The sequence below is a fragment of the Alligator mississippiensis genome, chromosome 4 (assembly GCF_030867095.1).
Source record: "Alligator mississippiensis isolate rAllMis1 chromosome 4, rAllMis1, whole genome shotgun sequence".
Taxonomy (NCBI): Eukaryota; Metazoa; Chordata; order Crocodylia; family Alligatoridae; genus Alligator; species Alligator mississippiensis.
The window spans coordinates 156,554,434-156,697,772 of record NC_081827.1 but is presented as its reverse complement, the minus strand read 5'-3'; the positions used below and the strand labels follow the sequence as shown (position 1 = coordinate 156,697,772).

At 48.9% G+C, this 143,339-nt stretch overlaps 2 protein-coding genes across 3 annotated transcripts; one reads left to right on the top strand and one right to left on the bottom strand.

Moving 5' to 3' along the window:
* Positions 1-33,085: 33,085 nt before the first annotated feature.
* Positions 33,086-91,144, bottom strand: ITGB3 (integrin subunit beta 3). Of its 2 annotated transcripts, XM_059726832.1 has the most exons (15): positions 90,923-91,144; positions 74,373-74,458; positions 64,457-64,649; positions 55,578-55,830; positions 52,992-53,154; positions 52,490-52,651; positions 51,809-51,904; positions 50,741-50,830; positions 49,832-49,966; positions 48,973-49,402; positions 43,468-43,690; positions 42,528-42,628; positions 41,715-41,834; positions 37,209-37,375; positions 33,086-35,845 (listed from the first exon to the last, which is right to left on the bottom strand). In XM_059726832.1, the coding sequence occupies exons 1-15, from the start codon at positions 90,984-90,986 to the stop codon at positions 35,777-35,779; spliced, it is 2,352 nt and encodes a 783-aa protein (XP_059582815.1). In that variant the 5' UTR covers positions 90,987-91,144; the 3' UTR covers positions 33,086-35,776. The 2 variants fall into 2 exon arrangements, with proteins under 2 accessions (XP_059582815.1, XP_059582816.1); XM_059726833.1 differs by lacking the exon at positions 74,373-74,458 and having other exon boundaries at positions 90,923-91,143.
* A 12,780-nt stretch (positions 91,145-103,924) lies between these two features.
* Positions 103,925-105,501, top strand: LOC102571138 (reprimo-like protein). The gene has a single exon (XM_019499971.2). It carries the CDS (start codon positions 104,398-104,400, stop codon positions 104,731-104,733), a length of 336 nt encoding a protein of 111 aa, XP_019355516.1. The 5' UTR covers positions 103,925-104,397; the 3' UTR covers positions 104,734-105,501.
* Positions 105,502-143,339: the final 37,838 nt, after the last annotated feature.

Below are 143,339 nucleotides of genomic sequence, written 5' to 3'. Positions count from 1 at the left end.
AGCTGGGGTTTTTTTTTCCCCCAAGTGCTAGGAGCTGGGGTAGGCAGGACAGTCATTGCTGGGCTGGGAGAGGGGTGGGGGATGGGCCTGGCCTGGCTGATTTGGAGATTCGGCTGCTGCCAAATCGAATTCAGCTGAATCGAATCAGGACAGTGATTCAAATCACCAAATCGAATCACTGTCCCCCGAATTGGTCGAATCTGAATCCGAAGCAAATACTAGCCACTTCACACAGGCCTACTAAGCAGCCAATTGACAGTGAATAAAAGCTATTTGGTTTCTACTCACTAGCAAACTTGCTGCAGTGGGACTTGGAAAAGTGTCTCTGGAAGCTGCAGCATTGTGAATGGTTCTGATTGGCAAAATTAGTTTCCCATTGGGGTGAAATGGGACCAAGTTCATGAATTCCTGGTGCTTTGTTCTGGGGTTGCAGTAATAACCATCAGAAGCAGGAGCCTGACAGCTGTTAGTTCAGCTGTGTTTTTCTTAGCTTGAGTTGGAGCAGTTCTGAGGGTCCCAGTGGATCAGCCAAGATGGTGCTGTCACATCCTGCACTCCAGTTTTGAGTTGCTTCAGGGCTGTCACTCACCTACATCCTCGTAGTGATGCTCCAGGTCGCTCAGAGCCATCACGAAGTCAGAGATATTCACTCGCCCTTCCTCTGTAATGAAGAGAGCCATTCAAGCAGAGGGCAGGCAACAGGGGCTAAAGGACACTGCATAAAGGGTCCATTGCATCTTCCCTGGGGAAGGTGAAAGGACCCTACTTGGTGGAAGGGTCATTATTCTGAAAACAGTGCTGCAGGATAGGGAGAAATGAGGAGGAGTAGGAAAAGTGACAGATTGGGTGTGATAAATTCACCAGGCAAGGTTCTTTGGGTAAATGTGATATCTTTTATTAGACCAGCTAAATAGTTGGAAAAATTGTTCCTTACAAGCTTTTGGGCACAAACACCTTTCTTCAGGTATAGGGAAAGTCTGCTGGTCTGTGTGTGCTCTCCTGGGTGGAATAGAAGCTTAAGCCAATATGCAAAATGCAGGCCTGTGAAAATGCAAATGCATGGCAGGAAAGATTAGAGGGGATGTGAGTTAATAGGTGCAAGACAGGTAGATGGGGGGGGAGGGGGGAATGTTGACCTGGTGATAGAATGTAGTTGGTCCTTAGACCAATATGGCTATAACCAACAACCCCAGACATTAACCAGACAGCTATTAGGCAAAGAACTAAGCCTACTAGGCACTGACCAGTGACATGCAGGGGCAATTCCCTGATAGGAAATTCTGCTGTCTTCTTTGCTATGTCTGCTGTTGGAGGGGAAGAGGCTGGTACAGACAGAAGTGCAGCTGCAAACTGCAACTCAGAACTGTTTCTGCAAAGTGTTCTGAGTTACAGTGTTACCCCAGACCAAACAGAAGTTCACTGTTGGCTCCAGGGAGGAGGGGAATCTAGCTGCAGCCAGGTTCCCATAGCAATGGCCACCGCCCTCTGTCAGTGCTCCCTGTTTTCAGAATGGGAGGGGGAAAAAGACATTGGAGGGAGCTTATTTTTGGGGCTTCCCAGCCAGACTGAAGGGTGTGGTGGGTGAATTGGACCTCCCACTTTGCGGGGAAGGCTCCAATACACCTGCCCCACCCTCAGTGGGGGGCACTGAAACCCCCCACCCCCGGAGTGAACGCCCTCTGCTCCCTTTCCCCCTGTCCCATTCTGAAAACAGCAACAGGCTGGGAGCTCTTCAGACACAAGTTACAAAAAACAGTACATTTTGAAATGTCTTTATCTGATACCTCATGCAGTACGGGGTCAGATTTTCACCTGATCAGCCACTTTTGAAGCTGTCTGCAGCTGCGCACATGTGTTTGGTCACAGCCATAAACTGCTTTGTGTGGCCAGATCAGGTGAAAACTGTCACTTCTGTCTGTGTCCGATTCCTATCAGGTGTCTATCCCTCTAGAGGTTGCTTCCAGCCCATGTCCTCTCTACTTGCTATTGGAAAGGAGAAGAACCCCCACCTTCCTTCAGTTTGTTCCTCTACACATCTGCTTTTCCTTTCATGAACACTGATTTGAAACTGGTGCAGCTCTGTAGACTCCAGTGGAATCACTGCTCGTTTGCACTGGTGCAAAAGGGGGCTATATTCAGCCCTGTAACTGCCCTCTCTTTGCAATCTCCTAACTACTATATATAGAGATGCACAGGAGAATCACAGATTTCCCCTTAACTTCCTGGCTTCTGTGCAAGAATGAGCAGGTGGTTTTATCACTACCTAGTGATTGTAGCTGAGAAGCTGTCAGGTCTAGCACCAGCTGCACCAACCTTCACTTCAGGGTCCTGGTAGCTGCAATAGACCTACAAGACCTTGCTCCTGCAGAAGGTGATCTTCAGAGCACATGGAGGTGGCATGCTGTTAGCACACACAGCTGCTCCTTCAAACAGGAACAGAGGGCAATTCCAGGTGCAGCACTCCCACCCTGTTCCACCTCTCAGACACTGGCCCTGGAGATCAAGGAAGCAGTGGCTTTGTGAAGCACTAAGCTGAGAGCCCTCGCTTTGCTACCTGCATAGGGCTGGGAGGATTGGGCCCTAGAGACCAGAGTTTCATTCCAAAGAGTCCCTCTCCATGCAGGGTCTGTATCCAGGTGTCAGAAGACAAGACACTCACTGTTGACGTAGACTTGAGCCATTGCCTCCTGCAGCTTCTCAAAGGTTAAGTCAACCACCAGGCTGATCAGAGTGGGGTGCAGGTCAGCAACAGCAATCATTCCATTCCTCATCTTGCTGAAGGCTCGGTGAATGACCTGGAAAGCTGTGTGGCAAGGACAGCAGGTTACTTCACTCTGTTAGAAGATGCAATGGTCACAGCCCACCCTCAGTGGTTCCTTTCCATAAGGAGGTTGCCAGGGTGTGCCCAGGCTAGCTCTGGCCAGAGGCTTATAATGGCCAACTTGCTGGAAGTGAAATGTTTTGTGGGAAATATCTGCCTCTGGGAAACACATTTCAAGAAAAATCAGGAAGCTGAAGCTAATGTTTAGATTCTTTTGGGGACAGAACATTTTCATTTTCCACCTCAAATGACTTTTCATTCCAGTTTCAAATGCTACATAATAAATAACAATAGAATACTGAAAGTTGCAATCAGTACAAAACATTTTGATTTGATCACAAATAAATATTTCTTAATCCTAAAGCAAGTCTTTTTTTCATTCTGAAATATGAAATTCCCAAGAAATTTTGATCTTTCGTTTTTGTTCTACTTTAGAATGGGAGAAAGATCCAAATAAAGAGTATTTCTATAAAAAGAACAGCCTAGTTTCTGCCACACTTGTCCAAGCAGTGGCATATTCTTTAGGGCTTTATTTTCATGACTGAAGATATTGACACTCAATTTGCTGCAGCTATGGGAAGTGGATCAATGTCTCACCTGCAGAGCTCTATCTTTTTTATACTATCATAGATGGTGAGTGTTGCATTTATCCAGGCACAAAAGGCCTCCATCTTTTACACCTAAGTCCATGAAGGTGCCTATGAGTCTACTTCTATGCTCAGGAGATGGAATAGAAGCTGGTCCCAGATGTCAAGATATAATTTGGTTGGTGGGATCCTGAGAAGAAAACTCTTGGTTACCTCCTCTAAGGGGACCATAACAGAACCCAGCTGTTACCAACTGTATAGCCTAGTTAGGACAGGGCTTCATGCAGCATTCAGATTACCCTTGGAAATACAATGGGTTTGTTGGGGGGTGGGGAATGAAATCAAGCAAGATTATTGGGATAGATTAGATAGGTAGATGGGTATTTAGATGGACAGACAAGACAGAGAGACAGCTGCAGAGAATGCTCTTCCTGTATCCTTGCCCGTAAGCCTTCTCTCTAGCTCCCTCCAACTTTCTTACTTACTCTCAGTCAGGGTGAAAGACGAGGTCTCATTCAACACATCCAGGAAATTACTGAAGTTCAGGTTTCCATTTACTGCAAAGAGAAGAGCAGCTCAGACAGAGAAGGAAAGGAGAAAGCTGATGAGGAAAAGGCCAATTGCCTGCGATGTGCAACTCACTGTCAATGTCAACATCTTTGAGGGCCTCCCGCATCTCCTCACTGGTCACAAGTATCCCCAGCGTGTGCAGAGTCAGGAGTAGGTCATTGACATTAATCTCCCCATTTCGGATGGCACTGAAGATGAAGCAGGCTTTTGGCAACCCTAGCATGAGCAAGGCAAGGGACAATGGGTTAAAGTGTGTGCCCACAGCTAGGCACCCTTATGGTACTTGGCCAGGATGCTGGCATGCCCCCACACACTGTCTTCAGCCTCTGCTCCCAGGAACTCTAGCCATGTCAGAGACAGGCTCTGGACCACCATGTGGCACACTCTGGGGAATCTGCATTTTACCAAGGAGGTCACAGCCCAGGCCCTGATGATCTCTTGCCTTGTGCCTAATATGCTAGATGCAAAAGATTACTAAATCCAATCTGGAAAAAAAAGACTAAGGAGGGAGGGTGGATTTGGTAAATGTTTTCAAATACCCGAATGTCAGTTATAAAGAGGATAGAGATAGAATATTCTTTGTGGTCACAGGGAACAGGACTAGGAGCAATGTCCTTAAATTGCAGCAAAGGAAATTTAGGTTGGAGATTAGAAAGAACTTTCTGACTATGAGGGTAGTTCAGGGTTGCAACAGGTTGCCCAGAGAAGTGGTGAAATCTCCATCCCTGGAAGTTTTCAAAAGTACCTTAGACAGACATTTGCTTGGAATGGTTTAGTCAAGGATGATCATGCCTTGAGCAGGGGATTAGACTAAATGACCTCATGAGGTCCTTTCCAACTTTACTATTCTGGATTCTATACAATCTGAATGGTGACACCCTCTGCTGGGGTGTAAGATTGGATACACAGTTGGTTAAGCTATTTATGGGACTTATCTTTGAAGTGATATAAAAGCCTGTGACCCTACAGCTGGAGCAGATCAGCTATGATCGTCCAGAGGCAGCTGGCACTCCTTGAAACTCTCTGTGTAGCCACAGAGATGGCAACAGAGAACACACTGTGTAGCCTGTATTTCACAAGAGGCAGTGCAGGCCAAAGTCAGATTCCTGATGTAACCTCCCACTGACAATATGGATAATGCCATGAACTTAGGGGCTTGTCCCTGGTTTACATCTGTGTCAGAGTTCTGCACCTGAAGGGCAATATCAGGAGGTGGGAGTGTGCAAATGGGGTGGCAATACCAGGGACAGATTGGAAAAGTCATTTGGGAGATGTGAGAGTGATTTCTGTTTGTTGGAGAGCTCCAGTGACAAGCAAATAATCTTGGTGCTCACTGCTATCTCGTTACTGCAGAAGGAGCTTGAAATGGCTTCACTTCAGACTGTTTCTCTTGAGTTAGCTTAGCCCAAGCAAGAGAAGCCATAGAGAAATGATATGTATTGCATGTAGTAGCTGGGTTAGCAGATGACAAGTTATGCTAATACTGGATGTCATTTACGTGCCTGGATGTGTATCATGCCTGAGCAAAAAGCATGTGTGCATGGCAGCACTTAAGGGCAACAGTGGGTGCTGCCATGTGCAACTCCCTGCTGTAACTCAGCACTTTACAGAAAGCGCCATGAGTTACAGCGACCTCCCCTTACCCAACAGATGTTTGGCTGGGGAAGGGGAGAGGATCAAGCTCTGCTTTGGAGCTGATCCAGCAGAGAGAGGCAACGTGTGCAGCCTCTCCGCCCTAGCCCCCTCCTTCCGCCCAGCTTCAGTGCTGTCTGCATGATATGAGGGAGCTCCTTTCTGGGGTTTGTCTAACCTGGGCTAGAGAGGGTGTGTGGACTGAAGCCAGGGTACAGCTGTAGAGCGCTTTCAAGGGGCTGATCACAAGACACATATCACCTCTGTCAGCACCCAGTTGAGTTATTACTGGAAGGAACAGTTATTCTCTAACCCTGCTGTTACTAGTCTCTCTGATATGATCTCAGCTCTGGAATGCAAATCTGTGTCTGTGATATAAACAGCTCCAGTGAATGGGTTTGGGTTACCTTCAGCTTTCTGCATAGTCCAGGCCTCCATTTCCCCAACTTCATCATAGAGATTCATGTAGAGATTGTACAGGACTTTACTCTTCCTGTCAAAGAATTGGACAGACAGGGAGTCTCAGTGCAAAATTTCCATCCCTCTCTTCAGGTGGGGCTAAATGATCCCAAGAATCTGACCTCAGGTCTAAAGTCTCAGGGTTTGACCTCCACAGGGACAAGCACAAAGTGACCAGAGGCTGGGCAGCCTTTCTGCCAGATGCATGCCCACCTTGTACCTGATGTAACTCCCTGCAATTCCACCCCTCTAGATCATTTCCTCCCGAGCCTCTGCTGAGTTGCCTAAGGAAGGGGCAAGCAGGGCCAGCCATGGGGAAGCATTGTGTGGATCTCTGTCCCCTAGCAATTGAACTCACTGTTGCATGGCTTGTTCCTGCACCATTGGAGAGTTCTCCCATTGGGTTGCACTAGAGTGGAATCAAGCTCGTGCTGTGAAGAGGCCATCACATGGTCATAAGATCTTTTGCCTTCTGCTGACACTCCCCTCCCCAATACCACAGCGTCCAAGGCAATGGGTTAAGCCTTTCTGCTGCCAGACAACCCAATGCATTGCCCAACACAAAGCACAGGCACAAAGCGTTGCAGGAGGCTTTCCCTAGTACTTCCCTGGACCATCCACACCGAAGTGCACCCAGTGAGATGTGGACCTTGCATTGGAATCATCAGCCAAGACCTGCCCTCTTGAGCTAAGCTATTCAACACAGAGGTGCAGAGGACATGGTCAATGGAAGAAGTTTATGCTAGTGTAGACTCCTCTCTAAGCTCATGGAGCCAGTGTGACTCCCCTCTGAGTGCAGGGGCAGAAGTCTGACACTTCCCTATACCTGTGTGCCTTTGGGAAGCTCTGCCGGGGGGAGGTGGAGGCAGCCTTTCTCTTCTTTTGGCGGGTCCTGCTGAACCCCTTGCTCATGCTTTTCTTCTTTTTGCTCAGTGCTGCCCGCTTCAGCATCATCTCAAAGGAAGGGGTGATCTAGAGGCCGAGGGCAAGAACATGTTAAAGGTACCCCAGTGCCTGTCAGTTTGAAGAGGAGCTGCACTGCAGAGTAGCCAGACCTCTATCAACAGTACTCTCCCCCTCCTCCATTTCCCACCAGGAGTGTGGCCGGCTGTTATTCCAGTGACCTGGACAACACACTGCAGAACTGTGACCACAGCATGGACAGGGGCATTGTGGGGGTTGTGGCTGTGTGTACCAAGACAGGGAACACATGCATACAGTGCCAGTCATTGCCATGTGGAGATACATTACACTGGGCCCTGCACACACATGCTACTCAGAAGGAAGTTGTGTGGTTTTAGAAGCAAGGACTGGGCACATGGATCCACCTCTCAGCCAAGCATCTGGCTTTGTCCACTGAGCCACACTTCCACTGGTTTGGGAGCCTGTGAGCAGTGCCTCAGCAAAATCCTACCTGGAGCTGCACAGCACCTGCAATGGCATCCTGGTGGTGGAACATTGCCAGGAAAGGACTGGTGCCTTGAGGAGGTGGAGTGTAGTTTGATGGGCAAAAGCTCACGGTTTTACTGATAGGGGTCAGAACGGGCTGGGGGTAGGGAGAAGGGCAGTGTGTGGCCAGTCTTAACTCATAGAGCTTTGTAATGCAGACTAGGCTGAGACGTTCCCAGCATGTTTCCAGATAGAGCTTGAACCAAGGTCTTCAACATCTGGCAGTTTTAGTTATACCAGCTCGGTTTAAGTGGCAGCCCTTAGCTCAGCCCAGGCTCCATTATAATGGTATAAATACACTTATACCTGTATAGCTATTCCTTTAGGGGGAGGGGGAGCGGCACCGGCACCAGGGAAAGGCCCTTTTAGACTGACACAGATGCTTTCAAACTAGGCCTTGTCCTGCTTTGATCCAATCTCATGCTGTCACTATTAGGGCTATCCTGGCTCTAAATTGGTGTGAAAGCCAGGGGAAAGAGGAGATGGGGAAGAAATCATCACAGAAAGGATGGCAGAAAAAAACAGTGATAGAGCCCCTGGAGGGTCTGAAGGAAAGTGTGCTGTGTACCATTTGGGTAGTCAAATTCATAATATATATGCATACATGTGTGATGTGTGCACTTGTGCATGTCTGAGCATGTGTGATTGGACAGACAGGTATGTATACATACACAAGCAGGTTGCTGGGTGCATGCAGCCAGCAGTGGACTTATATGCCTGTGCATATGTTCACATACATGGGTGTGTACTGATTTTGCCTGTTCTTACCTCAGTTGCTTTGTCTGTCTTTGGCACTTGCCTGCGTTTTATGCAGCTTACTGGTGATGCCTGTTCCATCAGCAAGAAACTCCTTGTGGCATCATGCCTGAATCACAGGAAAACATCCATGCGTTAGGGGATGGGCTTGATTTTTTGCCTCAGGGTCTCCTTGTTTGAGAGCCTGGCTGCCTTGCACTACAGATAGCTCCAGGCAGAGGCACTGGTATCAAATGTGCCCAGACCTTAGGTTAGTTTGGCTTAGAGTCATGGTGCTGTGCTGAGGACCTGGGCCTGAGCCTAAGCCAGACCCCCAATCCAAGGAGCCCTAGGCTGTGGGAGAGATTCTTTCCAACTCCATTGTGACCTTTTCTGAGTTGTCACATCTCCCTAGCCTGTTAAGCCCTTCCTTGCAGGCCAGGTTGGTGGCCTTCTGTGGAAATCCTACATGGCGGAAACTTGACCCCTCCTGCACCCCAGGCTCAAGCTAGAGAAACTACCCTGAAGCCAATAGAGCTCTTTGAAGACATAAGCTTGCACAGCTGAGCTCAGTGGATTAACTGGTCACCAAACCAAGCTCTACTTTCCCTCCCCCTCCTTCCACATCCCTGAGTCCAAAGCACTCTGCTGTATGTTGGGACCATGTTGCAGTGTGGTGCAAGTAGTTCAGATTGGTGGTGACCCAAGGCTCAGTCAGGCCTGGGGGGATCATGAATGCCACTGCTCTAACTTGAGTGGGGAGGACCTGCCCCTTTAGCTTTAGCAGAAGGGGCTCGGGTGTTTGGTGTTGGGGCCCCACACTTGGTTCTGGCTAGTTAGCCACAGTATCTGTGGTTTGTAGTGAAGCTCCAAGACAGCCTGTGGTCGGCCTGCTTCCAGGGCAGACATAAAGCGTGTGTAGGGGGTATGTCCACATCAGTGACCTCCATTTTGGGTATGGGATGAGCACATAGTGAAGTTAATGTTCTGTCTCTCAGATTGCCTTGCTCAGGACAGGTGCCTGGTGCTTTGCTGAAAGGACACCCCAGAGCATTGTGGAGTCATCAGTTCTGGTTGTCTCTACTGCTGGCACAACCTATGGTGGATCAGCAGGTTCTCTGCTGAGCACACTGTCAAAGAAGAGAGGTAGTGTCTGAGAAGATGTGCTTTTCTGTGCATGGGGGAGGCCACTGATTACCAAAAAAATAGGCATTACATGAGGCCCAGAGTGGCAGGGGATGAGCCCCATTGTCTTCCTTCCAAGACTTCTATTACCTATGGGTGTGAAAGCCACACCAACTTCAAGGGCAGATCTGAATGCAGGATGTGGCCCACTAATAGGACCTTGTTGCTTACCCTAGTTTGCGTAGAAACAGACCCATAAGACTGCATATCCTCTACCAGATACTTGTGGTACTGGCACTATGGGGCACATATACATGTGCCGAACATCTGCTCCAACAGGTGCTACTTAGCACGCATTGGAACAGATTTGATTAATTGAGTCTGCTGGAGCATGCTAATTACCACACTCCAGCAGCCTCCATGTCACATGTATTCAGTGTCCCTTTACTTCAAAATGGTGGGTTAACTTTAGTTAAAGTGCTCCCATTTCCATTTTGAAGCATGGGATGCTGAATACATGTGACACTGTGGGTACTTTAATTAGAGTGACTCCCCCCACCCCAGAGCATTTGTAAAGATGCCCATGGTTTCCTAGGTGAGGGCTTTCCAATAGGGGCTACTGGAGCCAGACACTTGGCTTGAACAAAAAACTTCTGCTGGGTCACCTGCTACTCCTCCTACTTCTTCCACTAAGGCCTCAACATTGGTGTCCAGGAGGGGCTGGGCTGAGGTATATGAGGCAATTGCTGCTCCAGGTGCCTCAGGACATGCTGCTTGCACTTACTCTGGTGTTGTGCTAGAGGCTCTGAGCTGCTCATGTGCCTTAGCAGCTGGGAAGGCTGGTGGATGTTTCTTCCTCTCTGTTGATCTATGGTTTGAGGGCTGCTTCCAGGCTTCTATAACTGAGGAGAAGCGTGGCTTCTGTGGGGTTTTCTGGTCTGGCAGTTCCCAGGACTCCATATTCTCCTGAGACAACTCTTATGATCAGCTATAAGGGGTAAAAACCAAACACACCATGAACACCGCTGCCTGCATTGCAGCCTCTCCAGGATGCTGCTGAGCTCTAGGCTCCTTGATGGTTCAGTACAGTCCAGGAGAGGCACCACCCCTTTGAGCCCTGATAGGACATTGCACCAGGGACGCAGTCTGCTCTCAACCAGGGTCTGATGCCCTGCTGGCAGGGAGATCAGATGGAGTTTGGGACCAGGACAGTCAGGAGGATATGGGGGCCTGTGCTAGTCAGTTCATGGATGGCAGAAAATCTCCACTGGTTGTTAGCAGGAGGGAGTCTATGGCACACATGTGAGCTGTTCATATCCCATCCTGTAGAGAGCAGCAGGAGTGTGCAGGCCCACACAGGCCCATGAATAGTAATTTTGCTTTTAGTAAGCCAGCAGAGATCTTAGCTCATTAACCCAGGGACCAAGGACTCTGCTCATTGCCAGTCAGCAGAACTCTAGCAGGCCATTTACTTCTCTTGAACATACCAGCTTCTTACATGTAGGTTTCCAATGGTGAGTCTGAGCAGGGCCTTATTACAAGGACTGACAACTTTCAGTCACATGCACAGGTGGGCCCAAGGCATCAGAGTCCCTCCCATCACTGAATAGCACAGGTTCAGCCAGGGGGTACTCCAGGCTCTGCCTGTCACCGGTACTTTGATGAATAATCCTCTTTTCTGTTCCTTACTGACAAGTCTGGTCTCCACTTTATTCTGTGGGGCCTGACGGGCTGAAGGCTTCTCCCAGTATCCTATACCCATGTATGCTCTACCTCCTGCCTTATCATGGTTCTGCCAATTACTCCAGGCCCTACTGGAGCCTTTGCCTTTGTTTCTACCCAGCTCTCTCCTGCCACCTTTGCCTTAGTGGTCTCACTCACCTCTATTCCAGTCTGGAACTCGCTCCAGATGGACTGAAGGGAAGTGGAGGAAGGGTTTTCCTGCAGTAGGGATCTGCTAAGAACAGGAAGATATGAGGCCCATTACATGGTCTTCATTGCTGGAGAAGGTTGACTGCACTCAGGACCCAAGGGCAGCAGACTGAAAGACAAGGAAGCATGTAGAACAGGGATTTGGAATTTCAGACAGGGTCAAATTGTGCAATGGTAGAAAGTGACTGGCATAGGAAGGGCTACAAGTGCTTAGAAACTGGAGGTTTCACTCCAAAAATGGGATGGAAAACAGCACATTAGGTATGCTGCATGTCTGTGCATGTGCCAGCTGAGCTAGTTGGTGGTGCTTCAGAAACCACTTTCCCCATTCATTCCAGTGGGAGACGTGGGCTTCGCTGCCACCTTGCCCTGATGGCATTTACTGGCTGGTGTTACCTGCTGTAAGAAAATTGTGATGGGCAGAAAACATTGGTGGTGCAGTCCCTGCTCCTGCAATTGCATCTCTAGCTAAGAACATGCAATGGTAGGGGGTCTGTTTGCAGAGCAGGGTCCTTAAGCTTTGAGCTCTTCTGCAGGGGTCTCTGTGGCAGAGTTTTGACTGAGGTACATGGTCATACAGCCCTATTTGCATTTCTGAAGTTGGATGCTGTGGGCCTTGGTTTAGATCTTTCTATAAGAGCTCCAAGGGTCATTTCACTTTGACAGAGCCCAGTCTGTACATGCCTCCCATACAGAAGATACACGATTTGTGAAATCAACCAAGAAGTCATTTAGTTTTAGCAGAGTATCCTCGCTCCTCAGCAAAAACCCCAGCATGCTGCTCTTAAGGATTTGTGTGGAAACCAGTAACTCAGCTTCACCAAGCTGTAATAGCTTACAGGTCCTTGCACTCTGCCTTGGGTGGTGCTACTACACAGGCACCAGGAACTGCTGGAACACAATGAAGAGACTGTTTGGAAAATAAAACAGCTCCACCTGCCCGTGCCACATAGCCCAGGTGGCTGGTCACTGACAAGCACGGTGCCTCAGTCCTGCTGCAGACAGACCCCCAAGGCTCACTCAGCAGGAGGCCAGTTCCCAGGGGAGATGTAATGGTTCCATCTTGTGGCCAGATGGGCAAGTCATAAAAAATGAATCCTCACAACTGTATTTCAAGGAGTTTCCCTATTCTTTTTATACATTTAGGCCTTGATCCTGTAATCAAAGATGCACGAGTGCTTTTCAACATCAGCGAGGCTGCATAGGCAGAGCTGGCTCAGAGACTAGCACTCTGGGCCAAGGTTTAGGCAACTGGGTATCCATTCCCTGCTCTACTACTGCCCCAGTAGATGACCTGAGGCCAGTCACTTCACTTCACAATGAAATGCCTCAATTTCCCTAGCTGTGAAACAGAGATAGCAGTCCTGATCTGCTTTACACATCTGCTTGCAAACCTACAGATAAAAAATGCTACAAGAGCCAGGTTTCATCAAATGCCAGGGCATTTTGGCCAAATCTGTGCAGCTTTCTAAAGCTCAGGAGCTGTGCTCAGAGGTTAATTCCCATGTGTGTTAAGGAAGGACATTCTGAGAAGTGTTCTGCCACTTCAGGAGTTACTTTTCATGATAAAAACCATCCATAAGCTCTGCTGCCTCAGGAAAAATCTGTTCTGCATTGAGCAAACCTGTGTACATGCAGGGGCAGGGGATGTTTGAAGAGCTGGTGTCTTGGGGCTCTTTGCAAATGGCCTCTGCAAATTATTGCAAGAATAGGAACATTTCCAAAGCACCCAGGTAATTTGAGGGCCTCAGTCCCACTGTCATGGGGTCACTGGGCGCTGGGAATGCTATGTGGAAGAAATCCAGCTCTGCCAAGTCCCCATCCAATGATCTGTTACTCAGTCATACTGCAGGGCCCAATGTTCCTTCTGACACCAGGCAGTGAGGACCACAGGTTTCCATTTTACACACATTTTATGGCACCTTCAGAATCATACCACCAAGCTGGGGCACTGAGGTCAGCAGCGACTAAGGAGGAAGCTCCCACAGAGTAACTCAGAGCACTCCCAGCAGCATCCGTGTCTGAGCAAATGGACTAAAAGGCTCCATATCCCCTTGGATAGTCCTACAGTTTCCTACCAAATGCTCCTCAACGATGCCCTTCCCTCCTTGCTCTGGGAGGGCACTTGCCCTCTGTTCTCAGGGGCAGGAGGGCAGGGTGGTCACAGAATGCTTTAGCTTGCCATCTCTTACAAACACACAGACCCAGTTTTATAGAACAACCTGCGAGTGCAGTCAGCACCTGAACTGGGAAGGATCTATGGGAGTGTGGCCAGGTAATGAGCATAGATCTGCACCCTCTCCTCAAGAAAGCCCTCCAGTCTTGACAATCCAGTTTTGGGCTCCTTGATTCCAGTTCACAGCCTGTTCTCTCTGTTCTTCCAGTTCAAAGCCCACATATAGCAGAACTGTGTATTGTCTCAAACCTGACTTGAACTCTGATCTTTAGCACTGAGTCCATGATACATATTTAGGGCTGGCTTTACCCCAGGTGTAGAAGAGAAAACAAAACAAAAAAAAATCAGTTTTCTAGGAGCTGCTTGGCCTGGTGCACACACTCCTGAGTAAAGGAGCCAGTGATGGGTTGGATGAAGAAGAGATGGAGGAAGGAAGAAAGAAGCCGAGTGAGGTGATAAGAGCACAGCCAAAGATATGAAGCCTACTCACCCTCCACAAGGTCACGGGAACTACATTTGTACTGGTTCCATACAGGGGCCTCTGGGAATTTGGGGCTGTGTGCAGTGGCACGGTCCAAAAGGGTCTAGTACTAGCCCTGAGCTATGCCCCTCACTAGCTGTCAGGGATGAACACGCAGCCCTGGACTCACTCCTAGCTTCCTGATGTCACTTTTCCAATCTGATGTCATAGTATGCCAGGTGACACAGAGAAGAGAAGTTGACAGGGCAGAGATCAGTTACTGGTTATGCTGTTTTCAACACAGCTCTGAAGGAGGGTTGCTTTTGCTTTGGCCAATGCTCTGCCTGCTTCCCAGAATCAGCCCAGTCTCAGAGCTGCTCTATTCTAGGACCACATGGTCCTTTCCAATGGACAGATGTACTGGCAGTTGTGGCTTCTCCCTTTTACCCCAGATTCTGCTCCAAAATGCTCTAATTTGTAAGGGCTTTGAAGGAAGATGATGCTGTGCCTAATATGCTGTACAGGGGAATCTCTTGGATGCTTGTTAAGCCAACTTCCAGCTTGCTTTGTCTGGCCAGGCTGATATACAACAGCTATGGCAAAAGCCAGGATCTGGCCTTGATAGCCCACAGTAGCAAGCCAATGGTGGCAGGCACGTCCCCATCATTCATGCTGTGTTGAGGGAGGTTTGCATGGGAAGGTGTTTTCGGCAGACTGATGCCACCCCAGCTGCAGTGAAGTAGGGACCCTGTAGTATCAGGACAAGGAAAGGAGCCTGCAGGTTCTCATTGGGAATTGAAAGGTACAGCTCTCCTTTGTATTAAATGGTTGGCAGCACCTGCTCCTGTGGTGGTTCATTCTCTACTCCCACCAACCTTATTCTCAAAACACACTCCCAAGGAGGCCTGTCCATGACCCAGAGCTCCATTTTGTCCATTTCCATTAAAAGATCCTGCTCACAGGAGGTCTTAGTATCCACTTCCCACACACCAAGACCTGCTTCCAAACTGCTCAGGGGATCCCAAGCCTCATTGGCAGCCTGCTGATGTGCTGTTTTATGCAGGGTAAGGCCCCTTGCTCACAAAGCTCCCTGGGGTAGGGTCATGAAGCACCAGTCTGCTCAATGCTGATGGAAGGGCAAACACTACCACTCCTTGCATAAAGATTTGTTGGGTTCAATACAGGGAAACTTTTCACCAAGATCACACTAGGACTTGAACTCAGTTTGCTGGATTCACAGTAGAGTGCTAACTATTGCACTGTGAGATCAGCTATTAATATAGGAGTAGCAGCATGAAATCCTCTAGCATGGGTTATGTAGTGGTTGGACTAGGTGAACACAGTCACAGAGTCCTGGGGAGCATCCAGGAAGAGGAACCTGCACCAGGCTGCTGTGTTTAGGTCTACTCTACTGAGCCCATATACTCTTGGTATCACCAGGCCTACAGCATCAGCTTCCCTCTGGACCCCAGCACACAAGACCTGCTACTGCTCCTTGGAAATGGACCCTTGCAGCCCCACTCGATGGCTTGGCCTAGACCCAGTGTATAAAAAGCCTGCTCACATTTTCCATCTGTCCTGCTCTTGTGCCCTCTTCAGGCACAGGTCAGAGCTGTATTGGGGTCCCAAATACTCTAGCCTGCACACAGCTCACCAAGTTATAGAGTCCTTCTCTCACCTTTGCAGTCAGTTACCTCTTCCTTTGGCTTGTTTGATGTTAAAAAAAAAAAAAATATATATATATATATATATATATAAGCACCTCCTTTCCACTTCTCCTTGCCTGCATTTCCTGGGTCTCCTTGGGTGCTTGTACATGTGATGCCATTAATATGTACACGTGATGAAAATGTCACTTTGTGTTGTTTAATGGCATCACAGAGTATATGTGCAAGACTTTTGGGGGTTTTAAATAGCTTTGCATCATTGCAAACTAAATTACATCTGGATGTTCACCCTTTGGCCATGGGAGAAGCAGGTCCTGCCACTGAAGGCAGAAGTGGTGAGGGGCTTGATCTTTTTTTTTTTTTTTTTTGGGTGGAGACTGCCCACCTCTCCTGTGGCTGGGGGGGTGAGCTGCCAGTGGGCCAAGCAGCACCTGACCTATGGGGACCCCGTTCCTTCCCTCTGCAGTGGCGGTGCCCCCTGGGTGGGCTGCTAGCGGACCAGGTGCTGACCCAGCTCAGGGTTGGGGAAGAGTTGGATCAAGCTGGGTACTGCAGAAGCAGTGAGGGGCCCAATCCTTTATTTATTTATTTATTTTTAGCGGAGCCTGCCCATGATTGGGGGCTGAGCTGCCAGCGGGTGGAGCAGCCCCTGAGCTGGGGGTGGTGGGGGGTGGTCTGGTCCTTCCCTCTGCAGCAGCGGTGCCCCCCAGGGCCACCTGGGCAGGCTGCTCGTGGGCCAGGCGCTGCTTCAGCTTGGAGGCAGCACCCAGCTGGATCTAACTCACTCCTGAGACCATCAAGCTTCCAGCACCCCATGCATTATCCCTGCCACCTGAGACCACCCAGAAGTGGGCTGGCTTGCCTCTGGAGTGGTGCAGGGAGGTGGCAGGAGGGCAGCTGGGTGTGCTGGTGGCTGGAGAAGGTGGTGGGGACGGTGCACGGGGCGCTGGAAGCCCAGGCAGGCTTGAAGCACTGGAAGCCTGTGGGGTGCTGCCACCATAGAGGGAAGGACCAGGGCCCCCCACAGCTCAGGGGCTGCTCAGCCCTCTGGCAGCTCACTCCCCAGCTATGGGCAGCCTCTGGCTCAAAAAAAAAAAAAAGGGGGGGGGAAAATCAGACCCCTCACTGTAACATGATGGAAAAGTTGAAACAGTTTAGTCCTCAGGGTTTTATTCTGTGCCTCACTGTTTTAATTTAGGGGGCATAGAATAAAACCTTTGGGGATTAAACCCCCATTACATGTACAAGCACTCGGAGTCTGTGGTTTGGAAGGCCCAATACTAGGCCCTAGTTTAAGGACTCGGACAGAGCTCTGGATTCACTCACTTGCTAGGCTCCGTGGAACTTTTGCGCGCAGGGAAGGTTACGTCGAGGGATCGTTCAGCGATGGGGAGAGGCGAGAGGCTGATCAGACCCCTGTTGCCTTCTTGATATTCACGCTAGGTCCAATAGGCTCTGCAGCGCTTAGAGATCTTCACGAGACGTGAAGTCTCCTCCTGATGTTCGTGGAGTCCTCCAACTTGGGGGGAAACCACTCAAGCCTCTTATACGGCTAGCAAGCCAATCGCTAGCCGCCACGTAGGAATAATTTAGAACTGACCAATAGTGGGGCACTAATTTAAATACAAATGGCGGGAACTCCTTGCAACGTGCATTTCTGTGCTGCAACGAAGAAATGCACCCTGCAAAGAAAGCTACAAACGGCGGGAAAATAATTTAGCAGTGCCGAAGCACACACAAACAAAAATCACACCCTTGGGTTGTGACAATTTTTTTAAACATCTTAATAAAAAAAATCTGATTGTTTTGATTTTTTTTTTTAAATGTTGATTTTTATCCACCGTGGAGAACAGTCCCTATAACACAGGTTGTCAGTCAGATATCCCAAATATTGTGAATGAGTGCAGTGGCAAAACCTCTCCTTGTGATGGCGGCACCAAATCAAACTGTTATTGGAGTGTCTTCCTTGCACTCCCTCTACTCCGGTACCAACAGTTTGTGCTGCGACTGTTGGAGTGTTTCAGCTCCTCTGTTCATTCTGCCTAAAGGAGTAGCTGTAAGAGCAGCATGATTGCCACAGCACTGTGTAGCAGCATCCCAACCATTAGTCTTATTTATCCACCAGTGGAGTTCTTGAACGTGCAAGTGTCATATCAGATTTGCTCCTGCTGACATCTGCTCTGTGGAAAGCATAAATAAATGGGTTTGGTTATTGCTGTCGGCCAGAATTGAACTATGCAGTCTTTATTATTTTTTAAAAGCTTTTTAAAACTTCAGAGACTCAACATGAAATTTTTCAAATGGTCACTTGATACAGAGTAATTGTTATTGTTTGAACGGGTCATGCTGCACTTATTTGGTACTGGTCTTTTAACAGGATGTTCCAGTGTTGGAGCAAGAACTGAACAATTAATTTGGATGATGTCTCTGTTCTTTACTGGCATCTCCTGTAGATGTTTTCATCTCAGCCTTTCTGAAGAAGGCAATAGCTTTGCAGCTTCTGGTCCATACATTTTCATAACGTTTCTGAATGGTTCTTTGTTCGCTGAAGAACTAGTTACTAAAGGCAGCATTCATGTTTCTTTTTAAGAAAGAAATTATTTTCTTAGGTATTTTAGTATGACTTCTGAAAAAAGGCCAGAAAACAGTTAATTTCTGAAGTGGTAACTAAAAGGTAGCTCTAGACAAGGAAAATCAAACTACTCCCTCCGCCCCCCCAAGTTTCTTGCCTTTTCTTCTAATTGTATAAACGCTTGTGTGATCTACATAGGTTGAAATACTCATACTACTAAGAGCTAAACACCTTTCATTGTGGACTTGAAGTTGACTAATAATGACACTGAACCAAATTTTGTATGCTTTGGTTTTTAGGAAAATCCATCCCCAGCTCTCCTCTTCTACAGCAGTCCGTTTAATTGCACAAAGAGGAATAAAAACAAATGGCACTTTCTTACTCTCATGTGGTTCAGGCCACTATTTACTGCCTTTCCCTTTATATGGGCTTTGTGATAGTGGATCTGCATCATGTGGTTCAGTAGCTCAGGCCTGTCCAACAAGAGCTGCCTATTTGCTGATCCCTTGAGTCACTGGACCTTTTCACCCTACATCTAGGTTCTGTATAGTCTTACACTTCATGCTGCTTGGGCTTATGTACTGTAGTGGGGGGATGCTGGGAAGATAGCAGTCCTGTCTTCAAGAGGAGGCTAGACAGTCACCTGGCTGGGGTCGGTCCTCTTTCCTGCCAGGGGCAGGGGGTTGGACACGATGATCCATTGTGGTCCCTTCCAACTCTACAATCTATGAACACCCAATTACTTTGGTTTGCCTCTAGGGGGCTTCCCCTCCCTGCAGATAAGTTTAGGTGCATGGTGTCCACTATCCCAGTGCCCCCAGGTGCTCCTATTTCTAGAGCAGCTGCCAAGTGTTAATGCCCCGGGGGCCTGGGGCTGTGGGAGGTAGATTCCACAACTGGGCCGCACAGGAAAGATCCTATGTGCCCCGAGGCATTCTATGATGCAACAATTTCATTCCTTCAGCCGGAGCTTGTAGACTGCATAGGTGCTCCAATTTGTTGCGACTGCAAAGTCTATAAATGCATCTATGGCTGGAATGGCATTTTGTTCTGATTTTGGAGCTTGCACAGAGGAAATGGGAAACAATTAGTTGACGCTGCTCTAATTCCACTAGATTATGCTCTGAGCATTAAGAGTTCTGAGGGAGATGTCTCCAAGGTTGCATAAGTACCCAGGGGCTCCGATTACTTTCAGTGGAGCAGTTGGCTCAGGTCAGGGCTGATAGAGGTGCGCATAAATTGCCCCCTCTCTGAACCAGCACTGAGCCAACACTCCAGCAGGATGCTAGCAGCTGCTGTGTGGCTGGAGGCTATGCCTTTCAAGTAAAATATAATCTGGAGCTCTGACTACTTAAATTCATTAAAGGCTCCCTGGTGCTTTTGATGGAGGTAGGAGCATTGATCCCCATGGCCCAGCATATCTATTCTGCTTCCTGCCTGTTGAGTGTGGATTTTGTTATTCCCTCCTGGTTAGAATTACTAGGCAGTATTGATATGCATGTACTTCAGTGAGCTGGAGAAATTAAAGTCTTTCCTTGTGTGGCCGACTTGCCAGGCTTTGCCTGGCTTTAGGAGACCGCAAATCCAATTGGTGGGGCAAAACCCACCAATCAGAGACAGGCAGGGGAGGAACCAGGTGGAGAGTCCACTTCTCATCTACTCGAAGGTGGGGGGGCAGGAGCAGACTTAATTGGGAACTACAGTTGCAGCCCCCCTGATTGGTTCATTTTCAATCAGGGGAAAGAGCCCCAGAAGGGGATATAAGCAGCTGCATGCTGAGCACGTGGTACAGTTGGTAAGGGACAAAGAAGGAGGAAGAGGTCCTAGGGCCAAGAGCTAGGAAAGCTGCCTAGTGGGCATATCTGACTGCCCAGAAGAGCCCAAAAAATTCTGCTGCTGGATGGAACCAGTGGGCAGTGCTGGTATCGCTGCACAGGGACTGGGACCCTGGGAGCCACAGCATGGTGGCTCGGGTCTCCAACCCCAGCTCGATGCCAGGCTGTGGTACAGGCATCGCTGCACGGAGGGTCTGAGTGACTGGGACCCTGGGAGCCGCAGCAACATGGCTTGTGTCTCCAACCGTGTCATGAGGCCGGGCACAGGAGCCAGCTCTACCGCAGGGGTGAGTCATTGCAGGGCTTAAGGCCCTGGAAAAGGAGGAGCCAGGTGGCCTGGGACCCACCCCCTGCAGTGGGTCCTCAAGGGCCCCAGGAATGGAGTGGTTCCTAAGCGCGGGGAGCAGCATTCAGAGTGGCATGGACCTGGGCATGCACGAGGCAGCCCAGGCCCGCAACTCCCCCTGAGAAGGATTGAGCCAATGGGATGCATGAGCGAGTCATGCCACTCCCCTAAGGCCTGGAACTGAGCCCTCCCTTTGAGAAACATTAATCAGGCCAGGGAGCTTATGAGTAGTGCCCCACCCAGCTCCTTGGGACACGGGAGTCAGTGGGGCAACAGGTCTCCCACCAGGGAGTCACACTCAGGGAAAGGTAGCTTCAATAAAGAGGCCGGAGGAAGAGACCCCCTAGAGGAGGGGAACCACTAGAAAAACTCTTGCGTCTCATATTTTGGAGTTTTTATTCATTGTTTGATACATGCTGTGCATTTTTGGAGTGTTTACTAACTGTCAACTGTATGCCTTGTATTTTAGAGTGCCATTTATTGTTGTACTTACCTGTTCAGACCGTTTGGGGCCATTATGCTTACCTGTTGCATTTGGGTATGTATATCGTTATAGATATATGTACTTGTAACCTATAAATACTCACTTTAGTTCACTACTTTTTTTATATTATACACACACACACACACACACACACACACACACACACACACATTTTAAATTTGTACCTGGTTAAGACATCACTTTCTGTTCCTCCTCTACTGAGACATGATAGGTGGGAGGGAATTGTGAGTAGACTGCAGTTTCCACCTTCAGCATGTGTGCCCTGCTGGCTTTCCCTTTCTATTGGTGAAGGGGGACACTTACTTTGGGGACACCTTGGGTTACACTTGCTAAATTGACAGACGTGAAACCTCCCATTCACCCCAGAACAGCATGTTGGGCAGACCGGAACCAGATGAAGTTCAACACTCGGAAAAGTGTAAGGTGCTCCATCTGGGAGCAAACAATCCCCAACATACCTACAGGCTCGGTGGTGACAGTTTGATTTGCACCATGGCCAGAAGGGACCTAGGGGTAGTGATCAACTATCGCACGAACATGAGCCGGCAGTGCAGTGCTGTGGCCTGCAGGGCAAACACCACCCTGGCATGCATCTCATGCTGTGATGGGCTAGCTGGCAGTGACCTAGCCCAGGGGTTTTGAAAGGGCAAAAGACGATTGGAGGACTTGGGATTCCCTTTCCTCACCAATCAGACCCCAGAGACTCACCCCTCATGTCCCCTGATTGGCTCCTTGGGTCACCTGGAGGGGGATAAAAGGGGCAGCATGGCTGACTCGGGGAAGAGACCAGCAAGGGACCATGAGGAAGGAGCTTCAAAGAGCTGAGCCAGCAGGGCGGAAGCAGTTGCCCCAGAAGACCCTGAAGGAGCAGTACCTACAGGCAGCAGTGGGACCCCCTCAGCATATGTCCAGCAGGAGAGGCTTTCTGCTGGGCTCCAGGATCCCCTATGAGAGGCTGTGGCCAGCAGGAGAGGCTTCCCCACTCCAGCAAGGATCTGAGCAGTGACCTGAGGGGTTCCCAGCTAGGCTTCCAGCTCCTCTAATCAGAGACCAGGCAGCTCGACATGAGGCCGGGGCTCTAGGAAGGTCAAGACCCCTAGCAGGTTGGAGTAGTACCAGGACTGGTGGTTGTGTGGCAGTGTTTCTGCCTACCATGTGGGAGATCCAAGTTTAAGTCCCAGCTTTGGTGACTTGGGGTAAGTGAGCTAACAAGGAGAAGTTCTTCTTGCTGTGGAAAAGGGCCATTGTGTTTTCCCCCCCCGTCTCTCCCCTTCCAGGTACCTAGGCCCTATATTTCTTTGTCCTTTGATATTTTGTGCCTTTTTATATTTCCCCAACCAGTATTGTTTGCTCTGCTGTTTGCATTTTATATTTTGTTAACCCTGTCTTTTGGCAGTGATTGTAAGTGTCTAACCTTTGTTGAATCCTGTCCCCTTGGGGCATTGTAGTATCCACTATACCCCCTGATTATGCCTGTTATGTTCCCAGTATTGTTCCCTCATTAAAAGGTATATGGTTAAGTCCCCAGTGGTGGTCTGGCTCTCCTCTATAGGGGGAGGAGAGTCCCTACACCTTACACAGCGCTTGTGCACCTGCTTTGATCCCTTCAATTGGAGAAGGGGTACCTTTTGGAGTACCACCAGGGTTACACATGCAAAGCTAAGGAAGTGATACTCCCACTGTACTCTGCACTGGTGAGACCACAGCTGGAGTATTGCGTCCAGTTCTGGGTGCCGCACTTCAACAAGGATGTGGAAAAACTTGAGAGGGTCCAGAAAAGAGCCACCCATACGATCAGGGACTTGCAAGACAAGCCATACGAGGAGAGGCTGAGGGACTTGGGCCTCTTCAGCCTGCAGAAGAGAAGGCTGAGAAGGGACTTAGTAGCAGCTTACTGCTACATCAGTGGAGTACATCAAGAACTTGGTGAACAGCCGTTCACTAGGGCACCCCTGGGGAAGATCAGGACCACAAACTCCTGGAAGGCTGCTTCAGGCTCAATTCCAGGAAAAACTCCTTCACAGTCAGGGTGTCCAGACTGTGGAATAAACTCCCTCCAGTGGTGGTGCAATCACCTACCCTGGAAATCTTCAGAAGGAGACTGAACAGTCACCTCGCTGGGGTCATAGGTTCATAGATGTTAGGGTCGGAAGGGACCTCAATAGATCATCAAGTCCGACCCCCTGCATAAGCAGGAAAGAGTGCTGGGTCTAAATGACCCCAGCTAGATACTCGTCTAACCTCCTCTTGAAGACCCCCAGGGTAGGGGAGAGCACCACCTCCCTTGGGAGCCCGTTCCAGACCTTGGCCACTCGAACTGTGAAGAAGTTCTTCCTAATGTCCAGTCTAAATCTGCTCTCTGCTAGCTTGTGGCCATTGTTTCTTGTAACCCCCGGGGGCGCCTTGGTGAATAAATCCTCACCAATTCCCTTCTGTGCCCCCGTGATGAACTTATAGGCAGCCACAAGGTCGCCTCTCAACCTTCTCTTGCGGAGGCTGAAAAGGTCCAGTTTCTCTAGTCTCTCCTCGTAGGGCTTGGTCTGCAGGCCCTTGACCATATGAGTGGCCCTTCGCTGGACCCTCTCCAGGTTATCCGCATCCTTCTTGAAGTGTGGCGCCCAGAATTGCACGCAGTACTCCAACTGCGGTCTGACCAACGCCCTATAGAGGGGAAGTATCACCTCCCTGGACCTATTTGTCATGCATCTGCTGATGCACGATAAAGTGCCATTGGCTTTTCTGATGGCTTCGTCACGCTGCCGGCTCATGTTCAACTTGGAGTCCACTAGGACTCCAAGATCCCTTTCCACCTCCGTGCCACCCAGCAGGTCATTCCCTAGGCTGTAGGTGTGCTGGACATTTTTCCTCCCTAGGTGCAGCACTTTGCATTTCTCTTTGTTGAACTGCATCCTGTTGTTTTCTGCCCACTTGTCCAGCCTATCCAGGTCTGCCTGCAGCTGTTCCCTGCCCTCCGGCGTGTCCATTTCTCCCCATAGCTTTGTGTCATCTGCAAACTTGGACAGAGTACATTTCACTCCCACGTCCAAGTCGCTGATGAAGACATTAAAGAGTATCGGTCCAAGGACCGAACCCTGCGGGACCCCACTACCCACACCCTTCCAGGTCGAGACTTCCCATCTACCACGACTCTTTGGGTGCGACCCTCTAGCCAATTCGCCACCCACCGAACTGTGCAGTCATCCACATCACAGCCTCTTAATTTGTTCACCAGTATGGGGTGGGATACCGTATCGAAGGCCTTCCTGAAGTCCAGGTATACGACATCCACCCCTCCTCCTGTGTCCAGGCGTTTCGTAACCTGGTCATAGAAAGAGACTAGGTTGGTCAGGCACGATCTGCCCGCCACAAACCCATGCTGGTTTCCCCTCAGCATAATTTGCCCTGCCGGGCTCTCACAAATGTGAGCCTTGATAATTTTTTCAAATACTTTGCCAAGGATGGAGGTGAGACTGACCGGCCTATAGTTGCCCGGGTCCTCCTTCCTCCCCTTTTTGAAAATGGGGACCACGTTAGCCCTTTTCCAGTCCTCCGGGACTTGGCCCGTGCGCCACGAGCATTCGAATATTCCCGCCAGTGGCTCTGCAATGACGACGGCCAGTGCCTTCAGCACCCTCGGATGGAGCCCATCCGGGCCTGCCGACTTAAAGGCATCAGTTCTTCCAAATGACTCTGCACCACCTCAGGATCTACGCATGGAAGTCTGGCGCCTTGCTGCTGCCTCTCTACAACCCCAGTGAGAGACTTGTCGTGCCCCTCGCTTAGGAACACTGAGGCAAAGAACTCGTTGAGGAGTTCAGCCTTGTCCCCTCTATCTGTCACCAATTGCTTCTGCCCATTTAGCAGGGGTCCTATTCCTCCCTGGGCCTTCCTTTTACTCCCAATATATCTAAAAAACAATTTCTTGTTGTCCTTTACTTGGGTTGCCATCCTCAGCTCCATGGTAGCTTTGGCCCGCCTAACTGCCTCCCTACAAGCACGAGCAGAGGAGGTATATTCATCTTTAGTGATCTCACCCTGTTTCCACTTTTTATGTGCTCCCCTTTTGGCCCTTAGGCTGCCCTGGATTTCTCTGGTCAGCCATGGAAGCCTCCTGGCCCCTTTCCCTCTTTTGCCTCGCTCGGGGATCGTCTTGCTTTGTGCCCAAAGGATCGTTTCCTTTAGGCACAGCCACCCTTCTTGGGCACCCATCCCATCAAAACTCCTACTCTGCAGTGCTTCCTTGACTAATCGCCTGAGTGCAATGAGATCAGCTTTCCTAAAGTCTAGCACTTTCACCCTACTAGTTACCTTACCCACTCGCCGTCTTATGTTGAATTCTATCATAAGATGATCACTGTCTCCCAGATAGCTACCGATTTGGAGGTCCCCTATCATGTCATCTCCCGTTGCCAATACCAGATCCAGTATGGCATTCCCCCTAGTGGGACCATACACCTCCTGTGTCAGGTGGAGGTCCTGTACACCAGTTAGAAACCTGCGTGAGCGATGGGACCTTGCTGTCTGCGTCTCCCAGCAGATGTCCGGGTAGTTTAGGTCCCCCATGACTACCGCCTCTTTAGCTTTTATGGTCTCTGAGAGTTGCCTCAGGAGCCCCGCATCTATTTCTTCCCCTTGGTGTGGGGGTCTGTAACCTGACCCCAGTTGTCTTTTCCTGCCTAGTGCAGGGTGACTGGACCCGATTATCTACAAGGTCCCTTTCAGCCACTAACAATCTACGAAAACCCCCTCCCCCCTGGACAAACCATTCATGGCTCTGTCCCACTCCCCACCCCACTTGTGCAGGGCCCAGCTCAGCCCCAGGTCCACTCCCCCCCTCATCCCTGGCTCCTTGATCTTCCCCTCCTCCCCCGACCCCAAACAGTCCTTCCCCCTCACCCTGTCCCTTCCCCCACAGACTTACCTACTGGAGGGGCGTGCATACACATGTGCACACACTCAGCCCTCCACCCAAATAATTTTTTCCTCCCTATGCCTCCAGTGGGAGACACTCCTGAAGAAGTCTGGGCTGGTCCCTGCCCAAGCTTATGCTCAGTTTTTTCACCCCATCCTGCTTTCTGACAGGCCCAGAGGCCTCTGTGGTATGTACATAGCCCCCAAAAAGGAGCCGAGTTTGAGTCAGGAATCCTTTTCAGATCACCCCAAAACACACATCACCACCACTGGAAGACTCTTCTGAAGAAGTATGGTCTGGTCCCTGCTTGATCTGGAACTTGATTTTCAAGTGCCAGTCTCCCAACTGATAGCCCCCCAGGCCTATGTGCTATGCCCCAAATAAGGGACTGAATTTGGGCTGGGATTTTGGGACAGACTCCTTTTTGGTCACCCCAAAATACATACTTCTACACTCCTAGGGGACTCTTTTGATCAAGTTTGGGTAGGCCCCTGCCAGATTCAGAACTCAGTTTTCACATGCTAGCCTGCCAATTCATGACCCCACAGGCCTGCGTGGTAGGTACATTGTGCCGAATAAGGAGCCGAGTTTAAAATGGGATTATCAAGTCAAATCCTTTTTGGGTCACCCCAGAACACACACCACCATAACCCAAAAAACTCTCCTGAAGAAGTGTGAGAGGCCTCTGCCTGACCTGAAACTTGGTAATCAGTATGGGCAGGATGCTGCCCAACCTGATGCTTGGTTTTCTCATGCCAGACAGCTAACTGACAGCCCCACAGGTTTGTGTGCTATGTAAACAGCACTAAGTAAGGGGCTGAGGTTGGGCTGCAATTGCTAGACAGCATCGTTTTTGGGTCACCCTAAACTACACCCATCCACCTCTGGGGGACGCTTCCAAAGAAGCATTTTCAGGTCCCATTTGATCTTCAGGTTTCCACCAAAGACTTCCATACGTGACTGTAACAGGTCACCCTCCCCAGCACCATCTTCCCTGTTATCTGCACCTTACGTGGGGCACCCTTGAAGTCCCCTTTAAGGTTCTTGTGCCCTGCTCTCTACTCTTCTGCCATGTCTTGATGGAAATTATTATACTGATGTTCTCGTAAGCGGGAGACTGTTTATTGTATTTCATATGTTGGGGTCTTCTGCCTCCATGGACCTTGACCCCTGTCTTTCTCTAGCTAGGCCTCTTTGTCTAAACCCACCAAACAGGGTTCGACTCAGAGGCACTAGCCTTTTTCCCTTGTCTTGAGGCTTGTGGCCTTCCTTTCTGCTCCAGTCTGGAGCCTGGCCTAGAGGCCTGACCACTCAGCTAGGGGGTTGCAAGTTCAAGGCTAGGGAACAGCCCCAAACTCACACTGTCCTAGTCCAAAAAAACCCAAAACTGCATTTCAGGTGCACCAGACCACCCCAGCCTTTTAGGATCATGCGCTCTGGCACCAGGGTCTGTGCACCCCAAATGCCACACCCTCTCTGGCACCAGGGTCCCCACAGTGCAGTAGGGCCCAATGAGGCCACCTCCTTCCCCAAATAGCCTCACCCAAACTACTGGTATTATTCAATAACAAAAAATATTTGAATGGTCCTGTCCATGTGCAATAACCATCACCAAGAGAAAATATGATTAAAGAAGGCAGCACACCAGCTTACATTTACACAGGGGCTCATGCTTCAGCTCTCTACCATCAGCTACAGTCCTTCTTCTGGGGTTGCTGCCATCTCTCAGGGGTCCTCCATAGTTCCCCTCCTCCAGCCTTTGGACCACTCACCAAGCCTCTCCATAGAGCTCTAGGACACACTCCTTCCCCTTTGGCTGCTGACCCCTATTACCCCTCAACCCAGGGTTTTTATAGTCCTGGCCTGCCCTCTTCTGGTCACCTGACTAGCTGGCCAGGCTCAGCTTTTAACCTCCACCATACCAGCATGCTGTGCCCAGAAAGTTTTGGCCTTAAAGGGGCCAACCTGTCTTTTAGTAACAGGGCTAGGGTTCCCTGTTACAATGACATTAAATAAGTTGGTAGCGTAAGAGTTATATTGTAGCCGGGATGACAAGTTGAAATAAAACTATATGCATATCTAGCTCTATATCAAATAACCAAAACATGCCTTCTTAAATGCTAATCACTGGCTTTTCAGAGATGGTCGCACCCCATTCCTTTACCTCCACAAATCCCTTTCTTGTATTCTGTATTTAGGTATTTTGTATTTAAGTAGACAGAATGTTGCTAGTTAAAACATGTCACCAGTTCTGATTAATTCAACAGAGATCATCAGACATATTTGTAAATTTATGAGTTTGCTAAACCAAAGTTGTTCTCATTGGAGGTATAAAGTAGTTGGAGTAACATACTTGGTGAGACTGAGATCTGGCATTACTATGGTGGAATTTTAGAGCAAAAAAGTAGAATCTGGAGATACACCAGCAACTAAAGAAGCATCTAAAGCTGTTAGGCAGGAAAGGGTACAAAGTAGGGGTACACCGATAAAGATTTTTTGGCTGATACTGATGGCCAATTATTAACCAGCCACATTGGCTGATACCAATCTGATAGCCTATATGAGCCCGACAGCTTGGAGAGCAGTGTCCAGCCAATAAGTTTGTAGGGGGGGGGGAAGGGGAATGGGGGTCGGGGCAGATCGAGGACCCCATGGTGAAGGAGGGAATGGGTCTGGGGCAGGGGTAGGCACTGCCCAGCCTGGGTGAAGCACTGGGAGGGGGAGCTATGGGGTGGGCTATAGCTAACCCAAAACTGCCTGTAACCACCCCATAGCCCCCACTCCCTGGCTGGAAAGAGGCTAGTGCAGCCCCTGGCCTCAAGCCCACAGCAGGCAGTTCGCCCTTGCCCCATGCACAAATCTGGGGGGTACATGCCTCCTCCAGGGGTGCGCACAGTGGCAGGAAGCCACACCCTCCACCTCCCTGCATCTCCCAGATGAGCTGCCTATGGCTCTGTCTCATGCCCTGTCCTGCCCCAGCTGCGCAACACTTGTCCCTGCCCCACTCCCTCCCTCACTGTGGGGGACTCGATCTGCCCCATCATGTCCCTTCCCTCCCCCCTGCCCCTCCTCCATACAGATTTAGCAGCTGAATGCTACTTTCCAAGCTGCCAGGGTGCATTCCTGGCTGAGTGCATGTTGCTACACCAGCCAAAAAAAGCCGATTGCCAATAATGCCAATTTTCCTTTTGTTGGTGTCACTCTGATATGGACAGCAATGTACAGGCCTTACAAGGTGGGTATCAATTTGTAGGCTGGCACTCAAAAACTGAGCTTCAGGACAAGCAGGGACTTGCCCAGGCTTCTTCAGAAGAGTCCCTTGGTGATGATGATGTGTATTTTGGGGTGATCCAAAGTGGGTTATGCCTACTAATGCCATCCTAAGAGTAGCTCCTTATTCATAGCACTGTAAATACCACACAGGTCTAGGGGTTGTCAGTTGGCAGGCTAGCACATGAAAACCAAGCTTCGGGTTGGACAACACACAGCCCAGCCTTCTTCAGGACAGTCCACTGGTGATGGAAACACTTATTTTGGAGTGATCTGAAAAGGATTTTGCCAGATAATCCCAGCCCAAATTTAGCTCCAGATTTGGGGCTATGTACCTAGCACAAGCCTGGGTGGAGGGGTGTCATTTGGTAGTCTGGCACATGAAAACTGAGCTTCAGGTCAGGCAGTGCCCAGCCCAGGCTTCTTCAGGAGAGTACCCCAGTGGTAGAGATGAATGTTTTGGGGAGACCAAAATAAGATTTTGTCCAATAATCCTGGCCCAAAATCAGCTTTTTATTTGGGGTAATGTACATGCATCATGGGCCTGGGGGGCTGTCAAGTGGCTGGCTGGCACTCAAGACACATGCCTTCGTTCAGGCAGGGGCTCGTCCAGACATCTTCGAGGGAGCCCTCTGCTGGCAGGGATTTCTGGTTTGGGGTGAACCAAACTGGATTTTGCCCAGTCATCCCAGCCCAAACTCAGCTCCGTATTTGGGGTTAATTATATTGCATACAAGTCTGAGGGCTGACAGTTGGTAGGCTGGCATGCGGAAACCAAGCCATAGGTTGGGCAGGGACCTGCCCACACTTGTCCAGAGGAGTCCCCCAGTGGCAAGGATATGTTTTTTGGGGTGATAATCCTAAAAAGGTTTATTCCCTATAATCCTAGACCAAACTCAACTCCTTATTCATGACAATGTACGTAGCACGCAAGCCCCGGGGCCTGTCAGTAAGCATGCTGGAATGCAAAAACTAAGCTTCGGGTTGGGCAGTGTCTGCCTAGGCTTCTTTGGTAGATTGGCAGGGTTTTGGCATGATATGAGGCTGAAATTAGTCCTTATTCCCAGTTCCTTATTCTTGGTTCCCATATTGGGAATAAGGAACTGAGAACTGAGAATAAGGAACCAGGACTAAAGAATCGACTTCAGCCTCATGAAAAGGACCTTATTTTTTAAAATAAAAAAATTAGAGTTTTTTGTAATTTTGTTTTATAGGGTCACAGTTCTTACCAAAGACAAAATGTGTTGTTACAAAGACACATATCAACAATTCATTTGCACCAAGGTTGGAGGGCTGGTTTGCCCATCACTTGTACGAGTCTTGTCCTGAATCCAAAGTGTCATTCTAACCGTCACCGGGCGTGTGTAGATGAGTAAAGAGGGGCGCTGACCCTGCTGCACGCGTTGCCTTGCAGCATTTCATTTTGAGCTCCAAGAAAAGGGAGACGAGCACAAGGGACGGGCTGCAGCTTTTAGCTAAATCTTCTGTGACTGAGTGTGTGAAGAGAGCAGAGCAGGGTAGGGCAGTGGAGCCTGGCTCCTAAATCAGGGGGACAGCTGCTAGGCAGGCATGGCAGCAGTTTTTTGCAGCTGTGCAGGCAGTTTTACTTGCAGGGAAGGATTCTTGAAGGGTTCAAGCCTGGGGAGTCAAGCCCCTGTGTTAAGGGTTTGGGGGGTGGGGAACGTTATTAATGTAGCAACCGTGTGAGCTCAGTGACTGATGCAGCACTGGGCAGGTCGGCAGGGCGGGAGGTGCTAGCTGTGTTCAACTGCAGTGCTGCTTTGGACACAGGCTACAGATTTCTGTTTCACTAGCACTTGAAGACAGGGTGGACAACCACAGTGGTTGTGCCGCAGCTACTGCGTAGCACAGCAAAGAGCAGGGAGAATAGTGACAGATACAGCAGGGGAAGGGGTCAGAGCTTACCTTGTGGCATACCTGGCAACAAGGTTGGCCTTCACTGCTGTAAGTATACAGTATACAATTGTATACTTACAGTTACAGTGGCAGTATACAGATTCACAGGGGTGGTGGGGGGCATCAGGGAATAGGAGATGCTCTGTTTACCAGGGCACCCCTTGGAATAACCAGGAACAATGGCCACAAGCTGATAGAGAGTAGATTTGGGTTGGACATCAGGAAGAACTTCTTCACCATAAGAAGTTCTGGAACGGGCTTCCAAGGGAGGTGGTGCTTTCCCCTACCCTGGGGGGGTCTTCAAGAAGAGACTGGACAAGCACCTATCTGGGGTCACATGACCCCAGCACTTTTTCCTGCCAGGGGAGGGGGTCAGACTTGATGATCCATTGAGGTCACTTCTGACCATAGCATCTATGAATTTATGAACCAACTGCTAATCCAAAGACAAGGAAGCTGCTAGCCCTGAGGCTTCCCAGGCCTGTGTTTGCTGACAGGGATCTAATGTGTTTGGCAAATAACTGAGACATTGCCTTTCTCTCAACCTCCAAAATGTCAAACTAACTTGCACAACATATGGACGCGCAATAGTCTGAGAAGTCATTGCTGTAAGAGGAGCTGGGGGACATGTGTTCCTATGTATGGGCCAACATGCAGAAGTGTAAATGTTGTGTTCACACACTATATTTATATGTAGGTAACAGCAACAAAATGGGGCAGAGTGGATAAGAACCAATAGATTTACTGCCTCAATAGCTTTTGTTAAATCAGCGATGCATGAGATTTCCAAAAGTTGTCTGTGTGCATCGTGTGCCCGCTTGCTTATTGGGAAACTGGATGGCACATTCTGTACATGTGCGTGCCTTACTGTTGACCAGGAAACAGTAACACCTATCTTCAGGGTTTTACATACAACAGCTCTGAGGCCTGATCCTGTGTAATGTTGTTTGGAAAGGCAGGACTCAGACCTGCAATTTGACAAAGATGTCAGGAGACAAGTTTGAAGAAATGACCCATCTCATTTAAAAACATCTGCTCCTTTTAAAGTCAGTCACATCATTTTAAGGGGGGCAGCTCTTAGGTGTTGAATGTTCAAAGTGGAAATAAGAGGCAGTTTAGCAGACCACTGTTACCTTTGCTGTGCTCCTCCCGATCTGTAATGCACTGCTGGGAAGCAGGGCAGTGTTATCATACTCATTTTATAGGCCTGAAGAGAGATTGGGTAGATTTTTCAGAAGTCCCTTAGAACCAAAGAGTGAAATGGCCACTAGGTGTCCCCGTTGCTCTAACCAGCAACAGCCCCTGAGCTAACCAGACCTGAGGCTCCAAGCTGGAATAAGGCAAGAATGTAAACTGTTTATGCTACCTAGACCTTCCCCAGTATTTGAAGCTTTGGACCCTGGGGAAGTGACTGGATTCATTGCAGGGCAGGAGAGAGGAGCAGGCTCCATCCCATTTTTTGGGCCTTTATCCCATCATTGCACCAAAGACTTTAATTTCTTCTACTTGGTGGAGGAACTGTGAAGCCAGACTGGGATTTTACCAACAGGGCATTCATTGGGCGGAGGGCCTGTGGAAAGCTCCCTAGTAAACCCATGAGGACCCTGGGTTGGCTTGCACCCAGGTGCTCTTGATGCTCGGGAGCTGGCATACAGGTCTGTATGTAAGAATCTTACTGGATGGCCTGTTCTCTCCTTTTCCCTATGTTGGGATAAGCCTAGGACCACACCTTTGGAATTGCAAGTCTGTTTTAAGGATCCACTCCCACAGTCTACCCAGCCCCCTGCTTCTTCACTTTCTTATCCTGAGGCACAGGTTCCCCGCTGGGCAAGGAAGAACCTGACAGCACCCAGAAGGCTCCTTGGAACCAGTGATTCCAGCTATATTTCACACCTCATAAAATTGGGAACTATGTGGGCAGTGCACAGGAGATCTCAGGGCTGCAGGTGAATGGGTCAGTACCAAGGCCTGGACTTACACTCCAAATGTGTGGGGCTTTCTATATGCATACCCCAAGAGCTGGACACCCAGTCAGCTGTGATGCCAGATCAGCGAGTGAAATGGGGTCAGGTAAGGGCTCTCTTCTCACGTAAACACCAGACATGCGCTGAGACCTTTGGTGGCAGGAGGCTCTTTATTTGGTGCCATTTAAAGTGTCCATTGGAGCTTGAGCAGCAAAAATCATACACTCCACCCTGGGCTCCTCTCTGATCAGTTCTGGGCCTTCCAGTTGGGTGGGAATGAACTCAAGCTCCCCTCCCTTCTGCCCTTACCTGGGATCTGGAAGGGACAGCTCGGTGGTTTCAGGACGTGTCTCCTTACCTCTCTTTTTTGGGAATCCTACTTTTCTTTCATGCCCCAAGTATTAACCACCTTGAGAACAGGGTGGGGGTGACCAGCACTGGGGTATTCATTGCTGTATATTCACAATGCACATGGAAGTGTACAGCAGTGACAGTGTGGTTGGCGTGGGTGATAGTAAGTGCTGAGTGGGGCTAGCATGCACCAGGCCATGCAGGCAGGGGAAGCCATAGCACGAAGGACTGAATGCAGATGGCAGGGGGAAGGGGATATCTCACCATGCTGGTTCAACAGGTCCTCACACCCACGGGAGTCAGGCCCCACTCCAGGTCTATTTTGTTCTATCTGGGGAAGGCCAGGCATGCATCTTTTCTGTCTGGGTCTGCTGCTGCCCCTATTCTGAATTGCTGTTGACTATATAGTTGGAGGAGTAGACAATTCTAAGTTTGGGGCCCCAGCTCCTTATCATGGACCTGCATCCTTTAGGGTGTCTCACAACAGTCTTGGTGCTGGGACAGCTCTGTTGGATGCCGGTGGGAGGGAAGGGAGTCACCTTCCCAGGTAATCCATCCCACCTTCCCTGCCAGTGCAAACTATGCTATTTCTTTCCATGCTGTTGTGACAAGTGAGGGTTCAATGGCCATACTGTGTACTACCAGAAGAGGTCAGGGCTTGGGCCATTGCCCCCACATAGGGGCAGTGTTTATGGATAAGCCATGGATGGCTTTTCAGGAGAGCTGTCAATAACTGAGTGCCTTGAACTTGGCCAGGAGCACTGCTAGGTCTAGGCAGGGAAGAGAACTCTGCTTTGCAGCTTTCCACCTAGAAGACAGAAGGTGCTTGGCTCCATAGCACAAGATGAGGAATTTGAGGTGCTTACTGCCTTTGCATGCCAGCATCATGGCCTTCCTGGCACAAGTGACAATTGTCTGTCTACAGCACAGGCAACTTGACCTCCTTCCACTAACTCTGGGCTTTGATTGAGGTGTCCGAAGTCCCATTTCTGCAGAGAGAGAAACTGAGGCATAGTGCTACATAGGCAAGATCAGGCTGCGGAACCCAGGAATCCCAACTTCCTGGATCCTGTGGCAGCCACCTGGAAAAAAGGCTTCCCCAAGTCTGCAGCTGCTGTTCAAAGCAGAGAGCCCAGGGACAGGATCAGCATTTTGCTAGGGACAAATTTTCAAGTGTCTCAGACTTGCTGCAGTTATGTGAATTGGACCCCAGCCTAGACATCTAGCATGACTTGCTCATACCCAACCAGTTTCTGTTACTGAATGCTGACTAGCATTTTCCATCCCCACGTTGCAAAGGGCAATCAGCTTTGTTTTCTTCTTCTTTCAAAAATGGAAGACAAAACCCAGGGAAGAGCCCCCACTTGCCCTGGGTGACCCAGAAGGTCTGTTGGCTGTGCTCCGCAGGGCATATATCCTGGTGGATTCAGCTGGTGTCTGGTTGGTGTGGCAAAAAGTGGTATCTCACACCGTTCCTCAGAGCCAGTCTTTTAGGAGAGTTTCTGCCTTCTCATTGTGGAGTCAGTTGTCCTTCTGTGTGTGTGCATGGGAGGGGACGATGGGGAGAAGAGGGGTGGCGTAGATATGAATTCTGGGACCTCAGCACAGCCCACAGCTGTGCAGATGAGGTGTATGTGCAAGAGGTGTAGTGAGGGATGGGATGGCTGACCATCCCCTGCTTCTTGGTGTGACCACACTGGGTGCAGCAGGTGATGAAGGAGTGTACAGCTAGGTCAGGCACAGCTTGGTTTTTTTGCTTTCCTAAGGAGCATAAGGGCCAGAGCTACATGGCCACCAGAAGCACTGGACTGGGATATGCAACCAGTGACTGGGATAGGAAGATCAAGTCCTTTCTCCCAACAGGGAATATCTCCTGGTAGCAGGCTGGCAGGGAATCACTGTCCCTCTGTCCTGAGGGAGACAGCTCTGCACCTAGAAGGGGCAAGGCCAGTTCACGGCACACCTTAGTCCAGAGGAGTGGCAGGAACTCCTCAGCTGAGGGTCATGCAAGGTCTTCCCACATGTGAGTCATTCCAGTGGTGCCTCTACTTCCAGGACTACAGAAAGGCATGGAGATGGGGCAAAGCCAGGTTCTCCTCCTCCCTCACAGCGTCCTGTGGTGTGACTCAGCTGTAGCAGGCTTCCAGTGGAGAAGAGAACATGCAGCCTGGCCTGCACAGTGTGGATAGTGTGCCCACGCAAAGCATGCCCTACTCCTCCTGGTTCAGTGTATGGAAGGACAGCCTACTTCCATGTACTGGGCATGCCGAGGTAATATCAGGACAGTGGCTTAGTTCAAGAGGAATATCTCTGCGTTACAGTGGGCTGACATGGATGTCTGGTCCTTGGAGGCAGCCTGAAGGGTTGTCATTAAATTAAACACATGAAAACACATAAACACAGGCAAGGTCTTCTGTAAACATATCTTGGGGGACTCTCACATTCCTCAGCTGATCCATGGCCAGTGCTGGGGAGGGGAAGGCAAGTCTCCTTACATATTCCCACGGTACGTGATGTTAGTGAAGGTAGATGTGGCTTCTTTGTACAAGGGGTTGTTGCCCTGTAACAGAAGCAGAATATAGTTATCCAGGGTTTATTGTTGGCAGATCACATTGTCCACTTTACATATGAGGAAACTGAGGCAGGGGATGAGTGGCCCATCCTCACACAGGGGCTCAGTATAGATAGATGCAGTAGAGTCTGGGCTGCCTTCTTCCCCTTTCCATACTCTGGCCACTAACTCACACTGTGCAATTGGATAATTTAGGGGACCAGACTTTCCAGCAAGCACCAGCCCCAGTCCCCAGGAGGGCTCAGCTCCCACTGAGGGGCTCATGGTCAGGTGTGTGTACCATATGTGTAAAAAATCTGTACCCATTGTACCTGAACAGGCATTGAGCTATGGTGAAAATCCAACCCACACACTCATCGGTAGCTTAAATCCATGATAATTAAAAAATGGGCTGGGTTATTGAAAGTAGAGATGCTGATGAGCAGTCATTGCCTACCAACCATGTCTCAGGTATACCATGGCAACAGCATCCTCTATGTCAAGACACCTAGGTCTGCAGCTTAGGAAAGTACTGACAGAATTGGCCTTCCTACTGCCCAAGATCTCAAGTGAAGAAGGATACCAGTGATCTAGTCCTCAATGGGCATTTGTGTGCTTCATCATGGTGTTCAAACATAATTGTTCCTGCTTAGGAGGGACCACAGACTACAGGTTGGGACTGAGGGAGGTCAGCCAAGCTGTGGGTAGGGAGCACAAGGGGCAGGGGCATGTGTGCAAGATGGTGGGGAGCCCAGGGTGGTAATAGGAGAGGGTTGTATATCAGAAGCTTTTGCTGTACCTGCCTTGAGCCTGGGCTGACAATGGCACCATTACAAACAATAACACATTTAAGAGAAAGGGAAGAGCAAAGTATAAGAATCCTAGCTCAGAAGGAGCCTAGGTGCAAGGCATAGGCAAAGCCCCAAGCTGGCTGTTGAAACCTTTTAGGAGTGTTGGCCCAGCGTGAGGGGAACACTGCATTGATGAACTGTCCCGTGCATTACGTGCATCAGCCTTTCCAGCTGGCCTGTGGCAGATGGGACACTCTGGGCAGCTCACAGGGTGGAAAAATGGGAGCAGGGAGTGAGTAAGAAGCATGTGCTCCCTGATGGACCTTTTGGCCTCCTTTCCACCCCCAATACTTCCCAACTCCCTCTGGCCTTCCCCTCTTCTGTTTTCCTGCTGCAGTGTCTCTTGATTTCTCCATGAGTCACTGTACTACCCAGGATCCTGCCTGAACACACTTACCTTCCCTCAGACAGGGCCTTTCCTCTGCACTTCTGAGACAGAACATGGTCTAAGAGCTGGCACCCCAGTACTCCTCCCCAGAGGACAGCAAAACAGGGTGCCAACCCAGTCCTTTGACCCTTACCATGTCCCACTTTGCCTTTGCTTTCTCCTCCTCAAACTTGGCGAACTCCCGCCGGTCATGGATAGTGATGAGCAGCTTCCAGATGAGCAGGGCTGCCAGGCCAATAAGTAGGATGGCTCCTGCCACGGAGAGCAGGACCACAAGGATATCAGGCCCCTTAGGGCAGTCTGGCAAAGAAAGGAGGGCATTAGGTCTCTCCCTGTGATCCACCTACAACATCCAGCAACTCAATGCATGGTCAGGGTACGTGAAGCACGTGCTGGAATAGCAGCTTCACTGAAGCAGGGCTCCTTTGGCCAACAGCAGTAGGGGGTCTCTTATTCCTGTGCCGCTAGAGGGCAATATCACTCACCTAAGTCCAGGGCCTGACCCTGTATACACTTAAGTGTGTGAGTAGCCCCATTGTGTGTTCAAAGGGCAGATTTTCAAAGGGGCCTGGGATAGCCAGGTATCCACATCCGATTGAAATTGAACCATTTTGAGGCCTGGGCACCCTGCAGATTTTTTGGGCATCCCAGATGCAGTGTTTGCAGAATGGGGCCCAAAGGCAGGACATTCCATACAGCCACGATTTAACTATCAGAGCCCCAGGGGCAAGTTAGCCTTGGGTGTGACTCCTTTGGCTGCAGGCAAGATTTGGCTGTGTAGCATCTTCCTGTTAAAATTAGTGTTCCTGTTCAGTACAGACAGGGCGTTCCCAGCTGGAGGGAGGGCTTGGTCTTTGTTCTCTTTCTTTCCCAGGGTGCAGGCTCTATCCTGTTGTTAGCAGCGCATCATGAACAATGCCACAGGCTGAGCATGCCCTTTCCCTGGGAGACTCACCAAGTCCCTGGCTATAGAGTGCCCAGTGTGTATTCAGAGAAAAGCAGGCATGGGAGGAGGAGGGGTGGTGGGGAGGAGAAGGAGGGAAGCATAAGACAGCTGTGACCACAGCTGCTGGGAGTCTCACTCACACATCTGGAGGAGGAGGGAAGGGAGGGTCTCTGGCTGGGTTAATGGTGTGTCCTACAGTCCCTGGCTGGAAGGGGCTGACCTGCCTTGCCTCCTCCAGGCAGAGAGAGGCCCCATCTCCAGAGACACAGTGGGCCAGTGCTCAAAAGTGAGGGAAAGAAATAAAAATAAAGCAGGGTAAATCAAGTGTATGAGGCAATGGCTCATCATAGGCAGAACGGGCTGGGACGACAGCTCCTGGGTATCCTGAGTAGATGGCTCCTATGGAAGTTTGACATGCCAGTCTGTTCCAGGCCTGGGCTTTCCTGCCGGCCAATTCATAGCAGTTGTGCTTGGCTTGGCGACTAAGACCACTCTCCCAAGCTGCCTAAGAGCTCTGACAAGACTCGTCCTGGAGATGAACCTGGAGACACAGGTTTTCTCCATGACCTTGGGCAAATCCTCCTCTCTGTGTTTCAGTTTCCCATCTACAACATGGGGAAACAGCACAGCCCTGACTCACCAGGTGATAACCGTGTTAAAGATAGTGACATATGATCAGAGCACTGCTTCCTGTTTGAGGGCCAGGCAGTTCTTTCTCTTTGACATGGCTTTTGCCTCCCTTCTACTCAAGCATGGGATGGGGCAGCACAAAGCACATAGGCTGGATGGGCAGGAGGTGGGAGATAGGAGTCCCTGTCTCCTGGACAGGGCGTAGTTTAGGCTGGCTTTCCCAGGCATCTCCTGAACCCACCCATTGGGGATGATTCTTGTGGCTTTGCTGAGGTTTTGATCCCTCCAATAGCTCTTGGCTGACTCCTGTCTAAACCTCCCACGCGCTGAGCTGACAGGCTGTGTCAACCGCTTGCTTATATGGCTCTGTCTGATAAGGCAAGGGAGGGCTGCGTTAACATTTCCTTGTTTGTGTTTGTGTCTCACAGAGGAGCAACACTCCCTGCACTCCATCAACCCCTTCCTCCCTCCCTCCCTTCCTGCCGCCTACCGGCCCGCCCTTCCTCCCTGTCTGCCCCTGTCCTACACAGGTTGTGCAACCAAAGCAAAAAACAAACCTGAGCTGATGTTTTCCTGCCACCTGGGAGTTTTGGGGGGCCCAGCCCAGCAGATGGCAGCAGGGCTGCAATTACAGCTGGTAGCCACTTTCCCTCCTCTGCCTTCTCCAGGGCTTTGCCTGCACTGCACTACTCATGAGTTGGAGACCCCAGGAAATGGGACTGTTTAGGGCAATTATTTGGGCTGGAGGGTCACTTAGGGAGTTTTGGTGAGCTGTCCTGGGCCAGATCAGCACTCCCCCTGGCTCTTGGCCCACAACAGCTTACCAAAACTCCCTAAGTGGCTCCGTCCTGTGTTAGGCTGGGCAGGTGGGATGGGGCTGTGGGGAGTGGTGAGGGCTGGGATCGGGATCATGGGGCCAGGGCAGAGCTGCGATCTGCTCCTGGCATGCCCCTGCCCACAGAACTGACACCCATCATAGGGACATGCAGGCAGTGGGCTGCAACCCTACGCTGTCACCGTCCTGTGATCCCGATCCTGATCCTGACCCCGGCCCCTGCTCCCTGCCCACCTGCGGCCCCATCCTGCCTGCCCAGCCATACAACCCTGCCACACAGGTCCCAGGCTGGTCTCCAGGGACACCGTCCTTGTCTACCCACTATGTTGGGTGCCCTGGGCAGTGGGTATGGGGAGGACAGGCCAGGGTGCCCAGGCAGCAGAGCCCGGTCCAGCAAGCAGCAGTGGCAATGGAGGCTGGCAGCAGCAGCTGGACAAAATCCCTTGGTGGGCCAGATCCAGCCCAACAGCTGTATTTTGCCCACCCCTGGTTTAGGGGAACAGTTCTCCCTGCTTGCTGGTCTGCAGAGGGAGTGGTGTCATCTCTCCTTTGGTCTGGGTCCAAGGCTGGTACATAGCTGCCCTGAGATGCTACCTATTTATGCTGGCATGCTGAAGGCTCATTGCAAAGCTAGAGAGCCTAGACAATAACACGGCGTTCTTTCCCCCTGGCATGTGGGGGCTGGGCCTCTAAAGTGCTCTTTGGAAAATGCAGCCCAAGGAGAGGCGAGGAATCATGCAGGTGGAAGGCATCTAGTCTTTGATGTGTACACCAGCTCCAAGGAAACTGCTGAGCAATGCAGCAGCAGAGAGAAATTGACACAGGAAGACACTGTCTTCTACTGTGAAAGGAGTTCATACTGTCACATGAACCCTATCCTCACTGACCGGCCCTCCATCTGAGCTACAGTGGCCCAGGAGAGAGGAGAGAGGCAAAAAATGGCCTTGAACCCTGGACCAGTACCTTTGTAGCTAAACCAGCAAATCCTGGAGAGATGCAGCAGCACAGTAACAGAGTAAACCTAACTAAGGATCTGTGGCAGCCTCAGGTGCTGTGGCCCAGAACCCCTCCTAACTCAGGGCAGTGGTCAGAATCCTTCTAGAGCATCTCATCTAGTTCTCTGGGCACAAAAGTCTCTGAAAGCAGCTTAGGATGAGTTGACATCCAAAGGCATGATTCTCTAGGATGAAGGAAGTCTTCTTGCCACCCCTGGGGCAGATGAGGGTGCAGGATAGGGCTGAAGAACTGGTAGTAACTGATGAGATTTCCCAGCAATGCCCTGCAGCATCCTAAGTGTGAGCACACTCGTAGTCAGCTTTGGAAACTGCCTGTTCTGGCCCTTCCCCTGCACATATGTGGGTTCTATCACTTCCATTCGTTGAGGCCAGAATTCCTCAACAGCTCCGCCTCACATAAGACATGAAAGCAATATAAAGAACACAGGGATTGCAGCCTCCTGCGCTCCTACTTTGTTCACTAGCCTGGCTGATTGCCAATCTAAACTGGTATCACCAGGGACACAGAGGTTTCTAAATTAACCCAGATACACGCTGTTGTCCCATGCCCCAAGGGATCAGCTGGGTACTGCCTTCTGCCTGTGAACTCAAAACTCAGATCTCCTGCCTCCTGCCCAGGCAGCACAGTGAGGATGAAGGGAAGCTTGGAAAACTGACTCAGAGGTAGACCAGGGAGAAAAAGTAGACCTGGAGCAAAAATTAAACAAAAATGAAGGGAGAGAGGGGGCTTCTGGAAGACAGCTGGAATCTGGACTAGGCAGCAGAGCCATCAGGGATAATGGATGCATTGGCCTGCAACTTGGCACTGACACCTTGATGGCTTCCCAGCAGCTGTGAGCTGGATGAAGCAGATGGCTGCTTGATACAAAGAAGAAAGAGCAGTAGGAAACTTACACCTCAGGGGCTCACATCTTGGCCTTGGAACATGCAGTAAACCCTCCCTGTCTGCATGGAATTGGCCTGGGGTGAAATTCACTCTGATGAACTTTATTCCTTTTCTAGTCAGCTGTGTAGCACTCTGTGGCCTGTGTAGAAGGGGCAGAACAGAGCCCAGGGCAGCCCTCCTGCATGGCAGAAATACCACCCAGATGACAGCAGAGAGAGACCTTAAGGGGTGACTGAACAGACTGTAGTGGGAAGTGTGTCTTCTGCCACCTCTCCCAGGGACACAGACAGGATGGAGTTGGGGCCTCCCTTAGCTCAGCAACTCACCTGGCTCCTTAATGACATAGAGAATGGATTTCCCGCTGGAGTCCTCATAGTACTGGAACCTCACCACACAGTCGTTCTCATCCTTGTAGGTGCAGTTCACTGCATCTTTGCCTTTGTCATCTGCCAGGGAAGGAGAAGGAAGGACCTTCAACCCAGCCCAGGTGGCCACTGTAGATTGGGTCAGAACTGGGCAGAAGGTCCTGTCTTACTTGGGCCACAGCCTAAGCCAAAATCTGGCCTTATGCAGCCAAATAACAGTGTGCAATGGACCCTAAACTGGGACATGGGTTGGGTGGGGACTGGGTACTACAGTTTGAATGATCAAAGGTGCCTGGGGTGCTGGCACATGGTGGGTATTGAGCCATCTCAACACCCAGCTATATTAGAAGAATGGTTGGAGGTTAATGTGTGCCACCTAAACCTGAACTAATCCCAGCTACTTCTCCTAACAGGCTGTCCTTCTTCCCTGAATGTGGCCTTAGGAACCAGCTGGCACTTTTTAGAGCCCATAAGTCATGTTTCTGAAACACCACAGGAAATCACAGCTTGTGTGGGCTCTACAAATGGGACTGGGAGGTGAAGACTTGGTGTCAGGCTCTGGTTTCATGGTTTCTGTGCCTGAGCCACAGGACTCCAATGCAAATTCCCAGGCTGGCTGGCTCCAAGGGACTGTATCATTACAGTGAAGCAATTTGTTTTTCCTTTCCCAGCCCCTTGTGCAATGGGACAGCCTGTGGGGACTGTCCAGGCCAGAACAGCAACCTGGCGATCCAACTGGTGGGCTGACCACCTACAGTCCTCAGCTTCACTTACTAAGTTCCTCCACTGGCACAATCTCGTCACGGCAGTTGCGGCTGCAGGTTTGCTCCTCCATCAGGGTTCCCCTCTCAAACTTCTTACACTCCACACACTCCCTGAGGGACAAGAAGATACAATGAGAGACAGCAACATTGGGGGATCCTACATGCAACTCCAAGGCTCTCAGCAAACCCTTTAGGCTTGAGTCCTTTATGACTGAAGGCTCAGGGTTTTTCCAGGCTGCGCTGCGGCAGCCCTCCAGAGGGGAGGGTTGTGGAGAGTGGTGCCCCTATGAGGTTTTTGGGTGTAGGGTCAGGACATAGGGACTAATCACAACCCTCACACCTGTGAGAGGGGGCCTCCCTTGGAGATCCTGGCCCCAGTAAGTAAGTGGAAGACCTGGATTCTGGACCTCTCAGTTGAGTGTTGCTCTTCCCTGTGCAAACCCCTTTTCCTGAATGTGTGCCAAAAGGTCAGCTGCCTCTTACAACTGGAATATTGCAAACTCGCCTTTCCCCTATGCACTGCTACCTGAGGTCACACAGAGCTGCAAAGCCCAGTGCTCACCTGCTGATCCCTGAATTCCCAGAGATCCCTGAATTGTCACCTGCACCCTGCACTGATTTAAAGCCAGCCTCAGGTGCTAAGATCTGTGCAAGCCCAAGGCCTTTTAAGGAAGCTGGCCCAATTTATAGCCTAGCAAGCTCTGTCCAGTATTGGTAGGATCACTGAGGGTCTAGCAAACCCATCTAACATGGCCTGGCCTGCTCTGACCATTCTCAGGGGTCAGGTCTAGCCTTCTTTGATTACAACCTGGCTCTGCCAGCATGGTTTTCCCCTGCTAGACAAATGCCCCCAACCACTCACTCACTCACTCACTCACTCACTCACTCACTCACTCACTCACTCACTCACTCACTCACTCACTCACTCACTCACTCACTCACTCACTCACTTCTTGATGGTACAGGCATCGGGACAGGTGGGGCACTTCTCACAGGTGTCCCCGTAGGAGCCAGGCTGTGTGCAGTCACACTTCCCGCACACACAGTGGCCATGCCCACTGCACACCAGTCCATTGCTGGACATGCATGTGTCAGTGCGTGTGGTGCAGTTGCAGTAGTCCCCTGTCCAATCAGAGTCGCACAGGCAATCCCCACAGCTGCACTGCCCATGACCTGTGAAAAACACAAGGGCATCAGGAAACAGGCAAGGCAGGAAAATTACTTCCCAATAGCAGTATCCACGTTGTAGCCATATTGGTCTAGAAGCAAAAGGAATCAAAACTTGTGGAAGAGGTGATATTTTTATTAGACCAACTAGATATTTGCAAACAAATTATTTTATTTATTTGCAGTCTTTCGGGCGCACACACCCTTCATCAGGCATAGGAGAGAGCAGAGATTGTACAAGTTCTCCTAGGCAGAAATGAAAATTTTCATTTCTACCTAGGAGAACTTGTACAATGTATGTGCCAAATTATGGTGCATTACATTTAGTACCTGCATTAGCGCAGAAGAGCGCTTTTTTTGTAATGCTTAATGAGCATTGGATTAAAGCTACTGCACATTAGCATGTTCTTTGCCAGCTGTGCTAATGTGCAGTCAGTTTAGTCCAATGCGCATTAAGGGTCTTGTGTAGCCATGTCCAGTGATTCCAAAGTGGGAACAATACTCCTGAAAGGAAGGAGCTGATATGTGGGTGGGGGAGCAGTTGCCAAACTACTTTTTTTTCCCCTCAGCCTTGTCTGCCCACATATTTCTGCTTTTGCACCTCAGGTCTTTCCTCCTCTCTAGCTCTGCCATTCCCTTTCCCAGCTCTGCATTGACTTGCCTTGAATAGACCCTGTTATTCCAGTCCTGGGCCTCAGCCCTTGATGTGCAATTTTCCCTTCCTTAAACACAACAAACAGTTCATGCATTGAGTTTCAGCTTCAAAATGAACAGCACACTAATGGGAAACTCTTCTGTTCAGAGGATTTCCAGGGCTTGCAACTTTCATTCTTTGGTTACTTTGAGTTATATGGGTTTTGCTTTTGTTTTCCATCTTGAATCTGAAAACCAGCAGCTCATCTTTGGTTCCCTACCTTGGACCATAAACCACAAATTCCTGGTATCCTTTGGATGGCTTCTATGAACACTCAGCCCCAAACCCTGAACACTGAGAGGGGGCTCAAGCTGCAAAATGAAGACCCAGGCTCCAAGGTGACCAACATCTCAGTTTTAATTCTGGTCCAAAAGGTTCCAGAAAATAATGAAACCAGCCCTAGCCAACTGGGCCCCAGTGCTGCCTCTACCATAGGAGCCCTAGAACTCATTTTTCAGTATCTGTGAACAATATAACTGGAGCCCCTTGATTCAGGATTCATTATGAAAATTATCAGTGCTGCAATGTACATTCACCTCTTCCACTAGCCCCAGGGTGCATCAATGTTGGTGGAGGAAATAAATGTGTAATTTAACTAATGGGAAACTAGGAATGAGTCATGGGAAAGGCAGCTGGAAACAAAGTATTTGTGGTACTGTATGGAAAATCTGGTTAAGGAACTGCTTGGGGTTGGAGAAGGGGATATCACCCAGATAAATGATGAAAAACAGGTGAAGAGATGCACTGCCCATGTTACCTGGGAGATGAGGGCTTTGGTATAGGGGTTAAGAAGGTGCAAAGCAGAATTGTGTGAAGGATGGTGCTGGCACAGCATAGGGTAATGGCGTGGCCGAGGCCCTCTGCTGATCTGGAATTTGGGGAGGTGGGGCCCAGGTCTGATCCAGCAAGTTGTTCATTGTTTGGTGGAGCAAGTTGGGGAGTCAGTATGATCATTGATCAGTAAAGGAGAAGCCAGTGAGGGACAGAGGTGGAGGGAGGTCAGAGAGGCCTGGTGTTGCTGTGGTTCAGACTTGGTCCGGCAGGCACTTGAGAGTCAGCCTGAGGCACAAGGAGGTAATTTAATACAAGTTTCCTTTCATTCATTTTTAAAGTGACCAACATGCATCCAGAGAGCCTAGGCAGGGCAGATGGAGGGTAAATGCCGCCCTGCCCCCCCCCCCGCCCGCAGGACCTGGACTGGCTGGAGCCCTGTAACCGCTGATCTGTGACTCCCAGAAACATGCTATCCTTGAAAGGACCTTTGCTGGTGACAAGGAAGCCACCTCTACCCTGAGCATTTGTGTTTCAAAGGTGGTAAGGAGTCATCCGTTCCCCAATAGTTAGACTCACCTTCTTCCAGCTGACTGAATTGGACAGAAATGCTCCTCTCCCACAGTTAATGCATTGCTCTTCACAGTTTTGAGAATGATTGGTTGCAGCTGAATAGATCATACAGTACAGTGGATAGGTGCCCAATGGTTCTTACTCCATGAGTCACACAGATGCCTTGGACTATTCCCTTGAGATCCATGGTCTGGATGGATCATCAGAAAAAAAAAAACAAGGACCTTCCTTCTCCACCTTGATAATGCTAATGTAAGGGGTGCATCACAGGATGTGTGAATACAAAGGCACCAGAGCTGTGACAGCAGGGAGAGAGGGAGTTTGCACAATGCTGTGGCCTGAGGCTCTGGAAGTGCTGGAGGTTCTGGAGTGAGGCGTGCATGCTGCAGAGTCCCTCTATGATTCAGTTTGGTGGGGGAATTTCCAAACTGCGCGCGCGCGCGCGCGCGTGTGTGTGTGTGTGTGTGTGTGTGTGTTGGGTGGGGAGGAAGGGCAGGGAGGAGATTGTAAAAATGTTGGTCAAAAGGAGGAGCCCTAGAACAGACTGCAAACCCTGGAGCTGGCTGTTGGCTGTGCTGAACACCTAGCAGTGCTCTGCTTTCAGTTACACCATGGCAAGCCTGCTGTCTAGGAGTTTGTCCTTTTATTCCATATGGCTGAGAAGGTGCTTCATAAGGGCAGGGGAGGAGATGGGGGGGCATTAAGTTATGTTTGCACCCTCCTGTTTTTGGGCTGTTGTTGGGGCTGGAAAATCCTCCTGGCATAACAACAGCCCAGGGGCTGCTTCCCCACCATATTTATTGGTCACTGCATATCTATTGGCCCTACCCTACCTTGGGCAACCCACTATATTTATTGGCCCTGCCCTACCTTGGGCTTTCCCTATGTCCTGGAGGTTCCAGGGGCAGTGCAAGTCTGTCTACAGCACTCCAGGGTAGAGGCCAAGAGCCACCCAGCTGGCATGTCTCCACTGAAATGTACACAAGTGTAATCAAAGGCTTCAAAATTTCATGATCCGCATGCTCATGGGGTCCACACAGGAAGCCAGAGCAGTGTCTAGAGTGCTCTTTATGCACTGACTTGCTCTGCTCTACATTTCTTGTGCATTCAAGCCCTGGCAGCAGGACTTGTCCCTGAATGAGACCTCGGCTCCCAGGCACAGGCTGAACTCCAGCTGACGTGGTGGTGTGGGGGATGGATGGATGCTGCGCCATGCTTGTCATTATATGACAGTCCCTGGAAGCACAGAAGTGCCACAGCTGGTGACAAAGGCCTTTAGGAGATACCCATAGCCTATAGTTTTGCCTCTCTGCTCTCACTACAGGGGGAGTGCCAGATACATGGCCCAAGTGCATTGTACTGTGGGTAGGTGGGTAGGTGCAGCTGGCATAACCACCATGTAGGGCACACCTCAGAGCACCGGTGCCAAGATGTGTGTGACAAAGGCACCTTTCTACCAACCTTCTTATCACAGGAACAAAGGCCACAGAGCTGCAAACCTGTTATCTTCACTCATCAGGTTCACATAGGAACAAGAAGTAGTTGGCGGGGGGGACACTGAGAAAGAGTGGGGGTTTGTAGATGGCACGACAGTGACCCAAGGCTAAGTACTACCCCAGAGGGCAGGATCCTGATCTAGATGGGGTGGAGAGGGGAATGGGGGTGTGACATCATTGTTAAAAAGGGAAAGAGTTCCTTCATGATTTGCTTTTCCAATAGAGAGCCCCCTGGGCCCTTTAAGACCTGGGCTGAGGATATAGTAAACATATAATCTCCTCTAAAATCCCAACCCCGTGATACACTCCACCCCCTTCCCCAGATTTCACTGACAAAGCACCCTTTGAAAGTATTATTGCAATTTGCCAGAGCCAGGCAATTTAAGCCACCTTTCATCTCTTGGCATGCTGGCAACCCCTGGTTTCTGTTAGAACAGTCTTGGGCCTGCTTTAATTTATGCTCTGCTTCCCAGACACCCCATGGATCTAAGTAGCTGAGAAAAGCCCCAGAGCAGCCACCACGGGCCCTCCCTATCCACAGTCCACCCCTCCCTTCATACCTTCCACCTTCAGCATGGCCCTTGTGCTGGACAAGGGTAGCAGGGTTGCCTTCTTCCAGCTCTGTGCTAACCAGGGAAGCTGCCTGTGTATATAGTTGCTTCTACAATGAAGTGGTGTAAGGGGGAACTTAGTGCAGCAGGAAATCAGGTCCCTCTCTGCCCTTTCCTCCACCACCAATGTGTTTCAAGCTCCAAGCCTGGGGAGCCCACTAACATCCAAGGCAGTGAGAGGGGAAACTTCTAAAGGCTGAGAGTTTGGGTCAGTCAAGGATCCCTCCATGGCCTGTCCTTGAGTGCATGGCATAGGGCAGGAGGGCTCAGGTCTCTTCTGGGGGATGGTGGTGCTTCCCAGGTGCTCATACACATGCCATTTCACAAGACCCATCAGTGTGAGGGTAGAGCGCTGACAGTCGAACAGAACCAGTTGCCTCTCTCCTGCCACCTGGATCCCCTGCTCTGAGGGCTTGGGTTCGAACGAGCCACTGGTCTCCCCTAGTGGGGAGAGGTGGGGGCTCCTTCTGGAGCAAGCTGTGTACATGCAATGCTGCTTCCAGGGAGCCAATGGGAAGGAGAGCTGGACAGGAGTTTGCTGCTGTCCTGCTAGGACATGCTGTTCCCAGTCAGGATCCCCTGTTCACTCCATGAACCCTGCACGGCTTCCCTTGGCTGCTCTTGTGACGAGCAGTGAGGGAAATAAATAGATGCAGCGTTAACTCAAACAGCTCAAAGAGGGTTTGCACATGAGTGGGCACAGCCAGCTGGACAGTGCCAGATGCAATCCAGGCTTTTCTTATGCTATTTGCTCAGTGTAGCCCGCTAAAATGCAGCCACTTCTGGGGTGGAACCAGATAGTTGTTTAGCACCATATAGCAACAGGAATCCTGTGTACAGCTGAGAAGGAGAAAGAATCTGTAGCATGCAGAATGGGATTATATGAGCTATTACACATGCCAGCATTAACTGTTTTTTAATAAGGGTTGCCAGGCATCTTGCATTAAACTTCTTGTTCAGAAGGGGAAGTGACACCTCTTGCAGCCCTGCCATAGGCTTGCTCCTAATATGAATGTGGAGAACCTAAAGAACCAGCAACCCTTTTTGGGCCCTGTAGGAGGTCTCCCCTCTGAGTACTAAATGTGCCCAATCCTACCGAGCTTCTAGGAGCCAGGGGGAAGGTGCTGAAGTAACATCACTCACCTGAGCACATCTCGCCCTTGAAGCGGATGCAGGAGAAATCATCACACTCGCAGTACTTGCCCGTCACCTTGCCAAAGTCGCTGCCGTGGCAGACGCACTGGCCACAGATGCACTCCCCCCTTTGGCTGCAGAGGGGTTGCCCCTTCTGGGGGCTGCAGTTGTCCTGCTGTGAGGGGTTGTACTCCTCCTCAGAGCACTCACAGTGGGAACCCAGCCAGCCCTCGTAGCAGCTGCACACACCACACTCAAAGGTGCCATTGCCCTGGTTGCAGATGGAGCTGTTGGGCTCAGCATTCTTTTGGCAGCCACAGTCACAGACAAAATCCACCTCTACAGTCAGGCTGTCCTTGAAGCCCACGGGCTTGATGGTGAAGGATTTCTGCCGCTGTTGTGGGCAGCCCCGTACTTTGGCCTCAATGCTGAAGCTCACCTGGGTAGGGAAGCCCAAAGGGGGAGAGGTCAAGGTGTGGAACAACACCCATTGGGTGGCCTGGCCCAAGGTCATTACTGCCAGCCAGGTCTGTTCACGCTTGCCAGGATTTAGGAAGACTGAGCACAGGGAGATGGAGCTGCTCGCTGTGGAGGCATGGAGAACTGCTGGGTCTATCTGCATCCATCAGCCATAGTACAGAATCCTCCATTGTATCTGTTCTAGCCAAGTCCTGTCTCTTCTTGGCCAAGGCAGGAACCCACCAGAGTATGAACATCTCCTCCAAGTGCTGGTTCCAGTTGTGATTCAGAGCAACTGGGCAGTACAGGTGGGGCTGGGATTTGGGAATGTGTATAGAGCAGGTGCCTGGGATCAGCAGAACATGTGTCTGGACTCCCCTTCCCCAGGGCTGCCCCCAGTGTGACTTACCGTGTCACCTATCTTGAGTCCAACGCATGACTTAAGCCCAGGGATTACTTCGTTGTTCAAGCAGGTGGCATTGAAGGAGAGGGACAGCTCCTCAGGCAGGTCCCGCACTTCCAGCTCTATCTTGGAACGGATTTTCTGGAAGAGTAAAGGGAAGAAAGAGCAAGGTGGAGACTGAATTCCAGGAAGGCTTTCAAGATGCCACCATGCTGGCAACAGGATCCCTGCACTCCCTGCCACCAGCACCATGCCCTCCATTTCCCAAGACTCGGATGCAATGCTCTCAGAGCAGGTGCAGCAAGATGTATGTAAACCAAACTGGGCAACACTCTGCAGCTGCTCCCAACCTGTGCTGGATCAGATGCAGTGAGCAAGTGAGGCAAGCTGAGTGCCCTTATTGGAGGTGACCTGTGTTGTGTGTTTGGGAAAAGGATCAGTTGCCCAGCAGCCTTTCCTGGGCTGCAGACAGATCAGATAGGGGGCCAGCCATCTGTTTAAGGATAGGGTTGCTGGCATATGGGATGGCTTTGCTTTCTCTGTGCCTCTCTATATGCACATGAGGTGGCAGGTGCTCCCAGCTGGGTCCTGGGAGGCTGGAAGTTTATCTTGATTGCTCAGGGAGCACATTGCAAGAAGGTTAAAGCAGACAGAGCATGCACATGACTTTGGAGCTCACTGATGCCTGGGCAGTGATGGCTAGGGTCATTAGGAATGGCAGTCCCCAACCCCATCTGCTCTTCTGCATGGGATACATGTTTCTTCTGAGGAAAGTATAAACTCCCTAGGAACCACAAGCACCAGCCCCACAAAGTGCCTCAGGTGAACCTAACACAGTCTAGTGGCTGTTACTGTAGTGCTCTGGCTGCTGAAGCTGCAGAGTGACTTGATGCCAATGTACCATTACACACTCACCCCATAGGACTCCACAATGAGTTGCAAGACGTTGCTGGAGTCTCCAGACAGGGTCCCCACGGTCGTGCCTGGAATCAGCTCACTATAGTTCTGGTAAGAAAACACACAACATCCTAGTCTGCTGGGGAAGGTGAGAGCACAAAGCTGAGGCCTGTGGGGCAGAGCCCTTAATTACTCGACCCATGGAGAATGTGGATTCTGGCTGGGCATCAGCTCTGCATTAGCAACCTCTCCCAAAGCTGCGTCCCAGCTGAACACCTTGAAGATCTGCCTAAAGCAGTGGCTCTCAACCTCTTTAGGCTCAAGGCATCCCTCCTTAGACTTGAGGCACCCCTCAGAAAATGCCAAGTCTTAGCTTTCGCTCGTTTTTTGACTACGGGAGAAAACAAAACAATTCTTCCATTGCAAAGAACACAGAAAGACCACAACAGGGAGAATGATTTTAACACTGTGCATCCCTTTTTGAAATATCTGGGTTTATCTTGTGAAGTATGTTTACATACCAGACAGTTCTAAGGTTGTGTGGCACCCCTAAAATGATGTCGAGGCACCCTAGGAAGCTGTGGCACCCATGTAGAGAATCACCAGTTTAAAGCCTCCTTGCAGGGTACTTGCAAATGGTAGCAATGTGATTGCACTGGTGAACGTACTGGAGCAAGGGGAGCTGGGCTCTGCTCCCTGCCTGCTGCTGCATGACCCTTGTTCAGCTCTCAGCCACCAAATGGGGATAGCAACACTGAAATGCTACAGTTGGAGAGCAGAGTGCTCTCAGAGGCTCAGCAGGGGTTATGGGAGGTTCTTTGGGTTTAGCAGACTTTGGAGCTCCTCCTCCCTCTGCAGCTAGGACTCTTCGTGAGGGCTATTTAGGCAGGGCAAGTTTGCAGCTGTAGCCATTACTGAGCTTGAACCCTGGCTGTGATGGCCTTTCCCACACCCAGAGCACTTGTGTGCCTGAGGAGAGGCATAGCTGAAGTGAAGAATGCTCCCATGGGCTTCAATGGCCTCTCCAAAAAGCTGTGCTTCCTCTGCAGCCCTTCCCACTGTGCGACACTGGCTGGAGGCTGTTACCTGGTAGAGGCCTACCACAGCCTCCGTCACGGCAAAGATCAAATTGATGTTCTTCTGTGAGAGCTTCTCAGTCATCAGGCCCAGGGAGGGGTAGTCCTGCAGAGACAGAAATGGGGGCACTTGGAACTCAGGCTTCCATGGAAGCCTGCATGCCTGCTACCTAGCCCCCTAATCTATTCCCATACCACCCTCTCCCCACCCCAGCACACTCCAGGTTTTCTTTCCATGAATACAGGCTGGCTAGTAGGAGGCTTGGGTGCCAGCAGGAGTTATGTGCATGTGTAGCAACCTGTGCTCCCTCTTAACTGCCTGTCTTGGCAAACCTGGATTTCACGGCCCAGTCTCTCAGTCCAGCTCCCATTGACATGTCTGTGAAAGCCCTGCATTTGGCATTGTTAACGCAATGGGGTGAAGCTCTACTTGCACATGTACACACGGACTTATATATACATCCCTGCACACATGCACATGCCTGTGCATCCATTCATGGGTGCACGCACCTATACAAGACACATCTGTACAGAATTGTGTGGTTTGGTTTACCTACTGCTAATGCTCCTCAGGTCTTACCAGCTGCTGTTTCTACATCTGTACATTACCTTGGGGACCCCAAAAAAGTTTCCTGCGTCTACAGAAGGGCCATTCCTCCATCCCTCCCAGCACGTAGGTCATCATGTTTACCAGTGTGGTGGATGCTGAGTAGAGGTTATCTTGGTTAATGTGGCACTGCCCATCATTAGGTTGCACGATGCCTGCCAGCCGCCCATCCAGTGCAATGTGGGTCTTGGCATCTGTTGTGAAGACCAGCAGGTGGGAAGCATCATTCCTCCAACCAATCTTCTCCTGTGGGAAGACACAGGAGAGGGTTTTCAGTGCCCTCAATGTGGTACTGCCAGGGGACAGTTTATTACTACTATCACCTTCGCTCTGTTATCAGCTTTTCCAAAGGTTTAAAGACCTTACCATAAAGAACCTGGCACTGGTTCCCACAGAAGCCTGGGGTTGGTTGATGGCTGGTGTGCACCAATTCAACATTCACATCTCTCCATCTTTCACCTCTGCTCTAGTTGCACATGGTGCTGTGCTCATCAGACGGAGAGATGCTGTCTGTGAAGACCTGGGCCAAATATGCTTCTCCCCTCCCCTCCCAGCATCCCCCCTCTATCCTGATGAAGGCTCTTACATCACAGACGATTGCTTGGATAATGGCATCGAACCCCCCTTCCGGTGCATCACGGTTTCGTGAGACACTCTGCTTCTTCACCTCCTCGTTGAAGCGTTTCACTTGGTTTGTGAGTGCCAGGACATGCTTGTAGCCAAACATAGGAAGGCAGTCATACTGCATCCTGTAGGGACAGAGTTAGATGGAAGAATGTTTTAGTTTTGTAGCAGCAGAGAACATCGTGCCAGGGCAGCCTGAGCTACAGGGGGCATGGCAGCATATTTATTAGTAAAATAAATTTCAACCTTCTCCATATCATGACTCCTTGTCCACACTGGGACCACTAGCCCATTTAGCCAGAACCTGTTCCTGGTTCAATATTAAGAATGGCTGGGCTGTGGTGATCATGACTACCTCAGGGAGGCAGAAGGATTCAGCAGTGGGGCCAGCTGCCAGGTGCGGAGAAAAGTCCTGGAAGATCTAGGAACCACATACACTTCACCACCTTCTGCTCTTAGCAGCGGGTCTGGGCGCACCCTGGTTTTGCTAACCAAAAATAGTGGCCCTACAATTTATTTATTTCATTTAAATTAACAATAAGAATCCCTACATGACTCATCTTCTGCATAGAGGAAAGGAGAAAGAATCAACCACTCATGATAGACACTAATCACTTGCTTTTTGCACCCTGCGGTAGTGCTCAGGTACCATGTAGGTGGGTGTGGGGTGATCTGAATAAGGGAGAAAATAAAAATAGGAGATGAGGTGTTTGGACAAGTTTGGCACCATTTCTGGGTGTGGAATGCTTGAGAAAAATGTTCTGGAGCTTCTTGGAAAATCTGGCACACAACAACTAGGAGCTTAGTATTAGCTCTCTACTTAGTAGTACGAGGATCCTTGCAAAGAAAAGAAAAGCACAGACACGTGTGCACTCATTCATGCTCTAAGCAGCCACTAGCAGCAATAATTTAAAATATCATTGAAGATTTTGTAATGAGAAGACTTCAGCTTGTTTTTAAATCTGTCATAAAAGCAAAGCAGGCAGCCACTCATCATTTGTTTTTTTTCCTGTAAGGAACTTGAGAAGTGCCGAATTATACACAACTTATGGATCATCAAGAGCAGTTGCTATTGAACAATACAGAAACCAATACAGTGGCTAGCTGTACATGATGATAAGTTTGGAACCCTGCAGCTAACAGGCATGGGACAGTTTATTCCATGTCTTAGACAGTTAGAGACTGGTCTAGGTGCTGAAATACAAGGTTTTGCAGCCCTTCCAAAATGTGGGCTGGTGTTAATTGCAATTATTCTGGATAGACTTATAAACGTACATGTCTAATCTCTTTCCCCATCTCTCTACTTTTTGCACGGCTGTGAGTTCCCAGGTCTGATCATATCCCAATGTGCAGAAGCACTGCATTTCCTCATTTTGATTTCCCACCCTTTCATTCTGTTGTGTTATGCCTCATTCATATGTGAGTTCTACCTGGTAGGCACTCTCACTTAGAGGTCAAACTGCTTTGCATCTGCTCCTGTGCCCTCACTAAGGCTTAGCTCATAGCCTGGCCTCCTGCAGAAGTTAGAATCAGCTGTGCCAAAGAGAAATAATTTAACACCATCAAGAAATGTTACTCCAAACTTTGTTTCAATAGGATCCTTGATTGATAATAATACTTGGCTTTGGGACACATGTTGGTGACAGGGGGGCCAGCAATGGCTGCATTAATGTCTAGGCTGCCACTGTTGCCCACTCTACCACCACTGGATCTAGGACTGGCCCACAAGGCCCTTCATGGTCTGGATCTGGTCAGTGAGAAGCCACACAGTTTGGATCTGGTATAGGGCCCTGGGTAAGTTTGACACTCCTGCTTGATGCAGTAATATAAAAAAGCCACTTCACTTCTGTGGGCACTGTTCTGTAAAATGGGAGAAACAGAGCTTACTGTTTATGTCAGTGAAAAAATGAAACAACTGTTTTATTAATGTCATTATTTTACAAATGGTGATAGGTGCAGAAACATCAAGGGTGCAGCATCCAGCCTTATTTTCACGTGTCCAGATTGCACTTATGTCACTGCACAACTGCACTTTTTAGCCCTTACACACAGCTTGGATTGCATTTGCACTCCATCGCTGCATTTATCCTGTGCTTTGCTTCTGAGCATGCTCAGAAGGATGCAATCTAGTTATCCAGGCTACCCTTATTCTCTCTCTTACTCTTAGCAGGTAGCCTACACCTAGATGATCACCAGGAGTGGAAACAGAGCCCAAACTGTTCTGTGTGCCAATTACGTGACTATGTTAGTCCAGCATAGGTATGTAAAGGTGAACCAGGGTATAGCCCTAAGTGTCTTGCTCAAGGTTCCATCATTAAGCAGCAGCAAACCCAGGGATAAAACCCTCCCTTTCTCTGTTGAATATATCAGGACAGTTTCTTGATTGGCATGAAATGGCAAAGCTCTGTTGATTCATGCCAGGTGCTAGGTCTCCCATTGACATTCCTATGTCATAGTGTTAATTATCTTTCCATATCTATGGCCTCTCCGATCCCTTTGAAATGGATGGAGAAACTCTCATTAATTTTAGGCTCTTAGTAGGACTTACTCATAGCAAGGATTGTCAATGGCTTCCTGTGGTGAGATGTACATGTACGGTGATATGGGCTTGTCCACAAAGGCCCCAAAGCCAATCCGCAGGTTGCTGGTGAGCTTGCTCATCTCCTTAGCTAGGTTGGTGCCCAGGTTTTGGATGTTACTGAGATCATCCCTCATGGAGTTAGACAGATCCATCAGGTAGTAGATGTCCACTGGGTAGTCCTCCACTTGGCGCACTTGGACAGAGAAGATTTGGGAGTCATCTGAAATGGAACATGATAGCAAAGTGAGAAACTTCCTATAGATTCATGGGAGTGTCATGGGGAAGGAGAGGGTTATGAGATGAAACACTGTGTCAGGGGCACATCTGGGATGTAGGTGTTCAGGTCACAGCCTAGGGGATCAGGAACAGGCAAGGTTGGAGAAGCAAGGATCCAGACTAATCTGTAGTCAGGGGATCAGGAACAGGCAAGTCAAGAAGCTGAGGTCTGTAAGGGACTGGCACATAGGTAGTCACTCTGGGTATAGCCACAGGCCAATAGGTGTGTGTATGTTAGGAACAGGGGACAAAGATCCAGACCAGTGCCATTAGCCAAGAGGTCTGTAACAGGCAGCAATAACTGCACATGATGAGGACATGGGTAATTACCTAGGACAACCAGGAGCTGGTTGTCAGAGGACAGGAGTCTGGAACCATGATGAAGTCAGGAAAAAGGGCCCAGAAAACTAGGAATAGGGCATTAGAAGTCCAGAACTAGATAGAAAGATGTCTGTCTTTTTGAGCAGCCTGCTGGGCACTGAAAAAGATGTTGCTTAAGAGCAGGTAGCCACACTCAGTGGGCAACTGGAGCTTGGTGGGGGTAGGTAGGTCACTGGCAACCAGACTAACTAAGGTAACTAGAGCCAGCTGGTGACAATTTGGCTACCCTGATGCCCTGGCCCCTGTTATTGTGAGTTAGATTATAGAACCAGATGGAGCTAAATCATAGTCTTACTAGACAGGAATCTCCTATGCTGGGCAGGGAGTCACCCTAACTAGGGACAGAAGTTACATATAAATGGGTTTAAGTCAACAGAAACTGGTTTAAATCTGTAACAGAACAGAAGTTCAGTACACATAAACCAGTTTCAAAATGGCTGAAACTGGTTTAAGATAGAGCTGGTTGAATGTAGTATCAGAATTAGCTTATTTGGGTCAAACCAGTTTATGAAACTTCTGTCCCAGACCCCTTTCTGGCTCAAGTTGAATCACAGTCCCCTGGCATCCCATCATGCTTTCCAGCCCTGTCCTGGGCTGTGCTGTCTGCTCCAGCATAGAAGGGTTGGGGAGAGGCAGGGACTGCCCCCCACTTCCCCCCAGGCAAACCCCAGCTGGGGTCTGCGGCCAGGGGGAGCTGGGGAAGAGCTGCCCTACCCTGCCCTGCCCTGCTACAAACTTACTGCTGGCTGCGATTGTAGACTACAAATCCCAGAGGCACCTGGAAGCAGGAAGAGGAAGTGATGAGCAACCCTGCAGAGCTCTGCTGCTGTGAGTCTGGACTGGAAAGCCCAGCTTGGGGGCAGCAGGAAGAAGAAGCAAACATACAGCCCATGTTGGCTACATGCCAGAGAGCCATGCTCAAGCACTCCCCAGTTTCTGGCCTGAGACACTGCAGGTATGTGACTGCATTTCCTGAATCAAAAGTGAATGTCTGTCCAGCTGTTTCTCAGTTTAATCTTTGCAGCTTAGACTAACCTGAATCGATTCAGCCTCAGGTTTTTTGACTGTCTGTACTTAGCCCCTAAGTAAAACACCAAAAAGCGCAAATCATGCACCAAGTAGTATTTATGTTAGGGCATATCCCTTATGAACTTCAGTGCTTTGAGGCTCCTACCTGTATAAATGCATCAGTATTCCTAGGTAGGCACAGGTCATTCTTGATTTGATAGCTGTGGGTCATGACAAAGAAGTGAACATGAGATGAAAATCATGTGCCCACAGCACAAAAGATGCTCTTTGAGGCCTACAAAATCCACATAGCCTGTACAGCCTGGTAGCAACGGACAATACAGATTGAACAGAGGGTGACACCTGGAATCCCAGGCATTTTTCTTATGTGCTGGCTGGTATAAGGTGACATAAAATGCTGTATGTGTTTGTCAGGGACAGCATTAGTTAGAGTAGAGGTGTCAAAGTTGTCTGGCCCCACAGGCCAGACAAGTGATGCAGACCAGTCCATGGGCTGGATGAATGGTGTGGGGCCAGCCCCATGAGCCAGATCAGGCCCACAGATTCCCCGCTCCATGCCCTGTTCCTGTCTGGGCCCCAGCAGGAAGAGGTCCTACATCCCAGGCTCTTGGCTGTTGCTATGAAAGCCACAGGAAGTTCCCCATCCTCATCAAGCCCGTAGGCTGGATGACCTGGCTCTGTGGCCTGGATCTAACCCACAGGCTATACGTTTGATATCCCTAAGTTAGAGTGACTGATAGGGGACTGTTCCACATTAAGCATTGATCACACTGACTATAACGGTAAAATGTCCCTGTTCCAGCCACCAAAGAGCTAGTGATGGTTGGGAATTATTTGATGAAACATCTTTCACTGAAAAATACTAGTTTGTCAGAAACATTTCTGGTGAAAAGTTTGTTAAATTTCCTGTTTTGGGGATAAGAGAAAGGTTTGGAGCAGACCTATTTTGACATTTATAAATGAAAACAAATTTGTTTTTAGTCTGAAACAGCTTTTCATTTAGATATGTCAGTTCATATATAGTAAAAGCATTTAAAACACAAGTCTGGAGAGAAACAAATATATCCAAACTGAGAAAAAATATTTTTGATCAACCTAAACTAATTTTTTTTTTTCAATTTGCAGATTTTCAAGATTGTTTTTTCAGGCTGATTCAGAATGGGGAAAAACACGCAAAATTTTTGAATTTCCCAAATGAGGAAAACCATTTTGGCTGCTTACAGATGTTCAAGAAAACCAAAAGAAGCAGTGTGTTAGTTTGACCTGTCTCCACAGAGTCTGTATAGATTGAATGCTTCAGTGGGGCTTTTTGGTGCTTTTATCTAAAGCCAAGTCAATCAGCCAAAAATAAAGCACCAAAAAAAAGCCCTGCTAAAGTGTCTGGTCTATACAGACGTTAGGTGAGCCAGGTCCAATTAACACGGTGCCTTTTCTGGGCATGTGGTGGGCTCAGTGCAGGAGCGTGCAGAGTTTAAAGTGCTGCTTTTTATTTAACATCTGTAAGCAGCTTGTGCCCAGCTCTAGCAAGAACTGTTAATGGTGGAGAACCAAAATGTGCCAGGTGCTATACTGACATGCTGCATGGAAACTAGCCAAGTTCTGCATAATGGGCTAAAGCCTTGGGAAGCTGATTACTCCTGTTGCAGGATGCAGGGCATGGCTAATGAAACTCCTTGTTTTATACTTCAGTATTGAGTTTCTTGCTTCAAGGAGCCCATAAAATACCTGCTCTGGGAATGAAACATATTTGGGCAGAGATGGTACCAGACCTGGAGCAACAAGGCTTGGATTTTAATCCCATTTCTATCAATCAATGACCAATACTGAGTAAGCCATATCACCTTGGGCTCTTTGTCAGCACATGGGAACAAATTATATTTGAATACTTGTGCTAATTTTCTCAGACCCTGTGGATGAAGAACTCCATATAAATGCTAACAGCTCTGCCAAGACTTGGGGCACTTTACTTTCACATTGATTTCAAACTGATCTCTACTGTCTCATGTCTTTGGGCGTGAACCCTTCTGAGGTCAGTTCCAAAGATATGGGTGAAATGTTTTGCCTTTATTAGCCATGGGCATCCAGGCTCTGGTTTTCAGTGAGGGAAGGGGATAGGTGCCAATCTTAAGACTTCAGGGGTTGACAGAATCCATTGCTCTGTTGAGTTCTCCATATAGGAATCACTGACTGCTGAATAATTTCAGGGGGGAAAGATGCAACAAGTGCTCTCTGGCACTGGTGGAAACTGTGAACAAAAGGCTCCTCACATGAGATAGTCACTCAGAAATCCCAGGGATGATAGAACAATGGAGTCACACCCAAGAGTTGTTAATCACATTGCTTAATGAACTGACTGTAAGGACTGGGTTACAGGCAGTCTTGCCTATTGGCTAGGCCACTGCTGGAGGACAGGAGCCAGAGGCAGAATCCAAAAGCACCGAAACCAAAGGGGAATTCCAGGAGCAGAGTCTATGTTACAGGCCAAGCCAGGGTTGTAGAGTCAGAGACCAAATTGACAAATTCAAGAGGTAATTCCAGGAACATGATTCAAGTCACAGGCCAAATCAGGGTTCTGGAGTCAGAAACTGAGTTATCAAAGCTATGTGGAATTTCTCACCAGCATCCAGAAACAGAACCGAGCAGGGTCAGAAGCCAGAGAGACAAGAGTACAGGGCCCAAAGAGGATAACCACAACAGACCTTCAAAAATGCTGACCAGCCTGCAGTGTACTGCTGCATGTGGAACTAGAGAGGGAGGCTGCTGTCCCCAGCAGTCAATCAGAAGGCTCTAACAGTGCCCAGCTGGTTCATCAGCCAGGGTGGAGCTGCCAGTTTCATAGATTCATAGATGTTAGGGTCTGAAGGGACCTCAATAGATCATCGAGTCCGACCCCCTGCATAGGCAGGAAAGAGCACTGGGTTTAGATGACCCCAGCTAGATGCTTATCTAACCTCCTCTTGAAGACCCCCAAGGTAGGGGAGAGCACCACCTCCCTTGCGAGCCCATTCCAGACCTTGGCCACTCGAACTGTGAGGAAGTTCTTCCTAATGTCCAATCTAAATCTGCTCTCTGCTAGCTTGTGGCCATTATTTCTTGTTACCCCTGGGGGCACCTTGGTGAATAAAACCTCACCAATTCCCTTCTGTGCCCCCGTGATGAACTTATAGGCAGCCACAAGGTCGCCTCTCAACCTTCTCTTGCGGAGGCTGAAAAGGTCCAGGTTCTCTAGTCTCTCCTCATAGGGCTTGGTCTGCAGGCCCTTAACCATACGAGTGGCCCTTCTCTGGACCCTCTCCAGGTTATCCGCATCCCTCTTGAAGTGCGGCGCCCAGAATTGCACGCAGTATTCCAACTGCAGTCTGACCAGTGCCTGATAGAGGGGAAGTATCACCTCCTTGGACCTATTCGTCATGCATCTGCTGATGCACGATAAAGTGCCATTGGCTTTTCTGATGGCTTCGTCACACTGCCGACTCATGTTCATCTTGGAGTCCTAGTGGACTCCAAGATCCCTTTCCACTTCTGTGCCACCCGGCAGGTCATTCCCTAGGCTGTAGGTGTGCTGGACATTTTTCCTCCCTAGGTGCAGCACTTTGCATTTCTCCTTGTTGAACTGCATTCTGTTGTTTTCTGCCCACTTGTCCAACCTGTCCAGGTCTGCTTGCAGCTGTTCCCTGCCGTCCGGCGTGTCCACATCTCCCCATAGCTTTGTGTCATCCACAAACTTGGGCAGAGTACATTTCACTCCCTCGTCCAAGTTCCTGATGAAGACATTAAAGAGTATCGGTCCAAGGACCGAGCCCTGCGGGACCCCACTGCCCACACCCTTCCAGGTCGAAACCGACCCATCCACCACGAGTTCGAGTTTCTGTCAGGTTTAGCCAACTGGGCAATTAGTCTTGGCTGGGATGCTTGTTAGGACTCTGACACTAATGGGAGGTGCTTAAATATTACATTGTGGAGAGCAGGCTAAGAACCAGAATAGGACAGAAGCAAGGGACTTTTCATTTCCCTTATCCCTAAATGGGCTTTAATTGGACCTGGAGGTCTCCACACAGCTATTTCAGAGGTCTAAAGCTAGGACCTAAGTGGGCAGCACGGTTTTTCTTTCTCCAAAAGGAAGAGGAAAGCCACCACAGGTCTGGAAACTGCATTCTGCAGGCTAGCATCAGCAGATGTCACACTGCCTCATATAGGACTTATCTCTTGCAAAAACTCTGAGGCTCCAAACTACTGCAAAACCTTCCAAACCCCAAGGCTAGGGACAGACATTCAAAAAGTCAGAGCCTGAATTGATTCAACCTTTGCAGGTTACTCTAACCTGCCTAGGTTAAACTGGTTAGTAACAGCACAGTTGTCCCCCTTGGATTGAGAAAATGTGGGCACATGCCTGCAGTTGCTTAGGCCAGGAGCCTGGGGGCACTAGAGCATGCCCTCGGTTGCAGAAGAGCTGTGATGGGGTGTGTGGCCAGTTGGGGCTGAACTGGCCAGAGAGGGGTTTAATTCCCCCCAACCCCTGTCCCACCAGCAGGGACCTGAGCTGGGTCTGCTGGGTATTTCACTGTTCACTGCTGCAGTGGGGCCCGCTATGGCCACTGAGGCAGAGGGGACAGGGAGGGGGGTTATTCTCCCCTTTACCCTGAACTGCGCCCAGGGGATCACAGCCAGGTCTGCCTGCCTCGACTGCCACTGCCGCCTCCGAGTGGCAGAATAAGCCCCCTTCTGTCCCCTCCGCTGGACGGAGGGAGAATAACCCTAGTCCCTGCCTCCCCCAAGGGGCCCTGCCGGCCAGTGTCTAGCCCCGTTAGGTTGGGGCTGGCTGGGGTGTGGGCTCCCCTGGCCAGCTCGGAGGTGCTGGTAGGCCCTGAGCCAGGCAGCCGCTACCGCCATGCCCCCTGCCCTGTGCAGCACCCAGGGCTGCAGCTGCACAAGCAGCTGTGGGCTGGTCGGGGTGGGGGGGTGTTCTGTCCCCAGCTCCTGCTGCCATGGCTGTGCCATGCCACTCTGGGGTGCGGGGGGGAAGCTTCTGTCCTGTGTGTGGAGGTCTGGCTCCAGCTCCCAGATGCCTTGGAAGGCAGAAGGAGCCTGGGTGGAAGGCTTCAGTCCAGGGGCTGCAACCAGAGCTCCACGCATGGGGCAGAAACCACTGGGCTGAAGCTCCCCCCACTCCCATCCCCTACTGTCTCTCGGAGAGGCTCAGGAGCAGCAGGAACGGGTGGGCGAGTAACCACTGCAGGCCATGGGATCTGGCTTCCTTCTGCCGGGTGCCTTCTGTCTTCCAAGGTGTCTGGGAGCTGGAGCCAGAGCTCCACATGCTGGGGAGAAGCTTCCTGCCCCCCCGAGCGGTGGGCCATGACAGTGGCAGCTGGGGACAGAACAGCCCCCCGCCCTGACCATCCTGCAGGTGTGTGGGGTGACATGGGGTGAAGAGAGCCAGGTATTTTAGTGTGTTTAAGTCAGAGGTCCAGATATTTCCCAGATACTCAGCCTTGCAACTACAAATCACCCAGGCAATCCTGTTCACCTGCCTCAGCCATTTGGGCTCTGAGTGAAGGAAACTTACCTCCTCAACCCCCCAGGGAAACAGGATAGCAAATTATCTGATGGCCAAACAGCCCAAGACAATGGAGGATGGGAATAAAAAGAACTGTTCTCTTGCTCATAGGATTGCTTGAGATAAGGGGAGCAGGTCTTGTTGCAGAGGGACTGCAGCAGGAAATGCGTTGGGAGGATGACAAGAGAGATCTCGGCAGGGGATTGTGGTTAACATTTCCATTGGAAGGTGCACAGGACTAGATGCAACCTGTTATCACAGAACAGCCTGCTCTGCAGCCTGCTAGAATAGGGAGAACATTTTCAGAAGCAGCTTCATGACTGAGAAGCCTAACTCCCACTTTCAAAAGCTATTTAAGCACTTAGGAGCTGAAGATGTCCTGTGATGTATTGTGCATTAGCCATTATATATGGTACTGTTTCTTCAGATGGGGTTATGCTATGTGCCTCCCTAGGCACCATATTTTTTCTTTGGTTCTTGTTCAAAGCAAAGTTGCCAGCCATATAAGCTGTGTGGAGCACTCTCTTGTGAGCCAGTCTAATCTCTCCACCTCTGTGGAGCTACAAGATAAAACGGGGTGGGCAAAATGCGGCCCAGGGGCCGGATGCAGCCCACCAGGCCATTCTATCCGCCCTGGGGGGCCCCTAAAAAAATTTAGAAAATTAATATTTATCTGCCCCTGGCTGCCTGTCATGTGGCCCTCGATGGCTTGCCAAAACTCAGTAAGCGGCTCTCCTCCTGAAATAATTGCCTGCCCCTGAGATAAAACAAGGTTGGCTGACCTTCAGCCTTTAGTTCAGCTGACTTCAACTAATTCACTTCCCAGGACCTCAGTTTCCTATTCTGTGGGTGCGTCTTCACATCACCCTATGGCAACATAGCAATGTGCATGCTACAGTGACATAGAGATCATGTGTGTCTACATGTGATCGCCAGCTACATTGGTGTAGCAGCGTGCTCCCTGGCTATGGCTGCAGCGACATAGCTGGGAAATTTACCCGGCTGCAACGCACACAGCACAGTAACAGCCCATACTGCGTTGTGTTTTAGTACTTCCAAAATAAAGTACCAAACACGGCTCCATAGCAGCATCGCGATACGGCAACATGTAGATGCTTCCTGTAAAGTGCAGCCAAATGATACTTTTGCAAAGAGCTTTAAGATCTGCTGACAAAAAAATACTATCTGAGCTAGGTGATGGTTAGCATGTCAGTGTAATTTAGGTTTCCAAGTGTGCATTTGAAAACGAGAAGGGTGCTTTTGAAAATGGAGGTAGTTTGACTCCAAGTCAGTAGTGCAGACCGAGCCACCCTACAGTGGATCTCTGGGATGGATTGATCCCAGCTTCCTGGAACAACAGAATGATCTTCCCAATGATGAGGCCACAGGGCAGGATGGTGCTTTGCATATGCAATTCGCACCATGCCACGTGGCCCCCAATCCAGCCACTCTGGATCGCTCAGTCACTCCTCCCAGTAAGCAGAGTCCAAGGCATTTTGCTCAGGCAGAAGAGGCTCACCCAAAGGTCTCAGGCTGCACTTCCATTGCCAACACCCCCACAGGCAAACCCTTCCCTCAGGCCGGATGGGGATCATTTGGCACCTACCTGATCGTAAGATGAGTTTGATTCTCTGGGGGGTCATTTGGGTGGCAACGGTGTCTCCAGAGCCAGTGTCACTGAGTGAGTCATTCTTTTCAACTTTGATGCTGCTGACTGGGAACTCGATGAAATCCAATTTGCAGCCATTTTGTAGGAGGTTCTCTTTCCAGTCACAGCGAGGAGTTCCCTGCCCTAAGTCCTGGGAGAGGAAGGTAGAGAGAGGTGTGAGGTTCTGAAGTAGCCAACTGGGATTACACTTGGTGCGTTTGGGAGTGGGGCCATGACTCTGTGACACCTTATCACAGAGCCCAAGATTAAATGGATCACCTTTGGGCACTATACAGGAGCTCCGACCAGTGGAGGGAGGAGAGACAATCTTCAAAATAGATGGGTAATGAGTGCTCCTAGGACTGCTGTACCCATCTCACTGGCTTTCCCAGCTCATCACCCCCACCTACACAAAATGTCATCACTCCCTCTTATCAGGCCTGCGTGATCTCCACTTCCTTGGTGCCAAACTCCCTGTCCTCACTTCTAAGCCTCTTCCCCTGCTCTGGCTTTGTATCACCTGTCTTACGCCACCCTCATTCCCTTACAAACCTGTGCACCCAGCTAGCCACAGACCCACTGCTGACTTTGCCCATTATATCCAACACACCTGCAATGCCCTCCCTCATACTTTAGGCCTCACAGCATCTACCAGGTCCCTCCTCACTATGCACCATGCCCAGAAACAATTATTCCTCTTTAAACAGGTTTGAAAAGTCATCACATCTCTACCACTCATGAGGCTTGGATACCAAAGTGGCATGACCATGGGCTTGTCTGTACTGTGCCAGCAGTTGGTCCTGGGGCATGAGACAGCACTGAGCGTACACTGCCTATAATCTGATCACCTGAGTCCTCTGACAGACCCCGAAGCTGGATGTTTGCCAGTCAGGTTGCTCTGGCCTTGTCCCCCTTGCCCATTCTGTGATCTTCCAGAAACTGAAAGTTCAAGAGTGGGAGCTACAGATGATCCTAAAGCAACCCCAGTGATGAACTTCTGATTCTTGGGTGGGCTGGGTGTGTTCAGCCCTATCCTCCTCAGGACACATTGCTGCCAGGACAAAGACCAGCCCTGTAACTTCTGTACTTTTTTCCCCCTGAACCTTCCTGCCTGTGCCCTCCCTTGGTGTCCTGTGTGGTTTGACTGGGTTGCACTGTAAACTCTTTGGGGTCCACAGCTTCAGGCCTGGAGTCAGTTTCATTTGAACATACTCTTCCACACGAAAAAGCATCATTGACCTGTTTTACAGATAGGGAAGTTTAATATCTTTGACCCACAGCTCCTGCTCTTCTGCTTCAATGTTAGACATATGCTTGTCTAGGATTGTTTTGACAGGGATGACCCTGCCTTGAGCAAGGGGATGGACTAGACCTCCTGAGGTCCCTTTCAGCCCTGCTTTTCTATGATTCTGTAATAATATGCTGCATCTTTTTCATTTGCTCTTTGTCTATCCTGTTTCCTTAGGGTATAAGCCAGGGCTGGGAGAAAGTTGAACAACGAGTTCTGTTCCATTTAAAGTTTTGGACCTACCAGTAAGTCAGAAAAGTCAGGTGTTTGCTCAGTTCTACTCTGATCTCTACCAGGAAAGAACAGTTCCAGAAACACTTCCTTGGCTAGGGACAGACATTCAAAAAGCCTGAGCCTGAATTAATTCAATCTTTGCAGGTTAGTTTAACCTGGCTAGGCTAAATCACAGGAATGGCTGGTAAAGTTAGACTGGTGGGGCGGTGGAGCGTCCCATGGGAGCGGGGGTGAGGGGGGGTTTGCAGCCGGCCAGGAACAGGGTGGGGTTTGCAGCTGACCAGGAGTTGGGGGGGGGGGGTGTTGCAGCTGGCTGGGCACTCCAGCCGGTAGCGGGGAGGCTGCAAACCCTGCCACTTCCAGCCAGCTGCAAAGCCACCCCCCACTCCTCCCCCACTGCTGGCTGTCTGCAGATCCTCCCGCTACTCCTGTGGGATGCTCCACCGCCCCACCAGTCTGAGTTCACCATCTGCACCTACTGAATCACTTTGTAACTCCACAGACATCCCAGACATGCAGGCACATGCCTGCAGTGGCTCAGGATAGAAGCTGGGGGGCGCTAGAGCAGCCCACCCTTCCCTTGGACAGTACTGAGCTGAGAGGCGTGTGGCCAGGCCCCAGTTGGACACTCTGATTAGTGCAGCAGGGAATTTATAACAGTATTTATCACCCCTAACTCAGTGTTTAACACCCCATTAAGAAAACAACAGAGGGACATTCCCAGCTACCTGTTGATTCTGCCTTTGTCCCAGCTGCCACAGCACGGACCGTATCCAGCATGTGGTTTGCTAGCTAATACACAGACACCTCTCAGCAAGGCAGAGGGGAGAGAGGAATTCCTGCTTAACAGGGAGTGGTAAGGGGGTAGGGGGAAGCAGTCCCTCTCTGCTAGAGCTGTAGCCAGGGAGCAGAGGGGAGGGGCAAGACCTGCTGTGGAGCAGAGAGCCCCACCCAGCCCGGAGAGGATGCAGGGATGCTGGGGTGTCTGGTTTATCTTAAACCAGCAAGGGGTCTGGGACAGACATTGCATAAACCAGTTTTACCCAAATCTGTTAAGTGTGATATTACATTCAACCAGGTTTATCTCAAACTGGTTTCAGCCATTTTCAGACTGGTTTATGTGCACTGAACACCTGTTCTGTTACAGGTTTAAACCAGTTTCTGATCACTTAAATCAGTTGATGTGTAACTTCTGTCCCTAGCCCTTGTGGGACAGAGACCTCAGGGACAGCAGGAAGAGGAAGCGAATACACAGCCCATGCTGGATACATGCCAGAGCACTATGCTTTAGCACCCCTGTCTTCTGGCCTGAGCCACTGCAGGTATGGCTGTATTTCCTGAATCAAAAGTAAATGTCTGTCCAGTTGTTTCTCAGTTTAATCTCTGCAGTTTAAACTAACCTGCAAAGACTGAATTGATGCAGCCTCAGGCTTTTTGACTGTACATAGCCTGTGTATTTACAGCACTGATGACCCCCACTTTGATTGGGGGAAGAGGTGAAAGATTTGTGTTTACTCTTCTCTTTGCACATTTCAGTTAAGCAAAAATGAGAAAATAATTTTCTGTTTCAAAACCTGAAACTGTCAGTCAAGCAGTTTTTATAATAAATAACTGAGAAAATGGGGATGCCTTCAGCCCTGGGTGCTGCAGGAATCATGGAGGCCACATACCGAACATTAGCCCCCACAAGTGCAGAGCATGGGTGGGGATGGGTGTTTCTTCACCCTGGGAAATGGAGATCCCCAAAGAGGGGGAATGAAACAATGGCTGACTTGCACAGAATGACAGGAAGCATGTACCTTTAAAATACCCATGAGGCTTCTGTATTTGCAGCAAATCATTACAGTAAATGATCTCCCTGTAAACAAGGAGTGAGTCCTGAAGCTGGAAGTGACCTTGTTTCTCTGGCGCCTGTATTGCCCAGATGGTGGATGGGAAATGCCAAAGCGCTTCTTGTTTGGAGAGTACGTGCATGAAGCAGAAGGAACAAGTCCCCTCTGTGCACCTTTTGCTGGGGTCAGAATTTAGGCTGGTTTAGATTTTCAAAATGAGGTCAGCTTTCACTGAGGCACCAAACCACAGTGTGACCACAGTTTCAGCTGGGAGGGGGGATGCAAAGCTCCTTTGTAACCTGAAGGAGGTGTATAACCATGTCACTGAGTGGCTGGCCCACAAGACAACAGTCTACTCCTTCCTGCAAGCAAACGGAGTGCCTTCTTTATTCACAGGGTACAGACTACAGTCCCTGCCACTGACTTGGTTTTCTGTGCATGCATGGTTAAGGCTTGTTATGCCTTGGTCATAGTTTATTACTCTGGCTTTAGTTTCCTGCCACTTTAGAGGCCATGGGATGGGGACAATCTCGTCACTGTTGGCAACTGTTCCCCAGATGAGTTTGACTCTGCTCTCCCGCTAGGAGCAGAGGAACTGCCTGACCAGACCAGACCGGGTTTCCCTCTTGAATAGTGGTCAGGAGCACTAGCTGCTTCTGAGAATGGTGAATGAAACCCTACAATTGGCACTTATGGAAGAAACTGGTGCAGTGCAGCCTTCGCCCTGACCCCAGGGAACTAGAGATCCTGAAACACCAGGGTAAAAATCCCTCACTCTGGTAGGGTTAAGATGATGGCCTCTGGGAACACTCCTGGCTCCAGGAGCTCTGCAATATACTATCCATAGTGGACCTGCTGCTGGAACATGGAAGAGCCACAATTTGAACACTGACAGGCAGTGGAGCTAGAGCAGCCAAGTGGGCTCCTGTTCTGCTCTGGCTCTGATTTCCCTGGGTAAAGCAGGTACCAGCGTGCAAAGCCAGTAGCTTTGCATAAGGGAGGATTTGCAAAACCATGCAGAAAGAGCCTCTCTTTTGTCTTCCTTACAACTCCACCCTGCTCCACCAGAAACCCCATCTGAGCAAGAAACCAGACAGTTAACAGGACAGTCTGTTTTATTAAACAGAGTTCCTGAGAAAAACCCAGGCTAATCTCTTAACCCCAGTTTCCCCCAGGCTGGAGTTTGGGAGGAACAGCACCAAAAAAGGAGTGAAAGAGATGGAATAGCAACATAATTACTGGAGAGGCCCTCAGTCTCCCCTCAGGGACAGGAAATGGAAATGTTTAGCTCATTGTGAATCGTCAGCCCCCTGTTTCTAATCTGAGAAGGTTTCCTTGTTCTTCCCTCCCTCCTGGTTTCTAATCCGAAGGGGCAGGTGTTGTCAGATGCTCTGGGTCTGCTGAGACAAGGTTCCTTGGAAAGATAAATATTGAAAGTATTCCACCCCTGCCCCTACTGCTGTGACACGAACTATCAGGGACAGATACAGTCCGTGTCTGTGGCTCCCTATAACTACTATGTCTCTGTGTCTCAGGGTAGAATTTCTATGAAGAACCCTCTCCATGGCTTCCCACTATATGTGTTTAGAGGAACAGAACATGCATCTCGCTAAATCTAAAAACATATGAGCTGTGCAGGCCTAATTTTTTTTTGCAACAACTTTAGGCAGGTGAAGCTCCATTGACTTCTGTGGAGCAATTCCTGATGTAGAATGTTGTAAGTGAGGTCTGCTCCTGGCCCTGTATTTTTACAATGGGCTTTGGGACATCTCTGAGCAGAAAGTTTTCAAATATAGGATCCAAACATTCCCCTGAGTTTGCGGTGGTTGGATTCAGCCAGGCAGATTGGTTTGAGCTACGAACTTGGATCTGAAAGTCCAAGGGATGAAGCTACTTTATCACTTTAATCCAATAAGTGGAAGCACATCAGTGGTATTCTCCTGTATAGAGGCCCCTGGTTCACAACCATTGTGGTCAGGCAAAGACGGGACCTTTAACACCCTGGCTGGGGATTGCACTCTGGGATTCTTGTAAATGGGCCTAAGTTGCTTGCCCCTTTCCCCACTGTAGCCAGTCCATGACTATCAGACAAATCTTTAGCAATACCCTTTGCCTTAGAGCTGACATTTGGATGTGGGCCTGGCCATCCTCCCTTCCTCCTGAGTTCACAGAGGAAGCTTTTTTCCTGATGATGAAGGGGCAATTTCAGGTCTGTGCCCTTCCAATGAGATTCCTAGTGAATGCCTAAGGAAGCCCCTTTCCCATCCCTCTAGAAACACACTCCAACCAGGGCTCACGAGACTGTTGTCTGCTAACCAGTATTAGATTTAAATGTAGTTGCTACTGACAAGCGTTGGTTTAAAACTGGTGAGCTATCAGGGAAGACATTAACATTGCCACTTATTGCCCCCCTGGTTGTTCAGTGCTCACATCCCTTAGCTCAGGGGTCAGCAAAATATGGCTCATGGGCTGGATATGGTTCCTTGGTCTCACTGGGCAGTGCTGGGGCACCCCCATCCCGTGCCAACTTGAAGCTCGCCCTGGGATACCCGCATGGCAGCAGCAGCCCCCAGCCTTGTTGGCTTGGTATGGGGTGAAGCACTGTGGTGCAGGAGCAGTGGCAGTGGTGGAAAGCCTGATGATGGCACTGTGTCTGGGGCCAGGGCCAGTGCCAGGGCCAGGGGCTGGTCTCCATGAAGACTGTGCACAGCTGGGTGGGGAGCTGCATATGGGGCTGGGGGCTGGTCTCCATGCAGACTGGCCCCTGCCTTGGACACAACACCCTGACTGGGACCCCTGCCACTGCCTCTGCCCCCACACCGCTTCACTCTGTGCTGCTCCACCTTATGCCGAGCTGGCAGGGCTGGGGGCTGCCACTGCCACACGAGCATCCCAGGGCAAGCTGTGGGCTGGCATAGAACAGGGATGCCTCAGCACTGCTCACACCCCCCAGGCCCAGCCTGGTCATGGCCACTGCAACTGGCAGGGCGTGGAGTTGCCACTGTCTCCAGGTAACTCATTTACAGCTGGTCAGCTGGGTATGAGTTCAGAACAGGGCTTGGACTCTAATCACTAGAGCAACAGTGAGAAACCTTAATCACCCTGTCCCCAACCTTCTTTAGTGCTGTCTCTTGAATTGAGACAACAGGTACAAGCAGGACCCTGACTTGGCAGGCAGCAAAAATGGGTTCTAACTCCAGCTTTGCTATGGGGCATTTGTGAGCATGTTGCTTCCCCTCTCTGCTCCTTAGTTTTCCCACCTGTGAAATGAAGATAATCATTCTGCACTGCAGAGGTCTGTTATTTGTTTTCCAGCAACTAAAGGGTGAGGTTCAGGCAACCAGGGAACTAGGATTCTCTGCTGAGCTTTTAGAAAAAATACATTCCTGACCCAGGCGGCTGGTTCATGCAGCAGACACCCCACACTCGAGGGGCATCCTCCCCCTAGTCTGATGCACTTGCACAGCTGTTGAACCAAGCCGGGGGAGGGATGGTTCAACCTGCCTCCTGTCAGCAATTAATTTACATCTTGAAACCAGAGGTTTTCAAACCTTTTGATCACTGCATGCAAATGTTATGAATGGTTATTAAGTCATCCATCCCTTTGTTAAATCCAGCTGCAGTCTCTGACTTGCTTCAATTGGGGATTGCCTGGGCAAAGCAGAGCTTTCTCTGCCTGTTTCCTTGTGCAGGTCCCTGCCCTTTTCTTTCCTGGCCTGCTCTCTTGTTTTCATAGGATTTCCACAGAGCTGGATGACCTCCCTGAGGGAGGGTTACAAGAAAGTGTAACAGGCACATGATTTTGTGGATTAATCTAAAACACGGCAATAGACATTAATAATCAAGCCCAGGTCACAGCCTGTCTCTGTGGCCTGAAGGATATTTATGGTCTGATTCTGCAAACGTTATTAAAGCAGAGAAGCTCTTTGTAATACTTAACTCCGTAGGGCTGCTCACTGGGCAGCATGGCTCCTTGCTGTAACACTGGCAGAATCCCTCTCCAGCTCTGGTACAAAGCCAGGACTGAATGGAAATGATTGAGGATCATGGCTTGTAATACAAATGCTGGGACTAGAACTAATTGTAGCGAGAGGGGGAAATATAAAAAAGGGCACTGTCCCTTTAAATAGAGTAGGCTGCAGGCCTGGGGACCCAAGGGGGGGGAAAAAACTTATTTGCTAAATTAAGACAATTCAGCCCAGATGTTGGGAAACCTTGGGTGGTTGAGCAGGGCTTGCAGAGTCTGAGGTTCTGGGGGCTGGCTGCTGGCAGTGGTACAGCTCCTTTGCTAATTGCCATGTCAGTACGTAAACACAGCCCTGAGTGGGTGCAGAAAATATTTCCTTTTTTGGAAGTTTTTGCTGGATCTGGGGAAAGAGCTCTCAACCTCCGCAGCAGCCTCAGACAGCTAGCTACCCTGCTTCAGATCCTGGGAGGGGGAGACAGATTGCATCAGAGCCTGTTATAGCCCATTTCCTACTCTGCACCAGAACCTAGAGCTGGTCTGGCTTTCACAAGCCAGAGAGAAGTGCCTCATATCATTTCAAGCATCTCCGAGCTTCACTTATCCTGAATAAGGGTGCAGACCTGACCAGCTGCAGCACTATCAGAGGGGAATTGCTAATGGCAGCACACACAGGATGCATCAGTGTATGCCCTTCCCTCCCACAAAGACTCACATGATCCCTTTCTAGCGCATGTGCACATGCATTCTGACACGTACAACATAGGCGGAGGTGTGCACACATACTTCCTCACAACCCATGTAGCAGCAGGCTACTGGAACCAGGAGCCTTTAACACCTAAGGATAGCCTTGCCCTGTGTCTGACTAGGTGGGGACCAGTGGAAACTTAGGATGCCAATGAATGGAAAGCAAGAAATGGTTCTTTCTACTTCACCCTCTGCCTTTCCTTGCAAGTTGAAACCAGCCTGACATCAACACTATACAGGTGTCACCACTATAGGGGTGGTGAGCCACAACCTACAGGCTGAAGAGGTTCAAAGACTGGGGCCAGATTTTCAAAGGTTCATTACCCACAACTAGGCCAGATTTTCAAAAGAGCTCAAGCTGTACAGGTATGCCTCAATATTCAAATGTGCTAATGCTCCAGTAGGGTTTGGCAGGTGATCAAAACTTCATGCAAACCTTGCCTCTTGTGGTGTCCCGAGTTGGGCATTTAAAATCCCAGGGCTCCAAAAAGGTTTAAAACCCTGGCACTGATGTATTTTTATTAACACTTTTTTTTCCCACTAAAACACCTTTTTTGGAGTTAAAAACATTCCAGAGAACTCTCCTTTAGATTTGAGGTTTTTTTTCTTGGAAAACGAAACAAATGTTTTATGTCAATTTTTTTTTTAACTTTTGGTTTTCAGAAAAACTGGAAAGTTACCGAAACCCAATGTTTTAAAAGCAGAAGTTGTTTTTTTTTAATGCTGAAATTATCACTGTTTCCTTTCATCAAAATACTGACAGAAATTGCTGGAAATTTGGGAAAAAAATTATTTTTCAACTAACTGCCCTCCCAAAACCAACCCCCCCCCCCCCCCCCCCCTTCCCCAGCCCAACAACAAATAACTGGAACTTGTTAACCAGTTCTACTCAGCTCCTCTGTAAAACAGCCAAATATGGACCAGATTTTCATAGGAATTGCCTGTCCGACCAGGACCCCAAGTCCATCCAGACCAGTACCCTGTCTCCAAAAGGCCAATCCTTGTAGTGGGGGAGATTTTAGGGAAACTTATGTCAGGGCTTTTGCTGGTCACCAGCTGCGGCCAGGAAGATTTTTTTCCCCCTGGGCTTCTGGTTTGTTTTGAATTTTTTTGTCATTGCCTTAGGCACTGGGATGCCTGCCAGGGCTAAGGCTGTTTTGTTTTGTTTTTTACTGGAATAAACTGATGCTTCTGCTGGTACTTAAAAAACCCAAAGGGTTTTGCTTTTCTGCTTAGAGTCATACTGATCACCACATTTGGATCAGCGATTCACTTACTGAGTTTTGGCAAGTCATCAAGGGCCACATGACAGGCAGCCAGGGGCAGATAAATATTAATTTTCTAATTTTTTTAGGGGACCCGTGGGACGGATATAATGGCCTGACAGGCCGCATTTTGCCCACCGCTTCCTTAGAGGAAGCGCTTAGAACCTGCTGTTATAGATGTGTATGATCTTTTCCACCTTTCCATGAGTTCCTCTATACAGAAGTCTCACCCTCATTGAGAATAGTTAGCTCTTGGCTGAAGCCCTCAAGCCCTCAAGCTCCCAGCCCTGCTAACTGCCTCTACACTGGATTGGCATCTTTTCCATGTGGGCCCTCCACTAGTATATTCCTGGCCAGAGAATTGAAAGAACTTGGCACCCAACCATATTGTTACACGATCGCAGTGACACCAGTAGCAGAGATGGGGTCAGATAGGCTCTGGATTCAAGTCAAAGGGCTGGTTTAATTTATCATTATGACCAGTAGCAGCCATGGAAGGAACTAGCAGGTTACAATAAAATGCTGAGCCCTTCAAGGCCTTTACCTCCTGGAAGCACCATGCACACCCTGGGCTGACAGCCAGGCACTGCTTGCAGGAGCTCACTCCGCGAGTGGTACAGATGTTGCTTCCTAGAAGAGAGAGAGACCAAAAGAGCAATTACAGCCTGTCACAGTGTGGCACCCCTGACAGCTAAATGCCAACTGGTAATGCAGAGAGGCTCCTTCCCAACATGTGCTAGGTCTGCTGGAGTGAGGTCTGCACTGGTCAGAGCCTAAGCACTAGAACATGCTGAAATGCACTGCAATATGTATGGTGGTATGCATCAGCTCAGATCAAGGTCCATATGCACAGTATGAGACAGCCCCTACTTAGAAAAGCTTTGTCTAAGCAGCCCAAGGGAAGAAATGGGATGGAGGCAGAGACAAGAAATGATATGCCAGCCAAGAGCAGAGCCCAGTCTTGTCTACCCTCTCCAGGACCTCCCTTCTTTGAACTATGCTGCTTGGTTCTGCCTCAGGCTTACTTGCTTCTATGAAAACCCTACCAAGGCCTTGTCAGGTGTCACCACCCTGCAGCTTTCTGATCATAATGTATTGGGACAAGGAAGAAGAAGAAACTGTCAAAAGATCTATGGTCTGGTATTCAAAAGAGAGACTCATTATCAGCATCTCTGGGACAGAGCCTACTGAACACAAACCCATATAGGAAGGCAGCGGTCCTTTTGCATGAGGACACAGGCTGTAGATTCAGGGGTGGGGGGCAGTGTGCAGTGGTAAACTGCATACCTTTTGGTTCCTGGTCCACTCAAAAGTTTAAAACCAATTGCCTGGCAGTGGCAGCACAGCAGCATTAATCTCCTTTTAATGGTCTTTAATGGTTTTACTAATCAAGCTATGCTTTCTTATGCAGGTCTGCTGTCTGTTAGCTGCTCCTGAAAGTATAGCTCTTATTTCAAATTCCTTCAAACTGTTTTAAATTCTAGCTAGAAATATTAACTCAAGTGTGAAACTATCAATTCAGGTGAACATTAACTCAGGTAAACAATAGCTCAGGTATGAAAATAACATTCAGTGAAACACTGGATGCATTCTCAAAATGCTCAAGAAGGTTAGAGGAATCAAAACTCATGGAAGAAGTGATATCTTTTATTAGACCAACTAGATATTTGCAAACAAAGTATTTTATTTCTTTGCAAGCTTTCGGGTGCACATACCCTTCATCAGGCATAGGAGAGAACAGAGATTGTAAAAGTTCTCCTAGGTAGAAATGGAAACTCATATTTCACAGGAGAGCTGAAGGTGTGGTAAAATCAAGAAGGCTACACTTTGTTTTATGAATCTGAAAAAGATTCTAAGGACTACAGAACAAATCAATACAATCTTTTGATTACTTTTCCTACTTCGTTGTGTTTTTATACATAGCATGATAAAGCAAATGAATGCACAATCCAATATTTTTTTCTTTTCCTTCAATCTTAAACTGAATAATATAACTCTAGGCTCCTAGCATGTTAATAAACCTGTTAGTTTTTTTTTTAACTGGAGAAAAATGTGTGTTGTGTTATATGTGATGCACAACACCATCTTCACCCCCCTTTTCAAAATCCTAGATCCATCCATTTGACGTCATCCCCCTGCTGATTTCCTGCCCCTTGGGCAGGGGGCTGGACTCGATGATCTTCTGAGGTCCCTTCCAGCCCTAGTATTTATGAATCTATGAAGTCATAACTAAGAAGGTGAACGGCAAGGTCCCAAGCCACTGCACACAGTCTGGCTTGTGTCACCAGTGGTCCAATTGTCTGTGATGCATAAGCCATCACTGAGGGTGTAAGCAGGCAGCTAAGAGCAGGCTGGGGCAAAATGCAAAGCCATCATGGAGGAATCTGGAAGAGAGACAGGAGAGAAAGCCAAGTGAGGCCAGCTACATACATCAGCTATACACTGGGGCTGCCCGCAAACAACAGGACTGGGAGAACTTGAAAGATGGAACCTAGTGGGTAGTAGGAAAAGCAAGTGCCACCAATAGCTTAGGATCAGAGGCAAATTCCTACCATTCTAAGGTTCAACGCAATTTTGGGACAAGGTGCTTGGTGCCAATAATGGATCAGGTAGCTTCACTGTGCAGCAGGCAGAGTGAGGCTTAAGATGAAGAATGCTGATACGGGCAATTTTGTCCCAGTGAGGAATGACCCATGCACTGCTAGGGGGGCTCCTTGCTTCCTATCTACCCACATTTGAATATTTATTTATGCTTGGCTGAGCATCAAAATGCATTCTTGTCACAGAGCCCTCTCTGCCCAGTGGTACAGTGTGACTCTGTAGGCAGCCACCCCCTCCTCTCCTAGCTACCCAGTGACCTCTGTCTGCACAGTGCAGGAGACTGGCATTCATTTCTTCATTCCTCAGGCAATGCCACCTCCTCCCCCCCTTCGGTTTGTATTACAAGGTTTCATGGTACAAGCCACACCAGTGCCTCTTGAGACAGGGAAGCCTGCCAGCCCCACATCTCACTAGGGAATCTTTTCTACATGTGTCTTGTGCTCTGATCCCTAGACTCCAAACTTCACACATCGCCCTGTTGGTCTACAGATCCCATGCCAAGGGGCAATACACTGCTCCTCTCATATGAGAGCTCACATGTTCCCACCTGGCCCACCTCTCTGCAAAGGGCTGTGCAGAAGCCCAGGCAGGAGCCCCAGAACAATCTTATGCTAGGCTGCTAGGACCAGATGCCAACTCCCCAGTGCACCTTTTCTCTTTCAGAGTCAGTTAACAACTACGCTTTATCTTATTCACCAGGTAGGTCAATGATTAACTATCCCCTTTCTCTTCTTGCCTGCAGTCCCTTAAACACCCACTTATCAACAGGTAACAAGCCATGGAAAGGTTGGCAACCCCAAGGGCCCCCTCCTCTTTAAGGAGACTTGGGCCCCCCTCAAACACAAACAGTGCCCATGTCTCCATCTCCCTCTACTGCATGCAGTCAGTTACTTCAATGAAAAGTGGATGAAGACTCCCCTAGTTTGGAATAGGAGAAGTTTACACCTTCTTTGTGTGAATGACTGAATAAAGAGCAGAGCAGGGGAGAATCAGGTCTGCATACATGCATCAGGGGCCAGATGTTCAGCTGCTGTAAACTGATGTGCAGGGATCCCTGTTTTCTCTGATAATTCCCTCCCTGCTCTCAATGTTTGGATTTAAAAAAAGTAACCTCAAATCCACATTTTTTCATAATCAAATGAAACACCACTATGTGTATATAAATATATTAGTGGTATTTCATTTTAATCACAGAAAAATGTGGACCTGGGGTTACTTTTTCTAATCTGAAAATTGGGTTGTTTTTTTTTAATTGGAGAAAACTAGGATCCCTGCTGATGTAGCTCCACTGACTTCAGTGATGTGGATCAGCTGGAAACTCCAGCTAACGCATGCAGGCAGTAACTGTGACTGGCAGGTCTGGATAACTAGAGGCATGCTAGGAAACTGGGAGGACACACCCCAAGGCAGACTGCCTCACTGTTTGTTCCCCCTTGCCCCGTCCAGCTCTGAAGGGGGTGAGTGCCTCTTGTGTTTCCATGCAGCTGGCTGCCTCCCAGCTGAACATGGGATTTGACAATATTCCAAGGAGTTAAATCCCCAGACTGAAAGCACAGATCATGCTTCCTGGGTGCTCTGAAATTACTTCGCTGCTCTCAGAGGCTTTCAGTGCATCGGGCCAGGAATTCCTAGGAGGTCTCTAGGATAAGGAACAATGTTGGAGAGCTTCCTTGGCCATGTCTGCATGGCACAGTTGTGCCCTCCAGCTCACCACACTGCTCTGGGCAGGCTGCCTCCTAAACCAGCAGCAGGGTGGCCACATTCACACAACACTGTGGGTACGCTAATTAGTACTGTTGAATGACAGTACCCACTGGTCTGCCTCTGTGCTAATTAGCCCCTTACCAGTGGTGCTGAACAGACCCAGGCCTGAGAATATCTGAGCTGTTGCAGCAGCCTAGAGCACTGGGTCCTCCAGCCCAGGACACTTGCTTATGCCAGTTACCTAACCCATAAAGAACAAACCCAGGCAGGGGAGAGTAGTAGGCAGACTACAGCTCCTGACTTTGGCCTTGCTGGGCAGCTGCAAACTCCTTCCTGTAGACAGACAAGACTGCCATTGGCTGGAATTGGCACTGGTGCTTCTGGCCTCTGGTTCAAGCCTTGGGGAACTTAACTGCACCAGGAATGATGCCTACGGCTGAGAACAGAGCACAGTGAGGCCGGCACTGAAGGGTTTAGCTGCAAGCACAGGCAGGCCAAGCCTGGGCTCATCTTTCAAAGATCCTGGTGCTGAACTGCATGTTGCTAGGCTAGGCATATTAGTCCCCAGGAGTGCTAAGGCACATGTGGCTCCACTAGTGTTAGCCATGCTGGGAACTCCACACCAGTCATTTTGGCTCTGGGCTGGATGAGGCAGCAGTTAAAATGGCAGCAGCAGCCTCTGTACATTAGAGCTGTAGCTGCTGCTATGGCTGGAGCTGGACGTGTGCTTGCAAGGGTAGGACACATGCAAAGTTCTTGCAGTGTAGGCAAGGCCTTGAGACCAGTTCAGCTGTGCTTTTGCCAAGACAGTTTTCAGTAGTGGATACAGTGTTATCATACCAGCATGAGGCTGTCATTCATTCTGTGTCACAGGTTCTCAATACCACCTAGCTATGCCTTCCACTTCCTCTCCTGTGTCTCTTCCTCTTCACTGAGCCTTTGGGTCATCAGTGCTTATAACATGTTTGTAATTGGCCTTGGGATCCTTAGATGGGAAGAATTGTGAATGTAAATTGCTATTATTACTATAATCCATCTGGTTGGGATTATGTTGCTATTGCTCTGTGGAAACCTGGTAGGATTTGTCTGGCTGGAGCAGCTGTGTCTACATGTGTGTGAGGTTCCCGGTACACAAATTTTTCCAGCTGGGGACCTCTTGGTGACTACCCCAGCTACTTCCAATCCACCTTGATTTTCTTAGTATCTACTCTCACTCTGAAGGACATTTCCATGCAGTTTTCATGAACCTGCACCTGCAAGGAATGAGATATGTGCTTTTGTACAGTTTGTACAGCACCTGGCACAACAGGGTCCCATTTCATATGGGGCCCCTCGATGCTATAATTAATTGAAACACTGCTAATTGGGGCAAGAAGTGAGGCGCTGAGTGCCTGGGTCCTGTTATGGGGAAAAAAGAAAGTGAAATGAGGCAGTGGTACTTGGCACAAGGCCTTCTCTCTTGGCACCAGTGAAAGATCAGTTGGGCATAGCTTGATAGTTTATATTCCAGCCCTGTTCCTTACCCATATATGTGGAAGATCTTGCTGAGACAGAAGAAAGACTTGAAGGCTCCCACCCTAAAGCAGGACTCCCCGCTCCAGCGTGCCTTTCTGCCCTGCAGTGTCCCTGCTCTGCTCTAGATGGTAGAGAAATTGCCAGTGTTTTACAGAACTTGCTAAGGAGAAAGCAAGGAAAATTAATATAACGCAGACAAAGGAAGTGGTGAAACGATAATTTGTGGCCGGATGTTGCTACACCTTCCCCCAGATACCTTGGATGGTTCTGGCAGCATGGTTGGGCTTTTCTACTGAGCATCAAAGCAATCCAAACGGGAAGGAGTCCTTTGAGCCTACCCTGTTTGTCCTCATGGCCGGTTCCCATAGGACTGCACCAACAATCTAAAATCATACTGCACCCCGGTCACGATCAAGTTCAGAATAGGCTTTCCTTTGCTAGGATGCTCAGAGCTTAAAGGAAGACTTACTGTAGCCAAAAGAAAAATGCGGGCATTAGGCAGTGCCCATTTCAGTTACGCATGCAGAGCAAAGGCTCTGTGTGCTGAGCACTGTAAAGCTCAGCCCCCAGCTCCTCCCAATACAGCACTCATTAAGGGGTGAATTTTTCAAAGAATGGTGCATGGTTTGTGCTGGGGGCAGGGGGGAAATGTTCCTCACTGCCCTGTGACTTGTACCCCTACTGCTAACTCCAGTACCCAGGGAGTATGAGGACTGCCACGAGACCATTCTGATACTGTAGTTTTTTCTGGGCCCTAAGCTGGGCAAGTGCCCTGCTGAACTGAGAAGATGGGAAGCAGGGGGAGAATCAAGCCCTGTTATATTTAGTTTTGCCAATGTGAGGCACTAATTGAAAAAAATAGGCCGATCTCCATCCATCACCTCTATTACAAGTGTTGCTAAGCATCTGCCTATATGAAGGGTGTTCATGTCAGTGTTACCATGATGTTGCCTTGCACTGAAGGGTGTGGATATGAGATGCATATCCCTGTCTCCCTGGATCGCAACCATATCGTGGTGGAGAGGCTTGTGTGTCCCGATGATCTTGAGAGTGATCCTGTGTGGAAATTTTTCCTGGTAGGATCTCCCATGTCAAAGGTGAGGTTCCAGACAAATAGTGACCCAAACCAAATAACTAGGGTAGGTGGAACGCTTTAGTTCTGGTTCAGCCATCCACCTAGGAGACGGCTACTGCAAAACTAAACCTACGGTCTGGAGATCTGTTTGCTGCCATCCTAATTCACTAGGCAACAGCACATGAGCTTCAGGCCTAAAGAGTGGGGCCAGTCAGCACAAACTGTACTCCACTTTACAGCTCCACACACAGGCAGGAAGGAAACAAGTCCCCCAAGTCCTACAGCGCTGGAAGTGGGGGGAAAACGGCAGGTGTAAGATAACACTGGAGGCCGCAGTCCCAATCCTGCATGCAGGCAGCTCAGGAGTATGGGTCATTCCAATGATGACCTGGAGATGATTTTCTAGCAGTAATCAGCCGTACACATGTAAGCACTGCAGCAGGATTTGCCTCCCTGGAATTGGACTGATTAGTTACCAGTGGGTCTGCAACCGGTGTGAGCAGTTACTTTTCTAATATCTTTGTCTGCAAAGAACCTTCAAGAAGAAGTGGTAGCTGCAGCTTCCAAGCCACTGTGCCTGCCCTGCATTTGCTCCTTCCTCTTCTGGCATGAAATCTCTCCTGCCTGGCCAAAGCCCTAACTGTCTGCAGCCCAGTAGGTACCAGCAGGTGGACTAGGTTTCTGTGGTATATCACAGCTGAAAGCCAGCCACAAGGGGACACAGCCTTATGAAACTCCAAGGGGAAATTCAGTATTAGCCTGGCAAGGGACAGGAGAGAAACCAAGTCATTACAGTGTGCAGAGCTGAATAGGCACTGGAAAACACTTGAGCTCATTGTACATAGAAAAAGATGTACGGGCATCCTTATGAGTGAATGGCTCCAATGGATCCCAAGCTGAAGAGGGCTGGATAGTGTCACTGGAGTGTGGAGTGATCCGTGCCGTCCACTGAGACATAACAACACCCCTCCAATTTCAGAGAAACATTTGACTATACCCCTTTTCAGTGTGATGTATTTTGCTGGCTTGGACTCAGCCAGACAGTATTATTTCAGAGACATTAAGGGTGGAAGGGACCGCTGTGTTCATCCAGTCTTGGGGCCTGCATGGCACAGGCTAGAAGATCTCACCCAGGCACTCCTGGATGAAATCTAGTGCCTGGAATAAAGTTAAAGCATCTCTCTAGCTATTGTTTACATAAGGTAATCCTGGCCTGGCAAGGATGCATTAGCTGGGGGACCATTGTGCTTTTCTGCATTTGGAGTGTCTCTCCCCCTCTGCACTCTCCTTTGTGTCACAGTCTGGCAGGTCTGAACCAGCACTACTGCGGACTCAACACTGAGGGGAGGAGGTGCCCAGGTAGCCTTTCTGCTCTTTCTCTAACCCTGTAATTTCCTCATTTACCAGCAATAGCTCTCCCCCTTCATCTCCTTTAACAACTACATATGTCTGCTGACTCATGGACTGTGGTTATTGCAATGCCTTAACATCCTTCTTGCTCGGGAGATATTGTGGGCCTGAGCATGCCTGATAAGCAAGCCTGAGCCTGGCTATTATTAACCCTTCTATAGCAGATGTGTGGACTTTGTTTCCTGGCAGATGTTCATAGAATCATAGAATCATAGAAGTAGGGTCAGAAGGGACCTTGTAGATCTTCAAGTCTGACCTCCTGCCTGGGCAGGAGGAAAACTGGGCTCAAATGACCCCATCCAGGTAGGCATCGAGCCGCTTCTTAAAGACCCCTAGGGTAGGAGCCAGCACCACTTCCCTTGGAAGTTGGTTCCAGATCCTAGTCACCCTGTGAAGTAGTTCTTACAGATGTCTAATCTAAACCTACTCTCCAACAACTTGTGGCCGTTATTCCTTGTTATCCTGGGGGGCGCTAGGGGAAACAAGGTATCCCCCAAACCCTTCTGGTCCCCCCTAGTGAGTTTATAGACGGTCACAAGGTCCCCCCTCAGCCTTCTCTTATGAAGGCTGAACAGGTTCAGGTCCCGTAGCCTCTCATTGTAGGGTCTGCCCTGCTGTCCCCGGATCATGCGGGTGGCCCTCCTCTGGACCCTCTCTATGTTGTCCACATCCCTCTTGAAGTGGGGTGCCCAGAACTGGACACAGTACTCCAGCTGTGGCCTGACCAATGTCACGTAGAGGGGGAGGATCACCTCCTTGGCCCTACTTGAGATGCACCGGTGGATGCACGATAGGGTCCGTTTAGCCTTGCCGACCGTGACCTCGCATTGTCGGCCCATGTTCATCTTGGAGTCAATGATGACTCCACGATCCCTTTCTGCCTCCGTGCTCTCAAGAAGGGAGTTTCCCATCTTATAAGTGTGCTGCTGGTTACTACTGCCCAAGTGCAGCACCCTGCACTTGTCCGTATTGAAACGCATCCTGTTTTTGTTAGCCCACCCTTGCAACCTATCCAGGTCTTTCTGCAGTCTTTTCCTCCCTACTAGCGTGCCCACCTCACCCCAAATTTTGGTATCATCAGCAAATTTAAATAGGTTGCTTTTCACCCCGTCGTCCAAATCGCTGATAAAGAAATTGAACAGTGCGGGCCCAAGGACCGAGCCCTGGGGGACTCCGCTGCTCGCTTCCCCCCAGGTCGAATATGACCCGTCAACCACCACCCTCTGAGTACAACCCTTCAGCCAATTTGCAATCCATCTGACTGTGTAGGCATCGATGCCACAGTCGTCTAGTTTTTTAATGAGGATGGGGTGGTCGACAGTGTCAAAGGCCTTGCTGAAGTCCAGAAAGACTACATCCACGGTGACACCTGCATCCAATGCTTTTGTGACCTGATCGTAAAAGGCAATCAGGTTGGTCTGACATGACCTGCCCCTAATGAATGATTATCTCTTTCCTGTTTGGGGCCCATTGGTAGCTTGACCCTGTGCCAGGATGTTCTTTTGCTTGTCCCCACAACTCCAGGTTAGTGGGGGCTATCTTCACGGGCAAAAAGTCCCTATGCACTTCCCATGGCTGAGCCTCTTTAGGAAGGCATGGCCAAATGTCTGCCTTTGGAGAGGTAGGAACATCTCCTAAAGCTTAGCATCTCCCAGGGCTCTGGCTGCATCTTTCCCCCCTCTTGGCACTGACCAAATCATCAGCCCACTCACTTTGGGCCTGCTCCCAGAGGAGATGCACATGTTAATGCCTGTTGTGCCCCCGGGAGCCGAAGACCTGGACTCCACAGGCCCCCCAGTATAGAACCAGGAGGTAAGTGTATCGGGCCAGGTGAGGTTGTGTGAGTACAGGGGGCGCTTGGAGGGTGCTGCATGAGACACTGTGTGTGTGTTTGCAGGTGTGTGCATGCTTGTGGGGCTATGCCAGGCAAGATGCACCGACTGAGCGGAGCCCAGGAGGGGAATGCCTTCCCTCCTCGGGTCCCTTCTTAGCTGAGCCCCCCAGGGAGCCTCGCGAACAGAACGTGCAAACAGGTGTGGCTCTACTAGGACGTGGCAGTTTGTGCGGGAGTTTGCATGGAAAGCGTGCAGGAGGCTCCCAGAGGGCTGGTCCAGGCAAGGAGCCTGAGGCCAGAGGCCCGCAGAGGAGCTGCCGGGACCAGGTAGGGGTGTGAATTCACTCTCAGCCATGGTGGTCATTCGTCGCGGCCGCAGACATCCCAGCACCACCGAGATCTCCACCCAGACAGAACCCATGGCCCTGGACTGTGGGGGCTTCCTGGCATGGCTGCTGGGAGCTGGGCAGGGGGGTCCCCTAGCCCATGAGGTCTGCTGCCTGCATCCGAGATGTTGCAGAGAGGATCCCCAGGCTTGTCTGGTCCTCTGACTATTACCCCATACTTCTCATCCATGTGGGAACAAATGACACGGCCAGGAGTAATCCGGATCAGGTCATGAGTGACTACATGGCTCTGCAGGGCTGGGCTCAGGTAGTCTTCTCCTCTGTGCTCCCTGTTGCAGGCGGTGGTGCCACCGAGAAGGCTTCAGTTTCCTAGACCACAATGCACACTTCAGGGAGAGAGGACTTCTGGGAACAGAGGGCATCCACGTCACATGGAGAGGTAGGTCCCTGTTCTCAGCCAGGATGGCCTATCTTCTTGATAGGGCTTTAAACTAAGATTGCTGTGGGGGACAGGGAAACATTGACTGGAGCTTACCCGGGGACTGACATACAAGGAAGCTCCATGGACAGGGATACCAGGAGGGCCACTCTTGCAGGAGCTGAGGGAATAGTTCTCTTCCAGTATGACAAGGTCCCCTCTGGCCTTACAGTCTTTGAATCTATGAGTGGCTGGAGCCTAAGTCTTTGGAGATATGGCTTTGAAACAGTTCTCCCAGAGACTTCCAGAGTAAGCTTGATCAGGTTTCTTAGCTTCCCTGAGCCTCAGCTAATCACTTGTAAAATGGAGTTATTACACTTTCTGATTCACAGGAGTGTTGTGAGAATAAGTTCATTAAACAACTGTGTGGTACTATGGCAGTGAAGCCTTGTCAATACCTTCAATAGAAGGAGAGGTGCTATTTACAGGGGACCAGGCAGGGAGGAATTCTCCTGCTTAGAAGACAAAAGGGAAACAACCCCTCTAGATCAGGGGTCAGCAACCCCCAGCATGTGTGCCAGAGCGTGGCATACAAAGCCATTTTGCTCAGCATACTACAGCCAGTCCAGGCTCTGGTCAGGCCCCTGCTGCTGGCCATGGAGCCCAGGCAGCAGGGAGTCTGCAAGCAGCTGCACTGGGGTCCGCATAGCCCTAGCCTGGCTTGTTGCCGGCAGTGGATGCACTTGAGTCTTGGGGCAGACAGCAGAGAAGAGGCCAGGGCTGCACTGCCACAAGGATCAGGCCCCTCATGGCTTCCCTACCATCCACCCCTGGCATGCCAACATCTTACAAGTGAAGGTTGCAGGGTTTTTTGGCACTCTGCTCAAAAACACTGCCAACCCCTGCCTTAGACAATATTGCATCCAGGCACAGTGTCCAGGACCTAGCTTTGAAACTCCTTTGGTAGACACAGACAATAAGCTCTGTGGGGCACTGTCACCGTCCTCCAAAGGCCTGGTCAGCTTATATTGTGGCCTGGGGTTATGGGCCCAGGGAGACCAGCTGGAGCTAAATAAAAGCTATCCCTTCCTGCAGAGCTGAGATTTTCCTCTCCTTTCCCTTTCCCAAGAGAAATCTGAGTACCAATGATAATAAGTCCCAGGGAGGTCCCTGCCCAGCAGGAGAGCTCAGCTGATGACTAGCATTTGGTACAGATTAACGACTCCCCATCTGTTGTATTACCTTCCTGGCTGCTTCCCCTCATTCCTGCAGTAATGCAACCAGTCAGGGATTCTCTCAGGCTTGGCATGTGAAGGCGAGGGACCTGCAGTCCCACAGGGAGTGCTGGACCCAAATGGATCCCCGGGAGCCAATTTTGCTTGTGCAGTGTTTCCCTCCACACTGATTGCCACATCTCACATCTCCTTCCCCTGTATGATGGTGTTACTCTGGTGTGGACAGTCCACTGCAGCAAGTTGGTGGAACTGGTGTGTGAGGTCTGATATGTAGACTTAAGATCCTAATAGCAGAGCTGGAAGAGACCTCAGGAAATCACAACTAGTCCAACCCCTGCTCAAGATAGAACTGTTCCTGCCAAAAACATCTCAGATAACACTCCTTTGGGGCTTCAAACTGCAAAGGAGATGAAGTGACTTAGGTGTACAAATCCTACAGTGATTCAAGGAGAGCCAGGCATCCAGCTTCCTTAGGCTGTCTCAACAGTCCCAACTTAATGCTCTTGATTTCACACAGTTCATTTCTCCTCCCTGTGGCCTTACTGTACTTATACCGATGGGAATACTGGAGCTCTTAGCTGTAGGCCCAACCAGGACACTTGCCCTCCAGGGTAATCTATATCCTTGCTGACTTCTTGGGGGCTGTGGTCCCTCCCTGGCTTTGGTCAGAACTAGCACTCTGGCTACCAGCTGCCAAACACAAAAGACCCAATTGTCACTTGCCTGACACTCACTGATAGAAGTGACATTTGTTGCATGATTGGCCCCTTGAAAGCACTCTCCAGCTGTGCCCTGACAGAAGTGCACAGCTGCAGAGTGCTTTAAAAGTTCCTGAGCATGCAACAAATTAACTCTCATGTAATGAGGGTTCAGACAAAGACGCTTCAAAGTGGAGTGCCTTCATTAACTTCTGTCTGTCCCTGCATGCAATCAGGGCTGGACTGATGCAGCCCAGTCCAGCCCTGCCCCTGGTGCTGTTTGCAAGAAGGGAGGGCAAGAAGGGAATGGAGGGAACTCTAGGCTGGGTTTGCCCATCTTGAGCTGGAGCAGAGGTGGGTGCATTAGACCTCACACCTCAGGGGGGCTCCAATTCACTGGCCCCTCTCTAGCTCACGCTGGGCAACCCCCCACCTTCTTCCCCCTTCCACCCTGCAGACACAGTACTGGAGCTGGGGGAGGGGAAAGGGGCTAGGGGAGAAAGAATGGAGGCAGGCAGCTCCTTCTGGATCGGCTCCAAGTGGAGCTCTATTCCCCTGCTGCCCCCACACCCAACAGCCAATGTCTGTTGGATTGAGGAGTGGGGGAATCACTCTAACTCATGGTGCTTTCTGTGAAGCAGAGAGCTGCATGTCTGTCAGCACCCCTGTGTCCGCATTCACACCAATGCAAAATTCCCTCACTGCTGCAGGTGGGAAATTCAGATGTGGCAGCCTCTACTTGGCACAGGGCAGAAGGGCTTGCCAATGTGTAGGGCAATGTGGACCAGGCCTGAAGGTCTGTATGACATTGTATGTGACCTGCCTGGAAATGTCAGTTCAGCTGGGACTACACACTCTGGGCATCAGTGCCAGAGAAGTTGCAATACACTAGGTCTGACATTAGGCTTCCCTCATCTAGACTGGTCCCTACACTAAAAGCCAGATTGTGCTTTATCTGTTAGGTGCCTACCTGGACTTATATGCTTAGGTGGGATCCTGTTCCACCTTGAGCAAGTCCCTGAAAAAAACATGAATGCATCTACTTTTGTAACATGCTGTCATCTCAGTCTGGAGACTAAGTCACACAAAGCAGCAAATGGGAGTAGGACCCAGACACCTTCCAAGTTAGATGAAGCAGGGTGGAATAGGACCTTGCTCAGGCAGCTAATTGGCAGAACAGGACCTGGCCCACCAATTCCAGTGGGGCTACTAATGTCCTTCCTGGTAAAATGTGCCTTCATGAGCAGTGAGGACAGTGCCTCTCTGGGCTGGACCCAGAGGCTGTAGCTGGGTTTTATGAGGTCTCCATTACACGTTGGCAAGTAGGTATAAGCAGGGCAAGCCTAGGGGAGTCTCAACATATTTGATATCCACATCAAGGGGGTTGGAAGCAAGTGTAGAAAGTGCATCTTTGCCCCACTTTGAATTTGGCCCTGTGTGTACCATGCACATACATGCTTCCTATGACCCTGGAGTCCTCAACACTACCTGATAACATGTCAGCTCACCTCAGCAAAGACTGTCTCTACATTGCCCAAGAGAAAAGCAGGGGCAGCTGGTGGGAACAGTTTTCTCTTGCCATTCAGGGGCTGGGCCTGGGACTGGCTGAGGAGAGACACAGCCAGGTCCTCCGCACCCAGAGCCCTGTTCTCTGTGTCTGTCATCTGTTGTGGGAGCTTGCACTGAGCATTGTAATCCCACTCCAAGAGCAAGTCAGAAAAATACTTCTGCTAGACACAGACAGGCAGCCAGACACCCACAGCCAAGGTCATTGCAGTGCAAACCACGTAAGCATTCATCCAGAGGCTACATCTGTATTCAGCCACACAAACACATACCAAATGTGTATGTGGACATGTGCACATACACATACGTATTTAAAAAACATGTATAACAGAGGTCAGAGAGGAAAATGACTTGTTATGTCACTAAGTCTGTTTCCAGGGGCAGTTTAGGTGTGCTCCTACAGCACACCTTTTAGTGCTTTCTCCAATACAGGTATACAAATTTCAAACAGCGTGGCTCCTGGCATTTCATGGACTCATGCCTACAGAACTGTTAATCCCCAGCATTCCCATACGATACATCAGAATCCTTTCTTGGTCAGCAAAAAAAATATTAAGTAAATACATAAAAATAAATAATGAGATTACCTTTAAAATCATGAGATTTTTCTTTAAAAATAATACATTCTAGGATCACTTCATTTTCCTCCTTATTTTTAAATCTTCAGGGTTCATGCTTTTTAGCTTTCCTTTGCTACTATGATGACTAACAATTTACTGGATATTTTAAATGGAAGCAGAAAATGTCATGAAATCAGACGACTGTAAGGGCTGGATTCTTAAGAAAAACACCAAATATGGTGTCTTGGGATAAAAACAACCACCCTGTGGCAGCAGGACCAATGCTATTATCCTCATTTTCCAGAGAGGGAACTGAGGAATGGGCAGGGGGAGAGAGAGAGAGATAGATACAGACAGGCAGACAGACAGACAGACAGACAGACAGACAGACAGACAGAATATGTTAAGTGATATGCCCAAGAAGACACCGAAAGTCTGTGGCAGAGCCCAGTCTCAGAATACACTAGTACTCCAAATTATCCACATGCCGTCCTATATAAACACACCTCACTGTGGATGTGTATTATATGCCTGAACATGTGTGTTATAGACTATGTGTATATAATTGTGTGCATGTGTGAAGAGAGAGAGATTATTGTATTTCTTTTTCAGCCATCACTTAGCCAAGCTGCTTAACTCAATTAGCTTTTCCTTATTGGCTGCTCTCTCCCTTACCCCTGTCTTCATTTATTTTTCCTCTCCAGTTTGCCAGTATCTTTCTAGGAAGGAGGTGCCCAGAAATGAGTGCAATATTCCAGGTATGCAAATAGCCAATGTTGCTAATCACATACTGTATCATCTTGGATATAGTCTCAGGCACATCGTAAACAGACTAACATCTCCAGTTCTGTATTTTCCTGACTGGAACCAGCATGGGCCAACCATACATTTTCAGGTTCAGCATTAGAAAAAATAGCTCTTTCCCCGAAGATGACAGTATTTCATATGAATATATGTGATATTCCTGCGAGGGTGATACAGTGTGATTATAACTCAATTGTCAGGAAGCCAGTTATAGGTAAACCTTGTGCATAATTTTGATGGATCTTTTTTCATAGGGGAATAAGGTTAATTTATAATCTGAACAATACCACACATGTGGTATATTTGATGGCACTGCCATATCATCTCCAGGACAACTCCTGCATCCATTCATGATAACTTTGTCTACATAGCCACAGATGCCATCAAGGAAGATTTTGTTCTGCATTTCCATTATTTTCACTCCTGGCAATCAATCACACACGGATACAGTGTCCACAGGCCTGTCCTGGGGGATGCTACCTCTGAGGTACGCAGTTTCATAGATATTAGTAGTGCTAACCCCAAACCTTCAAGACTCACAAATCAAGCCTCAACTATCATGAGACTGGTTTATCAGTCATGAGTTTTCAGAACAATATGAATACATTTTGGACTACTTTGATTTGTTCTGCTTTGTGCTGCTAGGGTTCATCTGAGCCAGAGTTTCAAGCATTAGTTTGTAATCAGAAAGCTGAGAAGTTAATTTTCTTTTACAATTGCAGCTGCATTTTTCATGTAATCAGAAGATTCAGCTTCAAAGACAGCACCAACAAGTTGCCTGGCATTCGAGAAGATCACAAGGTGTTGAAATAATTGCTTATATTGAAATAAGTACAGTGGTGCTATTACAGTGTACATCAGTGAGCCAGTGTCCCAGACACCCTCAACCATGCAGGTCCCATTCTTACAGACAACGTCCAGCCCAAATTCACACCCCAGTTTTGTCACTAACAAGCCAACATAGACCACCAAATACACAGATATGTGAGCATGTAACTCCACACAGGCCATATAGGAAAAGAGCTGAAACTCCAAACCATGAACTTATATACACCATTCTACATGAGCCCCTTTGATAAGCCCCTCTAGCCCAGAAGAAAACAAAACAGAGAAGTCATTTCAGCCTCTAGCAAACACGTAAAGCAAATTAAGCAACAGGATATATTCAGTGTGTGCAAACTTCCCTTCAAAGGAAACTGCACAGGCAATCCTAGTTACTGGAGATGCTGGTCCTCCAACAACCGGAAAATGAATGTCTTTTAATGATTAGATGCATGGCTGGGGCTCTCAGAAAAAAAAAGCAGAGGTCTGCTGCATTGTAACTCACCCCAGACTCCAGCAGTACACAGCGCCAGCACAAGAATTTGAAGAATCACACGGAGCCTTCCCATTTTCTCCTCCCAGCCTGAACTTCAAGAACTTGATTGGGACAGCCCTGCTGCCTGGGATGGAGCACAGCCCTGGGTGCTCAGAGCTTTTGAACAGCACAGAGGATGAATCATGAGTGTGCACTGATGTGTGCACAGCTCGGGCCGCCTGGAGGAAACTGCTCCGTCAGTTTGAGTCAGAGAGTGCCCCCGCCTGTCTGTTTGGAGCTGAGCTCTCCCTCACTCTTTCACACCAGAACCATATAAACATAGCTTCTGAACTCATGGCTGTCATGACCTTTGGTCATGGCCTTTGGTGAAATGGACAACCGATCCCTAGGCTGCTGTCATTCCCTAGCCTCTTTCATCAGGAGGCTTATTCCCTGTAAAATCACATGTCCTTGGTTTAATTTTCTGTGTCTGTTTTAGCTGGAGAGGCAGCTTGGAGTCAGACCCACCAGGCTTGAGACCCCCAAGTCAGAGGCAGTTTACCCCAGGATCACCCCAGGAACATGAGTGCAATTGCTTCTGATTTACATAGGTGTAAGATACCCTTTGCATCTTAGCTCGAGCTCCATTTTGGGGAAAATGCTGAACTTTTGGCAGCTTGTTTTCTCTTGAAGAAACTCGTACCCTCTGGATGTGCCTGGACCCCAGAGTCCTGCCTGCTCTCAGAGCAGGGGGGCAGCTCCACCTGGAAAATAACTTTATGCAGCTTTATGCAGCTTGTAGGAGGGACTTTCGTTTTGTTCTGTGTTTGTACAGCACCGAGCACAATGGAGTCCCAGTTTGTGACTGGGTACCCTGAGCACCACCATAAAAATAACAAGATAATGGGGATGACAATATTTTATGTATGGATACTTGCTCATGATGCCCAAGCAAAACATTTAGATCCCAGGGAGCTTGTGGTAATAATTCAGCCTCCAAATCAGCAAGGCCTTCAGGTACATGCTTAACTTCAAGCATATGAATCATTTCCATAGTGTCCAGATTTCAAGCAGCAAAATATGGGAAACTGCACTCTACATTCCCTGCTATTAGCAGCCCTGAGTTGATGTTGGTGAATCAATGTGGGGGCCACACTGCTACCAGATTTGCAGAGGTAGGCCCTAATCTGGATGCTGCCTGCCATGAAGGTGTGATTTTTTCAGTTTCAGGATAAGAGTCCCATTGCAAGGAGTCCTTGGGGTTACTGGGGCTCAGCCCTTACATTTGAGACCACCAGAGAAAATCCAGAATGTTTGGTGCTTTATTCATTTTGTCCCAGTTTAGCAAAGGGTGTAAGCACTTGTGTCTTCCTAATTTGGCATTACAGATGCTGCTCATGCTTCAAGGTACGTGTCTGCCTGACTGCTTGAGTCCTTAAGTAGGGTTTCAGTATTGCCAACCCCATCATGCCAAAAATCAAGAGACAAACTCTTAAAAATCAAGAGATTTGGTATGTAAATCACGAGATGCTCTGTTCTAACCCTCACTCCCCCTGGCTCCTTGCACATGTGCCCTGAGCAGCCCCCTGCCCATTGTGGCCCTGGGTTCTGTGCTGACCTGGCAGGGCTTTCTGCGCCACCCCTTCCCCTGTGGCTGGGCCCTGCCCAGGCTCCGCTTCTGCCTGGCCTTGCAAGGACTTGGCAACTGGTTCTGGCCCAGTTGGGCATGAGGCACACTAGAAGAAAAAATCCCGAGATTTAAGAGTCCTATCACGAGATCATGAGTTGGACTAATTGTAATTAGAAAGTTTGCGAGAGTTGGCATTACTGGAGCTTTAGTAACATGAGCCAGTTTATTTTTGGAGCATCCCAGTGTGGTAGGGTAAAAAGAGAGAAATTGAAGCAGAGAGATAAAGGGACTGACTTCGCTTCAGTTCTGGAAATCAGGGGACACATCCCAGGGGAGCGTGTGTCCAGCTGTTTACAGCATGAAAAGATCCTTCTCTGAGTTTGCTTTGTTTCAGGCTGGGTCATTCAACATTGGGGACTGATCTGTCCAGCCCTTGCAATAGTGCAGTTTACTCCCTTCCTTACACTTGGGTAGGGACACTGCTCTGTATCTTTTCTGAGGCAAATTATGCTCCACAGGTGAAGGGGCTGTGAACAGAAACCAACATTTGCCAGCTTTAAGTTAATGCTGGTCATTTTTCTAAAAGATATGCCTTTTCTCCCCTAGCAGGGATGGACTTGAAGCAGGAATCACTCATAAAGTTCTCTCATGATTGTAACAGTTCTTTTTAGGTGTTACTAGAAAACAGTCATTACTGTGCAATCATTTAGTACTTGTATAAACAAGTACTAAATGACTGCACAGTAACCAGACTTATTGTGACTGAGACTACTGCACAACAGCATTGCATCGTGCTTCCTGCCACACGACACTACTGCCCAGTGCTCACGGGCTACTGTGCAGTCAGCGTCTTGTGTAGATGCAGCCAGTCATTCTGTCTGCGAGAGTTTGCCCTCTGCCTGCTACATGCTAGTGTGCTTGCTTGTGAGTCCTCTAGCATTGAATCTACCTCTGTCTGTCTCAACAGCACCTTGATGTTCCCGACTATTGATTGGGACAGCTAAATGCAATAATAACAGCAATAGAGGGAAGCAGGTCTAAAAGAAGGAACTGTCTGGTTTCATTAAACCATGATCAACATCAGTACCTTCAGGAAATCTCCAACCCCCACCCCTTTCTAAGCTCCAGGCACAGTTGAGTGTAGACGAGCTGTTTGCATGAGTGTGATGATATATCATGCCAGCTCAGGACACAGTGGAAAATCAGAGCCCTTCACACCCACCCTGATCCTTTTCCATTCTGACTACTTTAGCATACAGACGCCTTCAAAAATGAGCATTCAGCAAGAACTGGCTGAAATGTTTGTACATCTATTTGGGTCTTTATTACTATTTATTTTACAAAACCATTTACAGGTTGTAGCCAGGATGGGGGCCCCATTAGGCTGGGCACTACACATACCAATCGCATCCAGTGGCCCACATGCAGGGTGCTGGGTCCACATGTGCATAGTATAAGATACAGCTGGTATAAAACAGACTCAAATGCTATAGGGTTGGTGAGATGCATAACTAAGGGTGGGAGTAGTGGGTTTCAAAATGGCAGCAGCTATGCAGCTCCTGATGTTGCCCCATGTGCCACTGCCACTCAGGGTGCTCAAGCATCCAGTTACATCTCTGGGTGAGGAAGGGAAAGTGAGAGGGCATGTATTTACAGTTGTAGAGAGGTAGCATGCTGTAGTGGTGATGGCACTGGGTCTGGGGCCAGGAGCCCCAGAGATTATTCCTGATTTTGCCATTGACCATTACATAACATTTAGCAAGTCAGTTCCCTTCCTTGTACCTTGGGTTTCACTCTTCCAGTTTAGGGTCTCCCACTATGCATCCATCCTGAATCTAGAGAGCAGCATCCCTGACTGAGGCTTCAGAATCGTACTGCAATATAACAAATAAGGACACCAGAACACTGTGTTAGGAAAGCATTAAGGTTGACAAGCCAAATGCTGGGTAGTTAAGCCAGGTCAGAGTTCTAGGGAACTTTGATACTGAATGTGTCCCTCTCCTGCAAGTGCCTCATGGTGCAGTCTTTAATTACATGCTTACGTTTTATTTTTTCTGTCTTGAGCCTAATCCTGCACACAAGATGGACAAACGGTGCTTATGGAGTGGGTACTGATCCTATATTGCTCTTGATCCTCCTCACTGAATGGATGGATGCAGGTTGGATTCAAAACTGAAAACCCACAACCTACCCCACACAGCAAATTGTTCATTTCCTCCTGAGCGTTTCAATGGTGCTTTCCCCTCCTATCTGGGTGTTTCCCAAATGCTAGTGAAGTTATCTTCCTAGCATCCTGGGGGACGGACTAGTATAATTTCCCCTGTTTTACAGCTGTGAATCAAGGCAAAAAGAGCTTTCAGCCAAAATTGTCCTAAGTGTTGCCAAACTTTGGGTATCAAACTTGAGATATTTGGCGGGCTTGAATCTTAAAGTCTTTTATACCACTTTATATGGTCAAGCCCAGCTCCTACTAGTTGCATACAGTCAAGATAATAATCTACTACAGTGGTGGTCAACCTCCTGCTCCTATTCAGCTCTGCTGCAAATTTACCCCCAACTGTTTCTAACTGGTTACCCAAAAAATGAATGTCACAGTTAGTGATGATCTGTGAAAAGTTTGATTGATGGCACTTGTCCAGTCTCACATAAAAACTCTGGAGCAGGAACAGAACCTGGTTCTCCCAGGCAGTGTTGATTTCTATAACTCTCAGATCAGCCCTTCTCTTTTCACAGCCCCCCAACCTTACTTATACATCTTTAGACTTCTGCAACAAATGTAGCAGGTGTTATAGCAACTAGATTTGGTCACTGCACAGCCCTGGTTTAACACCTAGCCAGTCCCACTCAGCCACTAAGGGAAGGATGCTGGGGGGAAAAAACAGTGTGTGATACATTACAAGTGTATCATAATGTATATGGCATGTTGGCCCTGACTTCCTATTGCATGCAGACTGTGCTTGTGAAATTTAAAAATGAAGAATGAAACAGCATGAATTCCACATTGTGGAGTCATACAACATCTGCAGTTTATCAGCATCCTGGAGACATCTCTGTGTACAGCACTGGGCTCAGCATATGCACTAACAGAATCAGGGGCAGCAGTAGTAGGCTGTTATCCTCTATATCAGGTAGTCACGGCAGGGAGATGAGAAATCTTTGCCAGCCATTTTCACAGGTGTCTGCTGACAGGAGTGCATTGTGGCTATTCAGACAAGGTTCTTTGAGTAAATGTGATATCTTTTATTAGGCCAACTATTATGTGTCTATGTGTCTATTCAGGACTTCCAGGTTCATTTCCTAGTATTCACTGTCCCCCACCTGGATCCTGATTTCTTCTTCCTCTGATTATGTCCACATCCCATCTTTGGGCAGGCATAGAAGCCTGCGGCATTTGGGTTGATTCTAGTCATGGGCACTGACAGAGCTACTGGGAGCCCAGACTGGGGATTACAAAGGGCAGGGGGCTGCGGGTCAGGAGTCAAGAGCTGCCTCTGAACAGACTCCCCAGCACGAGCTACTTCTGATTTTGCTCAACCTCCACCTTCCTTTCTCTACCAGTGGGGAGCATTAGCCAGGACTAGGTGCTGCCAGCTGTACTGAAACCTGCTGGTGACAGGTGGACAATCTGGGAGGCCAAATCTCTCCTGAGCTCCCATTCCCATTTCCACCCAGGTCCATTCATGAGCACCAGCTTTCAAAAACCTGTTCTGGTGCCAAGGTTGTGCTGGTGCTGCCCCCTTGTGTCTGCACGCGCACTTAGTGCACAGGTTGCTGCTAAACTAGATGGTGTGGGTGGGCCCTGATTCTAACCTCTTACCAATTACTCCATTTTAGAACAAGGGAGGATCAGACTCTGGACAGAGGCCATGTTCAGGGCTGACCTGTGTCCCAGGAGGCCTGCTGTAGCCCTTGCCCTGTCCTCCATGGTATTGCTTGCTTAAACACTTGCAGAAATGAATGCACTGCTTCCATAGCCCTGTGCTGGGGGTCATAATGCTTTAGGGTCGGCTGGATCCTCAGGTCCTGACCTCCACCTCAGGCCCTGTGGCTCCACATGAGTTTGCCAGGCACAATTCAGTATTCCCGAGACTCTAATGGCATTCATATCCTGATGAGCAGTCTCACTGTCCCATAGGCAGTGATAACTGCTTGCAAGATAACTCTTCCCTCTGAATTGCCTGGACCCAGCATCAGCTGGGAGCTCCAGAGGGAGGCTGGGAACTTCAGCCCTTGCTTTCAGTGCTGACCAAAACTACAAAGCAGAAGGAAAAAAGTCACTGGATAAAGCATCTGGTTTCACTGTGACTATCCTGGCAGATCAGTGGTGCCTGCCCTTTCAGCCCTGTGGGCCAGAAGAGTTGGTCTACAGATTGGACCCATTCCATGTGCCCAATTTGGCATGTGGCGCAGGGGCCCAATCTGGCACATTGGGCTAGGCCAGCTGGGATCTGATCCAGCACATGGGACTGGCTTGGCTGGGGCCTAATCTGGTAAGTAGGGCAGGTTTAGTGCAAACCCCCAGCCCCAGGTGCTGGATTGACCCTGGCCCTGGCCTTGGCCCTGTGTACCAGATCAGGTCTTGTGCCAGGTCACCTCTGAGGCCCCGGCCTCACACACAAAGCCACACCGTCTAGTTTGCAGGCCTTGGAAATTTGGCAGTGTTGATTTGGCAGCAGCCACCCCCTGCCACCAAATTTCAGGATCCATGGGGAGCCCCACAGGCTGGATCTGGCCTGTGGGCTACAGGTTGACCACTGCTGTGGTAGATTATTATTTTGACTTCATGCAAGAAAAAATATTGTGAGTCTCTCCTATCACAGTGCTGACAGAGGGCAAGGAAGGGTGGCACCTTAAAGATGAAGTGGTTCAGAGAGGCATGAGCTTTCATAGGAAACAGCCCACTGCGTAATATGCTATAGCATCTAACAAACCTGGTAGTTGCTTATGAAAGCTCATGCCTCTATGGTCTAATTAGTTTCTAAGGTGCCCCCTGCACTGCCTTCTGCCTGACTTCAGACTAACACAAGTAACCACATCTCTGTCACAGTGAGGTTTTAATTACCTGCGGCAGCTTTCTATCAGGACTCTAACAGTGTGTGGTCATCATGGAGACTGGGCTTTCTCCTCCAGGCACTGAGAAGATGGCAACACCCCCAGGGATCATGAGGAAACTCAAACCTCCAGCTGCCTTTTAAAAAACAAAACAAAACAAAACAGATTGGGGCGAGTGCCCTGGAGATAGTGGCTCAGTGGCATGGATGACTTTAATTCAGCTTCCCATACCTTCCCTATGGTCCTTTTTCAGTTTCACTCTGTTGGGTCTACATTTCTGATGCTGTCTACATACACACTTAGTTTGACTAGGGGGTGCAGAAGGCATTGTGGTTCAGCAAAGAAGGGGAAGTATGTTGGAGGCAGCTCATGTCCACTTTGCAATGCACTTTGAGATTCTTCAGTTCAGAGTTTCAATTAATTTCTTCAGTTTTAAGGCCAGCAGAGACCACTGTGTTCCTTGGGACTGACCTGCACAACACCAGCTGAAGAGGTCCTGCTGCTGATCCCTGCACGCAGCCTGCTCACTTGTGGCTGAATCAGAGTATCTGTGGGAAAAAATTCTTCCCGATTTGAGCCCTGGGGGTGAAGGAGACCCCCCACCCCAATCCTCTGATAGCCAGTCCCTTGAGAAGCTGATTATCTGAACAGTTTGTTTCTCTCTGTGGTCATGTAGGTAATGAAGAAAATAGTTGGCTGTTCTAGGTCATCTGGCACGTGGTGCCGCCTCAATCCCTTTACCTCCCATTTCAGAACCCTCTCCCTCCACAGCCTTGTATACCCCTCTAAACATTGCACTGGCACTGGGACCCTCCACCCCATAACAAGGCACCCAGCTAGATCTGGTGCCTGACAGATACACTTGGACCCAGGGCTGAACTTATTCTTTTTGGTCATTGGAGTCAGTCAAGGAAATGCTGATGTGGCCTGAGCCACAGCAATGCAAAGCAACTGCACAAAAAAAGCCATGCTTCAGCCCTGGCATAGCATTTTCTGGCTGTCAGGGAGAGAGATGGTAGTGATTTCTTTTTTCTTTTATATACAGAGTTAAACATGAGCAATGGTTTTAGCTGGTATTTAGCTTAACCCACAGTTTTCTCTTCCCCAGCCTTGAAGAAGGGCACTTTGTGCCTGAAAGTTTGTCTCTCTCAAGTATATAGTTGATTCAGTAAAAGATATCACTGCCCCCTCCTTGCTCCTCACTTACTTCTCGGACCATCTTGGCTAGCTACAACATGCCAACCATACTAGAGCAGCAATTACTGTCAGGCCACTAGGTGGCAAAAAAGCTCCTGAAATCTGGGACTGAAATGCAAATACGGAAAGGAGACCATTTGTCTCAGGGCTTTTTGGTGGGGAAGCCTGGAGTCTCTATGCTGAAGGGGGACAGCTCTCTCCTTGTCTGGAGTTCTCCCTCCTGTGTGTTCCGGCCACGGCCCTATATCTGGAGTCTCCATATGACAGAAGGGGCTGGCTTTGGAACAGCAGGGACTATCTTCATGTTCACTCTTTGCCCAGTGAGGTCCTGGCCTATGCCCAGGTGCCATTGCAAATTTAAACAAATAAATGACCCATCCCCTCAGAATGGTTTCATTCATTAATATTTAGGAACAGCAGTGAGAGCCTGGGCTAGAAGGAGCTGCAGGGAGGCAACCTATTAATATACTCTTCTAGCATACATCTCCTTAGCCATGTGCCCAGAAGCCATGGGGATCGGAAGGGCCTTGGCAGACAGAATTTAAAAATAAAGAGCCCCTTAACAGCTGAAGAAACTGATTTGTGACAGGGGAGGGCAGGTCTATGGCTAAAGTATGGAGCTACCAGGACTGAATTTGTGCTTCACTTGGGAGATTCACTTGCCTGTGCTATACGAGACAGTACTATGCAGGACAGTGGGAGGAACTTGTTGATTCCCTCTCATTTTTGCAGCCCACAAGGGAGATCGCCCAGCTTCTGGCCACAGTTTGGAAAAGCCAGTGAACTCTCAGGATCGTGCTACTTCCTCAGCCTCAGCAGCCCAATGTATTCCCAACCCTGTCAGAGTCCAGTGGTTCTGCACTTTTTCAGATTCAGGGCATTCCTTTTTGAACTCAACGTGCCCCTCACAAAATGCCCCTCTTAACTTTCACTTGTTTCTTGACAACAGAAAAATAATCAAGCAGTTCTTTTGTTGCAAAGAATTCAGTAAGACCAGAACGGGTCTGCATAGTTTTGACACTATGGATTCCTATTCAGAATCTCTGGGTTTATCTTGTGAATCATGTGTAGGTGTTTGCACACCTAACTGTGCTAATACCCATAGCACACTCCAAAGGTACCACAAACCCTGGTTGAGAATCACTGGCATTTACATTCCTACCCCTCACGCCTGACCCTGTTAAAGCACAGAGAATGCCTGGAAGAATAAATGGCAGCATGGCACAGGACGCTCCTCCCTGGACACTCCTGCTCCTCTTCCCGCTGGAGGGCTGCTTGGCCTGTAGCACTGGTACAAAGGAGGAGGAACTCTCATCTCTAGGTGAAAGGGTCTAATGCCTTTCAGGTGCGTGTGACCAGCAACCATTGGCTTATGATGGACAAGACACAAGAAGCTGCTGTCAGTCTATTGCCAATTGGAATGGGCTTCTGGTTTGTAGAAAGTTGCCATCCACACACCTGTTGGCAGGCCTAGCCCAGAGTCCAAGGGACAGGTAGAATGTGGACACATAACCGCCTTTTATTCTCTAAGGACAGTTCTTGGAGCTATGGGGTTGGGTGGAGGGAGTTTGCACTGCTCTTGCCCAGGGAACTTCAGGCTGCAGAGCTGTCAGTCTAGCCCCTGTCACAAGCATGTTTTAAAAGAGTAGCAATAAGTACAGTGAACTTGACACTGGGGCCCACTGGGCATCATTGTACCCCTGCAACCCACCAGGTCCACTCATCAACAGGACAAGAGTTCAGACCACTGCTCCAAGAGCCCATCTGAGAGACAGGAGAACCTTCACAGGGTATTCACAGTATAGGGTCCTCCTACCTGCAGTCCTGAAACCTTGACTCCTGCTTTGTAGAAGCACTTGCTAGCCACAGGGTAGATCCCAGGGAACAGCTCTCAGATCTTGGACAGCCAGGAATGGCATTTTCAGCAGCAATTCTGTTTCAGTTGCTCCTGAGTCCTGCTGCAGGATGCAGATGGTATTGCTGCAGGTTTTTCCCCCCATCCCACTGGAATTCTGCCTCTGCAACAGAGGGCTCCAACAGAAGAAAATTCCAATATAGGAGCTCATTGGGACCAATCAAATTTCAACCTTCAGGGACTTCTTTTTTTTTTTTTAACAAGGAAATGGAAGGATACCAAACACAGGAATTTTTCCTTAGGCTTTGCTCCCAAGGTCTAAAAGCACAGCAAAAGTGCTTGCTTCACATCACTTACCAGGCTCTGATATTAACCACTGTTGTGTGAACTTTAAAAACACAACTGTCTCTCGGGAAGTTGAAAGATGGCTTGGAAGAAGGGATTTGTGACCTATTTGGATATCTGGGGAAAGCCTGGAAGATGGGTGGTTGGCTTTTGGTTTAAGGTTTTATTTCAAGGTGTCCCCAATTTAATTGAAAGTTACCCAGGCAGAGTCAGAGGTGTGTATTACGGGAAGTCAGGGTCCTGCACTGACAGCCTGATGTATCAGATATCCCCCCAGTGTAACTTTCCTCCTTGGAGTGAACATCTCTGCCCCCAATTGGGCTTCTGCTTTTCTCACAGGTGTGAATTGTCAGAGAAGTCAATGGGACTTTGCATGAAAATCCTACCAGGACTGGGGCCTCAGTCAGTTTTCTCCTTTCCCTTGGATCTCCTGATTTTGTTAAGACCCTCCAAGTCAGCAATTCTTTAGGTAGACAAGACCTGAATAGCAGATGTGAAAAACAAATAGGAAAAACCTAGGCTTTAAAAAACCTTCCAGGCCTGTATTTACCATGAAGGGGCAAAAGTGGACATGTGGCTAATTTCTTTGCCAGTCACCTTTAAAAGGAAGCAACCCCCTCCTACCCACTTAACCTCCTACAGCCTAGCAGCAAGGCTACTTTTCATTTTCTCTTTCTTTGCTGCCGTCAGTCTCCTCTCCATAACGATTCAAGCGATTAATCTCTATTTATATCTCTTGGAAGCTCCCCAGCTCCCATAGCTTCCTGCATCCTACACACAACAGAATCAGTCAATTATTATATTAACAATAAGGAAAGAGGATTGGATTGCAAACCCCAAGAAAATAAAAAGTATATCAGGAGAAAGCCACCAAATGATGTCTCAAAAAGGATTTTCCTCTCTTATGGAGATGGCTGGTAGATCACCAGTTAGCAAACAGATTAACATCAGCCTGAGGTAAGACAAAGAAGGGGAGTCATATGCACAGAAGGAAGCTGCCTTGTGGGTAGAGGAAAGATCCGACCATTGGGAGTCATGGGGTCTACTCCCAGGTCTCCATAGGAGCATGGCTTTTTTTTTGTAGAAGAGCATCAATCTAGGACTGGGGTTCCTGGGCTCTAGATAAGAGTGAGTTTTGAGGTTTAAAGCAGTGATCCAGAGCTGGTCTCTACAGTCCCCTTTCCAGCTCTCAGCAGGAGGTCAGTGTGAGCTTGAGGCTGGTCAGCAAGGGTGAAATTTCTAAAAGCAGTTATGGATTTGAGAAAGGAAGTGAGGTCTCTCTATTTTTGGGTACCTAGCTAGAGACAGCTAAGGTGAGAAGTTCAGAATCTAAAAAATGAGGCCTTCCAAATCAGTGGCTCAACCTCTCCCTGTGCCTCCCCATGACATAGTGATAGTGGCCCAATGTCTGTTAAGTACTTCTGAAGGCTTCAGTGAAAGATGCAGGAGTAGCCAAGGCTGCAGAGTGATAACTTTCCATAATGACCAGGGCACCAGGGCAGGGCAGAGCGTTCAGTGTGATTCTTAGCTGTCCAGCAGAACATCCCACCAAAGGATGGGGAAGGGTGTAGTCTGCGTGTATACCTTATGCATTGCTCCCTACAGGATTTGAGCAGAGCATGATGACTGACACTTTGTGGGGAGTGGGCCATGAGACCTTGCCTAGCACTGTGCTAGTGGAGCCAGAGGAGACAGCTGGCTCTGGATGGAAGGAGGCCAATACTGTGGACAGAGTTGGCTAGAGACTAGGGACCGGGGAGCTGAATGGGAAGCCCTGAGACTTTATAACACAAGTGGGGAATAGACAAGTGCTTACCTTGTACATGTCATCCATCCCAAGAATCTGCTCTTTTTGGCCTTGTGCATTGCACTGTATTTTGGTTAAATACATTTGGTCCAGCCATTTAGTCTCTCCTGGGCCAGGTCATTTATCAGAACCCTTGGACAAGGACAAAGGGTGGTAGAGTCCAGCTAGTGAACCGAGGCCACGCACCCCACTCTGCCTGTAGCAGGTTGGGTGTGGCAGGGAGGTGAGTATTAGTCTAGGGGTACTTTACCTTCCTCTTAGAATGAGTGGCAGAAGGGATCTTTGCATTGCATGAGGCCCTCTTGTTGATGCCTCCTGTCATATACCCATAAGCACCTACCTGGGGGGAGGGAAGTCAAGGGTGTACATCCAGGGCTAGAGTTAAAGCTGCCAGAGCAATGTGGACATCTTTGAGGGATTGCCTCTGCAGCCTGGGCATGCTCCAAATGTTGTCTTTCAACAGGATGTGTGCACACGAGGGTTGAGGCTGGTCAGTGATACCTGTGACTGACATGACCCCCCCAACTCCCATTGCTGCCCATTGCTCAGGGAGGCCAATATATCACCCTTCAGGGGTGAAGCATAGCTGCTGCAGCACCTTGTACACCAGTGGCTGGCTAAACAAAGGGAGGGGATCCTGACCAAAATGCAGTGGTGCTGAGTTAAAGACAACCAGGGGGAAGCTGAGGGCTAGGACAAGCCCCTGTGCGTCACCTTCCAGAGCGGTTGAGGGGAGCCTAGGGAAAGGAAAGAGGGAAATTCAGATACCCACCTATGCTCGGATCAGCAATGGGGAGGGGACACTGCTGTCAGCTTGGGGACTCAGTGATGGGAGGAGGGAGGAAGGGAACATGGGACAAATGAGAGAAAAGAGTGGGTAGGGCAGGCTTTGATGGCAGGATCAGGAGTGAGCAGGGCTCACACTTCCTTAAGGAAGGAGTCAGGAGTGGCTCGGAGAGAGCAGTGACCAGGCACCTGGGGGCAGGGGGGGAGGCTGGCAGTCACTCAGCCCTTGGGGTGGTCAGAAGTAGGTGGGGAAGTCAGTGATCTGGAGGTGTGGGGGCAGGAGGGGCTGGGGGCAGCAGTGGCTGGGGGAGGAGGGCGGTCCTGGGGGGCTGGCAGGGGGTGGAGTTGCTGAGATATGCCTTTTTTTTAACACTGCCTCGACTTTAGATTGGAACTTGCATTTCCCAGCTTGCAGGATTCAGCATCTTCCTCCTGTGCTGATTTCACCAAAGGGAATGTGCCTCTGCTTCAACCTCCCAGAGCTCTGGGCTGGCAAGTATTTGGGGGCAGCAGTGAAGGGACTGGGGCTCTTCTGTGTGAGGGTACCAATTTCTCCCTTGGTGCATTCCTTTCCTCCTTGCTCTGCACTGTTAGGGGGTTTGTGTTTTTAATGACTGTGTGATGAGCCAATGAGTGAGACCTCCCTCAGCTGAACACATTGGCTTCATAGTTGCTTGCAGCCTCGAGGAAGTTTGTTCCAGCACCTGACACTCTGTGGTGAGGAAAGCGAGGTGACAAGGATTCCACTCCCCTGCCCTCAACTGTTCATCGGCACAGGGGGTCATTTGTCCGTCCTCCTCTCTTTGTTGGAAAGGCTGGATTAAAACAATACAATGAATGGGACTTTTTTCAACCAGACTGTTGTAGAGCAAGGGGTTTATACCAACCGGACCCAGGATCTGGGAACTCTGATGGGCTGCTGCAATGGGACCGGGTCTGTGGTGGCAAGTGATGGGGGATCTTCAGTCTTGTTGCCTGATGAGAGGAACCTCTATATCACACGGGTGGTGCAGATTGCAGTGCTCTGTGTCCTCTCCTTGACTGTGGTGTTCGGGATCTTCTTTCTGGGCTGCAACTTGCTCATCAAGTCAGAGAGCATGATTAACTTTTTGGTGAAGGACCGCAGACCCTCCAAGGATGTGGGAGCTGCCATCATGGGGCTTTATTGAGAGGATGCCGTGAGTTTGTGGGCAAGAGTACTGTATGTGATTCTGGTCAAGATGTGGAGTCCCATACATTGGGGTGCGGGGAGGAGTTAGGGGTGTGCAGAACGTGGACTTGTCTTAATGTATGAGTGCACAAGGATAAACCAGTTCTGTGCTTTGGTGAATGCGCTGGTGAGAGGGACAGGGACACCTCCCTGGCTTTGAACAGAGAACAAAAATAAAAGCATCATTCTAATGTTGCATGCAGAAATGTTTTTTAAGTTTTGCATGAAACTTGCAAAAAGATAATAATGTGAAAATCTGGAGTCTTTTATGCTGTTACCTTGGATACTGCTACCTGTTTTTTAGGGCTTTTATTCTTTTTTAAACAAACGTAACCAAACAAAAAGCAAAATGTGTTGTGTAAGAAAAATAAATAAAATGTTTGTGGGGGCAGGGAAAGCGAGGTGCTCAGTGAGTTTCCAAGCAGAGACCGCATGCTGATGAAATGTGCCAGTCGATTTCTATTCCGGACCTCAAGCTCAGATCCTTTTGTAGACAAAGAGTTTTGTAACGGGAAAAGCATGTTCTTTATGGCTTTTTTTTCCCTGGGTGTCTGAGCTATCCTGTTTAATGAACTGGGGGCTGCTTGTTTCACATTGTAGGGAAAGAAGGGAAAAGCAAACTAAAAAGACACAAAAGTGCGGCTCTGTTTTTGTATGCAGCAACATTTTTTTTCACTGTTACATTGTTCCAACTTGGGGTTTTTTGTAGTTTTTGAAAATTGGTGAACGTGAAAAAAAAAAATCCTGTTTTTGAATGATTTTGGTGTCGTCTTTATTTTCTTTCCCCCACGTGCAGGATGCTAGTGTTTCAATTACCACTCCAGAGGTTAAAGACAGTCATCTGACCTTGCAGTTTAATTTGCATTAAAAAAAAAATACAGTACCTAACTTGTGGGGAGGTCATGGGTCCTATTAGCTAATTAATTAGTTAGGAACTGCATTTGCCGGACTTCCTTAAAGTGCTGCCAAGCTCTGAGGCATTAAGATTCAACAAAAGCATCTTGCAAAACAGGTTTCTTCTTCTCAGTTGAAATATGCATCCTCTCAGAGCCTTGTAAACCTGTCAAAGTCTGACTGTGTGAGCGAAATGTAGGAGATGAAATGAGGACCGTTCCTGACCTTTCCTCTGCAGTGGAATTCTACTTCAGTGAGTGGGTGTAGGATGGAAATGATACTTCTCCTTTTTTGCAACCTATATAGTGTAGAGTGGGGTAAATTTAGGCTCCTCATTCCACCAGCATAAATCCAAACTGACTTCACTCTGGATTAGTCAAGGAATACATGAGACCAGAGCCTGGTTTGTAATGGAAGTCTCATGTCTGCTTACCCCAGCAGTCAGCAACCTATGACCCAGAGGCTGGATTTGGCCTGTAGAGAGTTTGGATCTGGCCCACAGTGGTGGGGCAGTGGGGGGAGAAAATCAATGGCATGCAGTGGCAGGGGAACTTTCTTTGCCTTGAATCGTGCATTCCTCTGCCATGTGCCACCTATCCCCTCTGCAGCATCCAAGTAATCTGCTGCCACTGGAGTCCTTCCTGCTTTGGTCCTGTGGTCTACCCTGCTTCCCGCAGAAGAATTTGGTGCTCACCATTGCCATTGGCAATGGGAATCGGTAGCACTAGGCGACGACGGTAAGCAGAGACTGCGGTAGAGGCATGCCACAGCAGCCCTTGGCACAGATCAGACAGGGATGGGGCTCTGCGGAGGTGGATGCTAGTGACCCACTAGTCTTAAAAATTGCCAACCCGTGGCCTAGGTCATCTCCTCCAAGAATTCCATATAACTATAAACCCTGACTAACCTATTTTTGCCCTTCCTTTTAAACATTTGGATACAAGTTAACAATGTCAAAGAAACCAGGGCTGAGTGAGTGGGGCTTCAGCCTCTGAGGAACTGAAACCTCTTCCATCCCAATGGGACTACAGAACAAGTAGGGGCCAGACTGTATTGCCTCACACTGACCCACATGCCCCTGAGTAGCTTTTCGCATCTGAGAACATTTTATACTTGTTTGGCACAGGTACAAGTGGCTGCATGAGGTACAGAGAAAGGGAACACAGCCCCTACAGACTGTACTTTAAGGATTTATTCTTTTCTCCCGGTGAAGTTAGTGGACAAACCCCCATTTGCCTCAACTTCCACTGAGTTTGGCTCCTGTCAGGATAAGGCCCCGAGAGAGGTGATACCAGTTCTGCAAATGTGTAGGCACGTGTATCATTTCACTACCACCACTATATATTCCTGACAGGGAAGTGAAGCACGCGTGTTTTTGTGTACAACTGTTTGCAAGACTAGGGCCTGAGGCTGAAACCCAGTTTCCATTTTAAGTTAGAGTTTGGCTCCTTTTTCAAATCCATAAATCAGTCTCAAGCCTGGTAGCTAAGACCTGGTGGCAAGGTACAACTGACCCATACTTGCAGTGCTGGAAACACCCAGGCGAATCCTGAATTTCTTTTGCAGTTCCAAACAAAGCACCTAAATCCCCTTAACTCTGACCCATAGTGATAGCCTAAGAAAACCAGGTCAGGTTACCTCAGCCGTCACAACCTGCTCATTCTGTAGTGGCTGAAGGAGCTAAAATATCTCCTCTTAGCCCTGTATGGAGCATACTTTTTAAAGGTTGTATAAAACAGGTGCACAATCATTTTGCAAATTCCTGATTAAACCAGCAGTACACCGAAGGCTAGCATTTTCTGTTCTGTGGAAGGGCTTGTTTCAGGGAGATGCTAAGGATGCTTGACACCTCTTAGCACTTGCCCTAGATTTGCAAGTCATGGGCCAATTTTATCTCCATGTCATTAGATGCCCACTTCCTGGGGTTAGAGTATTTACAGTAAAGGAGTGAAGGCCTCTGAGGTGGCTGGTTATCACATGTTGGAGCCATGGTCATGATACAATGGATGCCCCCCATGATGCATGTTTCCTGTCCTCTTCAACACTGCAGAGTTAAGGTATCCTATGAAACATGGCTTTGACTGCTCTCTAGCATGTGAAAGGGTCTTTCTTTTGACTGCTGTACCGGAAAGGTAACAGAAGCCATGGGCCTGTGCCTAGACTGCCACATCACCCTCACAGGGTGTTATCTGGGGAGCTGTGGTTACATACTTTTTTTATTTCTGTTACAGCCATTCACAAAGGTTTCTGTCAAGATCAGGCCTGGTGTGCTGGTGAAAGACTGGGTCTGACCAGAAGAGCTGACAAAGCTTTCTGACAAGGAGGGAATTCATCACAACGGCAGTTGCCTTGGATTGTGCCAGAGATGCCCGTGGCAGTTCAATCCAGCTGGAGAAGATGAACCCAAGCTCTGGCCTTGGCCTGCTGCCCTACTGCCTGGAAGAGACCATGGTCAGTCACCTCTCTGGAGGGCAGACCTGATCCTGCTTGCATGTTTAGTATTTTGCTTTAGCACAGCACCATTGGGCTCAAACTCACCTCCCTTGACACAGATCCAGGGGGTCTGTGGCGAGAACAGCAAAGGTTGTTTCATGTCACCTTTCTGCCTGCCCTTGTTGAGAGGACAGGGAGTATTTTTGGGTTCCAAAAATACATGGAGCAACCACACTAACTTGCGTCTGGTTCCTAGACCCTGAGCAGCCATTCTCGGGAACCCATTGCTCTTGCCATGCTGCCTCCCATTGTGACTACTCCAACACACCCTGTTCAGGGGGGAGGTGAACAGCTGGTCATAGACCTCAGCGAAGGATCCCTCGTGCTGGGGGGATCCTCTGACAGCTGGCAAAAATGCCAGAAGGTTGGCACAAAGCAGCTGCACCATGGCTCAGAAGCAGAGCCCTTGCTCTAGCGGGGTCATACCGTCAAGAGAGGAAGAACATGGCACAACAGGTATAGAGCTTCCATCAGATACAGCCTGATCAGTCAGCAGCATGGTGCCTAGTTGGCTGAGGTGCAGAGGCTGACATGATCACTACAGTACCCATGCTGCAGAATCAGACCTGAGAGCTTAGGTGGGATCACTGTGGATTTACATCCCAGGCCATCAGACTCAGGATTGGAGGCTGTCTGAGGATCCACTGCAACAGCTGGGGGAAGGAGAGATGTGTTATATAGGGAGAAAGCTCTCTGAAGTACTGTAGAGTCCTGCTGAGCTGTGTTTGCTTGGGAAGCAGGCAGTGGGGCCTGTCTGAAAATTCATGTCACAGCCACTTCTGGCAGCTTTCAAGAACAATATCAATGTCAAGCAATTAGACCATGTGGCTTTGCCTGCAGGTACACACAATAGTAATAGTTATATTAATATGGTTCTTGTGTAGATGAGTGCTGGCAATAAGACAAACACATTAGTGGAGGCAAACAACCTACCTGCTTTTAACAAGGAGCTGGGTCAGTGGATGAATAGGATTCTATGCCATGATGCCTGCAATGGCAGAGGCCTTCGTGATCTGGGCAGGCAGGTAAAAGCCATGGTAAATGAAATCAGCACAAAAATAACCATTAGCAGCAGTATAATAGCAATACCCATGGACCTCCGTTTAGATCAGACCTTACTATGCTAGATGCTGTACATGCAACTCCCAAGAAATGGCCCCAGCCTCAAGGATTAAGAGACAGCCTCTAATTAAATAGACAAGACATTGTGAGAGGGGATGTGTAGCTCAGTTTTTGTTCCTATTTACAGAGAGATCCATTTGGGTAAGTGGGAATTTTGCCATTGACACCAGCAAGGCAAACATTTCATTCATTCCAGCAGATGACTTCATCAGCACCACATAGGGATCTGGGACAGAGCACAGGCTTGAGTCCATATCTTCTGGCTCTCAGTGTCTCAGTTGTGATTGCCACCTTCTTCTCAGATTTAGTAATAAACCCATTTCCTTGAGGGCCAATAATCTGTCTGTTTTGTTGGTTGTCCACCATTGCTCCCAGTGAAGTCAAGAGGAGTTTACCATCAACAGGACTTGGCCTGAGCCCTTTAAGTGGTATAGCAGCCTCTCTCCCTTTGGCCTACAAACCCCTTGATTGGTAACTATATTAGGAAACTCTTGGATATATTAAATATCATGGGGATACAGGAGGTCATGCCCAGACTATGCAAGCACAGGGAATAATTCAAAGTTCCAGCTAGTTGATACTCCTCATGGCTGATGGCATTTGTGTGAAAACTCTTGGCTTTTTAGAATCATACAGCCTGATCCTCCTAAGTACTGAAGCCCAAGAGCTTAGCATCTAGTGTAGTAGGACCCTCATGGTCCCTCTCTGAAGTTGTAGGGTTTTAGCAGGTCTCAGAGCTCTCCACTGTTGGCAAGCTAAGTCCCAGGGAAGGAGGACCATTCTTTTTGGCAAGTTTTTCTCTGTAAATCCCCAGTCCTTCTGCACAAAACTGGAGAAGTCATACTCAGACTGTTCAGGGATTATCAAATCCAGGGCTTTATTAGAGACCACCTGCATGAGGAAAACTTTCACACTGGGTCTTTCTACACGTGTGCTATAATGCACAGTAGGCTATTTTACTGTGCATTAGTGTCACGTAAAAACCTGTGATATTACACTAATATGCAGTAAAATAGTCTACTACACATTGTGCATCAGTTAAAAAATGTGCAAATGCACTACTGTGTATTAGCACAGCCTAATGCACATTAATTTAGTACCTTAGGGTGCCTATACATGAGCAGCAAGGTTTCTCCGACATGCTGGAATTCCGGCATCTCGGAGCAGAGACTCAATAAATCAAGTCTGCTGAAGCATGGCAATTGCTGCACTCCAGCAGTCTCCTGTGTTTCATGTATCAGCATCCCCACACTTAAAAATGGCAGCAGGGGCACTTGAACTAAAGATTGTCAAATGAGCTTTAGTTCAAGTGCCCCCACCACCATTTTTAAATGTGGGGACGCTGATACATGAGACGCAGTGGCGCTTTAATTAGAGCAGCTCTCAGAGCTGATCTAATTAAAGTACTGCCTCTCCCCCCACCCCTGGAGCATGTGTAAAAGTGCCCTCCACTGGAGGTACTGAATTTAATGCGTATTAGAAAAAGCACATTAATGCACGTGTAGTCGCACCCACTTTGTAAGGAAATGATGGGCAACAGAGATGAGGGGAGAACCCAGGATGTGGGGCCTGGCATAAAGAGACATTTTACAGCATTTGGAACAGAGCTGTAGGGACTTCTCTGAGAACAGTGGAGTATCTCATACTCCTTCACCTTCAGCAGGGTGGGAATTGCTCCAGTACTGATGTGCCCAGTCGGTGCGTCTACACAAGACACTAAAAGTGCAATAGACTAATTCTACTGCGCATTAGGGTATCACAATGAAAGAATTGGTCTACTTCACATTAGTGTCATGTAAAAGACATGCACTGGTGCTACTGCACAGTACCTCTGATTATGGTACATTAAGCTGGTACATGTAATTATGGCACAATACATATGTAGACGTACCCAGTATGTCCTTTCCAGGCATAAACTGGTAGCTGTGTCAATGCCATTGAGGGAGCCTCTTGGCTGTGTGTCTTTCCCTGTGACATGAACTGTTACCTCTGTGGACTTTCTGGACAGCAGAGTAGGCAACAGCGAACCTGGCATGGATCTGGTGCAAGCCTGTGGTGGGGTCACAAGGCAGGTATCTACTTGGTTAGTCTAAAGGCTGGATTGGGACCCAAGTCAGGATCCTTCTAGGATGTTGCGCATAATACTGATTGACCTCCATGTGTTATAGGGGGCTAGTGATACCAAGCTCCTCCTAGACAGCAGTGCAATGGTATCAGTGTCACATCAGCTGTCTTGGCTCCTCATGCAGCCCACTGAGAGCCTTGTATACATGCACTCTTTCTCACTTAGTCCCTTGCAGACCCTCTACTCCCTGGGGCTGAAGTTGGGGCTTTAAAGCAGTCTTTTTGGGGCTCTTGACTCCTCTATGGCTGCAAAAGCCTCCCCATTCAATCTTCATCACCCCTTCTGAAAACATTTCCCCATACAGGCAGTAAAGTCCCTTGAAAGTGTACATCTCTGAATCAAGTGGTTCCATGGTCAGAAAAGACTCTATTTCCCACCTCCTTCATCACCTGCTTAAATTGCAGTGGATACCTGTAGCCTCCTGGGACAACAAGCTGCAGTGTGGCTGGGCTTTCTGTTGTGAGACTCAGAATGTGACCACTGGCCCCATCATAGAAAAACAGGACTGGAAGGGACCTCCATAGGTCATCTAACCCAAATCATTATTAGATCCATGAAAACTAGTGCATCCCTACCCAAAAGCATGACAGACTTGATGGACAGGCTGATCAGTCAGGTAATGGCATAGTGATGACTTCTACATACTTTTGTTTGAACAGCAGTAATACCTAGGAGGCCCAATTGTGGACCAGGACCCCACTGTACTGAACAAACTAAAAAAGGACAGAGAGCTTGAAGTCACTGTAGAGCGTTCTCTATAAATATTGGTTCAATGTGCAGCAGCGACCAAAGAAGCTTATAAAACAATAGGTAGTGTGAAAAAAAGAATTGAAAATGAATTGGAAAACGTCATAATTCAATGGCAGAAACCCATGACATGCTCGCATCTTAAATATTGTGTGTGGTTTTGGTCTCCACATCTCAAAAAATAAGTAGTGGAACTAGAAAAGGTACAGAGAATGGGAACAAAGGTGATCAGGGGTATAGAGCAGCTGTCAACCCAGGAGACACTGAAAAGGCTAGGACTCTTCAGTTTGGAAAGGAAAAGGCCAAGGGAGAATATAATAGAAGTCTGTAAATTCATGCAAGGTGTGCACAAAGTGAATAGGGAACAAATTCCAGAATACAAGAACTAGGGGGCACCTGCTGAAATGATCAGGAAGCTGATTTAGAATAAACAAGAGGAAGTATATTTTTACATAACTTGCTGCCACAGGAAGTTGTAGAGGCAAATAGTATAACTGGGATCAAAATGGGATTAGACACATTCATGGATGACAGGTCCATTTGGAGCTATTAAATGGAATATTCCGGGATATATCCTTTGACATTCCTAAACCAATGATGGTTGACACCAGGTAAGGTATGACAAGAGATGAGTTACTCCACACATATTCCATTCATATCTTCTTTGGCAATCTGTCACAGTTGAGGATGATTGTCTTCCATAACTGTCTTACCTGTGTGTCAGAAGATGGCTGATGAGGCCTATCTGAGATCGACAGTCTCTACTGCAGCTCACACGTGTTTCCTTGTGGGGTGGGTGGCACTGGATTCCTGGTTTGGGCTGCAACACACTATTTCTGTTGCTCCTGCTTTTCTATCTTTTGTTGTTGTCATATGGTTTCAAAGTACTGAGATCCCTGTAGCAGATGACTCCTCCATTTGGGGAAGTCCTGGGTGATGACCTCCTTCAAATTGACATCAATGTTGCATTTTTTAAAGTTGGCTTTAAGGTGTCCCTGAAGCACTTTCTATGCCCTCCTCTTGAGTGTACACTTTGGCAGAGCTGGGAGAATAAAACTTGCTTTAGGAGTCTGGAGGGACATCCAGATGACATGGCTGGCCCTGCAAAGTTGATGTTGGATGATCATCACCTCAATACTCGTGGTGCTTGCTTGCAAGAGGATGCTAATGTTGGTGCGTCTGTCTTCCCACTGGATTTGGAGGATCTTCCACAGGCCACCTTGATGGTACTTCTCCAAAACTTTAAATATCTCCTGTATATTGTCCATATTTGAGCTCTGTACAGCAAGGTGGGGATCATGGCTGCTTGATAAACCATTCATATACTTTCTCTCTGAAGCATCTACAACTTCTCAGAATTGGAGATGGGATACCAGGATAGATAGACCATTGGTATGACCCACTATGACACTTGTATGGAACAGCATGGTTCCTGTCCCACAGTACATACAATCTTAGTCAGTAACAGATGGATACCTTACAGACATAGGAACGTAGGAGACAATGAAACTGGAATGGTCAGTATGATGGGCATTGTTCTCAGCAGCATAACTACTGCCAGGCTTTTGTTGCCAGACTGGCATTGAAGCTGCTGGATTAGAGCATCCATTCCTGGATCCCATGCAAGGAGGACTGGGCCAGCAATGGATAACACTCACCAATGCCAACTGGGGATAAAGCCCTGCCATCTCAGAACTGTAATGTTATAACAGCCCAAAGGCAAAGCCAACAGGTGTGAGGGCTGGGGTGGGGTGAGTCCAAACAGTGGGTTGGGCAGAGGTCCAGGAACAGGATTTGCTAGGACAGGGGCATGGGCAGTCCAAACGTAGGATACCACCCAGGAACATACACTGAAAACAGGAGCCAAAGTGCCAGGAGCCAGAACGCAGCAAGTAGCATACCAGACAAGAGTCAGGAGCCTGCAGCTGTGACCAGGAGGAGAAGCACTGGACAGCAGGCAAGCAGGTAGGCATTGGGAGCCAGGGCTAGTGCTATGCAAGATTCAGGAGCTGTTAGCAATAAAAGGGCCTTGTGCAGCCAGAAGGTACCTCCTTGGTACTTACATGGTAGGGTACTGCAGGGAGCAAGCCACTTAGTGGGCAGTCTGCTGAATCCTACCTAGAACTGAATAGCTCACCAAGGGTCCTGGTGCCATGAGGAATGGTCTCCACACCAGCTGGGGAGATGTACCTTAAAGGCATTAAGGGCCTCTGACACCTTCAGTGGTAGGTTGTTTTGCTGGGTCCCTGGGCAAAAATCATACTAAACACCTGTTCAGCTGCTGTCCATCCCACTCAGTCCTCATGGACTCTCAGTGTTCCCATGAGTCTTGCCCTGCACCTGTTAGGGCCCATGCTCTGATGGTGGACTCTGTTGTATGCTGGGCATACAGGGGAGGGAATGGGGCAGGAAGATGTGATCACAATATTTCAAGGGTGAAGGCTGTTTGCTTGATGGTTGCATTCTTGCCTTTCCCTGGTCCTTGAACACTGGTGCCCCATGAGGCTGCATGGCATGTACCTCATGCTCCTGCCCCTTATGGGGCCATTGGGGTTGCATGCAGCGGAGTTTAGACACAGAGCCAGATAAAGGTCTGTTCAGCATGAGCAAGGTTTGCAATGAAAGATTAATGACCCCCTTTACAGGGAGTTTATTTTGGGAAAGGCAGGCCGGCAGCAGCTGGTTTCTGGTGCTACACAGGGAAGGGAGCAAATCAGGGGCTCAAAACTCTTAAAATCAGGCTTAGGGTCCAAGTCAAGACTGTCCAGGTGCAAAGGGCTTGTAGCACGGGTATATACTTTTGTTTGAAGTATATACCCCACTTCTTCCCCGCCCCTGAGAAATAAACCCATCCCTTCAGAGAGGTCCTCTACACAGACCATGCCCCTAGGAATGGGGAGTGTCCCAGGGAAGGGGAAGGAGCTGTGCCCCAGGCATTTTGCACCTGGGGGACTCTGCAGTGACTTATGGGACTGTTTCCCATCCCACCTTCAGGCTGGGTCAGGTGTAAGCTCCTTGAGGCAGGGGTTGTCCCTGAGGAAGCCCTCAGGGAGGGTTGAGTTTGCTCTTTGGTTCAACACCTACGAGCCATTTTTGGAGCAAGGTTTCACAGCTAGAAAGCACTGGAGGGTCTCTGGTTCCCCACTGCCTTGCTCTTGTGCCACCACTCCCACCTGCACTGGCTTGCCAGCACTTCAGCTTCATTCTTCTCTGGTGTTAGCTGTGACACAGGCACAGAGCAGTGAAAAGTCCAGTGTCTTTTAGCTCTGTCACTAACTTCTGATGTAACCTTGGGCCCATCACTTTGCCTTCTGGCACCTGATTTTTCCTTTCTGTAAATGAGGGCTCATCATCCATCACTGACCACTGCAAGGCTAACACTTTACCATGAACACTGAGGTACTCATGCAGAGGTTGCAAGAGAAGTGTTGTTCTAAGTTGCCATGCACTGCTGACTAGCAGGCATGCTCCACCCTAGAGGAGGCTGCATTTCAGCAAAGGGGAATTGATGACTAGGTGAGAGCAGTATATGTTAGGATCCTCTTGGAAGAAAAGCTGTGTCAAAATGAAGCCTTTCTCCTCTGCTCTGTTGGCTGACAGGTGTGTAAGCAACTCATCCAATAAGCATCCAGGTTAGATGTTCAGTGGGTGAAAATCCTGCTAGAAGTCAGTCAGTGGGATTACTTGAGCGGCTTCCATTTCAAGCACGAGCTTTTTCCTCCAGCCAACTGCAGCTCTGATTTATGGAAGCTGCAGTAAGTTACAGCGGCAGCTTTCCCTGATGTAGAGACAATGGAACAAGCTGCCTAAAAAAGTTGTCAAATTTTCTTCCCTGGAGATTGTCAAGTCAAGGCTGTACAGGTGTCTGCCTGGGGTGGGTTAGGATCAGTGCAGCTTGCCTCCATCCACAGCATGACCCTGGAGAGCCCTTCCAGCCCTGTGATTCTATGATTCTTTGCTTTGCTTCAACCCTGTGTTTAAGAGCACCAAGACAAATATCCCTCCCACCCTGCCCCACTATCTTGTTGTTCAGCTTCCTGGTCAATCAGATCTCCCTTGCATGGTTGGCACTCATCAGGCTGCACTCTTGGGAAAATCTGCCCCCCCAGCTCTGATGCTGAGCACCTGGAAACCCAGGCCCAGCTGTGGTGGGCTGTTTGCTTCTCCGAACTGGAGTGGGAGACAGGCCAGAAGATGCTTGAAAGCAGAAGAGAGGAAGGATTTTGCTGTAACTTCATAAAGTGTCAGAAGTGCATCTGACATACATATTCATCCAGAGATCCCTAGGGCCATGTCTACACCTGGCTAAACGTAATGTGTCTCTGGTAAGCTGTGCTGATTTGTACTGGTTGGGGAGCTGGACAGTGCTGACTTCTGCTGGGGCTTGCCTAGGGAAGCAAACAGGATTCATTGCTTGTTTTCTTTTTGTGTAACTCCCTATTTCTCTCACCTTCAAGCCTCCCCTTTAATTTCAGCTCAGTTTTGGCTGATAGTTCCCAAAAAGTTTATAGCTATTTTTTAAATAGGTCAATTAATATGATTTTGTTTCTTTTAATTATTTGTAATGGGCTGGGACAAGAAGTGCACAGTGGAGGTCAGAATCCCAACTGCACACTTACATGAGGGAAAGAGCCCCTGTACCAGGGAGGTGAGAGTCTGGAAGGGCAGAGGGTGGGAGGGGACATGAAGTCACAGACAGAAGGAAAGAGAACTCCGGTCTCATTTCCCAGTATAGTAACAGGGAAGGTAATGAAGATACTAGTGAACTTCAGAACAGCAAGGCTTTGAGGACTTGCTGTATAGGTCAGATTCACTGGGCCATCCAGTTTATACCTCCCTTATGTAAGTAACTAGAAGTTCATACTTTAAAGAAAGAAACGCCCCCTTTATGCCACACAACATGCGTGGGCAACTGAGAACTGCATGCAAGGGAAAGAGAACTTCCTGACCTTGTGAATGGTTGGGTGGGACCTGAAGCATAAGAGTTGGTTTGTTTCACTAGAGACCCACATGGTTAGATTTTTAATAAAATCCATAATGAATGAAAACCAGTAACTTTTTCAGGGGTTCATCCAGGACACAAGTACTCAGGACTTGACCCTACAAAACTATAGCCCGGGGAAAATCAGGAATGGGCGAGATTAGGAAAGCAAGAGTCTAAACTAGAGTTGGGAGTCAGGGGATCAGGAACAGGCAGGTAAGAAGGACATAATCATAGGCAGACATGGGCCAAGCAGGGGGTAGGAACTGGGATCCAAACCCCCATGACTAGCCAGGAGGTCTGGAATAGGCAGCTATAGCTGTAGAGGACCTGGATGTGGGCATCTGCCTAACTAAGGCACAACCCAGGAACTGGCTGTTAGAAAACAGGGGTCTAGAAGCACAAGGTGCTCAGCCTAAAGTTTAGAACTGGGAGCAGGCAGTAAGGAAGCAAAAACATGAACAAACAAGCAGGATAAAGGAAACCAGGCACAGGAAATCAACAGCCCAGAGCTAGAAGGAGGTATCTATCCTATTAAGTAGCTGTGCTAGGCACTGAAAGGGCTGCTGCTTAAAATCAGATAGCTACACCCAGAAGGCAATTGGACCTGGATCCAGGTACGGGGTAATTAGGCCCTGGCAATCAAGCTAGCTCAGGTAACTAGGGCCAGCTGGTGGCAATTTAGCTAGCCTGCTGCACTGGGCACTGACTGACTGGTGCCATTCTCAGGGGAGATGTTTCTGGCAGGACTTCTGTTCTACATGCATTTTTTCCATATTTAGGGGAGGTAGAAGGGTCTAGTAGACCTGTGACTCAGAGATCTCTATTCTATGCTCTGTTTCAATAATTGGCAGCATAGGCGACTGGTAGAGGGAGCATGTGCCCCCCTCTGCAAGTGACCGGTGCCCCCCTGAGGGCTGACACCAATGCCGTTGGCAGGGCTGGTGGCCCCCCAACAAGGCCGCCACCGCTGCTGTCGGCAGCTTCTGTGGGTGCTCGCCAGCCCCGTCCCCACTGCTGACACTGTTGGCGACTTCTGTAGGTAACCCCCCAGATTCAGGAGTCACCAGTCACCCATGATTGGCAATGTGATGTTGGGCTACATTTTTCCACTTTTGGGGCGAATCTGTTCCAATGTATCCTTTGATTTGAGGTGCCCATCTGGAGACACTGAGGTCCTGATTTCTCAGCTGGAGTTTATGGATGTAAAACCATCAAAATCAGGCTCAAACGAATCTCAGCTTGAGCACATAATAAATGATGGCCAGTTTGAATCTTTACCTCTGTCTCACACAGACCTTTATATCATTTGAGATCTCCAGAAAGAAATAGCCAACGATGCTATGCATTATTGTCAACTGACAAGTTGTCTATGCTCACCTGGGACCAGATACAGAGCTCACTGAAGGCAACATGAAGACTCCTACTGACCTAGGACTGAGCAGAGGATCTGAGTTTCCATAATCCTCTCCACTGCTATTGCCATTCTGTGTCTGAGCATCTCGGCTTGTTTTACAGGGACATGAACTAACCACATAATGCCTCTGGAGTGGGCCATCCCCATATTCAGTCTACACCTGGGAGAAACTGAGGTATAGAGGGAAGATGCAATGTATGCAAGGATGACTAGAGAATCCCAGAAATAGATCCCAATCCCATATGCCCAGACGTGGAGGGAAAAGAATCCCACACCCTTCTGCCTTCCGATAAAGTCTTGGCAAAAAGGGAATGAAAGGGTTACTGCAAAGATGTGAGACAAGATAGATTAAGAAGGAAAAAAAAACAAAAATCCCAACCTGAGTCTGGCACCCAATGTACCAGCATGCGTGCACAAAACATACACAGTATTTAATAATTCCTGTGAATTGCCATGGTAATGAAGCACAGAGTCAGGTTGTTATGGCAACTGCCTTTTTTTTTTAGGCAGGGAGGCATCACCCAGGTTGTAACCTCAATCCTGATTGAATGCATTTGCGAGTCAAAAACATAAATAAGCAGCAGCTTCCAATCTCTTGGCTGGCCTTGGGATCCCAGGATGGGATGCATTGCCCCAGACTACTCCGTGCTGAAGAACTGGGAAGCTGGGGTGCAGAGTGGCCTGCCCCATTCACTGACCCATGTAATGCTCTGGGAAATGGGCCAGGACATGGGGGTGGAGGGTGATTTGGAAATCTGAGGAAGCCTTGATTGGCATCCTGACTTCTCCTATGTCTGCAAAGCTCACACCATATATTGCTGGGGCTATCCGCCTGGCCTCATACTGAACCTGTCATTGCTTTGGAGGAGGAGGAGGAGGGAAGCATGTGTGCAAGCTATAGATGGGAGGGAAAATAAAGCCCTAGTTCAAATAGAAACAAACCTCTTTAGCCCAGAAGGACCTGAACTGTAAACCCAGAACCCATTGTCTGCAGATAATGTGCAGGGCTGCCGGACCTTGGCCTTTGGTGTGGTTCGTCATACAGACCAGGCCTAGCTGCAAAGTCTGTCTCCAGATGTGAGACATGCCAGCACTTGAATGGGGTCTTGGACATGGACTTCTATTTCTCTCTCTCTTGCTAAGTGTTATACTTGGATTTTTTGGCTGAAGTGATATTGGCCTGGGCATTATTATTGCTGAATGTATCATGGCAGCACCCAGGGGCCTGATTCATGAGCCAGGGCATGATGGGTGCTAGGTGCTGTACTGCTATAAAAAAAACAACCCCCCTTCAAAAAACCAATGATCCTTGCCCCTTAGCTTGACGGTCTTTGGTCTACAGCTTTCATTGCACCTGCAAATAGAGGCAAAGGCTCAGGGCCCCTAATGGCAAAAGATAATCCTGGGGGAAGTGATTCCCCTATCTGTTATACATTGCTTTCTCCTTATGTTTGACACCAGAAAGCCACTCAACCAGGAGCTTGGACTTGGTCCTACATGTGAGCAGCTCTGATGCCTGAAGGAGAGGGAAACATACTTATTGGATGCAGCTAATGGCCCTCGAGCCTGTAAGTGAGGCAGACCAGGCAAAAACCTGCCCTTCCCTAAAATGAATGCACTAGAGCCCAGCTGCCCCCTAGGCAGAGAAGTGGAGAGGGCTGGGTCACGATGCCCATGGCAAAAGGGGAATCAACCCACTGCCTGACAATGTCAGGCATCCTCTTCCTTGTGCCCCGAACCTGAAATTAGAAAGATTCTCTCCTGACAAAAAACAATCAAGGGGACACGCACGGACACCAGCTCTTACCTCCCTGCTGCTGCACAGTGCAGGGCAGGGACAGGGGCATTCCTGAAAGGCCAACACACCAGAGCTATGTGAAGCAGAGAGCCAGCACCCACTGGCACAGAAGCTGTTTAACCCTATTATGTAAATGAAATGAATGAAGAGGAATTATTAGAAGCAGTTACAGACCAGGTAAAGGGCAGCTGAAATAGGCAATGTAATTATGTAAAAGAATAAGACTATTCAAGAGGAAATAGAGTTGTTATTGCCTGGGGAGCACAGAGAAGTTTGCAGAGGGAGTAGGTTGACTGCAATTAGCCATAAAATCATAGTCTGAGTTTGGTTCACAGTTTTGGTGTCCAGTACATGGTATTTGTTCCCAGGCCATCTTGTAACATTCCTCCGAGTACAAAAACCGGGAGGTTAGAGAGGGAGTGGCTGTTCTGTGGAAAGTGTACTTCCACTTTTGATTTGGTGTGCCTGTCATTTATCATTTCTCTGTGAGAGTTCATTCTGGAGCATAGTGTTTAGTTTTACCCACATGGTTTCCAGGAGGGCATTTGGTGTATTGGGTGAGATATATTGCATCCTGTGATAGATATATAGGATCCGTGGATGGTGACACTTTTCTTGTGGAGCCTGTTGCCTGTGATGAAAACGGAGATGCGTGGTCAGGTTTTGCATCTGCCCTGTTTAAGCAGGGTTGTGTTTATTGATCAGTGGGAAGTTTGCTTCTGATAATGAGGAAGATCTGAAGATGGGCATCTTTGTGGCCAAGAGGGCTGCCTATACACATCTTCGGGGTCGGGCGCTGGAGCGTTTTAATTAGAGTCAGCTCGGGAGAGTCTCTTTAATTAAAATGCTGCAGTATCAACGTGTATTAAGCCCTCTCATATTTCAAAATGGCCGTGGGAGCGCTTCAACTAAAGCTTATTGAATGCACATGATGCTGCAGCGTTTTAATTAGAGCGGCTCTCTGGGACCTGCTCTAATTAAAATGTTCCCCCTCCCACACCCAAGCACATGTAAAGGCAGCTGAGTTGTCTAATGTCTCTCCCAACTATAGCGTTTTTTCAAACAAAGCTATACCAAACAAACCTTTCTTTTTGCTTATTCCCTTGACCATCACAGCTACCTCCCTTCCTTGCCCTATTACCAGGAAGCTCTGAACGTCTCAGCCTTACTGTTCTGTGCAATGAGGTTTCTGCCTCTTCCCCAGACAGGCTGTTCTGCACTGTTAATGTCAGGACAGGGACTGAGGGAGTGGAAATGATCTGTCCAAAGTCACACAGCAGGGCTCTGGCACATCTGGGAATACAGCCCAAGCTTCCTGAGTCCCAGCCCAGTGCCATCCTTGCTAGCACTGCTGGAGTCGTTCACAGATTTAAAAAACAGAAGGGAACCAGGATGTCCCCTGGCCCCCACTACTGATACTCAGCCAGTGCCACTGAACATCTCTCTGCTCTTTTAATCCGTACCTGTGGCAGTCCCTCCTGTATCTTTGAGTCTGTCCAGCTCCTTACCATCCCCCCCCCCTTTATTTTGATTTTACTGTTCGTTAGATCAGCAGCTTTGGGAGATTCTGTCTCTGATCTGGATAGTGTGAAAGTGTGTGTTTGTGTGTATGAAAGCTGGGAGGGAGGGTGGAGAGAAGGTTTGTCAGTGGAGAGCCAGTCTGACATATGAATAGTATTTATTCAGGAGTATGCTCCATAAATCATTGCCTCCTTCCCTGCAGCTCCGCTTGGCGTTCTCATTTGGGCAGAAGGAGAGCCATTAAACACTAAGTGAAACATAGTTAGGTCCATTTGCTCTACTGGATCAGGGCCAGAGAACCAGACTTGGACCTGGATTGGCTAGGAGAGGATGGTGCCCACAGGAGGATAAAGGTGAAATGGAGACAAATTTTAAGTTCCATCATCCTCTGCACAACCAGGCAGACCTACCTTTGGAGAGCTGCTTCACAGACGGCCTGGGGGCCCAGAGGGGGAGAGACAGCTTGAGCCCAGGAAGGACTAGGTACTTGGGGAGAATGTCTGGTGTCTGAGGGGGATTCATAGGTTTGGTAGACATGAAGGCTGGAAGGGACCTCGGAAGATCATCAAGTCCAGCCCCCTGCCTGAAGGGCAGGAAGTCAGCTAGGGTCAAAGGATCTCAGCAAGATATGTGTCTAAACAGTTCTTAAAAGCATCCTCTGGAGGGAGTCTATTCCAGGTCATGAGGGCTCAGACAGTAAAGAAGTTTTTTCCTTATGTCCAGCCTAAAATGGGCTTGGAGGAGTTTGTGACTTCTGGAACTTGTCCTCCCTTGGGGTGCTCTGGTGAATAGGCGTTCCCCCAGATCCTGGTGAGCACCCCTATAGACTTATAGGCAGCTACCAGATCACCCCTGACCCTGTGCTTTTCCAAGCTGAAGAGCCCCATGGCTCCATAAGGCTTGTTCTCCTGCCCTCTGATCATGCGTGTGGCTCTCTTCTGGCCTCTCTCAAGCTTCTCCACATCCTTTTTTAATTGTGGAGCCCAGAACTGGATGCGGTACTCCAGCTGTGGCCTCACCAAGGCCGAGTACAGAGGGAGAATGACATCCTGAGATTTACTTGAGAAGCATCTATGGATGCAAACCAGAGTTGTGTTCACTTTACCAGGTGCGACATCACATTGGTGACTCATGTTCATCTTGTCATGACCTCCAAGTCCCTTTCGGCCATGGTGCTAGCGAGCAGAGCACTGCCGGGCCTATAAGTGTGATGCAGATTTTTTTCCCCCCCTGAGGTACAGTACCTTGCATTTTTCCACATTGAATGACATCAGGTTTATATCCACCCACTTACTAAGCCTATCCAGGTTGTCCTGGATCACTAGCCTATCCTCAGGTGTAGAAGCTCTACCCCAAAGTTTAGTGTCATCGGCAAATGGCCAGTCCACTTCTGATACCAGTGTCCACATAATAACAATGTTAAAGAGAACAGGTCTAAGGACAGAGCCTTGGGGGACACCAATGGTCATGGAGCGCCATGATGATTTGCTTCCATTGACTACCACTCTCTGGGTCCGACCTCGGAGCCAACTCCCCAGCCATCGAACTGTGGTGTAGCCGAGGCCACAGTTGGCCAACTTTTCCATGAGGGGATCATGGGACACTAGATGAAAGGCTTTTTAAAAGTTCAGATATATGAGGCTAATCTCTTCTCCCTTGTTCAGGTGATATGTCACCTGGTCATAGAAGGAGATGAGATTGGTCAGGCAAGACCTACCTGCAACAAAGCCAGCTTGTCTAGAATGGTCTCTTTGATAATTTGCATAGATGAGTTCTACCTGACTCAAGAAATTTATGGATTGACAAGAAGTAAAGCACTGCTGGACCTGGTACTGGCCAAAGGGGGTGATCTAATCAGTGACCTAAGAATCAAGGGAAAGCTGGGAGACAGTGACCATGAGCTGATCACTTTTACTATCCATCGCAAAGCTGGCAAGTCAGTCAGCAATGCAGAAGTCCGTGACTTTAGGAAAGCTGACTTTGATAAGCTCAGGAGGCTTGTTGTTGAGGCCCTAAGGGGCTAAACATCAGTTTAACTAGCATTCTGATCAGGCAATAGAAATGCAAAAACATACTCAAGCCAGGGAGGATGCGTGTAGGTCGGATTCCAGGAACTCTGAGTGCTTGTTCAGATCTTCTAACAGCTCAGGTCCGTGATTCTCTACTTCCCTCAGGTTTTCAATCATATATATATAACCCTTCTGCTGGGCCCCAGTTAGCAGCAGGAAGGGGTGGGGTCACATTTTGGGTACCCCACAAATTATACCAGTGGCTTGAACTCCCACCCAGAAATCTGGGAACACTAAATTTGTTGGAGAGTCCTGTATAAACAAAAACCCCTCCTTGCAAGCTGTGTAAACACAAACAGAGACTAAAACCAAACAAAATAAAGCATTGAGTATAATTTAAAAACATTATTAACTACAAAGCAAAGTCTATAGGTGGCACCCTGTTAGGGGAGGGTTCACTCATACCCAGGCAGTCTGGGACTTGGGGGTCCCCAATGGGTATTTCTGGGGGCCTGCACCCCTATACCTGCTCTTCAGCAATGGGCTGGAGAGTCCTATGAGCTGCGCCTTGGGTTCACTGCACTGCGGGGAGCTGCTCAAGCGAATGGGTCCTTCTGCATTGCAAGGGGCTCTGTTGCTCCTGGAGAACTGGTAGAGTGCCGATAGCTGTTCTCACAGAGGCTATGTGACTGGAGCAAAGGACCATCAAAAGAAACAAAGGGGAAAGGCCAGGTCTACCCTCTAGACCTGGGTTGCAGGTTGTTTGAATTCAGAGCTCCACTGGGAGCAGAAAGTTGCAAACCTCAACCCTGGCCCGAAGCTGGCAGGATTAGAAACTCTCAGGTTTCAACCCTATTTAAAAACTGCCAGGCCTAATTCCTGGCCAGTGAACCCAAGGAACCAATACCCTCTTCCCCAGTATTAATCCCTTAAAACCTCAAAAAGGGGGGAAGAAAAAGAGGAGTGAGGAGTTCCCAGACCCTGGGACCACGGGCAACTGGTGCTTCCTGACTCTGGAGGGCACCAGAGGCCAATTGCCGATTGGGGGTACGGGTCTCCCCACAGCCAATCGCTGACCCCGGAAGTGCTGCTGGCACTTCTCAGGGGTGGCACCAGCTGGCGCTCCCCACTCCCTGGCTGGCAAGGGCCAATCTCAGGAGGGGCACATGCCCCCCTGTGCCCCTCCTATGCATTGCCTATGCCTGGGACAATTCTTCCTCTCTCTGTCTCCTCTACCTGAGTTTCCCTTTTTGCTATTTCAACCTTTATATAGTAGAGGATGTATACAAGATGGAGGCATTTATGCCAAGGCCTCAAATGTGTTTCTTAAAAAGAGCCCTTCCCTACAGCTATCACACTCATAGGCCAAAATGCCTTCTCTGTAGATAGGAGCCACACACTGCCATCATGCAGTCTGATCCCACAGGGCACTTTTGACTTCTAGGAATACCAGGGCTGCTCAGCACAGCAAGGGACAGCATACAAAGCAGGGATCTTCAAGCTCATCCAAAACCTCTCTCTGGCTTTATACTGATTAATATACTCTGGCTTTATACTTTATATATTGTTGTTTGAACTGTAGTAGAACCTGGAAGCGCTCATCCAGGCCTTGCACCCCCATGTGTTATGTGCTCCACACCTAAATAATGGGGTGCCATGGTTGCATTGCCATGTCTTTAATCACGTGTCTAAGAGTTCAGGTCTGTAAATATTGGCATAAGACATGATCATGAATGAATCACTTTCCCACTTTGTGCCTTTGTCACCTTGGGCGATCACATGTTTTGGAAAAGGGTTACAGGTGGGTTATGACCATTAGTGAATATTTCTTAAGAAGTGCTTTGGGACTGTAGCTGGAAGGTGCCAGCAGCATTTTACAACAGGAAGTTCTAGCCTCTCTCATTTTGACTTCTGGCTTTGGAACCATTAGAGGACATGTTTTTATGCTTCTCTCCACAACCCACAACAGGTAGAAACCTGTTATAAAGGCCTCATTTCACAGTTGGGTGACTGTGCTCTTGACTTTGACTTGGTGTAGAGCTGGGAACCAGTGCAGAGGCGGTGGGATCCTGCTTTCTTCTGCTGTCAGGCAGGGGGCTATCTTATTTTCAGGATCATCATATATCCAAGTAAATATGGTTATTTGTGCCACTTTATTACAGTGAGTGTCTATTTGCTTATAGCTGGAGAGTGCAGGCAGCCCAGAGCTGACTGTGCTCTCCAGCTGTCCACTCTGGGGACTTGAGGGGCCTGATCCTGTGCAGCCCAGGAATTCCCAGGCTGAATTGGCCCCTCAGACCCTTGGAGCACCTGCTCAGCTTTCCCCTCATACTGAGACATGTCTCTGGGGGTATGTCTGGCTAAGCAGGGAAAATTGGGGTTTCCCGTTATCTAGATGCATCTTCAGGAACTCAGAGGATGCATCTGCCTAAGGTAGGGATGGGCTAAATATGACCTGTGGGCCATATTCAACCCACCAGACCATTCTATCTGGCCCATGCCTCACCTAAAAAATTTACTAAATTAGTATTTATTCACTCCCAGCTGCCTGTCAAAGCTGACAGGAGCCAGGGACAGTAGGACCCAGAGGGAACCCTCAGCAGGTTTGAGCAACTCAGTCCTGCCCCACCCCCAGCCAGTTCCTTGCTTTCCTGCCCCTGCCCTGCTCCAGCACCACCTGGCTGTGGCTTCGGACTGCATCATTAAACTGCGGAGCATGGGACCACGCTGGTACAGGGGGGAGGAGGGTGTGTATGTGTGTATGCAGGCTCAGGGGCAGCATGTGTGTATATGTGTGTGTGGGTGTGGGTGGGTGGGTGCAGGCGCGGGGGCAGAGTGTGTGTGTGTATTCATAGGGTGAGTCCCACACACACCCCACCATACACATGCACCCACACCCCCCTTGCACTGTCATACACAAACCCCAGCCACCCTCCCCCATACACATCCCTCCACAGACCCCATACCCACCCACACCCCCACATATCCACACACACACTCATGTGCTCTCTCACTCCACATACCCACACACCCATAGCCCCCCACAAGCCTCTACCCATCCACATGCTCCCCACCTCCCACAATATACAAGAGTAAGACTTCATTTTAAGCTGTTGTGGGGGGCAAGGGGAGGGACTTCTGGTGGCAAAGGTCAGGGGTTAGGGGGTGGGACTTCTGGTCACATGATGGTGACCAGGGGTGGGGCACCTGTCAAGGGGTGTGGCTACCCATGCGGCCTTCAACAGCTTGTCTAAACTCGGTAAGCAGCTCTCTGCCCAAATTAATTGCCTGCCCCTGGCCTAAGGAGAACCTGGGGGTGCATCTGGGTAGGTAGGGAAAACCCCTGACATGCATTTCATGTGGAGGCAGGGGTCAGTTTGGGTCCCAGGGAGGAAGCATAGGACACCTGAGATTCCCCAGCTATCATGTACCTCTGTGCTTCCCTGCACTGATCCATGCCTCCATGTAAAGCCTAGGTCAGTGTGGGTCCCAGTGTGGAAGCATGGGGTCATGCAGGTGTTAGCATAGAAGTATGGGGTGTCAGGAATTCCTCAGCTATTGTCCTGCTCCATGTCTCCCTATGCTGGGACCCATGGTAACCTGTGCTTCTGCATGGAGCACAGGTCTGTGCAGTCCCACAAGGAGGCATGGGTCAGAATAGGAGCTGGGGAATTCCTGATGTCCCATACCTCCATGCTGAGACCCATACTGGGTCTTGGGCTGACTCATGCTTCATGTGGAGGCATGGATCAGTGCAAGTCCTGGTGAGGAGGCACAGGAAGCCAGGAATTTCCCAGGTCCTGTGCTTCCTGTGCTTCTCTATCACCCTGTGCCTGGACCTATACTGATCCATGTCTCCATGTGAGGCTCAGGTTGGCCTGGGACCTGACATGGGTCCTGGCAAGAAGGCATAGGACAGACAGGGATGGGAGAAATCCCCAGGCAAGGGGAACACATCGCCTAATAAAGTAGATCAGCTGTGGTGGGAAGCATCCTGCCACAGCTGATCTGTTTTGCTTGGTGACAACTGTTTCTAACTCAAACTTATGTCAGTGGGAACTAAGCATCTCACTGGCTCAGACCCTGAACCTCACTCCTGGACTCCACTACCCAAGTTTATGAAGCTTATGTATTATGCTCCATCAGCCCAATGATAATGATTTTAGTAAATATTATTATCTACAGTATAGTGGCATATATGATTCCCATGGTGGGAAAGGACCCCACTGCACTAGGTGCTGGACAAATGCAGAGTGAAAAGATGGTCCCAACCCCAAGAGCTTTCAGTTCAGTTGTATTCCAGCATCCAGTGTTGATTCACTGCATCCCTTAGTTATGCTAGGGCATCTTTGCCTAGACAACAGCACCCTGTATTGTGGCCTATGCTGCACTGCTGCCTATTCACCTCTATTCTCATATTCTTATTTTCAGCACCTCCTACTATTTCTTCCCTGGGCTCTCCCCACACCGATTTTCTGATATCTTTTGTTTTATTCTTCTAAAATTTCTCTGGATGGGGTGGGAGAAAGGGGAGCACAGGGGATTGCACTGTGCTAAAGAATTGCTTCTCTCCATCCCAGATGCAGTTGTCTTTCTTCCATGGGGGAACTCATTCCAGTTTACTTGTAAAGGTCAGATCTGAGTGTGCTGCAGAGGGTTGGAGCAGCTCTGGTGGTTCAAAGCTAGCATGATTGATTGCCCCAGCATTGCCTGCATGAGAAGATCTAGAACTACTTAGGATTGGGAGGATGGCACCTACACCAACGCTCCTTCCTGGCCACAACACAAGGACCTGGCCAGGAACCAGTGATGTCCACCACATGAGCCTCCAGCACCTGAGCTAAAGGTTTCTCTTTGCTAGCTGCTCCTCCAGTTAGTGGTGATCTCCTCCTTCTAAAGAAGGGGAAATAAAGCCATGAGAAAACTAGACTTCCACAAGCACCTTCAAAGGACTTATTTCTCTTGGTAGGGCAGAGGCCCAAGCTGGTACAGTGCTCAACTGCCTTCCTAAATCTGGGCTATCCTTTGGGTGTGGGCCTATTGGGTATCTAAAGGTCTAAGTGGCATCAGTCATGACTCCTTTTACTTCTACTCACAAAACTGTCTTGAAATTATGTGTCTTTGGGAGACTTTTTAGTGCTTTGGGGTTTCAAATAATGGAAGATCTAGTTTCCTGGAAGCATTTACCCAGAGGACACCAGCACTTATAATGTTGTTACTGAAAAATGGCAACAGTATGAACAGCAAACCCTTGCCAAGTGGCGATGGAAGAGGTGATCCACCTATATCCTCTTTGGAAGCATATTCCTCAAAGCTATAAGACTCCTCTCACAAGAAGAGTTCAATAGCTCCAGCACCTTGATTTAAGGGGCAATTCTCATCGCTTCTCAGCCTCTTGAAGGCTCAGATCAAGTGTTGTACTTGGCATATTTAGCTGGGGCTCTGAGACATACCAGCTATCTGGACTGGGGTAGACACTGACCCATTGCACCATTGTGGCTCAGTATCTAGGGAATGCAGGATTAAATCTAGAGCCAGCCCTCCTGAAGGGCCCACAAGCATCCTTATTTCATCCCACAAGTTTCTGTGCAGCTGTGGGTGCTCTCCGCCTGCTTCGCCGAGTCCCAAATTGCAGGTTTAATAGGATCAGACGGCTGACGAAACAGGTGAAATGTAATTAGGCTTTAATTAGGTGGGTTGTTCTTCCAGGTAATTGAAAATTGGACTAATTGGTTTCGATGAATTCCCATTGCAGCCAGCCAGCCAGCCACAATGGTGCATGACAGCTGCTGTGGATCTCTGCTTGGCTTTGGCTTGGAGCTATACGGAGGAGTCATAAGCTGGGTTGGGGACATCTTTGCTTCACTCTCAAGAACTGGGCTGCAAAATCCCACATGGCTCATGACTTCCTCCTCAGGGACGGGCTGAGGGCACTGTGGGAGCCTGGATGATGAGGAAGATCAGAAGATCATAGGCTCATAGAAAAGTAGGGCTGGAAGGGATCTCATGAGGTTATCTAGTCCAGCTCCCCTGCTCAAGGCAGAATCATCCTTGACTAAACGATCCCATCCAGTTGTCTGTCTAACTTGCTCTTGAAAACTTCCAAGAATGGAGATTCCACAGTTTCTCTAGGTAGCCTGTTCCAATGCTTGACCACCCCCATGGTCAGAAAGTTCCTCTTAATCTTGAATTTAAATTTCCCTTGCTGCAGCTCAGTGCCATTGCTTCTAGTCCTGTCCTCTATAGTTACGGATAAAATCCTATCTTTATCTTCTCTGTAATCACCCTTCAAGTATTTAAAGACTGATATCTAATCCTCCCCTCAGTCTTCTCTTTTCCAGAATAAATAATCCTAATTCTTTCAGTCCATCTTCATAAATCCTGCCTCTCAGGCTCCTAATAATTTTTGTTGTTCTGCACTGGACTCTTTCCAAACTGTCCCCATCCTTCTTGTAGTGTGGGGTCCAAAACTGGACACAGTATTCTACATGAGGCCTCACCAGTGCTGGATAGCTCAAAAGAATCACTTCCCTTGATTTACAAGTGACGCTTCTGTTAATACAATCCAATATACTGTTGGCCTGTTTTTCTACAGGAGCACACTGTTGGCTCATTGTAACAGGCTCCTGCCCTACTCACTGTGACCAAGTGTCCCTGTGGCCAGTCTGCAGATGAGCCAGCTGGCACCACATGGCCAGAAGGAGCTCTACCTGTTGGCATGGGGCCCAGAGGCCTCAGGGTTAAAAGGAACCCAGTGGCAGAAGCACAGGGGGAGCATGCCAGAGTGGTGAAAGGGGAACTGGATGCTCTCCCCACAGCTGGAAGGGGCCTGGTGCCTTCTCCTAGGGCCAGCATGTCTTGTCATCTCTCTGTGACCAGCTGGAAGCCAGTTGCTCTCCCTGGGGCTGAGTTCCTTGGGAAAATTCAGGAAGCCTCGGTCACTGATGAGGCATTGGAGACCCAACCGAGTGCCAGCTTAACTGCTGTGGCCGGTGAGCCACACAGCCCAGACCTGCCACCATTCTCCTGCAGGGACCATGCAGGAATATGCAGGTCAGGTGGGGTTGGGAGAGGGCAGCTCAGTGGGCACTGAGGGCATCTGTTGAGGGGAAAACCCAGCATGGAGCCCCCTTGGCACTGCATGCCCATACAGAATGTCTGTAGGCCCAGAGTACACTGATGGAGGGATTGGCAGAACTGTGAACTTCATGTAGGCACGGTGGGACATGCCTCAAGTATTGCCATACCTGGCCTTGTGGCAGGACAGGAAGAACCTGGACCAGAAAGCTGGCCCACCAGGAAGCACTGTAAATCCAAAGGTGGATGAGTGAAGGGTGTACCAAGCATAGAGGCACCCATGTGCATAAGGTAAACACTTGGTGTGGGGGCATCATTGCCTGGCCCACTGCACTATCTGAGCCATTTAAGTTAGATTTTCAGTTGTGTTGCAATTTTCAGATAATACAGGACAGCAGCAAGACTCTGGGGCTGCCATGCTCACCTCCTCAGTGCAGGAGGAGAAGGCCCCAGTCATTATGCTTGAGCTTCACCCAGGTTGATCATAGCACCTGAGTAGAAAGAGGTGGGGTGTAGGGGAGGAGGAGTCCCACAGAAATTATGCTACTAGAGTTGTCCTGGGCCCTATGGGAACCACTGATTACCACCATCAGAGGTAAAACCCAGTGTAAACAATAAGCCATGGCAGACAAATAGACCTAGGTGTGCCACGGCTCAGGGGGCAGGGCACACTTATCAACTGGTATGGTGGTCGTGAGCCTGTCACACTCATATTCAGCTTATAGTCTATTATAAACACCAGGTCCTTCTCTGCAGTACTGCAGCCTAGTCAATCATTCCCCAGCCTGTATTTGTGCATGCAATTTTTCTATCTGTATTGCAGGACTTTACACTTGTCCTGCTTGAATCTCATCTGACTGATTACAGACATGTTCTCCAGTCTACCCAGTTTATTTTGGATCCTAGCCCTGCCTTCAACAGTTTCTGCAACTCCACCTAGCTTGGCATCATTTGCAAATTTGCTAAATGTTCACTTAATCCCATCATCCAAATCATTAATGAAGATATTAATGCTGGACTCAGGACCAGACCCCTGGCGTGCCCACTCGATACCTCCTCCCAAGTAGACATGGAGCTATTGATGACTATGCATTGAGCAGAATAATTCAACCAGTTATGTATCCACCTGACAATACTTTCATCTAGTCTGTGCTTTGCTAGATTGTTAATGAGAACGTGGTGAGATACTGTCAGAAACCTCGCTGAAGTTGAGGTATATTACAACCACTGCTCTCCCTTCATCCATAGATCCTGTCACCTTATCATTGAAGGAAATAGATGATGATGATGGCATAATTAATAGGGCTGTGAGAAGCTTCGGTTCCTGATTCGATTCAGCAGAGATTCAGCTCAATTTGGTGTCCGAATCGCCAAGTCTGAATGGAATCAGAGGATGCTTTAATCCCTCCAAATCGAATCGAAACCCTCCAAATTGATTCAAGAGATTTGGAAAGATTTGGAGATTCAGACGTAGACATAGCTTTAAATGTTTTTTCTACATACCTCTAGGTAGCAGGCAGCTCATGAACACTGTGATGCTGGGGTGCATGGAGTGTCCCACAGAAGTGCAGGGGGGCTCCCCTGAGCACTTGGCAGCAGACCTGGAAGTGGACCAGAAGCACTTCTGGTCCACTTCTGGGTCCAACAGGGAGCATATGGGGGGCCCCCCTGCACTCCCCTGGCTCGATGACTGGTGCCTCCTGGGTCGGGGGGGTGCCCAGGATCCCCCTGTGGCCGACTGCTGAGGTGGGGGGAGTGCGGGGGGTCCCCCCTGTGCACTCCCTGGTGGACCCAAAAGTGGACCAGAATTACTTCCAGTCCACTTCCAGGGTTGCCACCAAGCACGTGGAGGGCCCCCCCTGTGCTCCTATGGGACGCTCCATGTGCCCCAGCATCGCAGCATTCACAAGCCGCGTTGGTACCTCGAGGTATGTAGAAAAAACATTTAAAGCTGTGTCTGTGTCTGAATTGCTGATTCTCTGAATCAGCATCGAATCTTCAGATTTGGATTCAGCCGAATTGAATCAGGGACAGTGATCCAAATCAACAAATCAAATCACTGTCTCTGATTTTGGCCGAATCCAAATTGAATAGAGCCTGCTTCGCACACACCTAATAATTAACAAGGCATACCTACTACTACCATCCTTTACTACCAGGGTTTGGGCAGATCATGGGCCTAGCTGCCAACTGACCCACATCTTGTGCTGTCATTCACATTTGGCCCTCCTAGCCTGGAGTGTGTAGACTATTCCCATGTGATAGGGCATCAGGCATCAGAATACACTGAACTATACTTGAACATCCACTGTAGCCAGCTGGGGAAGGCAGGTAGTTTGTCCACTGTTCTCCTCCTTCAGGGGATGTGGTCAGAAAACTCTTTGAAAAATTTTCCTGGGTTCCATAGGAAGAGGCCTATGGAAATGGCTGAGTTAGCTGTACTGGACAATCCTCACTCCCAACTATTGCTAGTTATACTGAACCAGGCTTCCTGGCAGGCCTGGTAGGTTTCCAGACAACCTGTTCCAGTTCTGCTGACTACTGTTTGAATAAACTTTTGGAGCAAGATGAGCTTTGTCATTGGCAGAACTGACTGCAGTGGTATAGTCCAGTGGTGCTCAACTGTTCAGAGTTGTGGGCGGATGGCTGGATATGATTGCTAATCTCAGAAAGAGAGAGGGAGAGAGCACAATTCTGGTAAACAGCACCTGCCCAGGGAAGGGGGAAGTGAGAATAGGAGGGAGACAGTGAGCAGCACCTGCTGTAGAGGTGAAAAAGCACAGAGGGCTGCAGAAGGGAACAGAGGCATGGTGCAGGTCAGGGGAGGGCTGCACCTAGCCAGGTTGCTTGCTGCTGATCTTACATGCTGCAGGCCAGATCCAGTCACTTCAGGGACTGCTTCCAGTTTGCAGGCCACAGGTCAAGCACCACGTGTATATTGTCCAATGCTTTCCATTATATGAGCATATTTTCAGGTGCTTATAACTTTGTTCAGCTCTAAGAAGTGGAAATGAATTTCCACAGACTGGGGCCTGCCTCATTTTGAATTTTCTCTTTAAGTTTTAGAAAACAAAAGGCTCCAGCTATTTCTGAAAGTGAGGCCAGGGATGAAGACATTGTTTTGCCTTTTCTGTGACCATGTCACTTGATAAGTTGTCTCCCTCCTCCCCTAAGCCCCTCTCCTTCCCTCTGGAGTGAAGAGATGAAATGTGGTGAGAGGAAGAAGGGGTAGGCTCGGTGGGAAATCTGTGCCTTCTGTTATTCTTGTGAAAATCTGCCTCAGTTTAGCCAGCGTATAAACCACTAAAACTGTGAGTTCAAGCCTGCTCAGTAGAAGTTTGTTAAAACCTGGGAGGTAGATTCCATGAGGGTACAGCTAGCTGTTAACACTAGTATCTGTGGGATAAGCAGGTGCAATGTAACTGCTGTGCCAGGTGCTCCCATAACTATTCAAGTGTGGTGAAAACCACTGCAGCTTTAACACTAGTTCATTTATAGACAGATAAAAATTTAAATCCTTTTAAAATGGGAGGGAAAGATGTCCCTAGAGAACAGGCATCAGGTGTTAGTCTGTAACTATTTTATCTGCATGTTCTGGTAGCAAAATGAGCTCCGTGGCTGCTACTTTAAGCTTGAATGAAACAGGTTTAAAGGGACAACAGACGTAGTAGTCTTTCATGGCAGTGGGAGCAGGCAGAGAGGACAGTTACATTTTAACAGTTTGAACCAGCATCCCTAAAAAGGAGATAATTGCTGTGTCTGTCCAGACCCTAACCTTCTATCTGCAGGGAGGATGCTCCAGCCTAGGGCTATACAGCTGAGCAATTGTTTTTCCTGGCTGCTGAGGGATGCTGTACCACTGGGGACTGGACCCTGAGCAGAAAGATAGTCTCCCATGTGCTTTCAATGGCAGGACTCAGCATGGAATAGGGTGAGGTATTGGCACAGGGAGGTGCTGGGAATGCTAGGGTCAGGAGAGACAGTTCCCCCAAGGCTGTTTTTGCTGCCCATGCCACAGTAAAGCTCCCACAGCACTTTTACTTAAGAAGATAGGTTTGCTTCAGTGTCCTTGGGCAAAAAACTTCCCTTCTCTCCCCCTGCCTCCTGCCAAAAGCAACATGCTGTGTGCCAGGTGGCTGCATTTCATTATGTAGTTTATGAAGTGCCTCGGGAAACAAGCCAGGGCGGGATGAAAAATTATACACGTCTCACTCAGCCTTCATTGTCATTTCATTGTGGGGAAAATGTAATAAGCGGATGGGGGGAGGCAGCAGAAGGAGTGAAAGGATAGGGCTAATTGCATTTTGCTTCTCACTATTTTTGAGACCTGCTGCTTTTTTTTGCATGTCACTGTTGCTTGGGCAGTGGAGTGAGACAGATTCCTTTCAGTTGTTGGTTATAGCCATTTTCAGGCTGGAGTGTTCCCAGTTAGGAAGTAGGCTTGTCTTGCAGAAACTAAGCCTCTAAAATGGTAGTGTGTGAAGGTTTCTTCAGATGAAGCCTATCCCCTTTGCTACTCAAGGCCTTGATCCTGATTCTTCATTGGCTGGTCCTAATGGGAAGTCATTTACACTAGCGCAGAGTGGGCATAAATTCCAGCTGTGTTTTATAATGCTTTTATAAAGGTATAAACCAGGGATGGCTTTCTCACCTCTCTTTGTGGGCTGGATCTGGACCTTGAAGTAGCAGTGCAGGGGTTAATGCAGCCATTACTTTCTCCCTGCTCCTGTTATGTCCCCAACAGGGTGCTGTGTTCCAGATTTTGGCAGTGGGCCCCAGACCTGCTGCCCATTCCCAAATTCCTGGCCCCCCCAGGAGCCCTGCAGGTCAGATGACACAGCTCTGCAGGCCCTGTTTGACACTCCTCATATAAATGATTATATAAGCTGCAAACTGACTGAGAACCAGGCCCATGCTTTGCCTAACCAGCAGCAATGCAAATTCCACCCAGAATCAGGGAATCATGCCTGGTTTTTGTGGCTTATGTGTTAAAGAGTCAGGGCTAGAAACCAACTTACCAGTTCTGTGGTTGCATGATCCAAAATAAAATTCCACACCTGCTACTAAAGCTGGGTGTAATCTTTTTTTCAGGCACTGTTTGGCAGCAAGAAGGGCTGGGTTCACATTTCAGGGTACCTAATGGATTATAGCAGGGGCTCAAGCCCCCACCCAGAAATCTGGGAACATAACATTTGACTTGGATATTCTACACAGACAAATCCCTGTTCTTGCAAGCAGTATAAACCAACACATACAACTTTATTATCAAAACACAAATAAAGCAAATAAAAAACCAAAGCCTCAAACACAATATAAACCGTACCTCTACAACTACAGTTCAAAGGTTGAACATCTTTAGAGAGACTTCACTCCAGCCCAGGCCAGTCTGGGACTTGGGGCTCCTCAAAGGGTTAGTTCCAGGGTCCATGCCAGAGTTGTCTTATGATTGGGGTTCACCACACATCAGGAAGCTGCTTCTGATCAGTGGTTTGGTTGTGGTACAAGGGGCTCCTTGTCTCTCCTGGAGTAGTGGTAGAGCACTGATCTTTGCTCCCATGGAGAGTTGGAGTTTCCCTTTTCTCTAGCTGCAGATTCCTTCTCCCCTTGGAGGGGACTTTGCCCCTCAGCAGCCTCTAGCAGCTCCTCTCTCCTCCCCAAACCTGCCTAGATTACCTTATATCTCTTAGCATGACATCAACTTAGCCTTGTCCAGTTGGCGAGTGCACACTCTAGTCTCCCTCTTAGCCAATTTGCCTGAAGAAGTCATTGCTCCCCCTGGCCAGAGGATTTTACATACTTACCCAGCTACAAGGCCCCAGCTTTCCATATGCAGAGCATATGGCCAATAGAACAGGGGCTATCTTGCCCACATGGCCAGAATACACACTTTCTTCTGCAACAGGCCAGAGGGGAAAGGAAAGAAAGAAAAAACCCACATAAATATAGAAAAAACACAATACATAGCAACAAAAGGCAGAGACTCTACCATACACAGCAGAAGTGTATATGGATGTTACATCTGCACACGTGTGGGTATACTCAATGGTGCTGGGAGGAGCAAGAGGGCTAATAAAGACAGAGACTGGTTAAGAAGGTGCCACTATCCATGGGCACTTTAGCTGGCATAGGCCTGTTATTGATGGGTGCCTTACTGCAGCACTGCTGTATGATTAATAAATCTATTCTCTGAGAAGCACAAACCAGGTTACCCTTTAACAGGCAGGAGTGATAAATGCTCTCTGAGCACCTGGCAAACAGAACACAAAGAATGGCCAGGCAGTTGAGTCTTTCCTTTTGAGTTGTAGGTTGCATTACACAGAAGGAAGGAAAATTCAAGCGCTTCATACCACTTTTGAGGATGTCAGAGTTTGAAATTCTCAGGTGGTTTGGGAAGGGAAGAGGAGTTTAGGGTGTTTTCAAAGAATATTCTCAGCTGATTGAGCCTGAACTAAACCACTTTAACAGAGGTTTGACTGAGTCATGGATTTTAAGATGAGAAGGGCCTGCTGTAACAAACATCACTTGCTCCCTGCATGCCATAGGGTTGTCCTGAATTAGCTCTCATTAGAATTGGAGCACCACATTCAGGGCACATCTACACATGCATTAACGTACGGTGGTTACAGTCTATTATGTTTAGTACCTATAATAACGGGCACTAACTAAATGGCCAGTAACCAGCACATGCCTCTTTAGTGAAGCTAATGCGCAGTAGACTAATTCTACTGTAGATGCACCCTCAGCGAAACATTCCACTTTGGTTTAAAACTGTCCCGTGATGGAGAACCCAGCAGTGCCCTGGTGGATGCTTTCAGTGGTCTGAATGTGTTTAGCTTCAATCCCAGCTATGGAGCAGTTTTATAAATTTGTTGGCCTGTCTGAAAGGCCCTCTGTTATAACAGTTACCCTTGGAAATATGCACAGCCTGCAATAAGGTCAACCCGTAATCAAATAACCTTCTACAAAGCTAAACAGGTTGAAAACTCGCAGAGTTCTCACTGTAAGGTTTAGTTCCCAGCTGTTTAATTATTTGCATGGCTCTTCTGAAACTCCTCCCAGCTCTGGATAGCTTTTTTGTAGGGTCTTCCTTTGCCATGTCCATGAACACAGACTCTCACAGAACATTTCGTCTCTGGCTGTGGCAACTCACACAATATTTTACTGCTCTGTCCGTAGGAAAAGCAGCTGTTATGGTTTGTTCACTCCTGGCACTTAAAAGAGCAAGAGCTCTTGTGGGATGGTCTCAGGCTATGCCTGTAGGAGCAGTGATGTGTAGATCCTGTGGCCCTGTTCATACCGCACATGGGAGAGCAATTGCTCTCAGGGAATGTTTCTTTCTTGTGTGCACACAGGGGTGGATCAGATGGGGGTGAGGGAAGTGGTGCAGTTGCACCACCCTTTGATTCCTGGTCCACCCAAAGTTTAAAATGAGCTGCATTTGGTAGAAGCAGCAGAATTTCTATTCAGGCTGTAAGGGAGTCACTTGACTTCATGGCTCCTTATAACCTATGTAATTTTTTATAAACTCTTCATTCCACAGATATTAACAACCCTTTCTCCATTTTTAAATGGTCTTAATGTTCCACAAGTCAAGCTATCCTTTCTTTTGAAATTCTGCTGTCTGCTAGCTGCTGCTGGTATTGTAACTCCTATTTCACAGCCCTGAAGACTGTTATTCATTCTAGCTAAAAATATCAACTTAGGTGTGGAAACATTTAACTTAGGTGTGGAAATCACTTTCAGTGGGTGCATCTACATGTGCATTAATGTGCTTTTTCTAATGCCCATTAATTTAGTATCTCTAAATTGAGGTACTAAATTACTGTGCATTAGGCTGCGCTAATGTGCAATAGTGCACTTGCATGCATTTTTAGTGACACTTAATGTACAGTAGAATATTTTACTGTGCATTAGCATAATGTCACAGTTTTTACCTGGTGCTTTAATGCACAGTAAAATAATCTACTGCGCATTAAAGTGCACATATAGATGCACCCAGTGAGGCATTAGAAGCCCTGTCAAGATACTCAAGAAGGCTTGACTTTATTTATGAAACTGAAAGAGATGTACATTTAAATCTAATGACTACAGGACTTAAGAAACAACATCTTTTAAGAAGAATATGTGTTGTGTTAAATGTGATGCTGCACACCATCCTCACCCCCCTTTTCAAAATCCTAGATCCACTCACGTATGCACACACCTTGTTTGTGTGTTGCAGCACTGACTGCTAGCCCCAACAGAGCTGTTCAGAACAGGCTGCCTATAACAATGCAACATCCCCAGCATTTCTTTGACTGCTACATGAGTGGCAGATCAGAGGCTGAAGGGCTGGTCACCCATGGCTTTCTGATATCTTATTTCCCTTTGAAACCAGAATGAACCAGCACAATGGCTCTGGATTGCCAGCTCTCCATGCTCTGTGCAAGGAACACTCCAGGACTTGGTGTAACACTTACTGTATTACACTTTTTTCCATTATTCACTGCACCTGTGCCACTTGCCTGTGATTCCTGCTATACCCCACCAAGCTGCAGAGTGTTAGTGTAATGGGATGTGAATTAAACTAGAAGGTTGCTGGAACCCAAGCATTTCCTTTCTCCTCCAGTGCTAACACATCATCTCCTCTTTATTCCCCATCTTCTTGTTTCTAACAACTTTGCCTGAAGGCAGCCACTGCTGAATCATATGGCTGGTACCAAAGGAATACAATAATCTGGCTGATGCCCTCTAGAAGTAAAAGGGACAAGGGAAAAAATAGCCACAGGTGGATCTGTGTGTTTGTGAACAGAACTAGAAGCAGAAGCAGGAAGGACACAGAGCAGAGGTGAGAAGCTGGGGGACAATGACACAAGTGTGGGGAGTTGGGGTCATCAGGACCAGTTTTGGGGCAGGGCGAGGGGAATTCCCAATTCACTGCTTGGGAAGCTTCAGAGCTGTGAAGATCACATAAAAACAGGCAAGGGAGGGGGTAGGAAGTGGCATGCTGATCATACACAGAAAAGATCGAGTTCTAAGTTTGGAGGATGAGGTGTGGAGAGCAGGGAGCAGTACAGTAGCGAGCCCTGGGAAGCAGTAGTGAGCCCTGGGAAGGATTAGTGCTGTGTGATCAAGGGCATCCAGAGCTTTGAAGCTGCTGAAGCTTTGTGTTTCCCCAAAACTACTCAACCAAGGAGTGGTAAAACTGAGGTGTTAAGATGCCCTTAACATCAGAGAGAGGAATTTTCAAAATCCAGGCAATGAAAGGTATAATGCTCTAAACATGAATTACTTGGCGACCTTATGCTCCAATATGATTTATGAATCAGTTCAGAACTAATGTTCTCCAGTAAAAAGGAATGGAGTTGGACATGTAGGGCTCATATTTAAAATACACTATGGCTATAGCCTAGTTTTGTTTCTATGTTCAGGATGTGAACAACTCCAATCTAATCCTGACTTGCTCACTTGTCCACTGATTCTCTGTGTAGTCTTGGGTATGACCTTCTCTGTTTTGTTTCCCTGCCCCCGCTTCCAAATCCAACAGAAATACCTGGTCTAGCTCATCAGGAAGTTCTCAAGCTTAATGCACTCATGGCTGGACCATGTCTTGAGTCTGCTGGATAGATGAGATTAGAGAAGCAAAACATGGTATCTTTGGGATGTGGCTGAGGTCTGAACCTCTTGACAAGCCCATCGCTCATGATAAGGTCCTTACAACTCATGGTTAAACTGGTCAAGCTTGGCAATGTATGATAAGCCCTCAAAGAACTTACCTGCTAGTTACTGGGCAGGAGGGGAAACCATTCAGGGCTGAAGTTACTTACCCTGTGTCATGCAGTGATGGAGCCGGAGAGAAAACCTGGGTCTTTTGCATTCTGGGCCTGCAAACACTTCTGCCTTCAATGAATCTGTATTAAAAAAATCCACTGAAAACTTCCCGCCCAGGTCTAAGTGGCAGCCCTTTAGAAGCCCTCCTGAACTCTGGACTGTTTTGTGTGGGTCTCTTAGGAGTTGTTTCCTTCTTAAGTCTGAGGCCAAACCTTTAGAATTTACCTGCTTTTTTAATAAGGGAGTAATTTCAGCTGGATAATGAGCTGCATTCACTTGAAGACTGTGGAATCAATGCGGAAGATTTGGAGTTCTCCAACGTAGCAGCCTCCAGCACCACACAATTAATGCTCCTTATGAAATGTATCAAAACTCTGTCATCCCTCTTGCATGTCTTCTCTGGGGATTGTCAACTTCGTGACCAGCAGGATGATGCGCCAATGGGAAAAGTGGGCAGAGATAGGGCTACCTGGTGTCTGCGCTATCAGTGACAATGGACAGTCTATATGTAGTGTGGTTCTCTGCTGGTTCGGGTCCTGGAGCTGGGGAATTTCTACACAGGTCATCTCATGTGGCTTTGTGCTCTGATGAATCTTGAAGACCAAGTCCCTGCTTCCCCAAAGCAACAGCCTGCAGGCCATGGGAACTGTTGAAGACTGGTTCCCAATGGTTCCCATGGCCTGATTCTCAGCAGGTGCAAATCAATGCAGCTCCACTGATTTCAAGTGAGCTTAGCTGATTACACCAATGAGATATTGGCCATAAACTTTGTTACAACTGTCTCGGCATTGACAGGAGCAATTGTACAGTGAGACGGTCTCCCTGAGGGATGTGATGGAAGCCCAATTACTGAACAAACTTACTGCTTGCCAACAAAAGCCCTGAGGGACAGCAGTGTAGGGAAGGGATCCTGCCATACTCTTTGTCTTGGGGCATGGGTCGGAAGATGAAGGGGGGCCTTTCTGCATTTTCTGATTCCTAAAGGACCATTTCTTCTGGCCTCAGGAATGATTTCCACATCCAGTGCTACCCTTTCCTGATCAGTGCCCAGGTGCTGAATGTAGGCAGCATGCCTGCAGGGTAAGCTGCAGCTCCTGTCAGATGCTAATGAGCCAAAGTAACTCTCCCTCCTTCCCAGCCAGCACCAACCCTGGATCTATTTGGGAAAGAAGCAGCGCTGGAGTGACAGATGGCCAGGAAAGCAAGCGCTTTTTATGTCACCTTCGCGTTTTCTCCTCTGTTGCTTGCTGCACTGTAGGCGGCATTTGGAGGTAGCATATGCTGTGTGTACATGGCTGGCACCAGCACCAGAAAGATGGCAGGAGGCTGCAGTTAGGTCCTGGCAGCCACTCAGTCCCATGTCCCACTCAGCCACTCAGTCCCACTCTGCTCTCCAGTGCTGTGTGACTTTATGGTGAGGCTTTTAAGTTGAGGCTTGAAGATGGTTCCCTGAGAAGGGCAGGTGCTTTCTGGTTGGAAATCTTTTCTCCCACTTCTCTCCATTGTGTCCCTTACGAGCAAACCTGAAGAAAGCAAGGATCAAGGATTTGGGTGGGCAGCAAAGAAACCCCTGTACACAAACAGGAGGCTGCATCTGGTTCCCTATCCCCACTCAGAGCTGCATGGGTATGGAAAGCCCTGTAAAGTTCCTTCCTTCCTGTCTGTCTGACATAGCTAGGCACTAGCAGCCAATCCTTATTCTTATCCTCACATTAATCCTAGGTATGCATGGATGACTTGGGGTGGGGGTGGGGGTGGAGATGGCTAGGCTGAGATTTGGGAAGTCCAGGTTCAAATTCCTGCTCTGTCACTTTGGGCAGGATGCCTCAGTTTCCCCACCTGTACAATGAAGAGTAGCCTATGCTGCTTCAATGAACCTGGTGAAAGCAAATGCACTGGAGACTGTGAGGTGGTCAGTGACTGTAGTGACAGGGGCCAGATTAGTGCCCAGGATAGATAGCCCCTTGACCCCTGCTGTGATGATGTGATATGCTGGGGGTCACAGGAGGCCTGGGTCAGGCAGAGGTGGAGTTCGAGCAGTTTCTACATGTGCTGGGTAAGTTTCTTGAAGGAGTTGGGGCTGCTGGCTCAAGGATGCTTGTATCCATGTGGACAGTAGGAACTGGGAATGCCTGTGCAGTCCCATTGTGTTTGTTCCTGCCTCTTATTTTTACTGGGGACGTGATCCCAAGGAGCTCACCCAGGACTGACGAGAATGAGGGACAGGTGTACTGGGCACCCAAGCTTGGGGCCCTCCAAAATTAGACCGCTCTGGATTTTCTGTTTCTAAAATGAGAAGTGGTGGGGGCACCCTTCCAGGAGGTATCCAGCCCTCCACTTTGCCTCATAGGCTCTGAGCCCATTATTTTCTGCAGTAGCAAGCTGGCTGCTGGGCATGTGTGGACCACGGCCATCTGCTGGAAAGAATGAGAATGGCTTGCACCTGGGTCCTACACCCTGTACTGCCAGCAGTTGAAGTGGCAGAGCCAGAGAATGAGCTGTGACTCAGGCTGCTTATTGACAAGTGTGAAGACCTAGGCATCAGCACCATTATCCCCTTTGTGCACATGG

Excerpts from the sequence above, each read along its gene's own strand:
- ITGB3 (XM_059726832.1), bottom strand. The coding sequence starts at position 90,986 with ATGGGAAGGCTCCGTGTGATTCTTCAAATTCTTGTGCTGGCGCTGTGT. Across the intron at positions 64,650-74,372 it reads GTGCATGGTGCTTCCAGGAG|GACTTAGGGCAGGGAACTCC; the intron begins GTAAAGGCCTTG and ends TTCCTCTCCCAG. Across the intron at positions 51,905-52,489 it reads ACTCAGCATCCACCACACTG|GACTACCCCTCCCTGGGCCT; the intron begins GTAAACATGATG and ends CTGTCTCTGCAG.
- LOC102571138 (XM_019499971.2), top strand. The coding sequence starts at position 104,398 with ATGAATGGGACTTTTTTCAACCAGACTGTTGTAGAGCAAGGGGTTTAT.